The sequence below is a fragment of the Oncorhynchus clarkii genome, chromosome 20 (genome assembly GCF_045791955.1).
Source record: "Oncorhynchus clarkii lewisi isolate Uvic-CL-2024 chromosome 20, UVic_Ocla_1.0, whole genome shotgun sequence".
NCBI classification, from domain to species: domain Eukaryota; kingdom Metazoa; phylum Chordata; class Actinopteri; order Salmoniformes; family Salmonidae; genus Oncorhynchus; species Oncorhynchus clarkii.
In genome coordinates this window covers 57,321,504-57,447,936 of record NC_092166.1, presented here as the reverse complement: position 1 = coordinate 57,447,936, position 126,433 = coordinate 57,321,504, and the positions used below count along the sequence as shown (strand labels likewise).

The 126,433-nt window shown below is 42.8% G+C and overlaps 2 protein-coding genes across 2 annotated transcripts; one reads left to right on the top strand and one right to left on the bottom strand.

The window, feature by feature from the left end:
• Positions 1-45,841: 45,841 nt before the first annotated feature.
• Positions 45,842-105,203, bottom strand: LOC139376574 (renalase-like). The gene is given in 8 exon segments (XM_071119316.1): positions 45,842-46,375; positions 48,728-48,903; positions 52,957-53,056; positions 53,058-53,081; positions 53,083-53,132; positions 92,000-92,152; positions 94,811-94,954; positions 105,161-105,203. Coding segments are annotated over 7 exon segments (612 nt in total). The 5' UTR covers positions 94,884-94,954; positions 105,161-105,203; the 3' UTR covers positions 45,842-46,339.
• A 209-nt stretch (positions 105,204-105,412) lies between these two features.
• Positions 105,413-118,743, top strand: LOC139376573 (lysosomal acid lipase/cholesteryl ester hydrolase-like). The gene is made up of 10 exons (XM_071119315.1): positions 105,413-105,552; positions 107,277-107,394; positions 108,773-108,884; positions 112,747-112,945; positions 113,541-113,650; positions 114,030-114,166; positions 114,366-114,512; positions 114,668-114,739; positions 115,368-115,436; positions 116,073-118,743. Exons 1-10 carry the CDS (start codon positions 105,413-105,415, stop codon positions 116,310-116,312), a joined length of 1,344 nt encoding a protein of 447 aa, XP_070975416.1. The 3' UTR covers positions 116,313-118,743.
• Positions 118,744-126,433: the final 7,690 nt, after the last annotated feature.

Below are 126,433 nucleotides of genomic sequence, written 5' to 3'. Positions count from 1 at the left end.
CATTGGAGGAAAAAAATACTCAACACCTAAAAGTTGTCTCAGACTGTTTAAAAAAATGCTTGCCATTTCCTCATAGAGAATGCCATCCTGCCTTATTGGCTGAGCTGTCCAATCAGCTGTCTACTTGCATTTGATATTTTTAATGACCGGTATATGCCCACACCGTTCTGTTGGGGTACGCCCACACCATTCCAACACAGAGAAGCTACTTTTTAACATGCTTAATTACCCATTTTTGTAAGGAAAAGTACTTCACTCATTGTAATATAATTATAGGACATCATTCGTAGAAATCTGGAAACACTGGACAGTTACTTCAAGTTAAGGCCATAAGCCATCCCCTAGACATCTGTAGCCCCACTTGAAAAACATTTTGCCACAGTACCTTAACATAAAGTACAAATATAGTAAAGGGGAAACCTACGGGAACCATTTTTATATGGCACGGGCTAAAACCTGTGTGGAGTTCACAGGCAGCATCAAAAATTAAGTTTCAGCTCTAAAAAATAATTAAAATCATCTTAAAGGTGCCAGTGTGTAAGATTCATGTCACTCGTTTTTAGCTGATTTGTGCAATATGTTATGATGCCTGTCTGTGGTTGCCACAAAGTGCCTCTTGTTTACTATTTGAGAAAAATAAATAAAAAAAAGTTAAAAAAAAAAAAGTGCTTGTTAAATACTGTTGTAGGACATGTCATGCATGCAGATGGAAGGGGTGCAATAAATCAAAATAGGCTTTACCTGCAAAAGTGGGCAGGGCTAGCTGCCTGGCTCCTGCCTCTCGCCATTTTTTTTTTTTCTCCCTGGGTTTAATTTTGTGCAAAGGTATGTTAACTCACTCTATTTTCAGTCTTTAAAAAAAAAAAAAACACACACAAAAAAAAAACAGCCTTATTCCATTTCAGCCTGTTCGGATACTATTGTGCTGTGCAACAGTTGCTCTGTGTGTAATGCTATGCACTGAGAATACACAACCAACAATGTACGGAAAGACTTGTACAGGTTATAATTATGCTCATACAAATCAGATGTCTGTTTGTTATTGTATGTGTAAACTGCCCATTATCTTAGTGTTATAAACATCACGTAAGTCCAATAAAGTCTCATTCTTGTCTGTTTGTGTGAGATACCTGATTTGTGATCCACCGTTATCTTATGCTGACCAGTAAGATGAGAATTATTCATCTCCATTATTAAAAGGTGCTGCATGGTCAATCCGACATCTGCATTGACAGCGTTTACGGTGATACGGCCTCAGCAGATAGCAGGGCATTCATGCTTCGTGGCGTTGAGCAGAGCTGTTGTCAAGGAAGGGAGTTTGTGTTTATACAGGACTTCCCACCCCCTACCTACAATCAACCAATCATGTCAATGCGGAGCTATACGTAGCCTTTCCGCATTGTTGGAAAATTTGGGAGGTGCACGGCGACGCGGCACAGAGCTCAATTTGGCCTCTGCATGGCAACGGAGGAGGTCCGTGCAATTGCATCACACCCTCCATACGGAGACTCCAGACAGATTTTCGTATCAAGCATAACTTTGCTTTTAGATGAAAGGTGTTAATTAGAGAAGTATCCTATTATGGTCCTTGACACATCAAATGATCATTAAGTATGTTGATGCATTCTGATTCAAGTTGAACTGGATAATGAACAGTACTACTAGCTATGGAGAAGAGGGTTGTAGGATGACCATGAGTGTGAGCTTGTGTGCAAAGCCTCTAGGTCCCAGGGCTGGGACAGACATGGTCATTGTGGCGTCACATTCTCTCAAGGCTGGGAAATGTTTACTGCTGTGTGTAAATAGCTTGCTTTTAAGATGCCAGAAGTTTGTGAGAAGTCATGTCGATGGTCTCGCTTAGTCAATCTATGAGTGGGATAGTGAAGTGGTTGTATACTCTGACTGCAAGCCCTGTAAATCTGAATGACCTCTGTTTTGGAAACATTAAGCCTCTTTATCCAAAAAATAATGGTGCCATCACCGTACTTTAAGTATGATCTGATAATAGAATACAGATGACATTTCACGATACCTTCAAGGACAGTGCTGTGATATTGAGCACATTCATTGCTTGGTAATGCATGCATCAAATGTCCTTCAATGATTCTTTAACACAGGAAACTGTGTTCTCATTGCTTGCTAATATCCTCGATGGTTCCTATTGTCAGTGTGAAGGATTCACCATGTTGTATTTGTTCTATGATGTGGCAGAAATTGTACTATGTTTTTCCCACAAATGACAGTGAATTGTGTGGCCTGATCTTTTGAAAAGACAGACATCTCTTATGGAATTGTCATTTCTGACAGTTCCGTACAAACATGATTTGTGAATACCAAGTATGTGGTGAAGTGCATGCTGCCTGCTAGTGTATATGTGAACAGAACCCCCCCCCCCCCCCCCCCCCCCCCCGCCCCCCCCCCAATGATGTTAGTGACATTGATACAGACAGTCAGTAGATGAACGTTCCCCTCCTGTATAACTGACTGCTCTGCGTCCGTTTGTCGTTAGCAAACACCACCACAGCCCCGGTGGAAGCTGATATTTTCAGCAGTATGAAAAAGAAGAAGTGAGATTTGAGCATTGTGGTGTGCCTCTCATTAACGAACGAGACTATCTCTCTCTCTAGCCTGTTGATAATCAAATTCCCCATGCAGCTCCCCTCAACTCAACTGCACTAGTTCAGCTCAAGTCAGTTCCCCTTTCCTTGTTGCCTCTCTTCCCAATGCAGTTTTTTCAACTGATCCATGTTGGCAGCAACCAAGGATTGCTCATCATGTGAGTTATGCGTGTGCGTCTGTGGTTATCTTCTAGCATCAGATACAGTTGAAGTCAGAAGTTTAAATACACCTTAGCCAAATACATTTAAACTCAGTTTTTCACAATTCCTGACATTAAATCCTAGTAAAAATTCCCTGTCTTAGGTCAGTTAGGATCACCACTTTATTTTAAGAATGTGAAATGTCAAAATAATAGTAGAGAATGATTTATTTCAGGTTTTATTTCTTTCATCACATTCCCAGTGGGTCAGCAGTTTTATACACTCAATTAGTATTTGGTAGCAATGCCTTTTAAATTGTTCAACTTGGGTCAAACGTTTCGGGTATCCTTCCACAAGCTTCCCATAATAAATTGGGTGAATTTTGGCCCATTCCTCCTGACAGAGTTGGTGTAACTGAGTTAGGTTTGTAGGCCTCCTTGCTCACACACGCTTTTTAAGTTCTGCCCACAAATTTTCTATGGGATTGAGGTCAGGGCTCTGTGATAGCCACTCCAATACCTTGACTTTGTTGTCCTTAAGCCATTTTGCCACAACTTTGGAAGTATGCTTGGGGTAATTGTCCATTTGGAAGACCCATTTGCAACCATGCTTTAACTTCCTGACTGATGTCTTGAGATGTTGCTTCAATATATCCACATACTTTTACTTCCTCATGATGCCATCTATTTTGTGAAGTGCACCAGTCCCCCCTGCAGCAAAGCACCCCCAAAACATGATGCTGCCACCCCCATGCTTCACGGTTGGGATGGTGTTCTTCGGCTTGCGAGCGTCCCCCTTTTCCTCCAAACATAACGATGGTCATTATGGCCAAACAGTTCTATTTTTGTTTCATCAGACCAGAGGACATTTCTCCAAAAAGTACGATCTTTGTCCCCATGTGCAGTTGCAAACCATAGTCTGGATTTTTATGGCGGTTTTGGAGCAGTGGCTTCTTCCTTGCTGAAGATGTCGATATAGGACTCGTTTTACTGTGGACATAGATACATTTGTACCTGTTTCCTCCAGCATCTTCACAAGGTTCTTTGCTTTTGTTCTGGGATTGATTTCCACTTTTTGCACTAAAGTACGTTCATCTCTAGGAGACAGAACGCGTCTCCTTCCTTAGCGGTATGACGGCTGCGTGGTCCCATGGTGTTTATACTTGATTACTATTGTTTGTACAGATGAACGTGGTACCTTCAGGCATTTGGAAATTGCTCCCAAGGATGAACCAGACTTGTGGAAGTCTACAATTTTTTTTCTGACGTCTTGGCTGATTTCTTTTGATTTTCCCATGATGTCAAGCAAAGAGGCACTGAGTTTGAAGGTAAGCCTTGAAATACATCCACGGGTCTACCTCCAATTGACTCAAATTATGTCAATTAGCCTATCAGAAGCTTTTAAAGTCATGACATAATTGTCTGGAATTTTCCAAGCTGTTTAAAGGCTCAGTCAACTTAGTGTATGTTAACTTCTGATCCACTGGAATTGTGATACAGTGAATTATAAGTAAAATAATCTGTCTGTAAACAATTGTTAGAAAAATTTATTGTCATGCACAAAGTAGATGTCCTAACCGACTGGCCAAAACTAAAATTTGTTAACAAGAAATTGGTGGTAGTTGAAAAACAAGTTTTAATGACTCCAACCTAAGTGTATGTAAACTTCAGAGTTCAACTGTGCAGTCGTGGCCAAAAGTTTTGAGAATGACACAAATATTAATTTCCACAAAGTTTGCTGCTTCAGTGTCTTTAGATATTATTGTCAGATGTTACTATGGAATACTGAAGTATGATTACAAGCATTTCATAAGTGTCGAAGGCTTTTATTGACAATTACATGAAGTTGATGCAAAGAATCAATATTTGCAGTGTTGACCCTTCTTTTTCAAGACCTCTGCAATCTGCCCTGGCATGCTGTCAATTAACTTCTAGGCAACATCCTGACTGACGGCATAATCAATGCTTGGAGTTTGTCCGAATTTGTGGGTTTTTGTTTGTCCACCCGCCTCTTGAGGAATGACCACAGGGGCGGCAGGTTAGCCTAGTGTTGAGAGTGTTAGACTAGTAGCCGGAAGGTTGCAAGTTCAAACCCCCGAGCTGACAAGGTACAAATCTGTTGTTCTGCCCCTGAACAGGCAGTTAACCCACTGTTCCTAGGCCGTCATTGAGGTTAAAAATAATAATTTTAAATTCTCAATGGGATTAAGATTTGCAGAGTTTCCTCGCCATGGACCCAAAATATCAATGTTTTGTTCCCCGAGCCACTTAGTTATCACTTTTGCCTTGTGGCAAGGTGCTCCATCATGCTGGAAAAGGCATTGTTAGTCACCAAACTGTTCCTGGATGGTTGGGAGAAGTTCTCTCGGAGGATGTGTTGGTACCATTCTTTATTCATGGCTGTGTTCTTAGGCAAAATTATGAGTGAGCGCACTCCCTTGGCTGAGAAGCAACCCCACACATGAATGGTCTCAGGATGCTTTACTGTTAGCATGACACAGGACTGATGGTAGCGCTCACCTTGTCTTCTCAGGACAAGCTTTTTTCCGGATGCCCCAAACAATCGGAAAAGGGATGCATCAGAGAAAATTACTTTACCCCAGGCCTCAGCAGTCCAATCCTTGTACCTTTTGCAGAATATCAGTCTGTCCCTGATGTTTTTCCTGGAGAGAAGTGGCTTCTTTGCTGCCCTTCTTGACACCAGGCCATCCTCCAAAAGTCTTCGCCTCACTGTGCGTGGAGATGCACTCACACCTGCCTGCTGCCATTCCTGAGCAAGCTTTGTATTGGTGGTGCCCTGATCCCGCAACTGAATCAACTTTAGGAGACGGTCCTGGCGCTTGCTGGACTTTCTTGGGCGCCCTGAAGGCTTCTTCACAACAATTGAACCGCTCTCCTTGAAGTTCTTGATGATCCGATAAATGGTTGATTTAGGTGCAATCTTACTGGCAGCAAAATCCTTGCATGTGAAGCCCTTTTTGTGCAAAGCAATGATGACGGCACATGTTTCCATGCAGGTAACCATGGTTGACAGATGAAGAACAATGATTCCAAGCACCACCCTCCTTTTGAAGCTTCCAGTCTGTTATTTGAACTCAATCAGCATGACAGAGTGATCTCCAGCCTTGTCCTCGTCAACACTCACACCTGTGTTAACGAGAGAATCCCTGACATGATGTCAGCTGGTCCTTTTGTGGCAGGGCTGAAATGTGGTGGAAATGTTTTTGGGGGATTCAGTTCATTTGCATGGCATAGAGGGACTTTGCAATTATTTGCAATTCATCTGATCACTCTTCATAACATTCTGTAGTATATGAAAATTGCCATCATACAAACTGAGGCCATCATTAAAACTTTTGGCCACGACTGTGTCTTTACAATCCATATGGACAGAATGTAAATTAAATATTGTCCGAAGACTGTTTTATTGATGTCTGTTGGAGTGCGTAAAAAGTTTCCTGGGTGACGTTTTGTAGCTGCAACGCTTCCAAAGTCTCAGCAGAAGTCACAGACAGTGCCTGTCTGAGTTTCAGGCGAATGCCCAAATCACCCTCATGTTGCCATCCAACCTTACCTGCCACCCTAGACCCACTTCAATTTGCTTACAGCCCCAATAGATCCACAGACGATGCAATCTTTATCACTTTACACACTGCCCTATCCCATCTGGAGAAGAGGAATATCTATGTAAGAATGCTGTTTATTGACTATAGCTCAGCATTCAAAACCATAGTACCCTCCAAGCTCATCATTAAGCTCGAGGCCCTCGGTCTGAATCCCGTCCTGTGCAACTGGGTCCTGGACTTCCTGATGGGCCGCCCCCACGTGGTGAAGGTAGGAAACATCACCTCCACTCCGCTGATCCTCAAAACTGGGGCAACACAAGGGTGTGTGCTCAGCCCCCTCCTGTACTCCCTGTTCACACATGACTGCATTGCCAAGCACGCCTCCAACTCAATCATCCAGTTTGCAGACGACACAACAGTAGTGGGCTTGATTACCAATGATGATGAGACAGCCTACAGCAAAGAGGTGAGGGCTCTGGGAGTGTGGAGCCTGGAAAAACAACCTCTCACTTAACAAAACAAAGTAGATGATCGTGGACTTCAGGAAACAGCAGAGGATGCACCCCCCATCTACATTGACGGGACCACAGTGGAGAAGGTGGAAAGCTTCAAGTTCCTTGGCGTACACATCACTGACAAACTGAAATGGACCACCCACACAGACAGTGTGGTGAAGAAGGCGCAACAGAGCCTCTTCAACCTCAGGAGGCAAAAGAGATTTAGCTTGTCACCTAAAACCCTCACAAACTTTTACAGATGCACAATTAAAAGCATCCTGTTGGGCTGTATCACCGCCTGGTACGGCAACTGCACTGCCCACAACCACAAGGCTCTCCAGAGGGTGGTGCGGTCTGCCCAAAGCATTACTGGGGGCAAACTACCCGTCCTCCAGGACACCTACACAACCCGATGTCACAGGAAGGCCAAAAAGACCATCAAGGACAACAACCACCAGAACCACTGCCTGTTCACCCCGCTATCATCCAGAAGGCGAGGTCAGTACAGGTGCATCAAAGCTGGGGCCGAGAGACTGAAAAACAGCTTCTATCTCAAGGCCTTCAGACTGTTAAACACCCATCACTAACACAGAGGCTGCTGCCTATAGGCATAGACTAGAAATCCCTGTCCACTTTAAGGAATGGAATACTATTCACTTTAATAATGTTTACATATCTAGCATTACTCATCTCATATGTATATACTGTATGCTATACTATTCTACAGTATTTTAGTGACTTAATGTTTACATCTAGTTTTAATCATCTCATATGTATATACTGTATGCTATACTATTCTACAGTATCTTAGTCACTTAATAATGTTTACATATCTAGCATTACTCATCTCAAATGTATATACTGTATGCTATAGTATTCTACAGTATCTTAGTCACTTAATAATGTTTACATATCTGGCATTACTCATTTCATATGTATATACAGTATATACTGTTTTCTATACTATTCTATTGTATCTTAGTCTGTTCTGCTCTGACCGCTCGTTCATATGTATATAGTCTAAATTCATTCCTACTTAGATTTGTGTGTACTGGGTATATGTTGTGTAATTTGTTAGATATTACTTGTTAGATATTACTGCACTGTCGGAGCTAGAAGCACAAGTATTTCGCTACACCCGTAATAACATCTGCTAATCACGTGTATGTGACCAATAACATTTGATTTGACTGAGGAGGATGAAAGGGAATGACAATGGAAGCCACTGGTACACAGGGACACAACAGAAGTCCCCATGTCACAGCACATTAGCTTTCAATTAACCTAACCCTCCATGAAATCTGGCTGGTAATGTTGTCTCCCCCCTCTATTTCTATGGTTTCCTACCAAGTTCAAAACAGAGCAGGGTGTCTTCAGTATATGCTGCTTTGCAGCCTCAGAATAAAATGTGGCCTGGTTGCCTGCCGATGCAGTCAGGCATGTTTGGTTTGAGAGGTGACTGAGTTTGGTTAGGTAACTCAGCCTAGCCTAACACAGCAGCCAGGCCCGGTTCTAGCCTTTTGGGGGCCCTAGGTGAGATTTGGTTGGGGGGGCAGCTCACATGCAAAACATTTTAGTGGCTAACCTCTTGACGGCAGAGAGAAAATGTTTACGTTTTAAATTGAATTTCCTGCAATTCTACACATTATGCCATGGGGCGTAGAGAAAATGTTGAAGTTCTACAGCTAATTTCCCCCAAATTCGACACATTTTGCCATGACATATGCCATGTTAATATGATATCTGATTGAGAGTGACCAACAAAATCGATAGTGGCCTGCTGGAGGTCAGGGCCCCTGGGCACATGTCCTTCGTTCCCGGTTGGTAATCTGGCCATGATTACTACAAGTTTAGATAGCTGACTAGACTAACTACCAATCAAAAATGTGTTAGCTGACTATGTTGCTTATCCCCAGGGCCGGCCCTGAAAGCAGCAGCAGCATAACTAAGTAAACTCCCAGAGAGGCCTGTGGCATAACTGACTCCCACACGCCTAGCTCGATCCAGCATCCACAGGCTCAGAGAGAGAGTGGGAGAGATACAGAGCTAGATGTATGCAGAGAGAAAAAGAGGGGAGAGATAAATAGAGAGAGTGGGGGAGGGGAAGGGAGAACATGCAGAAGAAGCCTAGATCCAGAGAGCCTGCTAAAGCCATCTGCTGCGTGTGGACCTGATTCTCCAAGCATCTGCTGAGGTCCATTCCAGCAACTGTCAATGAAACGTGTAGCCTACTGTATGTACAGTATGGGCTCCCTTTAAGAATGAAGATTCATTTATGGGCAATGTTGTCTTTCTTTTTCTTAATGAAGCTCCTCCCGTGGTGTTAGGGGTTAAACCTCTCTCTCTCTCTCTCTGTGTGTGTGTGTGTCCATGCACATATGTGACTGGGTGTGTTTTTAGACAGTGTGTCATTGCTCACCCATGTATTTAAAGTAAACCATTTTACCTGCACCTTGGTGTTTTTGTCAACACCCCTGCATCCCCTAGCATGGTTGGCCAGGATTAATGGTGTGTGTTATGGCACAGTAGAAGAACTTGGCAGAGGGGCGGGTCAGGTGCCCGCCAGACCACACACAGGTAGGTCACAGTCCCTCTCTGTTCCCCTATCCTGCTGTCGAAAGAACATTGCCGAGTCATCAGAGTTCCCGGCTGCCAGCATGGCGGAAGTCTGGGAGGGAGCCCGGCGTCTGTGCCGCTCTATACACACTGCTAACTGCTCACAGGGGCCTTGGCAACACACACATAGAAACAGACACACACACACAGCTGTTCTACACATACTGCTCACAGGGGCTCTGGCAACGCACACATAGAAACAGACACACAGGTTGGTGAACAGTCTAGCACTGGGCCTCTGGTACTATACTTCATTAGACAGGAGACAGTCACTATGTACTGGCTCTCCAATGTCTGTTTTCTTCAGTCATCTCACTCTGTAGCATTTACAAAACAACATTTCTATCTCATACTGAGATGAAACACTTTAGATGTGCTGTATGCTGAGCCTGACGATTGAGTATGAGTTCACAAATCAGGTTAAGATCACTTTGTACGCCCGCCTGCGCGTCCTAGTGAGATCAATTCTTGCTGGCAGCTTTGTTGAGAAGCCTGCCATGCTCGGGTATGGATTGTGGAAGGCGTGTGCCCCTGGGCGCTATTGACTGTCCTGACTGGCCCAATCGTTGCACCTCATGAGCAGAGGGGAGCTCGATGCACGAAATTGACAGACGAGCAACGTCAAAGTCAATCCTGATCATTACCCTGCCTCAATGAATCTCATTTACTGCACAATAAGAGCGCAGGCAGGGCAACGCTGTTGTGACTGACTGCTGAAATTCACCACGTCTGTTTATCGACAATTCTTCATCAGGCACAATGGCCATTTGATTATTGCACATTGATTGCGCAATAATCTCTCCTGATCTGCTTTCTCCGGGTGTTTGTGCAGCAACTTTTTGTAATTACATGTAAAGGAATCCGATAACTAGTTTTGATGTTCTTTCTGTTCTCTGTGACGCCTTGAGACTCCCTGTTAGATGGTGCTATGGTTACAGAAAGCAGCCTACAACACTGACTTGTTAGGATAATGCCACATGTTCTATGCATTCCCCCAACAAACGGCTGGAGCCATATGGTTGCATTCTGTGTTTCTGCCTGTTGTTTATGATCCTCTACAGGTTCTCACCACAGCTACTTACTTGGCAAATACTTGTTAGATTTTTTTATTTATTTTTTAAATGTTATCTTTATTTAACCAGGAGACCAAGAGACTTGTGATTGATCATAAGGACCATGAAGACCATGCAGACCTCTAGTGGCCCAGGAGCTGTGAGCTCAGGAATCTCTGTCCAGAACAGGAACATCTGCTGTAGGCCCAGTGGGCTGGATTCCTCTGTAGGCCATATATCAGTGTGATGGGACCCCAAGGTCTGGGGAGGCCCCTTAGTGCTGCCCCTGAGAGATAGTCCTGTCTGGCCAAAACTCTACCAGGTCCTGCCCCAGCCCTAGCAGCCCCAGTAACCCGAGGAAGAGGCTGAAGAGGGTAATGGGTACGGCTGCAGCCAATGGAGGGCAGGAGGATCCTAGACTTTCCACAGAAGCTTCCCTCTGGGGAGTCCTACAGCAGTCCTTTTAACTTCTCGGCAAGAGACCATTTATCTTGGTTTGTTTCTATGAAGGCATGCTATGAATAGAAAACATGAATAGGGGGAAACTTGTGTGGCAGTGTTGTTCTCATTCCCCCCTCCCCCCACTCTATCGTTATTTTTCTACATGCGTATAACCTTGGCAGTGCAGTGGATCAAAAGCTCTGTGAGAGACGGAGCAGATAGGAACAGACAGGAGGCTCGTATTTCAAGCAGAAATGTGTTAGTCGCTGAATTTTTCAATGAGTCAATTGTTCTCCCTGCCTTTAAGACCTTATCATTTTTTTGAACGTTTTTTTTATGTCCCTGGTAATATATTTTCCCTCTACTGGTTTCTGTGTCATTGGCTGAGAATTCCCTGCGAGAACGTTGACCGTTGACTTTAACAGGGAAACAGTCACAGCATGGAGAAGGTTTTGTATTATTCTCAACCAATTGAATTGGTTTGTGTCAAGATCATCTATCCACTCAAACGAATAAAACATTGTCTCAAAATATAGATAAGTCTATGTGAAATGAGACAATATCAGTTCACCCCTACATTGCGAAACGGCAGATAACATCTAAAATATAAATACTGTATTGCTTTTAGATCACAAAATGATTTAACATCAGTGTCCCCTAAATCTTTAAGACCACTGTAGCCCAGATGGACCCCTCAGACGCCAGTGAAAAAGCCTTGTGGGCTATTCAGCCAGCCTACATATGGTGACTGAGCAGTACAAAACCCTTGGGCCCTTAGCTATAACCTGGTGAGTGTTTGCGGCAGGGCCTGTATCAGTAGCATGGCGTGCACGGTTCTCTAGCACTCGCACTGTGAGTGCTGCTCTTCTCACTACGACTCCCTGGTTCCCACAATCTGTTAAAGCAGTTGAAGCGTGCTCCTCGGCCCAGCGTCCCCCATGACGGACCTCCTCGCCCCCTCTTCCCTCCTCTCTCCCTTCCCCTACCCTCCCGCCTCACTGCACAGCTGTCTTGCGTTTGGATTAAGCCAAGAATAAAGCAGGAAGTGGAAATTAAACAAGGGGCTGAAAAAACGGGTCCTGTAAGTTATCAAATATGTAGGAACCTGTCTTCTGACAGCTCGTGGAAAATACTATTTTCACGGGGCCAAAACACTGTCAAAAAAAGAAATACAGAGAAGAGAGAGAGAGCAATCAAGCAGTCGTACCGTAGCCTCAGCCAGTGTACATTAATTTCCATTATTTATTTATCTGGGGGAGTGTACCAGGATGATTGTGTAGCCTGGAAAAGCAGCCATGTCATTTGTTTAAAGCCCGGGGAGAGCTATGCATCATAACCAGGCAGATTAAAGAACAATTACAGGCTCGGAACAGCTGTCAGATATTTCTGGCCCCTGTTCCTCTAGGCATTACCAGCATCTCAGCACTCTGAAAATTGGTTAACAGCACAGGTACAGTGCATTCGGAAAGTATTCAGACACCTTGACTTTTTCCACATTTTGTTACGTTACAGCCTTATTCTAAAATGGATTAAATAGTTTTTTTCCTCATCAATCTACACACAATACCCCATAATGAGAAAACAAAAACAGGTTTGTAAATTCTTTTGCAAATGTATGTAAAAACAAATATCACATTTACCTAGGTATTCAGACACTTTACTCAGTACATTGTTGAAGCATCTTTGGCAGCGATTACAGCCTCGAGTCTTCTTGGGTATGATGTTACAAGCTTGGCACACCTGTATTTGGGGAGTTTCTCCCATTCTTCTCTGCAGATCCTCTCAAGCTCTGTCAGGTTGGATGGGGAGTATCGCTGCACAGCTATTTTCAGATCTCTCCAGAGATGTTCGATCGGGTTCTAGTTGGGCCACTCAAGGACATTCAGAGACTTGTCCCGAAGCCACTCCTGCGTTGTCTTGGTTGTGTGCTTAGGGTTGTTGTCCTGTTGGAAGGTGAACCTTCGCCCCAGTCGAAGTCCTGAGCACTCTGGAGCAGATATCATCAAGGATCTCTCTGTTCTTTGCTCCGACCATCTTTCCCTCGATCCTGACTAATCTCCCAGTCCCTGCTACTGAAAAACATCCCCACAGTATGACGCTGCCATGATGGTGACAGGTTTCCTCCAGACATGACGCTTGGCATTCAGGCCAAAGAGTTTAATCTTGGTTTCATCAGACATGAGAATCTTGTTTTTCATGGTCAGAGTCCTTTAGGTACATCTGGGCAAACTCCAATCGGGCTCTCATATGCATATTATTGAGGAGTGGCTTCCGTCTGGCCACTCTACCATAAAGGGCTGATTGGTGCAGAGATGGTTGTCCTTCTGGAAGGTTCTCCCATCTCCACAGAGGAACTCTGCTTTGTCAGAGTGACCATCAGGTTCTTGGTCACCTTCCTGACCAAGGCCCTTCTACCCGATTGCTCAGTCTGGCTGGGCGGCCAGCTCTAGGAAGAGTCTTGGTGGTTCCAAACCTCTTCCATTTAAGAATGATGGTGGCCACTGTTTTTTTGGGGACCTTCAATGCTGCAGACAATTTTTGGTACCCTTCCCCATATCTGTTCCTTGACACAATCCTGTCTCGGAGCTCTAAGGACAATTCCTTCAACCTTATGGCTTAGTTTTTGCTCTGACATGCACTGTCGACTGTGGGACCTTATATAGACAGATGTGTGCCTTTCCAAATAATTTCCAATCAGTTGAATTTACCACAGGTGGACTCCAGTCAAGTTGTAGAAACATCTCAAGGATGATCAATAGAATAGGATGCACCTGAGCTCAATTTCGAGTCTCATAGCAAAGGGTCTGAATACTTATGTAAATAAGGTATTTCAGATTTTATAAATTTGCAAACATTCTACAAACCTGTTTCCGCTGTCATTATGGGGTATTGTGTGTAGATTGATGAGGAAAAACTATAATTTAATCAATTTTAGAATAAGGCTGCAACGTAACAAAATGTATAAAAAGTCAAGGGGTCTGAATACTTTCCGAATACACTGTATTTGGGCCAAGTTCGGCTCATTGTTCAACCCTGTGTCCCAGGTTGACACAAAATGGACACGTCTGCTTCATGTACTGTTTTGTGTATCATCAGGCCTCACTGCTGTGAGATGGTTTTGTTATATCACTGGCACATTGGAAACTGACTAGGCATCTGCCCCAAAATGGCTTCCCACTCTCTACTGGAGCTCCTGATCCAAACCAGAAGGATTGTGAGAAAGGAGATGAGAGGAGGGGGGTTGCACTCCATGTGTTGACACTGCACTACTACAACCTCTGCAAATGTGCATATTACAGCACCCTGTGTGATGCTAAATGTTAATACCCCTTAAGCTACTTCCCGCTCCTGCATTTCCCTGCTTTGTGTCCTGTTTATGTAGTTACTACACTACATGGTTAAGCACTTTGACATTAATCCTATAGGGTCAGAGGAAGATTGAAATGATGCCGAGCTGCCAAATGAGTTATTCTGGATTAGAGGCTAGCGCTCTGTGCCGCTGACATATGTGGGAGTGAGGAGGACATGATGTTCCAATGGAAGATGGGATGGCAGCCATAAAACAAACTCTCTCCCAATATCTCATTGGAAATAATGTGCCTTTTATCAGTACAAGTGGGGATTACACATCTAAGAGCCAGTGTGTTGTCATCCTCAATTTAAAAGAGAGACCAGTGATAACTCTCTCCTCATAAGAGAAATATCAAACATTCGATGTACAGTAAAGGAGGTAGGTTTTTCCTGACATTAAATTATGCCAGTGAGAATTACGAGACACATGACAGTGATTTCTACTGTAGATCCTTCCCTGTAGACATGTATGTTGTAGCTACCGTGAACACATAGGCCAAACGTGATTAATCAGACAAACAGATTAGCCAATAGAGGTCTTCACTTATTAGATAATGAGATGATATCATCAAGAGGCATGGAATAAGATGGCCTCTGTCTCCATGTGGCTTCCTATCCTCTGCTCTATCATACAGAGCTCTGTCTATTGTTCTTATCCTATTCACTTCAGTCAGTCAATTCGGCACAGTATCAGTTCGAGTTGGAAGGAATTGCTCCCTGTTTGTTTCCTTAGTTGCTGTAAGAAAAGCAAGTATTTTCTTCTGTTGCAGGTCGGCGTGGGCCAGCAACATTGCTCCTCTAGCTCGTTGTGTATGTCTGTTTTACTCAGTGTCCAGAGGAGACACACATGGAGTCCATTTGGCAATTCACTGTTGCCACTGACCCTCTTTGCGGGGGATGATGCAAGTATAAATATGGGCAGAAGGGGCGAGTGGGTGTTGCTGTGTTTTGAACATGACGGCTAATAAAAAGCATGCAGTTTCAATAGCATGTGGACATACGCAAAATAAACCTGGATGGTTGTGCTCTGGTTTTTCAGATAGGGGCTGAGGTCACTCGAGCCTGGATGTTTCACTCTTCTTCACCAAGATGTCAGTCCAGACCAGACAACCCCTCTCTTAGCGGGTAATATACCTTGTATCTACTGAAATACTACCTGTGACTTTTGAGCTTTGTGGGTCACCATTGGTGTTTGGGTATGAAAGGCTGGGTGTTAGAGAGAGCTCGATAAATCATAAGCCTGGGGCTGAGTGTCTCAGACAATCAGCTAGTTCTTTGGCGTGCAAGATGGCACCGACAGAGGTGGTCGCCATGCTTCGAGTCCTTAGGAAACTATGCAGTATTTAGTTTTTGAATGTATTTTTTCTTACATTGTTGCCCCAGGAAATCTTAATTCTTATTTACAAACAGCCGGGAAGAACTATTGGATATAAGAGCGACGTCAACTTACCAACATTACGACCATGAATACGACTTTCCCAAAGCGGATCCTCTGTTTGGACCTCCACACAGGACAATGGATCTAATCCCAGAAGCTGACTCAAAACAACGGCGCCGCAGAAGGGGCAGTTGGAGCGGCCTCTTGGTCAGGCTCCATAGATGTGCACATAGCCCACCGCTCCCGAGTATACTACTCGCCAATGTCCAGTCTCTTGACAACAAGGTTGATGAAATTCGAGCAAGTGTTGCCTTCGAGGGAGACATCAAAGATTGTAACATTCTCTGTTTCATGGAAACATGGCTCTCTCGGGATATGTTGTCAGAATCGGTTCAGCCACCGGGCTTCTCCATGCATCGCGCCGACAGAGATAAACACCTCTCTGGGAAGAGGGGGGTGTATGCTTCATGATTAACGACTCATGGTGTAATCATAACAACATACAGGAACTCAAATCCTTCTGCTCACCCGACATTGAATTCCTTACAATCAAATGCCGGCCATATTACCTCCCAAGAGAATTCTCGTCAGTTTTTGTCACAGCTGTGTACATTCCACCTCAAGCAGACACTAAGACGGCCCTCAAGGAACTTCACTGGATTCTATGTAAACTGGAAACCATATATCCTGAGGCTGCATTTATTGTAGCTGGGGATTTTAAGCAGATTTGAGAACAAGGCTACCTAAATTCTACCAGCATATTGATTGCACTACGCGCGGGGGTAATACACTCGATCACTGCTACTCTAACTTCCGCAATATATACAAACCCTCCCCCGCCCTCCCTTCGGCAAATCCAACCACAACGCCATCTTGCTCCTACAGTCTTAGCAGAAACTCAAACAGGATGTGACTAGAACCATTCACAACTGGTCTGACCAATTGGAATCCATGCTTGAAGATTGTTTTGATCACGCAGACTGGGATATGTTCCTGTCAACCTCAGAAAACAACATTGATCTATACACTGACTTGGTGAGTGAGTTTATAAAGAAATTCATTGGAGATGTTGAACCCACTGTGACTATTAAAACCTACCCTAACCAGAAACTGTGGATGGATGGTGGCATTCACGCAAAACTGAAAGCGCGAACAACCGCTTGTAACCATGGAAAGAGGTCTGGGAATATGGCTGAATATAAACAGTGTAGTTATTCCGTCTGCTAGTCAATCAAACAAGCGAAATGCCGGTACAGGGACAAAGCGGAGTCACAATTCAACGGGTCAGACACGAGAAGTATGTGGCAGGGTCTACAGGAAATCAAGGACTACAAAAAGAAAACCAGCCACGTCACGGATACTGACGTCATGCTTCCAGACAAACTAAACACCTTCTTTGCATTCTTTGAGGATAATACAGTAGCACCATCGCGGCCCGCTAACAAGGACTGTCCCCCCCCCCTCCTTCTCTGTGGCCGACGTGAAGAAAAACATTTAAACGTGTTAACCCTTGCAAGGCTGCTGGCCCAGACGGTATCCCTAGCCGCGTCCTCAGAGCATGCGCAGACCAGCTGGTTGGTGTGTTTATGGACATATTCAATCGCTCCCTATCACAGTTTGCTGCCCCCACATGCTTCAAGATCACCACCATTGTTTCTGTACCCAAGAAGGCAAAGATAACTGAACTAAATGACTAGTACTCACTTCTGTCATCATGAAGTGCTTTGAGAGACTAGTCAAGGATCATATCACCTCCACTTTACCGGCCACCCTAGACCCACTTCAGTATGCATACCGCCCTATCCCATCTGGACAAGAGGAATAACTATGTAAGAGTGCTGTACATTGACTACAGCTCAGCATTCAACACCATATTACCCTCCAATCTCATCATCAAGCTGGAGGCCCTGGGTCTCAACCCAGCCCCGTGCAATTGGATCATGGACTTTGACGGGTTGCCCCCAGGTGGTGAAGGTAGGAAACAACATCTCCACTTCGGTGACCCTCAACACTGGGGCTCCACAGGGGTGCATGCTCAGACCCCTCCTGTATTCCCTGTTCACCCAAGACTGCATGGCAATGCAGGCATCCAACTCAATCATCAAGTTTGCAGACAACAGTAGTGGGTTGATTACCAACAGCAACAAGACAGCCTACAGGGAGGAGGTGAGGGCACTGGGAGTGTGGTGTCAGGAAAAAAAACCTCTCACTCAGCATCACCAAAACAAAGAAGATGATCGTGGACTTCAAGAAACAGCAGCGGGAGCACCCCCCTATCCACATCAAAGGGACAGCAGTGGAGAGGGTGGAACGTTTTAAGTTCCTCTGTGTACACATCACAGACAAACTGAAAAGGTCCACCCATACAGATAGTGTGGTGAAGAAGGTGCAACAGTGCCTGTCAGGGTTTTGGCTTGTCACCCAAAACCCTGACAAACTTTTACAGATGCACAATCGAGAGCATCCTGTCGGGCAGTATCACAGCATGGTATGGCAACTGCACCGCCCGCATCCGCAAGGCTCTCCATAGGGTGGTGCGGTTTGCCCATCGCATTACCGGGGGCAAACTAACCGCCCTCCATGACACCTACAGCACCCGATGTCACAGGAAGGCCAAAAAGATCATCAAGGACAACAGTCATCCGAGCCACAGCCTGTTCACATTGCTACCATCCAGAAGGCGAGGTCAGTACAGGTGCATCAAAGCTGGGACCGAGAGACTGAAAAACAGCTTCTATCTCAAGGCCATCAGACTGATAAACAGCAATCACTAACTCAAAGAGTCTTCTGCCTACATTGAGACCCAATCACTGGCCACTTTAATAAATTGATCACTAGTCACTTTAAACAATGCCACTTTAAATAATGCCACTTCAATAATGTTTACATATCTTACATTACTCATATCATATGTATATACTGTATTTTATACCATCTATTGCACCTTGCCTATGCCACTCGGCCATCGCTCATGCATATGTACATATTCTCATTCACCCCTTTAGATTTGTGTGTATTAGGTAGTTGGGAAATTGTTAAGATTACTTGTTAGATATTACTGCACTGTCGGAAAACAAGAAGCACAAGCATTTCGCTACACTCACATTAACATCTGCTAACCATGTGTATGTGACCAATAACATTTGATTTGATTTGATCTTGGTTTGATGAGCAAAACTCAGTAACACAAGATGCCCTTTCGACCGTGGCTGAACTGAGTGAACTCCAAACCCAGTGAACTTCCAACCCAGCACCCCTCTGGGAATACCACCCATCTCCCTCCTCCAGATGTGGGGCTCAAAGTTCAGAAACCACACCACAGTTTAGAAAAACTGTTTGTGTGTGTGTTGCAATTTTGCGACTAAGTGTGCAACAGAGACCATTCACAAAACAAGACCAACAGGATTCTTACAGAAACCTCTTGAGGTTTTCCTCAAAACAACCTCATTGTCTAAAGTTCTTATGAGGGAGAGCCAAAAATGTCCCTCGGAAGATCTAAGATCTGCAGCTGTCCATTTTACAGCTTCTTTACACATCTTCGAGTGAACCACCCTAAGTGATGAAGTAAAAAAAGGCCCATCGCATCAAGGGCAAGACTGTCGAGAGGTCATGCGTTTGACATCTCTACCTAATAATAATTAACGTTCCAAGAATGTCAAGGACTCAAGGTTCACATACTCCTAATGAAAATGGACATTTATGGACCTCTATTTGACTCTGGGTCATCATCTGATCACTCAGCACACCCAAATAAAAGCCTTCTATATATGACTGCCCAATGGTGCACTCAGGCAGGCCCCTGGCCCTGAACAGACATACATAGATGAGAGCCATCCACCCAGAAGAGTGCACACAACACCTTCACCAATAAACCTGTGAACCCACACAGAAGCCCGATACATATGAGATAGCCTGCCCTATGTCAGCACTCATCACGGATTTAAAAGATGTTCATTTATTTTAAGTTGGTAAAAAACAAAGTAATAATCATATCCGTGAATGTCTTTGGTGGCCCACTTCATTATAATAGATTATAAGGTAATAAACAAAGGCCACTTTCCTTTGAGGTTAACATTCTATTTAGTTACAGCTAAAGGACTGAGACTAGAGAATCAAGACAAATTGCCTCAGAAGACGACGGGCTGGCCATTTTAACAATGAATATGTGTCTGGGTGTGAGGCCAGGCCAGAATAATCTGCCTCGTGGTCAAGAGTCAAGGTCCCTTACCCGGTCTTCTCCCCTCTTTCCCTTAAGTCCCCAGTCCATCAGTACTGCCTCCCCTCATTATTCAGGAGCCATTATCTCGTCACAAGGTCACAGCAGTGCCACAGGGCCTGCTATATATTGGCCCCTATTCTCTTTTGACAAACACATGTGTGTTACAGCGGGGCCAGCATTTTCATTCTGCCATAGAATTCCCTTTCACTATGTCCTGATTACTCGGGCTTTCTGACATAACACAACACAACTAAGTGCATGGTATTACATATCTGGATTGATCACTCAGGACTCTATAGCCAAATCTCACTGGGAACAGATGTAATTTCAATGTAAGGTTTTGATTTCAATTTGGTTGAGTTGTCAACTGACGTGAATTCAACGTGAAATCAACAAAAATGTCACCATGTCAAGTTGGGCGGAAAAAAATACAATGTCCTTACGTTGATGACAAATCCAATCAGTTGTCCACGTTGATCCAACGTCATCATGTGGAATGTTTTGGGTTGAAATGACGTGTAAACCATGATAATTAAACCATATTTTATACAGTGGGATATGTACATGTAGGTTTATATAGGGATGGGTTTCTGGAGCAGAATGAAATGCATGAGGACTAAGCACAGGAGATACAACTATGTACAGTGCCTTCAGAAAGTATTCCCACCCCCTTGACTTATTCCAAATGTTGTTGTGTTCCAGCCTGAATTCAAAATATATTTTTTCTCACCCATCTACACAAAATACCCCATAATGACAGTGAAAACACGTTTTTTATAAATAGTGACAAATGTATTGAAAAATAAATACAGAAAGATCAAATGTATATACAGACAGTGAACAAAAATATAAACGCAACATGTAAAGTGCTGGTCCCATGTTTCATGAGCTGAAATAAAAGATCACAAACATTTTCCATACTCACAAAAAGCTTATTTCTCTCAGATGTTGTGCACAAATTTGTTTACATCCCAGTTAGTGAGCATTTTATGCTTGTCAATATAATCCATCCACCTGACAGGTGTGGCATTTCAAGAAGCTGATTAAACAGCATGCACCTTGTACTGGGGACAATAAAAGACCACTCTAAAATGTGCAGTTTTGTCACACAACACAATGCCACAGATGTCTCAAGTTTTGAGGGAGTGTACATTTGGCATGCTGACTGTAGGAATGTCCACCAGAGCTGTTTTCAGAGAATTGAATGTTCATTTCTCTAACATTAGCCGTTTCCATTGTCGTTTTAGAGAACTTGGCAGTACGTCCAACCGGCCTCACAACTGTAACCACGCAAGCCCAGGACCTCCACAGGACACAGGACCGGCTTCTTCACCTGCAGGAAATCGATTGATTTCCTTATAGAACAGTAACTCAGCAAAATATTTGAAATTGTTGCATGTTGCATTTATATTTTTGTTCAGTATATCTATTCACACCCCTGAGTCAATACTTTGCACCTTTGGCAGCATTTACAGGTGTGAGTCTTTGTGGGTAAGTCTCTAAGAGCTTTCCACGCCTGGATTGTGCAATATTTGCCCATTATTATTTTCAAAATTCTTCAAGCTCTGTCAAGTTGGTTGTTGATCATTGCCAGACAACAATTTTCAGGTCTTGCCATAGATTTTCAAGTAGATTTAAGTCAGAACTGTAACTCGGACACTCAGGAACATTCATTGTCTCTTGGTAAGCAACTCCAGTGTATATTTGGCCTTGTGATTTAGATAATTGTCCTACTGAAAGGTGAATTAATCTCTCAGTGTCTGGTGGAAAGCAGACTGAACCAGGTTGTATTGGATTTGCCCCAAACATAACACTTTGTATTCAGGACAAAAGTGAATTGCTTTGCCACATTTTGATCAGTATTACTTTAGTGCCTTGTTGCTATAAGTACGCATGTTCTGGAATATTTTTATTCTGTACAGGCTTCCTATGTCAATTATGTTAGTATTATGGAATAACTACAATGTTGTTGATCCATCCTCAGTTTTTTTCCTATCACATGCATTAAACTCTGTAACTGTTTTAAAGTCACCATTGGCCTCATGGTGAAATCCCTGAGTGGTTTTCTTCCTCTCCAGCAACTAAGTTAGGAAGAAAGCCTGTATCTCTGTAGTGACTGGGTGTATTTATACATCATCCAAACTGTAATTAATAACTTCATCATGCTCAGAGGAATATTGAATATCTGCTTTTTTCCCCCTTTTTCCCATCTACCATTTAGGTGCCCTTCTTTATGAGGCATTGGAAAACCTCCCTGGTCTTTGTGGTTGAATTTGTGTTTGAAATTCACTGCTTGACTTTGGGTACATACAGATAATCATAAAAAAAGAATGTTAAACACTGTTATTGCTACTTATTATGTGACTTATTAAAGCTAATTTGTACTCTTGAAATGATTTAAAACACTTCAGCTTTTCATTTTTAATTCATTTGTAAAAAAATAAATAAATAAAACATCCATTTTGAGATTATGGGGTATTGTGCGTAGGCCAGTTACACAAAAATCTACATTTAATATATTTTAAATTCAGGCTGTAACACAACAAAATTTGGAAATATTCAAGGGGTGTGAATACTTTCTGAAGGCACTGTATATCCTGAGTTAGGGTTAACCCTAACCACACATTGGTTTTACTATCCTTGTGGAGACCAAACCACTGATTCCAATTCAAACTCCTAGTTTCCCTAACCCTAAACTTAACCCAAACCCTTAGCCTAGCCCTAAACCCTAACTCCTAACCTTAACTCATAAGCCTAAAATGGTATTTTTCCCTGTGGTGAAAAATACACACACGCACGCGCACACATGCACACACACTAATAAAAAGCAATCACATGGATGTTGCAGTCCCATATCTTAAATCACATTGACAAGTCTGGTTGGTTAATAATGAAAGAGCTGGTTTGGACTCAGTGAGAACGAAAATAGTTAAAAGGTTTTCATCAGAGATGCCAAACCCCAGCTTAAACTGTCTTTAGCACAATAAACCGGATTGAGATCAGATAACCCACAGCGGTGGAGATAAAGCATTTTAGCCCAACAACAGAGTAATAAGTATCTTTACAACCAGCCTATTAAATTCCATCTGGTCTTCTGGCGTGAGTTGACCACGGTCGCCTGCCCTGGTTGAAGGCACCATGTCATTTCAGACTGGTGTATGTAGAGGTCTTGTGTTCCAGTTCCACACTGTGGCCAACTGTTACATAAAACAACGACAGAGTGCTCTGGGCATGTTTAGAGGTTTCTCCAAACTTGACATTTCTTGGCGTTCCTGGAGTTCCCTCTCTGTTATGTTAAAGCATACCACTGATAATCAAGTCACTTAGGAAAAAGGATGTCTTTATATGGTCACAAAGAGAAGTCCCAGTCAGACTAGAAGTCACTCCACTCCATTACTGCAGGTCTGTGAACAGATGGCCAGCTCAGGCCTGGGGACGAGAGGGGAACAATGTATGCATTTAGCCCTCTGCCCTCTTATGTGAACCACTCTACTCTTGGCTGTTGAGTTAGCACTGAGAGGTTAGAGGAGGATAAACAATCTTAGTAGTGACATTGTGGGGAGGCCACTAACCCCAATCCCCTCGACAAGAGAATGGGTAAGGGAAATGAGGGTGCATGGGGGCTTGGGGTGTGTAGAGTGGGACCGGTGGTCCCAATCCAGGAGTCCCGAGGGAAGGACTCCTCCCTACTGTTGAGTTACAGAGAGAATCTCAAAGAAGAGTCCCAATCCGCCTCTACCCAATGTCTCCTCGTACAAACCCCAAATAAGTGTAGCATTGTTCTGAAACAAAAATATGGAGATCAGTCTAAATTACGAAAATACTCACTGTATCAAGCTTTCAGAGTAAGCTAAACATGTTGATGTGTGTGGACGACCTCTCCCCATGCTGCCTGGCAGGCTGCAGCTGATGAGATCTCTTAAGGGTTAACCCACTCTTCCGGACACCCCATTGCGGCTGCCCCCCCCCCCCCCCCCCCCGCCTCTGCAGTTTAACTTCCCTAATCCATGTCTGCATCACTCCCACTGCAGCCGTCTCCCCTCCTCCACCCGTCCCCCAGAAATCAACTCTTGTCTTCAGGTTACTCTCACTCCTCCATCAGGTGTTGTGGATATTGGAGAGGACACTTGGATGAACTGCTGGGGGTGGAGGGGAGGGATAGCATTTGGTTGCAGTGGAGATGAGGATGGGGAACATCTGTGGAACAGATAAAGGAGATGCTTTGCTCATTTTCTCACGAGCCCTGGGTAGAACAAGGCCAAGCACAGTTCATCTCTCCATCTCAGCTCTCTCTCCTCAATGGCTGGTGTTTGCCTAAAGCCTTCAGGGGCTTCGGACCAGCCCCCAGCAGCCCCCACCAGCCCCCGACACACAGGACAAGAGCACAAGGAGGAAGTCAGCCCAGAGGTCTCGTGTGTGATCAAAGTTAGCCCTTATAAGCCTCATATTTGTACCAAACCCCAGTTATTTTCAAATGGCTTTAATTTCAGCTAGGTAAACAATATCCAGGCGTTCTCCTTTTTCAACCTCCCTCTCCAACCCTCCTGCAGTATTTCCAACCCCCTCACACTTTCCCCTATTACATGGATGGAGGGAAAGTTGAGAATCTAGATTCCTCCACAGGATAATTAATTTTCTGGGTATTAATGCTGATTTCAAAGGAGTGTGTTAGGAGAGTGTCCCCTCGGGGGACCTCACATCAAAACCTTGAATACTTTACGATGACAAGAAAGTCAGCCATATGGAGTGAGGGAGCTCTGCTCTTTGATTCTCTCTCCTTCCATGTTACAGTCCATCAACCACATTGTTATTCCGGACTTGTCTCATTGCTAATGAGATTTCCAGTCTGCTAAAAAGCCATGTTTTTCTTTTCCTGTCTTATGAAACCCAACACCTTTTCCCTTTTCGCTAAGAAGACCGTGAGATCAAGTGACCAAGAGTCCTTCTTTATCCCATCATTACGACGCCGACACCATCAGAGGGAAACAGTAGAGTCTTTTCTCATTCGAAATATATATGATATATTTTTGTTACAACCACAAAGAATGTATTAACACCCCTTGACTTTTTCCACATTTTGTTGTGTTTAGAATAGATGCAATTGAGATATTTTGTCACTGGCCCCATTATCTTGAAGTGTAATTGTGTTTTTCAAAAATGCTACAAATTAATACAATATTAAAGCTGAAATGTCTTGAGTCAATAAGTATTCAACCCCTTTGTTATGGCAAGCCTAAATAAGTTCAGGAATAAAAATGTGCTTAACAAGCCACATAATAAGTTGCATGGACTCACTCTGTGTGCAATTATAGTGTTTAACATGATTTTTGAATGACTACCTCATCTTTGTACCCCACACATGTAATTATCTGTAAGGTCCCTCAGTCAAGCAGTGAATTTCAAACGAATTTCAAACACAGATTCAACCCCAAAGACCATGCCTTGCAAAGAAGGGCACCTATTGGTAGATGGGTATAAATACAAAAGCAGACAGTGAATATCCCTTTGAGCATGGTGAAGTTATTAATTACACTTTGGATGGTGTATCAATACACCCAGTCACTACAACGATACGTGTCCTCAGGGACTTCGCCATGATGCCAATGGTGACTTTAAAACATTTACAGAGTTTAATGGCTGTGATAGGAGAAAACTGAGGATGGATCAACAAAATTGTAGTTCCTCCACAATACTAACCTAATTGACAGATTGAAAAGAAGGAAGTGCTAAGCTTGGTGCAAATCCACTCTCCATATTTTCAAGCACAGTGGTGGCTGCATCATGATATGGGTTTGCTTTTAATTGTTAAGGAAAACCCCAGAATGGAGCTAAGCACATGTAAAATTCTAGAGGAAAACCTTGTTCAGTGTCCTTTCCACCAGACACTGGGAGATTAATTCACCTTTCAGTAGGACGATAACTTAAAACACAAGGCCAAATCTACACCAGAGTTGATTACCAAGAAGACAGTGAATGTTCAGTGAATGAAAGTGGCAAAGTTACACTTTTGACTTACGTCTAATGAAAATCTATGGGAAGAGCTGAAAATGGTTGTCTAGGAAAGATCAACAACTAATTTGACAGAGCTTGAAGAATTTTGAAAAGAATAATGTGCAAATGTTACACAATCCAGGTGTGGAAAGCTGTTTGAGGCTTACCTATAGACATACCCAGAAAGACTGTCAAAGGTGATTCTAACATGTACTAACTCAGGGGCTTGAATACGTATTAAATCAAGATATATTAGTGTTTTACAGTGCCTTCGGAAAGTATTCAGACCCTTTGACTTTTTACACATTTTGTTACGTTACAGCCTTATTCTAAAATGTAGTAAAAAAAATGTTTGCACATTTATTACAAATAAAAAACAGAAATACGTTATTTACATAAGTATTCAGACCCTTTGAGACTCAATATTGAGCTCAGGTGCATCCTGTTTCCATTGATCATCCTGTTTCTACAACTTGATTGGAGTCCACCTGTGGTAAATTCAATTGATTGGAAATTATTTGGAAAGGCACACGTCTCACAGTTGACAGTGCATGTCAGAGCAAAAACCAAGCCATGAGGTCGAAGGAATTGTCCGTAGATCTCCGAGACAGGATTGTGTCAAGGCACAGATCTGGGGAAGGGTACCAAAACATGTCTGCAGCATTGAAGGTCCCCAAGAACACAGTGGCCTCCATCATTCTTAAAAGGAAGAAGTTTGGAACCAACAAAACTCTTCCTAGAGCTGGCCGGCCGCCCGGCCAAACTGAGCAATCGGAGGAGAGTCCCTCTGTTGAGATGGGAGAACCTTTCAGAAGAACAACCATCTCTGTAGCTCTCCACCAATCAGGCCTTTATGGTAGTGGGCAGACAGAAGGTACTCCTCAGTAAATGGCACATGACAGCACACTTAGAGTTTGCTAAAAGGCACCTAAAGTCTCTTAGACCATGAGAAACAAGATTCTCTTGTATGATGAAACCAAGATTGAACTCTTTGGCCTAAATGCCAAGTATCACATCTGGGGGAAACCTGGCACCATCCCTACGATGAAGCATGGTGGTGGCACCATCATGCTGTGGGAATGTTTTTCAGTGGCAGTGACTGGGAGACAAGTCAGGATCGAGGCAAAGATGAACAGAGCAAAGTACAGAGAGATCCTTGATGAAAACCTGCTGCAGAGCACTCAGTACCTCAGACTGGGTTCACCTTCCAACAGGACAACAACCCTAAGCACACAGCCAAAACAAAGCAGGAGTGGCTTCGGGACAAGTCTCTGAATGTCCTTGAGTGGCCCAGCCAGATCCCAGACTTGAACCCGATCGAACATCTCTGGAGAGCCCTGAAAATAGCTGTGTAGCAACACACGCCATCCAACCTGACAGAGCTTGAGAGGATCTGTAGAGAGGAATGAGAGAAACTCCCCAAATACAGGTGTGCCAAGCTTGTAGCGTCATACCCAAGAAGCCTCGAGGCTGTAATCGCTACGCAAGGTGCTTCAACAAAGTACTGAGTAAAGGGTCTGAATACATATGTAAATGTCATTTTTCCGTTTTTATTTTTTTTATTAATTAGCAAGCATTTCTAAAAATCTGTTTTTGCTTTGTCATTATGGGGTATTGTGTGTAGATTGATAAGGGAAAAAACGATTTAATCAATTTTAGAATAAGGTTGTAACGTAACAAAATGTGTAAAAAGTCAAGAGGTCTGAATACTTTCCGAATGCACCGTATTTTTCAAAATGTTTTATTATTATTTTATTTTTTTACAAATGTTAGAATTATTTTATTTCCACTTTGACATTAAACTATTTTGTGTAGATCATTGACAAAAAAATAAAATTCAATCAATTTTGATCACACTTTGTAACACAACAAATTGTGGGAAATGTCAAGGGGTATGAAAACTTTCTGAAGGCACTGTATGTGTCCATTATCCTATATGGAGGCAGTGATAGAGCAATCATGGGATCTGGCTCTTCATATAATCCTACACACCACCATCTCTCCTCCAGCTCTGACAGAGATGTTTGGGAGATAATCTGGGTAAGAATGGAGATTGCATGTTCTCCCTGGACCACAGAGGAGCCACACACTGGCGCCGGAGGTGATGGCTACTCCCAACCAACTGTGCTATTTTGTTTGTTTTTTCACATTGTTTGTAACTCATTTTGTACATAATGTTGCTGCAACCGTCTCTTATGACAGAACATAGCTTCTAGACATCAGAACAGCAATTACTCACCTCGAACTGGACAAATATTTTTTATTTAATGAGTCCGACGCGAATTATATACTGCTTTGTCAAGACAAGACCCAAATCTCCGTCATCAGCGTGAAGAAAAGACAGCATTATTGGCCAACGTGCAATCAAAACAGGAAACCAAACTGGACGATCTATGATTAAGACTATACTACCAATGGGACATTGGCTGAACGACAACACGGATAATATAAAGCTGCCTAGCTTCTCCGTGCATCGGCAGGACAGAGCAGCTACGTCTAGTAAGACGAGGGGCGGGGGTGTGTGTCTATTTGTCAATAACTGCTGGTGCGCGATGTCTAATACTAAAGAAGTCTAGAGGTATTGCTCGCCTGAGGTAGAATACCTCATGATAGGCTGTAGGCCACACTATTTTCCAAGATAATTCTCATCTATATTATTCAAAGCCATCTATTTATCACCACAAAACGATGCAGGCACTAAGACTGCACTCAACGAGCTGTATAAGGAAATAAACAAACAAGAAAATGCTCATCCAGAAGCGGTGCTCCTGGTGGCCGTGGACTTTAATGCAGGCAAACTTAAATCCATTTGACCTAATTTCTACCAAAATGTCACATGTCAAATGTCACAAAAAACTCAAGACCACCTTTACTCAACATACAGAGACGCATACAAAGCTTTCCCTCGCCTTCCATTTGGCAAATCAGACCATAATTCTACCCTTCTGATTGCTGCTTACAAGCATAACCTAAAGCAGGAAGTACCAGTTACTCGTTCAATACTGAAGTGGTCAGATGATGCGGATGCTACGCTACAGGACTGTTTTGATAGCACAGACTGAAATATGTTCCGGGATTCATCCAATGGCATTGAGGAGTATACCACCTAAGTCACCGGCTTCATCAATAAGTGCATCGACGACGTCGTAATCACAGTGACCGTACGTACATATCCCAACCAGAAGTCATGGATTACAGTCAACAACCGCACCGAGCTAAAGGCTAGAGCTGCCGCTTTCAAGGAGCGAGACACTAATCCGGACACTTATAAGAAATCCCTCTATGCCCTCAGATGAACCATCAAACAGGCAAAGCATCAATACAGGACTAAGGTTGAATCCTACTATGTCGGCTCCTACAACATTTTATGCTCGCTTCAAGGCAAGCAACACTGAAGCATGCATGAGAGCAACAGCTGTTCCAGACTGTGTGATTACGCTCTACGTAGCCGATGTGAGCAAGACCTTTAAACAGGTCAACATTCGCAAAGCCGAAGGGGCCAGACGGATTACCAAGATGTGTACTCAAAGCATGCACGGACCAACTGGCAAGTGTCTTCACTGACCAAGTCTGTAATACCTACATGTTTCAAACAGACCACCATAGTCCCTGTGCCCAAGAAAGCGAAGTTAACCTGCCTATATGATTACCGCCCCGTAGCACTCACATAGGTAACCATGAAATGCTTTGAAAGGCTGGTCATGGCTCACATCAACACCATCATGCCAGAAAATCTAGACCCACTCCAATTTGCATACCACCCCAACAGATCCAAAGATTATGAGATTTCAATCACACTCCACACTGCCCTTTCCCACTTGGAGAAAAGGAACACCTACGTGAGAATGCTGTTCATTGACTACAGCTCAGCATTAGACAATAGAGCCCACAAAGCTCATCACTAAGCTAAGCACCCTGGGACTAAACACCTCCCTCTGCAACTGGATCCTGAACTTCCTGACAGGCCACCCCCAGGTGGTAAGGGTAGGCAACAACACATCTGCCACGCTGATCCTCAACACTGGGGCCCCTCAGGGGTGCGTGCTTAGTCCCCTCCTGTACTCCCTGTTCACCCACAACTGCATGGCCAAGCACAACTCCAACACCATCATTAAGTTTGCTGACGACACAAGTGGTAGGCCTGATCACAGGCAACGATGAGACAGCCTACAGGGAGGAGGTCAGAGAGACCTGGATCGTGAACTATAGGAAAAAGAGGGCTGAACAGGCCCCCATTAACATCAAAAGGGCTGAAGTGGAGCGGATCGAGAGTTTCAAGTTCCTTGGTGTCCACATCACCAACAAACTATCATGGTCCAAACTAAAGGTCGACCGATTATGATTTTTCAACGCCGATACCGATACCGATTATTGGAGGACCATAAAAGCCGATAGCGATTAATCGGCCGATTTTTTTATATTTTTTATTTGTAATAATGACAATTACAACAATACTGAATGAACACTTATTTTAACTTATAATATTGATGTAATATAATACATCAATAAAATCAATTTAGCCTTAAGTAAATAATGAAACATGTTCAATTTGGTTTAAATAATGCAAAAACAAAGTGTTGGAGAAGAAAGTAAAAGTGCAATATGTGCTATGTAAGAAAGCTAACGTTTCAGTTCCTTGCTCAGAACATGAGAACATATGAAAGCTGGTGGTTTCTTTAACATGAGTCTTCAATATTCCCAGGTAAGAAGTTTTAGGTTGCAGTTATTATAGGAATTATAGGACTATTTCCCTCTATACCATTTGTATTTCATTAACCTTTGACTATTGGATGTTCTTATAGGCACTTTAGTATTGCCAGTGTAGCAGTATAGCTTCCGTCCCTCTCCTCGCTCCTCCCTGGGCTCGAACCAGGAACACATCGACAATTAGCGTGCGCTAACTAGCTAGCCATTTCACTTCGGTTACACGAGCCTCATTGCGGGAATTGATAGGCTTGAAGTCATAAACAGCGCAATGCTTGACGCACAACGAAGAGCTGCTGGCAAAATGCACGAAAGTGCTGTTTGAATGAATGTTTACGCACCTGCTTCTGCTTACCACCGCTCAGTCAGATTATATGCAACGCAGGACACGCTAGATAATATCTAGTAATATCATCAACCATGTGTAGTTATCTAGTGATTATGATTGATTGTTTTTTATAAGATACATTTAATGCTAGCTAGCAACTTACCTTGGCCCACTGCATTTGCGTAACTCCTTGTGGAGTGCAACGAGAGAGACGCAGGTCGTTATTGCGTTGGACTAGTTAAGGTTGCAAGATTGAATCCCCCGAGCTGACAAGGTGAAAATCTGTCGTTCTGCCCCTGAACAAGGCAGTTAACCCACTGTTCCTAGGCCGTCATTGAAAATAAGAATGTGTTCTTAACTGACTTGCCTAGTTAAATAAAGATTAAATAAAGGTGTAAAAAAAAAATATAATTCAGATCCCAAGTTCTACAGCTGCACCATCGAGAGCATCCTGACGGGTTGCATCCCCACATGGTATGGCAACTGCTCGGCATCTGACCGCAAGGCGCAACAGAGGGTAGTGAGTACGGCCAAGTACATCACTGGGGCCAAGCTTCCTCACATTCAGGTCCTACAGTTGAAGTCGGAAGTTTACATACACTTAGGTTGGAGTCAATAAAACTTGTTTTTTTCAACCACTCCACAAATGTCTTGTTAACAAACTATAGTTTTGGCAAGTCGGATAAGACATCTACTTTGTGCATGACACAAGTCATTTTTCCAACAATTGTTTACAGACAGATTATTTCACTTATAACTCACTGTATCACAAAACCAGTGGGTCAGAAGTTTACATACACTAAGTTAACTGTGCCTTTAAACAGCTTGGAAAATTCCAGAAAAGGATGTCATGGCTTTAGAAGCTTTTGATAGGGTAATTGACATCATTTGAGTCAATTGGAGGTGTACCCCGTGGATGTATTTCAAGACCTACCTTCAAACTCAGTGGCTTTTTGCTTGATATCATGGGTAAATCAAAAGAAATCAGCCAAGACGTCAGAAAAAAATGTGTAGACCTCCACAAGTCTGGTTCATCCATGGGAGCAATTTCCAAATGCCTGAAGGTACCACGTTCAAGCCACTGCTCCAAAACCGCCATAAAAAATCCAGGCTATGGTTTGCAACTGCACATGGGGACAAAGATCATACCTTTTGGAGAAATGTTCTCTGGTCTGATGAAACAAAAATAGAACTGTTTGGCCATAATGACCATCGTTATGTTTGGAGGAAAAAGGGGGAGGCTTGCAAGTCGAAGAACACCATCCCAACCGTGAAGCACGGGGGTGGCAGCATCATGTTATGTGGGTGCTTTGCTGCAGGAGGGACTGGTGCACTTCACAAAATAGATGGCATCACGAGGGATGAAAATTATGTGGATATATTGAAGTCTCAAGACATCAGTCAGGAAGTTAAAGCTTGGTCGCAAATGGGTCTTCCAAATGGACAATGACCGCAAGCATACTTCCAAAGTTCTGGCAAAATGTCTTAAAGACAACAAAAAGTCAAGGTATTGGAGTGGCAATCACAAAACCTTGACCTCAATCCTATAGAAAATGTGTGGGCAGAACTAAAAAAAACGTGTGCAAGCAAGGAGGCCTACAAACCTGACTCAGTTACACCAGCTCTGTCAGGAGGAATGAGACAAAATTCACCCAACTTATTGTGGGAAGCTTGTGGAAGGCTACCCGAAACATTTTACCTAAGTTAAACAATTTAAAGGCAATGCTACCAAATACTAATTGAGTGTATGTAAACTTCTGACCCACTGAGAATGTGATGAAAGAAATAAAAGCTGAAATATATCACTCTCTACTATTATTCTGACATTTCACATTCTTAAAATAAAGTGGTGATCCTAACTGACCTAAAACAGGGAATTTTTACTAGGATTAAATGTCAGGAATTGTGAAAAACTGAGTTTAAATGTATTTGGCTAAGGTGTATATAAACTTCCGATTTCAACTGTATATACTAGGTGGTGTTAGAGGGCCAAAAAAATCATCCAGTCACCCAAGTCATAGACTGTTCTCTCTGTTACCACATGGCAAGCAGTACCGGAGCGTCAAGTCTAGGACCATAAGGCTCCTTAACAGCTTTTACCCCCAATCCATAAGACTGCTGCTACACACTGTTTATTATCTATGCATAGTCACTTTACAAATTACTTTGACTAACCTGTACCCCCGCATATTGACTAGGTATCAGTACACCCTGTATATAGCCTCGTTACCGTTATGTAATTTTCTTGTGTTGCTCTTTATTTAGTTTATTTCTTACTTTAGTTTATTTAGTAAATATTTTCTTAACTCTACTTCTTGAACTTCATTGTTGGTTAAGAGCTTGTAAGTAGGCATTTCACTGTAAGGTCTACACCTGTTGTATTCGACGCGTGTGACAAATAACATTTGATTTGATTTGAACATAACAGTCAACATGGCTTGGCTGAAAAGAATTATATGCTGAAATCTGTTTTAGAAAAACTGGTCGGTCTGACGACATTTGTGTGACCTCCTGGCCTTTCCCACAGATATAAAACCCCTAGAGTCTGAAGGCTGGAGAGGGCCACTGTGGTGGGCAGACACACTGCTCTACCTCCTCTCTCCATCACTATATTATACTCTGTCTCTCTCTTGTAGGCTCCAATGGTAAAGTACAGTACCAAAGTGCCTGATTGGTAGTGAGTGGCAAGATGTGTCTCTCACCTGGTGTTGGGAACACCAGGGTGGATAATTCATCCAGTTTACTGTTTCAGACATCACATTGAGCTAGGCCAGCTTACCACAAAACACTTGTTATCAGCAAGGCATAAGTCAGATGATACAGGGCGCAAAAAATAAGACATTTGTAGAGAATTTATTTTTGAAAGATGAGAGGCAGAAGGGAGGCAGGAAGGAAGGGAGAGAATAAGAGAGACAGTTAATTGTATTAACATCACTGTATTAAACTGGTTGCAACAGCAAAGCTCTTAAAACATTCTTTATATAGTTTGCGACTTGCTAGCTTGTCTACGCAAACATTATACCTTTAAAGTATTTATAGACACTATGTTAATTTATACTTTTTGTCCCATGGATATGGACCGAACACATATAAATTAACCAAAGAAGAAGGCTTTTGCAAGATCATGAAGTTTAGAATGATTATTTTTTAGAGATGAGAGTTCCGCAGTGAGCTTTACTGTAACCTGAGCTGTTTCACATACAGTCTTTAAGGGTTAATCTCTTCACAGGTTCGCCTCTTATCTTCTCACCTCAGAACAGAGATTGTGGTCGAACAAGAACACATGCCAGATGATAGAAAGAGTTTCCTGTCTTTAAGAGAAGGTGGCAAGTGAGTGTGTGTACGTGCATGTGTGTGTGTGTGCATGCCTACGTGCATTTCTTAACGTGGGTGTGTGCAAGTGAGAAAGAGAGGGGAATACTGTATAGTCAGTGGACTAAATCATTCTTCATAGCCGTGAAAGATGCTCATTCTCATGGACTCAGACTTGAGGGAGTTGATAAATAACCCGTTTGAAACCGTCCGGAACTGTTTCAAACCACATTTGAGCGATCACATATCCCACTTTTTTTCCATTGGTGTCACAATTTAATAAGAGGAAGGTTGAAAATGTACTTTCAATCGATGTTATAATTACTTAGACCTATTTAGTTTTATATAGAAAGTATAGCTTGCATGCTTTGTTGAGATGAGCAAAATGGTGAGCAAAATGTCTCATTACACATTCAGTTTGTGTATCAACAACCCTGCTTAATTGCAAAGATTAAATTTAAATGATTAAATTACCATCTTTGTCACTTTTCAACCACAATGGCCAGATTGTAAATTGATGTGACGATGCCAACTCGAGCAACTAGCACTGCCAAAAGTGCACAACAACAAACTCATGATCACGAACTGAATTTACAAGCAAACAAGTCTGTAAAAAAATGTATGATCTTACTAGTACAACCAACATATGGAATCTTGAATCCCTTAATGAGTTGAGATGAAATGAAACGTGAAATAAGGATAAAATTGTTAATGTATTAAATAAATGAATCATGAAGAAGGAATATTAATGCAGCAATAAAAAAGTCACAATCATTTAAAAAACTGTCCCAGTCAGAAGTATGAGTGATTAGACTGGACTGTGTAGCTATCGGCTCTATCCCCTCCCCTCCCCCACTCCTTATCTCCCTCTCTAATCGAATATCAATGCAGGGCAGCTTTCACAGATTTTGTCCCCTTTTTTTTCTCTCTCCCAAAGTCTAAAGTCTAAAGCTGTTACAGATGTACAACCCAGGGAAGGCTGTTGTGGGTGTATTATACGGCGTGCGAGTTTAATCTGTGCTGAAAGGCTTAATATCACAGCAGACTACTCTGGCCTGCGAGCGGCTGGGCTTGACCAGTGTGTGTGTGTGTGTGTGTAGGGAGCTGTCCAGTCAGAGGCTGCATTTATCAAGTCCCTTGATTAATTATCTGACCCACTCTATTGGCACAGCTGAGGGAGATCCAATAACAATGTAGGGTTAAGAGCATTTTCTTCACAAGCAGTCAGACAGCGAGGGAATACTGCTACAATACACTATAATACTACAGTACACTATAATACTACAATGCACTATAATAATACACTATAATACTACACTATAGTGCACTATAATACTACAGCACACTATACTACTACAGTACACTATAATACTACATTATAATACTACAGTACACTACGATACTACACTATAATACTACACAAGAGTACACTATAATACTACACAATAGTACACTATAATACTACAGTACAGTATAAGACTACAGTACACTGCAAGACTACAGTACACTATAGCACTACAGCCCACTACAATTCTACAGAACACTATAACACTGCAATACACTATAACTCTACAGTAAACTATAACACTATGTTGATCTGAGACTGGGCAGAAAGAACATTGGCAGTCCCAAAGATATGCCACAAAAATATTTAAAAATCTAAATAAAACAGTGAAATACAGTACTACAACAGCCGAGACTGTAACAAATACAGTATAACTTTGTAATAATTGAAGACTATTGTTAACAGTGTGTGTGTTGTGTCTGTATTGTGTTCATGGAGGTCTATGAGTACAATATGGCTATTTTGGGAGTAGGTAGAGGTGATACCTAACCCCTGGCATAGGTTCACCCCTCTAGTCAACTTCTAGTTTGAAAGTGTTCTTACATTCAACATTGCCTTCTGGTTTGGGAACCTCTCAGTCAAGAGCAGAGATGTTTTTGAATTGTGATATTCTACTCTCTTGTGTTTGGTGTCAGTCATATGGATTTGTATTTAGCTACAGTATTCAAATTCAATTTTGAATTAACGATAATTCGCTACTTACTAAAAAGCCTATAGGGAACACAAGGATAATGCGATAGATATAATGTATTTTTATAACACATTCAAATGCCACAAAAGCTAATGCAAAAAAAAACTAATGCAGCAGCATGCACCAGCATGCAATGAAAGGTTAGTTGAGATCAGTTCAGTCGATGATCAGACCCTCTGTCTCTTCTGATTGGTTCCTTCAGACTCTGAACTTCCTGGTCAAACGGCTGATTCCAGTGTCCTCTTCCGGGTGACCCTGGTCACACTTGAGGCGATCCCACTGTCACTGACCTTATCTGACCTAATAATACAAATATAAATAAAATGTTTAATTTTAAGCACTTTCCAAGTCACCCAAGTACACTTGTACATATGGGGGAGATAACACAAAAGCAAGACATTTCAAGATAAAAAATAAAACAAAACACCTTTTTGGCACTGGCTCATTCTCTTACAGGGAACCCATGGTGGCGTCATAGGGACGAGAAAACTGTCATAGTCCTCCAATCTTCTCTTCTTCTTGGAGAGCTGGCCCTCTGGCTGAAAGTCTCCTGGGTCGGGTTGCGGCTGTGGCTGACTCCACATATGTTGGCACCACCACAGGGACAACAAGGACGTAGTCAGGCCCTGGTGATCTCAAGGCTGGAGCTCTGGGGGTTCTCATGTTGCTCTCCCACTACGACCTCCAGGATCTCCAGGCCCAAAGGGGCCATAGCTTCAGCCACTGCCTGTTCCAGCTCACCCCGGCTCAGGGCATCATACCTGGCCACTGAGGCTTCATGATCCTGGTCTTGGCCAGAGGGACCAAGCAGATGATGGCTGGGAGGGTGTGGGTTGGTATAGGGATGTTGGTCCATACGGACATGATGGCATCACGCAGTTGCTGCAGATTGGACAGCGGTACATTCATGCTGCGAACAGCCCATTCCATCGCATCCCAAAAATGCTCTATTGTGTTGAGGTCTGGGTCCTGCGCAGGCCACTCAAGTAAACTGTACTCGCTGTCATGTTCCACGTTCCACGCAATGTCATGTTCCACTCCTCAATTGTCCAGTGTTCGTAATCATGTGCCCACTGGAGCTGCTTCTTCTTGATTTATCTGATAGGAGTGGAACCCAGTGTGGCCGTCTGCTGCAATAGCCCATCTGTGACAAGGATCGAGTTGTGCGTTCCGAGATGCAGTTCTGCACACCACTGTTGCACTGTACCGTTATTTGTCTGTTTGTGGCCTGCCTGCTAGCTTGCATGATTATTGTCGTTCTCCTTCGACCTCTCTCATCAACAAGCTGTTTTCATCTACAGGACTGCCGCTGACCGGATGTTTTTTGTTTGTCGCACCATTCTTGGCAAACTCTAGACACTGTCGTGTGTGAAAGCCCGGGAGGGGCGGCTGTTTCTTAGATACTTGATCCGGGACGCCTGGCACTGACGATCTGTCTTTAGAATGTTGACGTAGCATGCTATTAATGGTTTCCATGGCAAACCAAGCTGATTTCCTTGTGATGCACTAGATTCGTGCAGGTGTTGTCACAATGGTGGTTACTGTATGTGGCCAGGGAAAGACGGAGATTTAAACATTTTTTAATAATAATTGTCCAATTCAGATAACTATTTTTCAGGAACTTCTTGTGGTGGTTCATACAACAAAACCGTACAGACAATAGAGGACATGATATAAATTGCCAAACAATACTTCAAAAAGGCAGTCAGTGTGTGTATACAGGGTATTCTGGTCTCCTTCCCCAGAGAGCTTGACTGTGCACACTTCCTTTACTCTGCAAAGTGGGTGTGATGCTGCTATATGCTCTCTCCCTCTTTTTTCATTTGCCATTTAAAAAAATAATAACCTATATAATAACGCCCCCCCTGTCCCTGTATTTAACAGTAATGATTGTAGGAGCCCCCTTCTGTCCTTTCCTCCTGTCTGAGGCTGAACCACTCTCTGATCACTTCCTGAGGGCCCCGGGGCTTCTCATCATAATACTCCCATCTCTGACCACCACAGCTCAACGACTACCCCTCTCCTCTACCATTATTTACGACTTAACACACAGCTCAATAACTACCCGTCTCCTTACACACAGCTAAATGACAACTCTTCTCTCCTCTCTCTCCGCCCCTCACATCACAGCTGAGTTTGGGTGTCTACACACATGTAACCAGTTCAACTGAATAATGAGAACTCATCTATGATGTTGCAATCAAAAGCTGCATGTTATGCAAAAAAAAATACATTCTTCAGTATTATTCATGTGCAGCAAGACACATTTTTGGAGGATTGTTTTCTTTGGGCCAATTGGGGTAGATAGAGAGTAGAAACAGAGGATAATGCCTTAAAAATGTTGTGTGACTTGGTGTCAGGCCGAGACATGGATTGTCCTGACAGAGAGCAGTGAGCACTTTGTGGGATGGAATCAGTTCACCATCCCCGCTGCGGGGAGCTTGGCACAGAGCCTACTAATGTCACATGTGGTAGGAGACAGACAGGGCTGTCATTCACTGACAAAACAGTCCCTGCAAAGGGGAAGGCCAGCACTGGTCAGACGAGTTAGGCTCGACTCACCTTGGCGGCTCTGCAGATTCCAGGTATTTAGTAGCTTGCTTGGCTGACTGGGGCGCAGCACAGTAATGAGTAGCTCTGCGGAACTAGCCGAGGAATCATAATCAACACAACATTAGGGGCATGTCATTTTTTTGGGCTGCTATAGACACCACCTCCTGGGCTTTAGTGTTAATACCTCAGTGTGTCCTATATGTGCAGTGACACTATGTATTATATTATAGAGGTGTCTATTAAGGTGATGCTATAGGTACCCCTGGTGTTGTGGTAGCATGCAATATTCACCCTCTTGCGACCTGGATTTGATTCCCAAGCGGCACCCCCCTAGAAACCAGTCATGGTGAATGGTTGTGCATGGGGATAGCAACCTCATCCTATAAACAGCAACAAATATACACTACCGTTCAAAAGTTTGGGGTCACTTAGAAATGTCCTTGTTTTTGAAAGAAAATCACATGTTTTGTCCATTAAAATAACATTAAATTGATCAGAAATACAGTGTAGACATTGTTAAGGTTGAAATGACTATTGTAGTTGGAAACTGCAGATTCTTTATGGAACATCTACAGTGGCTTGTGAAAGGATTCACCCCCTTGGCATTTTTCCTATTTTGTTGTCTTACAACCTGGAATTAAAATAAATGGGGGGGGGGGGGGTTGTATCATTTGATTTACACAACATGCCTACCACTTTGAAGATGCAAAATATTTTTTTATTGTGAAGCAAAAAAGAAACAAGACAAAAAAACTGAAAACTTTAGCGTGCACAACTATTCACCCCCCAAAGTCAATACTTTGTAGAGCCACCTTTTGCAGCATTTTCAGCTGCAAGTCTCTATAAGCTTGGCACATCTAGCCATTTTTCAAGGCATAACTGTTCCAGCTCCTTCAAGTTGGATGGGTTCCGCTGGTGTACAGCAATTTTTAAGTCATACCACAGATTCTCAATTGGATTGAGGTCTGGGCTTTGACTAGGCCATTCCAAGACATTTAAATGTTTCCCCTTAAACCACTCGAGTGTTGCTTTAGCAGTATGCTTAGGGTCATTGTCCTGCTGGAAGGTGAACCTCCGTCCCAGTCTCAAATCTCAGGTTTCCTTCAAGAATTTTCCTGTATTTAGTGCCATCCATCATTCCTTAAATTCTGACCAGTTTCCCAGTACCTGCCGATGAAAAACTTCCCCACAGCATGATACTGCCACCATGGTGTTGGGTTGCGCCAGACATAGCATTTTCCTTGATTGCCAAAAAGCTACATTTTAGTCTCATCTGACCAGAGTACCTTCTTCCATACGTTTGGGGATTCTCCCACATGCCTTTTGGCGAACACCAAATGTGTTTGCTTATTTTTTTCTTTAAGCAATGGCTTTCTTTCTGGCCACTCTTCAGAAAAGATGGAATCTAAAACATAAATACAGAAAATCACAATGTATGATTTTTCAGTAATTAATTTGCATTTTATTGCATGACATAAGTATTTGATACATCAGAAAAGCACAACTTAATATTTGGTACAGAAACCTTTGTTTGCAATTACAGAGATCATACGTTTCCTATAGTTCTTGACCAGGTTTACACACACTGCAACAGGGATTTTGGCCCACTCCTCCATACAGACCTTACTTATGTCATGCAATAAAATGCAAATTAATTACTTAAAAATCATACAATGTGATTTTCTGGATTTTTGTTTTAGATTCCGTCTCTCACAGTTGAAGTGTACCTATGATAAAAATTACAGACCTCTACATGCTTTGTAAGTAGGAAAACCTGCAAAATTGGCAGTGTATCAAATACTTGTTCTCCCCACTGTATGTACACACCACTTATTTTTTCAAATTTTTTGAAATAAGTTATTTTTTTCATTTCACTTCACCAATTTGGACTATTTTGTGCATGTTCGTTACATGAAATCCAAATAAATATCCATTTAAATTACAGGTTGTAATGCAACAAAATAGGAAAAACACCAAGGGGGATGAATACTTTTGCAAGGCACAGTACATAGGCGTACAGAGGCCCATTATTAGCAACCATCACTCCTGTGTTCCAATGGCATGTTGTGTTATCTAATCTAAGTTTATAATTTTAAAAGGCTAATTGATCATTAGAAAACACTTTTGCAAGTATGTTAGCACAGCTGAAAACTGTTTTTCTGATTAAAGGAGCAATAAAACTGGCCTTCTTTACACTTCTTTACAGCTTCATTAAATAGTACCCGCAAAACATCAGTCTCAACATCAACAGTGAAGATGCGACTCCGGGATGCTGGCCTTAAGTAGAACAAGGCTGTCTGTATGGGCCTGACTGACTGACTGTCCCTCCCTCCAGGATCAATAGTGAGCTCTTAGGCGATCGACTGACTGTGCTCAGAGGGCTGTCGGCTGTGCCTGCCTACCTGCCACAGAAAGAGAGAGAGAGAGCCGACTGCTGTTGGTGACGTCACCTCCCATGGGGCTGTGCACCGCCTCTCTCGTTATCCCAGCTTGGGCTCTCTGTGGAGGCAGAGGAGAAGTCTAAACATCCCAATCTCCTGTCTGACACACACACACACGCACACACATACGCACACACACACACTCATGAATGTACGCACACACAAACACACATGCTTGTAGCGTGCACTCACTCACTTACACACCGTTGTGCACACAAGAGGCCACAGAGTGGACTCGCTTATCCTGAAAACCCAAGCCTCATTTCTCCTCATTTCCTCCCTGAAAACATCTTTCCCCCTGAGCAAATAGCCCTCCACCAACAGAGTAATCTTATGAGAAATGCTCTTGGATCTAAACACAAATACCCCCCCCCGACACTTATCCATCCCCAGTGGGAGCAGAGTAGAGTGAGTGCTCAGAGACTTTTAATCCCACTCCGGGGGTGTCTCCCAAAAGTGGAGTCACATGACAAGCCATGACCTGAATCCTGCCCTTGTGGCCCTAACAGGAGGACGGGGATGGAGGTAGAGGGGGGTACCTGCTATCTCCTCAACCTCTGGTGCCATCTGCCAGTGACTTTGCAAAAATGCAAATCATCTACCCATAGTGCACAGCAGCCTTGCTCCATTGGAATAGCCTACGAAAATAGGTCAGACGCACCATGAGCCTAGTGTCTCCGGCAGCATGCTTAACTGCTTTGTGAGATGGGGGATAAAGATGAGTGGGGGACTCTTCACAGAGAGAGACACACAGTCTGGATCTGGAGAGGCCCTTTTGTGCATGCATGTACAATGCTGTAAAAAATCACAGAGAGAGACAGAGATACAGAGAGAGCGAGAGAGAGAGAGAGAGAGAGAGAGAGAGAGAGAGAGAGAGACAGAGACAGAGGGCGAGAGAGGAGGGTGGATAAAAGAGAAAAGGAGTCGGGGGAACATTTTAAATGAGTTCTGGCAGTGAAACAAAGGCTTCACTTGACTTTGTCATTTACCAAGCCAGCGAGTGCTCTGCCAGCCAGCCAGCCAGCCAGCCAGCCAGCCAGCCAGCCAGCCAGCCAGCGAGAACGACACAGTGCGCGCCGCTCTTCTCACTGCTCCAAACGTGACACTGCTCTGTTCTGTCCCCCTCTCGCTCTTCCCACAGAACAATCACCCGGCAGTCCCCTATCCAACCAACAACACACAAGCCCGCTGGCAGTACCGGGTTTATTCTACCAGCACCCCACATCCTACACACCCTCCTCAACAACCCAAATACAAATCCCCAGTATTCTTCTCCCCTCCGCCGCCTAGCTCTCTTCAACCTTAACCAATTAATTATTGTCGGACGCTAAAAAAAGATCAAAGACCCCCAGCTGAGGATGGGCGTGTTAATGAGAGTCAGACAGGCAGGCAGAGCGGAGAGGCAGGCAGGCAGAGCGCAGAGGCAGGCAGGCAGAGCAGAGAGGCAGGCAGGCAGAGCAGAGAAGCAGGCAGCTGATGCAACGCCGTGGCAAGGCTAGTGCAATCCAGGCAGCTGACTTCTATTTCTCGCAGGATGACTGCGATGAATTATGCATCCCCTTGGAGCAAAAAGCTAGTCTCTCCCCACCCCCTCTCTACCCGTCGCTCTCCTGCTGCATTTGGGTTCTGTTCCAACCAGTCTCTGTGCCCTGGACGAGCATTAACATGTAATCCGAGGAGGCTCCATCTCTCTCCTCCTGCCCCTAACACATGTGACGCTCAGTGTGGCACAAGGGGCAGTCCACTGACTGATGTAATCTACTGTCCGTGTGCTTTTGTGAATGTCATTGCGATCTGAGTGCATATGTTACAGGATATCAAACACGTGCATAGTGTTGTATTGTACACAAGCATGCACTCACACCCCTTGGGCCTTTACAATGATGCACTCGTGCGAGTTGTGGAAGGTCGGTTTCATATCACACTCCCATTGGAAAGCAGACAGTCCTGCACTGCAGTAAAACTGGAGAAACTGGAAATGAAACACTTCCATTTTATTCTAACATTGTGTTTATATTCTGTTTTCATATACTCACATATAAGATGACCCTGAGCGAAATGAGCTTGTGTCTGACCTTGAATTCACATATTCAGTTAAGTGGAGGAGAGAACACTCGTCATTTAATGCACTGTTCAGTGACTGCCGGGGGAAAGAAGTGTTAGATCGATAATAAAAATACATCCAAAAACAGGGCAAACCCTTTAATAAAGGACAATAGCGAACCTGTCAAGCATGAAGAACAATACCCAAACCCCAAGAACAGAGATCAGGGTGATACAATCAGCTACGATAGTGTCCTAAAACCACTCTCGCTCTCGTTTGTTTCTCTTGATGGTTTTGGCCTCTTCGAGCCAGTGTGTGAAGTCTGTGCAGTGGGCTGTTCATAATTCAGCATTCTGGGCTTTCTGTGGCTCACTGTGTTGATAGTGCTAGCACGCGAGAGGGCATAGCCTAATCACACACAGGCATTTTCCCACTGCCAGTGTGGAGGCAGAGCCTGGTGCCATTGCGGGTGGTACTGCATGGGGCCTAAGGGCGATCAGGGTCCTGCAGCTGCAGGCTGGGTGTGTGTGTTTGGGTGCTGCTTGTTACTGCAGACTGTAAGTAGAGTGGAGTGAGCCTACTACTACCCCAGCTGCAACAGCCTGGATCTCCGGCCCAAAACGCTGTAATTATGCCGGATTAGTGGGGGCTCTTTCTCCAGACCGGCTGCCAAACATTTTGTCCCAGATTACTGTCCCGCCACTAAGCTGCTGAACTCGGTCAGTGTCGGGAGGCTGCCCCGGGTGGAATTACACCGCCACAGGCGCTGTATGGGGGTGGGGTGGCAGGGTTGGCAGGGCCACAGGGCTCTCACTGGGACACTTGACCTTCATGAGCACAGGGAAGACCTGGTGTAAGCCATACCAGGCAGTCATACCTAGAGTCCTCTGGCTACATCAATGGTGGGTGAGGTATGGTGTTAGCCATACCAGGCAGTCATACCCAGAGTCCTCTGGCTACATCAATGGTGGGTGAGGTATGGTGTTAGCCATACCAGGCAGTCATACCCAGAGTCCTCTGGCTACATCAATGGTGGGTGAGGTATGGTGTTAGCCATACCAGGCAGTCATACCCAGAGTCCTCTGGCTACATCAATGGTGGGTGAGGTATGATGTTAGCCATACCAGGCAGTCATACCCAGAGTCCTCTGGTTACATCAATGGTGGGTGAAGTATGATGTTAGCCATACCAGGCAGTCATACCCAGAGTCCTCTGGCTACATCAATGGTGGGTGAGGTATGATGTTAGCCATACCAGGCAGTCATACCCAGAGTCCTCTGGCTACATCAATGGTGGGTGAGGTATGATGTTAGCCATACCAGGCAGTCATACCCAGAGTCCTCTGGCTACATTAATGGTGGGTGAGGTATGGTGTTAGCCATACCAGGCAGTCATACCCAGAGTCCTCTGGCTACATCAATGGTGGGTGAGGTATGATGTTAGCCATACCAGGCAGTCATACCCAGAGTCCTCTGGCTACATCAATGGTGGTTGAGGTATGGTGTTAGCCATACCAGGCAGTCATACCCAGAGTCCTCTGGCTACATCAATGGTGGGTGAGGTATGGTGTTAGCCATACCAGGCAGTCATACCCAGAGTCCTCTGGCTACATCAATGGTGGGTGAGGTATGATGTTAGCCATACCAGGCAGTCATACCCAGAGTCCTCTGGTTACATCAATGGTGGGTGAGGTATGATGTTAGCCATACCAGGCAGTCATACCCAGAGTCCTCTGGCTACATCAATGGTGGGTGAGGTATGATGTTAGCCATACCAGGCAGTCATACCCAGAGTCCTCTGGCTACATCAATGGTGGGTGAGGTATGGTGTTAGCCATACCAGGCAGTCATACCCAGAGTCCTCTGGCTACATCAATGGTGGGTGAGGTATGGTGTTAGCCATACCAGGCAGTCATACCCAGAGTCCTCTGGCTACATCAATGGTGGGTGAGGTATGATGTTAGCCATACCAGGCAGTCATACCCAGAGTCCTCTGGTTACATCAATGGTGGGTGAAGTATGATGTTAGCCATACCAGGCAGTCATACCCAGAGTCCTCTGGCTACATCAATGGTGGGTGAGGTATGATGTTAGCCATACCAGGCAGTCATACCCAGAGTCCTCTGGCTACATCAATGGTGGGTGAGGTATGATGTTAGCCATACCAGGCAGTCATACCCAGAGTCCTCTGGCTACATTAATGGTGGGTGAGGTATGGTGTTAGCCATACCAGGCAGTCATACCCAGAGTCCTCTGGCTACATCAATGGTGGGTGAGGTATGGTGTTAGCCATACCAGGCAGTCATACCCAGAGTCCTCTGGCTACATCAATGGTGGCTGAGGTATGGTGTTAGTCAAACAGAACATAGTGTGCCTACTTTGCCTAATGTATTTAGAAGTCATTAAGGGATCTTGATTACTTTCTAATTGCTTTTTGACTACCCACATCCATTTTGTACGACTTTGCTCTGAGCTCTGTGCTGATTGGTTCCCATACCACCTGCCATCTTTCTGAGTAAAAAGAAAGTGGAGTAACAGACACAAAGGGGGAGATATAGTTTTCAACTTTTTTATTCAATCTGAACCAAAATCAGATGTTTAGAGAGAAATCCTGAGTAGCAACACCATATTTACTGTCAGTAAAGTACTTCATTGGAACGGAATCATGGTCCACCTTGTTGTATTAGTGGGTCATATACACACCGGTTCCACATCTAACCACAAGTGAACACAGCATAGCATCAACATGTTAAAAAAAACATATACTTCAGTGGACAGTTCAACTCTTCTATTTGACAGATTTCATCCATGATGTTGGGGGGGGGGGGGGGGGTAGGGTAATGGATCAATGGCAGTACCCCCCTCTCTGGGCTAGCATACTGTACACATAGAGGCCCCCACACTATACTCCCATCCCCCCTACCACCCCTGAAGGCATCAGAGAGAGGACTTCAGAACGTCAAACACCTTCAGGGCAGACTCGATACAGCCATCGAAATTGGAATGTGTGAAGCCGTCGCCCCCACACACCAACAGAGGCTGGGACAGCGGCGTCATCTGCCCTGGGCAGTCGGCACCGAGCTCGTCACCTAATTAGTTGAGAAAGAGAGGGGGGGTGGTGGGGTAGAGAAAGAGAGGGGGGTAGAGAGAGAGAGAGAGAGAGAGAGAAGGGCCATAGATCAGCAGGTGGAGTGGCCCTAACGGTCACTAGACCCAATAGAGAGGGCTGATTAGACCTTCATGCTGCTGCTGAGCTATTGAGTGGAATCGGCAGCTCACTGTCCTTCACTGATAAATGACGCATTGATTGTGTACTACACTACTGAAGCCAAATTGTTGTCATGGCCACAGATGTATCTATTTCCACAGCTACAGTAGAATGTGTATTGAGACAATGATTTGTTTGTGCTACAGTTATCCTGCAATCCAAAAAACTGTCTGTGCTCAAGTTACCTCTGGACGAACGTGGTGGGATACCACAGATCAAGCCATAAAATGCACCGCCTTTGGCCAGACAGGCAGATATCAAATCAGCCTTGCGGCCAACTGTCTTCCTCATGTTTAAATCCTGAATGCTGAGAGTTAAGTGTGTTAATGACTTGGGAGTGTAAACACACAAGCCGGTGTACGTGTCGTAGCTTCTGTCAGAGGCCTGTACTAAGAGGAGAGGCAGCAGATGGATAAACATCGAGGTACGCTGCCCTGCACCGCTAAGGGTAAGGAAATAGTATCCATTTCCTGCTGGGGCTTTTAATAGGCATCGTTATAGGCTACTATGTGCTGCTATCATAACCCCCACCCTCCATCCCCACTCCACCCCAAAAACATAATTGTTTGTTTGCTCATGCATCCTTGAAAAGGTCATCACCATGTAAATCAATTGATGATAAGCATTTTTGTTGAAATGTGGCCATGGACAAATTGTTTGGTTCACTCTAGTGGTACGTTGATAAAGTGGCCCTGGGCCCTGCCGTCTCCATATACAGTGTGAGGCTGACTTCCCATGGCAAAGAGCACGGAGCGCCAAGGAGGAGGGTTTGGGACCTTAAGATAAACGCCCCAATATAAACACGTTTTATCGCAAGGAAAGCAAGAGAATTCGGCAGCTGAGAATACGTCTACTTCAAAAGAGAAGTAATCTAAAGAGCACGCAACCTATATCCTATATTTTAGCAACAGTTAAACTGATATAACTGTTCAATCATGCATTTGTGTCTCTCTGTCACAATGGTCTTTGTTAGAATGACTGCTAGTGCATTTGACAGGGAGCTGATGTGTGTACAGTATGAGTGAGTGTGCATATGTGTGTGTGTCTGCGCATTCCATTATGAATGTGTGTGTGTCTATATTATAATACAAATGTGCTTGTGTGTGTGTGTGTGTTACAGTACAAATGTGCGTGTGTGTGTGTTCTATCATGGCCCATCCAGTTCCAGTGGGCCTTGGCCCATGCTCTGGCACTCCCAGTGATGTGGCCTCCCACACAGATGTTCTGTGGCCTCTGACCCCCAGCCCAGCCCAGCCTCGCTTAGCAGAGCGTGTGTGGGTGTGTGTTGGAGCGAAAGAGAAAGAGAGAGAGAGAGAGAGACAGAGAGACAGAGAGAGAGAGACAGAGAGACAGAGAGAGAGAGAGAGAGAGAGAGAGAGAGAGAGCACATTTAAGAGATTGAGTGATGCAATCGCCGAGTGTGTACTTCAATCACTACAGAAGAGTGATGAACAGCTACGAGAGCCCTTGGAGGACATATTCTTGCTGGACATAAATAATGTAAATAAAGTCACAGTATCTGGTCCAAGAGGAACATGGAGATCCAGGGAAACATCACAGTAAACAGGACATTGGAGCTACTTGAAAAAGGAACACCATGTCCAAGCAGTCTCCGTACACTACACTCGTGTGGTATACAGAAGCAGAAAAACGTAATACGTTCAAGTTTAGTACGGCGTGATCATGATCGACACAGCATGTCACTCATCAACGTTCTTTACACAGACGATGAGTTTTACTGAACCGAGTCTAACCCTCTGACCTTCTTTCCATGTATCTTGACAGGACTGTGAAGTAGCGACAGTTATTATCTCTTAAAGTTTCTATGAAGAAGAAAACAAACTCTTCCTCTTCTCTCAATGAGTGAATGAAATAAAACTCCTGGTATTTTCTCTCCTCACTCGATGAAGTAATACAGTAAAAATCCTGGTCTTATCTCTCCTCACTCGATGAAGTAATACAGTAAAAATCCTGGTCTTATCTCTCCTCACTCGATGAAGTAATACCGTAAAACTCCTGGTATTATCTCTCCTCACTCGATGAAGTAATACAGTAAAAATCCTGGTCTTATCTCTCCTCACTCGATGAAGTAATACAGTAAAACTCCTGGTATTATCTCTCCTCACTCGATGAAGTAATACAGTAAAACTCCTGTCTGAGTAACCCCTCTCACCTGTGAGTATCTCCACTTCTGGCACTTGATGCTGTCGGGCTGTGGCAAGCCAGGCAGCAGCTTGTTCAGCTTCACCAGGATGATAGGCTCCACCTGCTCCTTGGCCTCCTCCAGGTGTTTGACACCAAATGGAACACTGATGTGGACCACCATGGAGGGACCACACTCTGGGAATTCTGCACAGGCAAGCACATACAGCACAGTTCAGAACCATACCACCATAGACGGACTGCACTCTGCAGACTTTGCACAGCACAGGGACACACAGGAATACGGCACAGCTAAGAACACAGTTCAGTTCACAATTCACAATGCAGGAAAGTTGTGGTAAAATTCTGGTTTTTGAATTGAATTTTTGATTGAATTTGTTTTTTAAGACATTTATGTTTTGGCCATACTGACTTTCATCAGAATCGACATCTAAGTCAGTGAATGCGCAATCGTTCAGTTGAACAGTAAACACTATGAAATATACACTATCGTTCAAAGGTTTGGGGTCACTTAGAAATGTCCTTGTTTTTGAAAGAAAAGTATATATTTTTGTCCATTAAAATCAAGATCAAATTGATCAGAACAACATTGTAAATGTTGTAAATTACTAGTGTAGCTGGAAACGGCAGATTTGTTATGGAATATCTACATAGGAGTACAGAGGCCCATTATCAGCAACCATCACTCCTAAGGCTAATTGTTCATTAGAAAACCCGTTTGCAATTATGTTAGCACAGCTGAAAACTTTTGTTCTGATTAAAGAAGCAATACAACTGTCCTTTTTTAGACTAGTTGAGTATCTGGAGCATCAGCATTTGTGGGTTCGATTACAGGCTCAAAATAGCCAGAAACAATTACTTTCTTCTGAAACTTGTCAGTCTATTCTTGTTCTGGGAAATGAAGGATATTCCATGCAAGAAATTGCCAAGAAATTGAAGATCTGGTACAACGCTGTGTACTACTCCCTTCACAAAACAGCTCAAACTGGGTCTAACCAGAATAGAAAGAGGAGTGGGAGGCCCCGGTGCACAACTGAGCAATAGGACAAGTACCTTAGAGTGCCTAGTTTGAGAAACAGATGCCTCACGTTCTCTGGAGTTTGAGAAACAGACGCCCCAAGTCCTCTGGAGCTCTGTCAGAGTGACCATTGGGTTCTTGGTCAATTCCCTGACCAAGGCCCTTCTACCCCGGTTTTTTAGTTTGGCCGGGCAGCCGGCCAGCTCTAGAAAGAGTCTTGGTGGTTCCAAACCTCTTCCATTTATGAATGATGGATGCCACTGTGCTCTTGGGGACCTTTAATGCTGCAGAATTTTTTTGGAACCCTTCCCCAGATCTGTGCCTTGACACAATCCTGTCTCAGAGCACTGCTGACAATTCCTTTGACCTCATGGCTTGTTTATTTACCTGACATGCACTGCCAACTGTGGGATCTTAGACAGGTGTGTGCCCTTCCAAATCATGTCCAATCTATTGAGTTTACCACAGGTGGACTCCAATCAAATTGTAGAAACATCTCATGGATGATCAATGGAAACAGGATGCACATGACCTCAATTTCGAGTCTCATAGCAAAGGGTCGGAATACTTATTTCTGTTTTGAATTTTTTTATACATATGCAAAAATATCTAAAAAACATTTTTTCACTTTGTCATTATGGGGTATTGTGTGTAGATTGATGAGGATTTTATTTAATCAATTTTAGAATAAGGCTGTAACATAACAAAATGTGGAAAAAGTCAAGGGGCCTGAATACTTTCCGAATGCACTGTATGTTGAGTGTTTGGTAACTGTACACACAACAGCAAGGCTTGGAGCCCTGTCTGCTGAGGATCCGGTTGTGTGGCGGTGACATCATGCGGGGAGTGGACACGGTGAGATCCTGTTTCTAATGACAGACAGACAGACAGACAGACAGACAGACAGACAGACAGACAGACAGACAGACAGACAGACAGACAGACAGACAGACAGCTCTCAACCATACAGGATGTTTTGCATTGATTTATCGAGGCTGTACGTCATGAAGTTATCTCTCTAATGACATCGTCTTAAAACCATATTTAAACTGATTGTGGAGAATAATGGTTTACTGCCGCCAATAAACATGTCCCGCAATTGACCTGCTGGAGCGGGAAACAGAGTTACTACGAGGTCAATCATTTCCTCCAGCTTGGCTCGTTTTTTAAAAGCGGCAGACGGGACAACGTTGCGTGAGGGAGTGCACACACATCAAACACAGACGGTTGTTTTGTTCGGAGCCAAGCTGGAGATGCTGAATTCCCTTGTAGGGAACTAGGGATGGTCACTGTGTGGACAGTGTAGGGACAGGGAGACTTCAGTTTGGTGACAGTGACTATAGCACACAGACAGGCTACAGCACCCATTCCCTGGGGTCTGTCCAACTTCTGTCCAAAAGGCCATTCTGGTTTGGCTCATTGCTTAGATAGCCACCCTAACCAGTTTTTTAACATAGTCCCCTCCCATAGGGCCTGCCAGAGAGACAAGAGAGAGGGAGAGAAAGAAAGAGGAGGAAGGCAAACAAAGATGAGAGAAGTAGGAGGAAAGTTGAATATAAAGAGATAAGACAGAAAGAGGTGGGGAAACAGTCCGTATGATGGTAGCAAGGTAGGCAGGTAGGCTAGAGACTGGCACAAACTCGGCTTCTGAAGGAGAAGTAAGAAAAAAAAACACACAGGTTACTAAGTTCACTAGGTAGACAGGCACCACTTAGAGCAAGTTGGCACCAAATGATGCGTTGTGCAATTTGAACGAGTTGCTAACTCACATATTTCATTCCAATCGGAGTACAGATGAAACTCGGAACATGAAGCTGTTTACTCCTAAATCTTCCTCAGGGGGCCGTCCAATCTTGGTGACGCAGGAGGGCCATTGTCCTGTCCTGTGTGCTCTGTGACCTGACACCTGTTCCCCTGGTCACAGCAAGCTCCCTGTTTTAGACCACTCGAGAGAGTTGGAGAGACGCTCCACAGCTATTCTTACAGTGCCTTTTCTGCTCTCTGTATTCCTAGGCCTTTCAAAGGGCCAGTCAGAAATCATCTGTGCTTGCACCCTACTACCCCCTGCTTACTTGAGGTACAAGCTAAACACATTACACAAAGGAACAATAAGATTAAAGCGTAGCGGGGGAGGGCGAGAGGAGGAGGGCGAGAGGAGGAGGGCGAGAGGAGGAGCGCAGTAGCAGCACCGGGGCAGAGGAGACTTGTAGAATGAAACATTTACCAGCTCCTCTAATTAGGATGTTGCCTTCTGAACACTGGAGTGGATGAGAGGTGACAGGTGCGTGAACACTTTCAAAAGAGTATCTATCGCTCTCAGTTTCTCTCGCACTCTTTCTCACACATACACAAGTGACGTGCAAACACACACACACACACACACACACACACACACACACACACACACACACACACACACACACACACACACACACACACACACACACACACACACACACACACACACACACACACACACACACACAGAGAAAGGCACTTATTGTTTTTCACTGAAGCACACACGCACATATTTGTCTCTCTGTGAAACACACACACACCCCTCCAGGTCTGATATAAGATGTTGTTCCTTCTCATAGAAGCCGAGAGGCAGTGGTTTTCTAGCAGAGCTGATAATGAAGGCTGGTGTGTGTAGAAGCCTGATCTTAGGGTGTTGTGCTGTGTGTGCTCTCCTGCTCAGTATCTGCTTCATCTCCCTTCTGCGTTCACATCAGCAATGAAGTCGGACTGCCAATGGCCAAGGCTAGCCCAGCACTCACAGAGCCAATCAAACACTAAGGTCTACGGAGGCTCTCAACAGCACGGTGTGGAAAATAAAGAGACAGACAGAAAAAGAGTGGAAAATAAAGAGACAGACAGAAAAAGAGAGTGGAAATAAAGAGCCAGACAGAAAAAGAGTGGAAAATAAAGAGACAGACAGAAAAAGAGAGTGGAAATAAAGAGACAGAAAAAGAGAGTGGAAATAAAGAGAGACAGACAGAAAAAGAGAGTGGAAATAAAGAGACAGACAGAAAAAGAGAGTGGAAAATAAAGAGACAGACAGAAAAATAGAGTGGCAATAAAGAGACAGACAGAAAAAGAGAGTGGCAATAAAGAGACAGACAGAAAAAGAGAGTGGAAATAAAGAGACAGACAGAAAAAGAGTGGAAAATAAAGAGACAGACAGACAAACGCACACAGAGAAAGAGAATGGCGGCACTGACCTAAATTGCGCTTTTGATCGTTGATGGCGATGAAGCGAATGCAGGGATTATTGGAGACGTACTTGGCGGCCCAGGGGACGTCAAAGTGAGCCTGGGCCTTTGTAGAAGAGGCCCAGCGCATAGCGCCGACGAGTAGCTTACCGCCCCAAGCTGCTGCCGCGGAATCTCCTCTAGCACTGTCGCATAGGGAAACAGAGGGACAATGTCAGGGAGTTTAAGCCTGTTACCAGGCCGGCATCAGTTAGCCGAGCATGGATACCTACAGAACCTACAGTATGCTTACAATGGATACCACTGTGAGGTGATGGGACTGCACCCCGAAGTCTAGGAATCTGTCAAGCTTTCAGGTAACCAGTGTCAGGCTTCACTCACTCATTCCCACTGAGCCCTCAACAATGAGACATTAAATGACATGGATTACATTTTCTTAAAGGATTGGATCCAAGCAGGCTTACGGCAGTAACATTAATGCATTATTGAAAAAAGGGACATATCATTCATATCAAAACTGGAGTATCATATCTAATGATGTTTTTGTGCTCACAGTATAATTAACGAGCAAGCATTCAGTCTACTGAGGCAAGATAGCTACCGCCTACCAGACCACATGCATTCACCCTGTAAGCTTGGGCGCAACTAAATAACTAAACTAACATCCATATTGCATATGGTAGAAGAGATGTTCTCTCCTTAGTTTATTTATAAGGGTTTGAGTTGTTTTTTCAAAGCAAATCTCTCCTTGTTTCCAGTCTGAAACATCTGTTGTTTATTGGCCTCTGAAGCGCTAGCTTGGCCGCGCTTTAGTTATTTAGGGCCCCAGAGTATGGAGCATACACAGGTCAGAGGTCAACGCTGTGGATTCGAATACATATTTCCACTAGAACAAGTTGAACAGAAAAATAACTATTTTAATCTAGGCCAACAGTGAGTCCTAAGAGAAGCAGCAAGTCAGCTAACCTGGCGGTCGTCTCTGGACGGTCCTAAAAAATACATGACTGAGGCGATTCTTGGAGCGCAGAGCTGAAATGTGGGTAGATAAACTTTAGTTAAACTTAACCTATGTATGTAGGACAAATGGACTGGTTGTTCGACAGCCGTTTCTGAATCTGAACAACGACTTACAGCAGGGTCAGTAGAATATATTTGGAAATAATTGCAAACAAAATAACCATAAAGTAAAACAGGGGCAGAGAGGCAAAGAGATAAAAATGTGTGAGGCTAACGAACACAGAAATAGTCCTTGAGCACAAGCCATCTTAACATGTTGCACAATACAAACAACTACAAGCACCACAGCTGTATGCCTAACGTCCCAGTGACCAAAGCTATTAAAACAACAGAATTAAAAATGACCCCACCTATATTCCCCGTGCTGTAGTTATACTAACAAGCAAATGTTCATCTAATTAGCTGCACAACAGGCTGACGATGGGGGAATATGACAGCGCCAGTCACAAGGTCACATGACTTTCCCAGGGTATGGGGCCTTTTATCATTTTCTGTGTCATCCTGGAACATCTGGCCCAGATTAGGCCCATGTAAATGTGGACCTCGGTATGGCCGGACAATCTGCTGCGGCATCGCACAAATACACGGGCGCACACACACACGCTCGCACGCAGACGGACAAACACAGACACACACACACACACACACACACAGACACACACACACACACACACAGACACACACACACACACACACACACACACACACACACACACACACACACACACACACACACACACACACACACACACACACACACACACACACACACACACACACACACACACAAACAGGGCCTGTCTGCACAGGGGAGAATGCAATACCACTATCTGACGCATCCATAAAGAGGCTTTCTGGTTTCTCATGAAAATGGAGCAAGCCCATTGTTGATGCCATTTAAAGATCTCAGACATGGGCAGGGCGGAAGCTAATCTCGTCTCAGAGTACCATTTTAAAACAGAGTACAGTCCCGCACCAACTGTGGATTTAGTACTCTTACTAAATGCATTCAACTTAAACACAGTCGGTCAGAACCTCGGCGAACATCTGGTAATGGAAAAGATTCTAATGATCTGAATAAAGACAAATCTTTTAGAAGACTTTGTTCAATTTAACAGTCAGCATTGGGGTCCACCCACCATACTTTACCTAGACCTCATTCATGGAGCTGTTCAAGTCATAGCCCTAGTAGATGTGAGGGGAATGTTTACTCAGGATCAAAATTACCCTGAGTAATGTGGCTTGTCCCAATGCTTGTTAATGGAATCCTCACAGTCCTCCCGCTTCAAATGAAGGCATGCTCCATTCCATCTCCTCTGCATGTCTCTACTAATTGTGTCCTGATGAAGGCTTATTGAAGGCTCATTCATCAGTTCAGTGCCTTCTCTGCTCATTCTCTGCTCTCTTCAGTGGTTTGCACTCCAGTGTTTTGTTGTGGGTGGGTGAGAGAGATGCCGTGCGTTTTTCCAGATGACTGTCCAATGTGGCAATCTGGGGGAGTTATTGGGTCCGGTGCCCAATTCTAGCACAGATGTTAAACAGGTGGTGGGTAGTGTTGCATTAAATGTTTTGGTATGAATAAATATGGAACAGGTGTGTGTGTGTGTGTGTGTGTGTGTGTGTGTGTGTGTGTGTGTGTGTGTGTGTGTGTAACACAGTACCTTGTGTTCAGGTCTCTAAATATACATTGCATTACTGTACATTACATTGCATAAAGATCTATTAGTTAAAGTTCATCAATACATTAGGAACCATTCCATATTAGGGCTGACCCCATTTAGTCAACTGGTCAATAAATAAAAAAATCATGGTGTACAAGACTGTCTGATTCGCGCCTGTCTGAGTGGACTGATCCATCGCGGAGAGAATGGGGACCATCAGTCTAAGACATTTGCTACTGAAACTGTATATGGTTATATTATGTAAGAACAATGGTGCAACACAAATACAAATAATATTGTTTTATAACAAATGCGTTGTTTTCCCCACGTTAGCGTTTGCTGTCCACAATTCTGAAATATGTCTGTGCGCTGTTAAATTGGCAACTTTTCCTAGGCCATGTTTCTATGTGTATAATATAAAAGTTAATCGCATTTTGGTGTTGAGAAGAATGTGGCGGAGGCAGAAGCGGAAAGAAAACAGCCCTTGCCTTAATTGTCTAAGAAAAGTGAGGAGAGAGGAAAGCCCAACTTAATTAGGTCTATAATCAATAGGAGGGGTGCCACTTTGCTTGTAGAAGTGGTGGGGACATAACCTGATGTGGGGTCTGGGGGTCCTCTCCTTGAATTTTTGGATCATCTAAAGCTCATTTCCTGCAATTTTATACAATCCAATATGCAGTCTCTATTTAGAACAACAGTAAGCAAAAATACCCACAGTCATCAAGCTATGTAAGAGATCATTATTAAACCTGTTTAAGTGATTAATAAGACTGAACTAGATGAAAGGTAATTCAATAATAAAATATTGTGTTGCTCCTTTAACCAAGACTAACAAATGAGCAACTCTTGAAAAAATACAAATAAATAAAAAATTGCAGCCTGACCGACCAGCAGCCTGAGACGCCTGCACGCCCGAGCCCCACCAGTCTAGTCAATAACTCAACTCTCGCCCAACATAATTTCCTTCACCGTTCACACCTTTCACTTTTTTAATATAATGGGAAAGGTTTGAAATAAATAAAACACATACATTTCAAATATACATTAACGCACAGAAACAGCAAATCCTCCACATAATTCATCTCATACTACTAATAGTACTGTAGAGCTCTTTTTACTTGCACACAATATATTTTGGTCGCCCCGTCCTGCCCCTAACGGTCCACCACCCTGCAGCCCCCCAACCCAACACACCCCACTTAGCTTTAGGATTTTAGTGAAACATTCATTATTGGTATCAGGTGTGTTAGGCCAAGGCCAGAGTGACAATCCACAGGACGGCAGACCCCCAGGACCAGGACTGAGCAGCCCAGCAGCTAGATATGTATCTCCCCTGACGTGGGCATGTTTTCAATACAGACTACTTTAGTCCTACTGTATTCCATATACGTCATCCAGACCTTGTGAACATTGTCCAGTATACCTTTCATTGTGTAATAAATCAAATCTAGTGATACATAACTTGACATTGTGGGAGAAAAACCAACCTTTCAATTAATGGCAATGCCTTTAGCCACTATAAATGATTGGTTACACCGTTTCTTCAGAAAACAGTCTCCAGTTTCAACATTTCTAAGCAAACAAAAACAGGGAGAAGGGAGAATCTGTAGACATGCTGAGAAAAAAAGAAGATACTCTTGGCCAGAAATCAGCTAGCCTACACAAGACCATAACATATGCAAATATGTCCCCTTTCGTATTTTACACCTCCAGCTGAGGAAGTGCATTTCTGAGTGCATGATATTCAGTTTCACTGGCATACAGTACATTCTATGGATGGTCTTAAACTGTAGTAATTTATGTCTAAGATGATATGAACATGACTGGAAATTCAAACTTATCTGTATCCATTCATCACCATCAATAGCTTCTACCAGGTCTTCCTCACATTTTTGCTTTACATGTTTTGTGTCATTGGGGAAAGCCTCTATCAACCCTTGACACAGTTTGGAAGTCAACTTTGGAGGTTTGTCAGACTGCCTTAAAATAGCATCTGGCTTGTCCAGTGTTTGGTGCAGAGAGAATAAAGAATTGTATCTGCAAAAATTCACCTCACCTCTGCCACAGATTGGTCTTCCCTGGTTGCCTGACCCTGCTGAGACCCCTGTCACCATCTGATCCTCCTAAAATGAGGCATGACAAAGAATTACCTTGGTGTACGTTTATACATTATATTATCCAAGAATATAATAAATGGTTTAACCTCTTGGTGTTAGGGGGCAGTATTTTCATTTTTGAAAAAAAAAACGTTCCCGTTTTAAACGGGATATTTTGTCAGGAAAATATGCTAGAATATGCACTTTGGATAGAAAACACTCTAACGTTTCCAAAACTGTAAAGATATTGTCTGTGAGTATAACAGAACTGATGTTGCAGGCGAAAGCCTGAGAAAAATCCAATCCGGAAGTGCCCCAGGTTTTGAAAGCGCTGCGTTCCAATGACTCCCTACTCAGCTGTGAATGTACCATCAACGAGCTTACGCTTTCTACGTATTCCCCAAGGTGTCTACAGCATTGTGACGTAGTTTTACGCATTTCTGTTGAAGAATAGCCGTAGGCGGCCACATTGCGTAAGTGGTCACATGGTGGCTCCGAGAGAGATTCTCGCGTAAAATACAGAGTTAGCCATTACTCCAATCGGTCCTAGTGAAAAACGAATTGTCCCGACGGATATATTATCGAATAGATAATAGAAAAACACCTTGAGGATGGATTCTAAACAACGTTTGCATGTTTCTGTCGATATTATGGAGCAAATTTGGAATATTTTTCGGCGTTGTGGTGACCGCAATTTCCGGGCGATTTCTCAGCCAAACGTGAAGAACAAACGGAGCTATTTCGCCTACAAAAATAATATTTTGGGAAAAAATGAACTTTGGCTGTCTACCTGGGAGTCTTGTGAGTGAAAACATCCGAAGTTCATCAAAGGTAAACTATTTAATTTGATTGCTTTTCTGATTTCCGTGACAAGGTTGCCTGCTGCTAGCAAGGCATAATGCTATGCTAGGCTATGATAAACTTACACAAATGCTTGTCTAGCGTTGGCTGTAAAGCATATTTTGAAAATCTGAGATGACAGGGTGATTAACAAAAGGCTAAGCAGTGTTCCAATATATTTCACTTGTGATTTTCTAGGAAGATTTATGTCCGTTGCGTTATGCTAATTAGTGTCAGATGATGACAACGGCCCCGTTCATGGGATGGGGTGTCACTACAGGTTAATAATTGAAATGACCATTATTCTCAGATCCCAGACCGTAGCTTTAAGCTTCAGGTTTAAGCTTCAGCTGCATCCCGCGGGATGCCTCTGCGGGACCTGCAGGTCTCGACAGAGATCATTGTGGCGCGGTCAGGAGTAAAAGCTAGCCAAGTTCATTAACTTCTGAAACGGGACAAAATAAAGGCTACAAAACATTTCCATACAAATAACATCTGTTAGATAGCGATATGAGCTGGCTATTATTACGATCTGACAGATAACTAGAAGCTAGAGCTGACATGGCTGTGGTAGTTACTAGCTAGTGTAGCTTATATATTCACCTGGTGAGAGGGGATGAAACATTAGCTAACATTACTGTACATGTCAGTTACAATACTAGCTCAGCACTGTGAATAAACACACACTGGCTTTATAAAATCAGCCATATATATCTGCAGAAATAAGCCAGATCCTGCGTCTGTTGCCTGTTTGAGTGTTTGCATAATAGCCTACTAATTCCGTGCCTCAGGAAACCACAACATGTTGGATAAACAATTTCACAAATTCAGCAGTTTTAAATCTTTGCTATGCTATAAAGGCTTTCCCCTTTATTTTCGTTAGACCAGCTTCTCTGGTTTTATTTATAATAATAACAACCCTCCTTTTTCCTTGACCTCCTTCTTATTGTTATTATTATTATGACGATCATTATAACAATAAGTAATGTCATTATCATTAGTAGGCTTAGCATAGCAGCTTTGTATAACCACCATCGAGTTGTAGGCCTAAGAGCGCATCCTGTTAAGTCTTAATACCGTACTCAAGCCTATATTCCAATACTTACATAGGCTACTGTATCAATAAATCATTTATTTGTTCATGTCAACACACAGGAGTCATTCGTGATTTGAAATGCAATCAAACATTTTAGTTTTAAAATAAAATAACAAAGTGACCATTGAATAATTGGCGTAAACAATAAATAGGCCTAAACCGTTCCATTTTGGAAATTGCATTCACAAATGAATGTGACTGTTTTTAGTCTTTGCTGTAATAAAGGATTCAAAACAACATTACAACAGATTCTCTAGTACGCTTATAATGTATTTAGTGTTGTTTACATTGTTCCAAACAATCCGAAAATATATAGTCAAAAAAGTATACTGTAATCTAACAACACCTGTTCGGCACATATAATATGCATGCATATTACCTTCTTTTTCTTGATTTCCAGTATTTTCCACAACTAGTCAAATGTATTACACACACCTGACTTCCCCTTTACCTCCTGAGCAACCAGTAAACATTCCCCCATTTCGAGTTTATTTGTCACGTCCTCTGCATCCATTTTTCGGTCACGTGTTATGGTGTTCACAGTTTAATATAATACATTTATTGATGTGATTATGATATGCTATAGGTCAGGCCCTATTGGTCACATGCATGCAATGCATACATGTCTCATGTGTCGAGAGCAAGGGTTGAGGGAATAGGGATAGCCTCAGACAACAACATTGATGTATACGCTGAATCGGTGAGCGAGTTTATTAGCAAGTGCATCGGTGATGTTGTACCCACAGTGACTATTAAAACCTTTTCCAACCAGAAACCGTGGATTGATGGCAGCATTCGCGCAAAAATGAAAGCGCGAACCACTGCTTTCAATCATGGCAAGGCGACCGGAAACATGACCGAATACAAACAGTGTAGCTATTCCCTCCGCAAGGCAATCAAACAAGCAGAGCGTCAGTATAGAGACAAAGTAGAGTCGCAATTCAATGGCTCAGACATTATACGTATGTGGCAGGGTCTACAGTCAATCACGGATTATAAAAAGAAAACCAGCCCCGTCGCGGACACCAACGTCTTGCTCCCAGACACAGCCCGCTACCAAAACTTTCGGGCTCTCCTTCACCGCGGCCAATGTGAGTAAAACATTTAAGCGTGTTAACCCTCACAAGACTGCAGGCCCAGACAGCATCCTTAGCCGCGTCCTCAGAGCATGCGCAGACCAGCTGGCTGGGGGGTGTTTACGGACATATTCAATCAATCCCTATCCCAGTCTGCTGTTCCAACATGCTTCAAGAGGGCCACCATTGTTCCTGTACCCAAGAAAGCTAAGGTAACTGAGCTAAACGGCTATCGCCCCGTAGCACTCACTTCCGTCATCATGAAGTGCTTTGAGAGACTAGTCAAGGATCATTTCACCTCCACCCTACCTGACACGCTAGACTCATTCCAATTTGCTTACCGCCCCAATAGGTCCACAGACGACGCAATCGCAATCACACTGCACACTGCCCTAACCCATCTGGGACAAGAGGAATACCTATGTAAGAATGCTGTTCACCGATTACAGCTCAACATTTAACACCATAGTACCCTCCAAACTCGTCATTAAGCTTGAGGCACTAGGTCTTGACCCCGCCCTGTGCAACTGGGTCCTGGACTTTCTAACGAGCCGCCCCCAGGTGAGGGTAGGAAACAACATCTCCACCCCGCTGATCCTCAACACTGGGCCCAACAAGGGTGCGTTCTCAGCCCTCTCCTGTACTCCCTGTTCACCCATGAATGCGTGGCCATGCACGCCTCCAACTCAATCATCAAGTTTTCAGACGACACAACAGTGGTGGGCTTGATTACCAACAACGACAAGACGGCCTACAGGGAGGAGGTGAGGGCCCTCGGAGTGTGGTGTCAGGCAAATAACCTCACACTCAACGTCAACAAAACAAAGGAGATGATCGTGGACTTCAGGAAACAGCAGAGAGAGTACCCCCCTATCCACATCGACGGGACAGTAGTGGAGAATGTGGAAAGTTTTAAGTTCCTCGGAGTACACATCACGAACAAACTGAACGGTTCCCCCACAGATAGTGTGGTTAGGTAGGCGCAACAGCGCCTCTTCAACCTCAGGAGGCTGAAGAAATTTGGCTTGTTACCGAAAACACTCAAACTTTTACAGATAGCACAATCGAGAGCATCCTGTCGGGCTGTATCACCGCCTGGTACGGCAACTGCTCCGCCCACAACCGTAAGGCTCTCCAGAGGGTAGTGAGTTCTGCACAATGCATCACCGGGGACAAATTACCTGCCCCCCAGGAAACCTACACCACCTAATGTCACAGGAAGGCCAAAAAGATCATCAAGGACAACAACCACCCGAGCCACTGCCTGTTCACCCCGCTATCATCCAGAAGGTGAGGTCAGTACAGGTGCATCAAAGCTGGGACCGAGAGACTGAAAAACAGCTTCTATCTCAAGGCCATCAGACTGTTAAACAGCCATCACTAACATTGAGTGGCTGCTGCCAACATACTGACTCAATCTCTAGCCACTTTAATATTAAAAAATTGGATGTAAATAAATATATCACTAGTCACTTTATACACTGAACACTAAAATAACACATCCTAGATCTGAATGAATGAAATATTCTTATTAAATACTTTTTTCTTTACATAGTTGAATGTGCTGACAACAAAATCACACAAAAATGATCAATGGAAATCAAATTTATCAACCCATGGAGGTCTGGATTTGGAGTCACACTCAAATTAAAGTGGAAAACAACACTACAGGCTGATCCGACTTTGATGTAATGTCCTTAAAACAAGTCAAAATGAGGCTCAGTAGTGTGTGTGGCCTCCACGTGCCTGTATGACCTCCCTACAATGCCTGGGCATGCTCCTGATGAGGTGGCGGATGGTCTCCTGAGGGATCTCCTCCCAGACCTGGACTAAAGCATCCGCCAACTCCTGGACAGTCTGTGGTGCAACGTGGCGTTGGTGGATGGAGCGAGACATGATGTCCCAGATGTGCTCAATTGGATTCAGGTCTGGGGAACGGGCGGGTCAGTCCATAGCATCAATGCCTTCCTCTTGCAGGAACTGCTGACACACTCCAGCCACATGAGGTCTAGCATTGTCTTGCATTAGGAGGAACCAAGGGCCAACCGCACCAGCATATGGTCTCACAAGGGGTCTGAGGATCTAATCTCGGTACCTAATGGCAGTCAGGCTACCTCTGCCGAGCACATGGAGGGCTGTGCGGCCCCCCAAAGAAATGCCACCTCACACCATGACTGACCCACCGCCAAACCGGTCATGCTGGAGGATGTTGCAGGCAGCAGAACGTTCTTCACGGCGTCTCCAGACTCTGTCACGTCTGTCACATGTGCTCAGTGTGAACCTGCTTTCATCTGTGAAGAGCACAGGGCGCCAGTGGCGAATTTGCCAATCTTGGTGTTCTCTGGCAAATGCCAAATGTCCTGCACGGTGTTGGGCTGTAAGCACAACCCCCACCTGTGGACGTCGGGCCCTCATACCACCCTCATGGAGTCTGTTTCTGACCGTTTGAGCAGACACATGCACATCTGTGGCCTGCTGGAGGTCATTTTGCAGGGCTCTGGCAGTGCTCCTCCTTGCACAAAGGTGGAGGTAGCGGTCCTGCTGCTGGGTTGTTGCCCTCCTACGGCCTCCTTCACGTCTCCTGATGTACTGGCCCGTCTCCTGGTAGAGCCTCCATGCTCTGGACACTACGCTGACAGACACAGCAAACCTTTTTGCCACAGCTCGCATTGATGTGCCATCCTGGATGAGCTGCACTACCTGAGCCACTTGTGTGGGTTGTAGACTCCGTCTCATGCTACCACTAGAGTGAAAGCACTGCCAGCATTCAAAAGTGACCAAAACATCAGCCAGGAAGCATAGGAACTGAGAAGTGGTCTGTGGTCACCACCTGCAGAACCACTCCTTTATTGGGGGTGTCTTGCTAATTGCCTATAATTTTCACCTGTTGTCTATTCCATTTGCACAACAGCATGTGAAATGTATTGTCAATCAGTGTTGCTTCCTAAGTGGACAGTTTGATTTCACAGAAGTGTGATTGACTTGGAGTTACATTGTGTTGTTTAAGTGTTCCCTTTATTTTTTTGAGCAGTGTATAATGTTTACATACCCTACATTACTCATGTACTCTATACCATCTACTGCATCTTGCCTATGCCGCACGGCCATCACTCATCCATATATTTATATGTACATATTCTCATTCATTCCTTTACACTTGTAGGTAGTTGTTGTGAAATTGTTAGATATTACTGCACAGTCGGAACTAGAAGCACAAGCATTTCGCTACACTTGCATTAACATCTGCTAACCATGTGTATGTGACCAATCAAATTTGATTTGAATGTTTTTCCTAAACAAATTAGGGATCTTGGTAACGTAACTTTTCATTCAGAAATGGCTGTAATGACGTTGCAGCTTCAGCAACACGGACAGTGTGATACACACTGTTGATGTTCTGTGTTGGTCGCTGCAGCAGGGAAGGAAGCGAGATAAATGGGTGCTAGTTACAGAGTCACTCGCAGTTTTTTTTTAAACACACGCAGCAAGTCTGAGCCAGGTCCAGCACAATCAAATCAATTGCGGTTGGACTCCCTCTAGTCATTTGTGTATCTTAATTATTTCATCAAACAGTTTGCTTAAAGCTCAGTGCATATACTTGATTCAAATGTGTCTATATATGGAAAAATACACATTTAAAAATGTAGACCAATCGATTGGTCGACAGAACAGATGACTCCTGGTCAGCCGACCAAGATTTTTTGGGTCAGGGACAGCCCTACTTTTTATGTCTGTTGGTTTACTGACTATGACGCTCAATATTCATTCAGCACAAAAAGGAGAAGACAGATATATCTGAAAAAGTCGCTTCTGCAAAAGTGGGGCCTCTTTGGACCTCTCCAACCACCTTCATTCACCAAGAGACAGTACTGCAAAACACACACCAACACGCACACACGCTATCCTCTCACACTTGTCACCACAGAGGCCTCCGGAGTGGGGGTGCCTGCCCTCTGTCTGTCCATACATTATACATTTCCTCGGCATTCTCTCTGCAGAGACTTGGCCAGCTGTGCTTTACGTGCTGAGAGGAGTGGTTCCCTCCAACCCTGGTGGCTTTGAACAAATGATTTACGGCTCCTATAAAACACATTCAGAGCGTACAGTTCATCACTAAAAAAGTCCATATGAGCAGGGGCCTTTACTATACAATCACCTGGATGTGTTGCAGGGATCTACGAAGATCGTCCGTATGTGTGTGTGCGAACACATGTATGTGTGTGTGAGCATGGGTGTGCCTGCGTGTGTGTGTGAGAAATGAACATAAAGAGAGAACAAATGTGTGTATGTGCACGCACCCACACGTGTGTGTGTGTGTGTGTGTGTGTGTGTGTGTGTGTACTTGGAGTTCAGAGCAGATGTGAAGGTTAACATTTTCCAGCGGGGTGGTGGTGCAGCGGGGCTGCCGCTGTGTGTGTGTGTGTGTACCGGTGGCCTCCCTGGTCTTTGATGTGGGAGTGGGCACGTTTGAAACGCACATAAGCACACAGCCAAGACAACGCAGGAGTGGCTTCGGGAGAAGTCTCTGAATGTCCTTGAGTGAACCAGCCAGACCCCGGACTTGAACCCGATCGATCGAACATCTCTGGAGATACCTGAAAATAGATGTTCAGCGACACTCCCCATCCAACCTGACAGAGCTTGAGAGGATCTGCAGAGAATGGGAGAAACTCCCCAAATACAGGTGTGCCAAGCTTGTAGCATCATACCCAAGAAGACTTGAGGCTGTAATCGCTGACAAAGGGTCTTCAACAAAGTATTGAGTAAAGGGTCTGAATACTTCTGTAAATGTGATATTTCCGTTTTTTGTTTTTAATACATTTGCAAACATTAAAAAATATATATATATAAATATTTTTTGTCATTATGGGGTATTGTGTGTAGTTTGATGAGGGAAGAAAACAATGGAATCCATTTTAGAATAAGGCTGTAACATAACAAAATGTTTAAAAAGTCAAGGGGTCTGAATAGTTTCCGAATGCACTGTAAATGCCTATAAAAACGGTGGGACGGTGGGCATAAAAATGCCTCTAACTGATGGGATACACAAGCTACATTACTTGCACAATGACAACAGTTTTATCAAAATGGACTGGTTGATTGAAGTACGGAAATACGTGTTCCAACAACGAGCTGCAGTTTTGGAATAATTGCATCCCGTCTATTTTCCGCTTAGGCTACTTTGCGAACTGATAGTGCCATTTAGAATTGGTTAGACTAGGCTATAACCCCCTAAACATAGACAGGTTCCACAATGAAAATATGCAAAAACATTTGTTTGATAAAGACAACGATTATATTTTCATCAGAATCACCAAGCCTAGGCGTACTCACCAGACAGATGTTGCGGCTATAATATATCCCCATGCAGTGTTCAATTTGGAATTGATTAATCCATTAAGAAAATACAAAAAAACCTGACAAAATAAACAAAATCGAACCTCTTTAGGCTTACATCGAAAATAACACATATTTTGGTTTGTAACCCCGAAAATGGTTTATTTCACTGCACCAAACTGAGCCCCTTTTCAAATGATCTCTCTTTGGCAATAACTGTTCCAGACGCGTGAGATGTGCACTTTGCACTGCCAACTTTTTTTCGTTTAGAAAAAAATATTGTTAGATTTTTATTATTTTATATTACATCATGTTTTTGCTATAAAAGTGATGTGTCTTGACTGTATAACAAAACAAGGCTCTGCCTTCACACAGCCATAGGCTTTTACAAGCAAGTGCCACTGCTGAGGTTACTGCCTTTTTGAAGATTGTGTTCCACGATATAATATAACCAGTTGATATTATAGATTCAATAAATGAATCTTCAAGGCAATAGTTTTTTATTGATTGAATATACATGAGGCAATTTAGCAATTAGGTTTGGTTATCTGTATTGGGTATGATAAATTAGGCATAGTTGTGCACTTTCACATATTTGTTTTCCATTGCTGGCCTTGCCCTTCTAAAAACATGTATTTTTTCCATTACAAGTACTTGAAAAAAATCATGGGAGTAGTCGAACAGTCATAAAACGTCAAATGCCCATCCCTAGTATAGAAGTTCATACCCTGTCAATATCCGTATTAAAATTAATGCACAGCACATATAGTACAGTAGCAAAGGTCAAATGAACAATTCCTTTTAAAATGCCCCTCGGGTATGCTTTACAATGTCTATACATCCGAATTGGGACTGTCTATGGTCTACACCCCATACTTTAAGAAAGATTTATTCCAACAGTCAATTACAATGGCCCTTTATATGTGGACCCGCAGGCTTACTGTCTGATGTGCTAGAATTAAACTGCCTATCAATGCCTTAATTAAATGCCATAATTCAAATCTTTATGACTATACTACAGCAAGAAGAAAAGAGAAGAGCTTTGTATAGTGAAGTATAAGGTGGATGTGGAAGTCACAGTATCTATAGTCAGTAAGGGAGGAAGGAGTACTGTAAAGCATAAATGAAAAAAAAAGTTTACACTCTAAAATGTGCTCAATGTTAAGGTCACGGTCAATGGCAAACAAATAGCTATCTACCTGTTCTGGGGGTGGTGGGGAAGCCTTCAACACCATTCAAATAGACAGTATTTTACCTAATTTCAAGATTCACAATGAGGTGCTCTGAAAACACACAACAGTTGCACTGAGGAGGAAATACATTGCCCTTTAAGCCATGAATGTATGGTGAAGTGGGACATGTATAGTGCAATGAATGCACATCACACCATTTCCCCTGTTGAATGACGTAATGTGAAGGAAACAATGCGTCCTTGGGAGAATCTCAATTGCATTTCCTTGATCCCTTGCATCTTCTCTCTTCTGCCTCCTTCTCAAAACCCATTGGATGAGAAGGTCAGAGGAGAGAGGACGTGAGGAATCAAGGAAATGCAATTGAGATTTTCCTCGTGTTCAAATAAAATGGCTGCTCCTCTCCTAGCCCCTCTACTCTCCTGTGTCTACATGTCCTCTAGTCTGATAGGATACATGCTCCCCTGCACGTCGCCATCCCCGGAGGCAAGCGCTTCGCCCCTTCACACCGCAATGTCTTTTCACTTAATTGCATTTTTGTCAAACCTTGTAAAGGATCTGTGCGGGCGGCGGAGTGGCAGCCATGTGGAGTCGCGCATCACTTGGAAGGCCCGGTTACACATCATAAACGACAATGCCTCTTCCCCATCTGGCAGGGGCAAGGCTGTAAAAGAGAATGTTATTGTGAAACTCGCTCGACGGCTCACAGCCGATCAATGGGGTGTAAAAGGGAGGGGGAGAGCGAGAGAGGGAGAGAGTGAAGGGAGAAACATGCAGGCCAGGCAAGGGCGTTTTCACATAAAATCCCAAAGTTCAGAGTTGGGTATTAAACATTTGGCCCATCACTCCCCTGCTTGTGTGGCATGTCCTTAAGGCAACACCAGGAAGACCGACTGTGATGCCCAATACCCTTGCAGACTGTCCACAGTGTGAGTTCGAAGCACAGAACCAAGTGAATCGATCCAGCCTCTCCTTATACTTCCAGCATCTCACTGCTCTGCTATAGTCCTGTCCCACAATTCACTAATATGCAGACTGTTAGTAGAACTTCGGCAGGGTGTCTAGTGGTTAGAGAATTGAGCCAGTAACCGATAGGTTGCTGGATCAAATCCCCAAGCTGACAAGGTAAAAATTGGGCGTTCTGCTCCTGAACAAGGCAGTTAACCCACTGTTCCCTGGTAGGCTGTCATTGTAAATAAGAATTTGATCTTAACTGACTTGCCTAGTTAAATAAATTTTAAAACATTTTTTATAATAAAATATACTCTGTGCCAGAAGGGAGGAGGGCCCAGGATATATATGGCATGTTTACTCACCATGTCAGGGTGCTAGACTGCCATGCTACATAAAGACTGTGCTGGGTTGGATGAGATTTATAGGCCCTGCAGCCTGGGCCAAGGACCTGGGGAGAACCACAGGCCTGCAGTGCTGCTGCTGGACTCCAAATGAGTGGGGAGTGTGAGCAGGGAGTGTGTACTGGCAGGCACTGTTAATCACTGCAGCTCTAGTGGGGGAGTCAGGAGTCTAGTTCGCTAAATGTAGGACTACTGTGACACTCAAGGTGCATGTTTCCTTCCTAAAACTACAGGTTTAAGATCAGATTACTTTCCTAAATAATCCTATCTTTAACAATTAGGGGAATTAAATCATATCTGACCCTGGACTGGGGCAATATGGAGCTGCAGTGAGCTACCTTAATGGTGCTCTATGAAGATGCCCATTAGTAAGGAGGAGAACATCACATCCATTGCATGGGGCGGCAGGTAGCCTAGTGGTTAGCGCGTTGGGTCAGTAACCGAAAGGTTGCTAGATCGAATCCCTGAGCTGACAAGGTAAACATCTGTTCTGTCCCTGAACAAGGCAGTTAACCCACTGTTCCTAGGCTGTCATTGTAAATAAGAAATTTGTTCTTAACTGCCAAGTTAAATAAAAATTTAAAAAATCATAGACACCTGCTAAGTGTCACTACACAGGAAGAGCTAAGTGTCACACTGACTCTCACGCCTCTGTTTTCATCCTCCTAGATCTATCCGCTGCCTTCGACACTGTGAACCATCGGATCCTCCTCTTCACCGTCACAGAGCTGGGCATCTCAGGCTTTGCACAATGTTGGATTGCCTCCTACCGGACAGGCCGCTAGTACCAGGTGACGTGGAGAGGATCTGTGTCTGCACCACGTGCTCTCACCACTGCCTTGGCAGGTCCCTAATAACATTCAAATACAAATCCTCTGGTGTCCCCCAGGGCTTGATTCTAGGCCCTCTTAGTCACTCGGCTCCGTTAAATCCTCACATGGTCTCTCCTATTATTGCTATGCGGATGACACTCAACTACTTTCCTCCTTCCCCCCTTCTAACACCCAGGTAGCGACACAAGTCTCGACAAGACAGAGCTCCTCTTCCTCCCGGGGAAGGCCTGCCTCCACTAAGACCTTTCTCTCCATCACGGTTGACAACTCCACAGTGTCCACTTCCCAGAATGCAAAGAGCTTTGGCGTGACCCTGGACAACAAACACTCTGTGGTTCTCTGCAAAAATCAAAGCAGTGACTCGCTCCTGCAGGGTCATGCACCACAACATCCATAGAGCACAACCCTACCTCACACAGGAAGCTGCACAGGTCCTAATCCAGGCACGTCATCTCCCGCCTGGACTAGAAGTTCTCCCATGTCACACGCTACTCTGCACACTCCACTGGCATCCAGTCGAAACTTTGAAAGTTCTTGAAATTTTCCGAATTGACTGACCATGTCTAAGAGTAATGATGGACTGTCATTTCTCTCTGCTTATTTGAGCTGTTCTTGCCATAATATGGACTTGATCTTTTACCAAATAGGGCTATCTTCTGTATACCACCCCTACCTTGTCACAACACAACTGATTGGCTCAAATGCATTAAGAAGGAAAGAAATTCCACAAATTAACTTTCAACAAGGTACACCTATTAATTGAAATGCATTCCAGGTGACTACCTCATGAAGCTGGTTGAGAGAATGCCAAGAGTTTGCAAAGCTGTCATCAAGGCAAAGCCCCATATACTACCCACCATTGCGACCTGTACGCTCTCGTTGGCTGGCCCTCGCTTCATACTCGTCGCCAAACCCACTGGCTCCATGTCATCGACAAGACCCTGCTAGGTAAAGTCCCCCCTTATCTCAGCTCGCTGGTCACCATAGCATCTCCCACCTGTAGCACACGCTCTAGCAGGTATATCTCTCTAGTCACCCCCAAAACCAATTCTTTCTTTGGCCGCCTCTCCTTCCAGTTCTCTGTTGCCAATGACTGGAACAAACTACAAAAATCTCTGAAACTGGAAACACTTATCTCCCTCACTAGCTTTAAGCACCAACTGTCAGAGCAGCTCACAGATTACTGTACCTGTACATAGCCCACCTATAATTTAGCCCAAACAACTACCTCTTTCCCTACTGTATTTAATTTATTTATTTATTTAGCTCCTTTGCACCCCATTATTTTTATTTCTACTTTGCACATTCTTCCATTGCAAATCTACCATTCCAGTGTTTTACTTGCTATATTGTATTTACTTTGCCACCATGGCCTTTTTTGCCTTTACCTCCCTTATCTCACCTCATTTGCTCAGATCGTATATAGACTTGTTTATACTGTACTATTGACTGTATGTCTGTTTTACTCCATGTGTAACTCTGTGTCGTTGTATGTGTCGAACTGCTTTGCTTTATCTTGGCCAGGTCACAATTGTAAATGAGAACTTGTTCTCAACTTGCCTACCTGGTTAAATAAAGGTGAAATAAAAAAAAAATTAAAAAAGGGTGACTACTTTGAAGAATCTCAAATCTAAAATATACTTTTTTGGTTACTACATGATTCCATGTGTTATTTCATAGTTTTGATGTATTCACTATTATTCTACAATGTAGAAAATAGTAAAAAATAACAACAAAAAAAAAACTTGAATGAGTAGGTGTCCCCAAACTTTTGACTGGTACTGTACTTAAGTATAAAAAGTAAACGTAATTGTAAAAATATACTTAATTACAAAAAGTAAAAGTATAAATCATTTCACATTTCATATATTAAGCAAACCAGATGGCACTGTTTTCTTGTTATTTAAATGTATGGATAGCCAGGGGCACACCCCAACACTCAGACATAATTTACAAACAAAGCATTTGTGTTTAGTGAGTCAGATCAGAGGCAGTAGGGATGTTATCTTGATTAGTGCATGACCATTTTCCTGCCATGCTAACCATTCGAAATGTATCAAGTACTTTTGGGTGTCAGGGAAACGTATGAAGTAAAAAGTACATTCTTGTCTTTAGGAATGTCCTGAAGTAAAAGTACAAGTTGTCAAAAATATAAATAGTAAAGTAAAAGTACAGATACCCCAAAAAACTACTTAAGTAGTGCTTGAAAGTATTTTTTTACTGAAGTACTTTACACTACTGCCATTCTGCCACCTCTGGTTTCTCCCCCTACGGGAGGTCAGCTCAGCTCAGCTCAGCCCAGTCAAATCTATTTTTCTATCCTTGCATCTCAAATGGTGGAACCAGTTTCCCCCGAAGCTAGGACAGCAGAGTGTCTGCCCCCTTCCGAAAACATCTAAAAACCCTACCTCTTCAAAGAGAATCTTAAATCATCTTAAATAATCCCACAACCCATGAAAAATTACTAAAATAACACCCTTGCTTTTCCTGACCTAACACTTGCACTTGATAATCTGAGAAGATCCTTGTATGTCCCTCTCACTGTAATAAGGATGGTTTGTCCACCAACACCAACTCTATAATAAAGGATAGTCAACCGGCAAGACAAAATGAGGAAGGCTAACATACAACAGCACGATGAGATGAGAACACTGCAAATACACTGACCACAACCACAGGCCTGTTAACACAGAAGCCTAGGTGTCAAGTGATGTACACGCTTTCCTTGACAGGAATGATAAAGTGTGACAACAGTTAAGAAATAAGATGGTAAAATAGGAAGTACAAAGTGCCACATCTCAGCTGCTCTGCGCACACTGTTACTGTAAACATTCTTGAGTGCCATGCTTCCAAGCGTAATTTACAAAGCATAGCTGAATGTGATATGCAAAGAATGAACTGTGCCTCACAAACCAAGGACTCAATGAAAAAAGCGAAGTCCTGGCACTCTTACTGGCAAGTGTTTATTCACAAAATCATCAGCATCTGTTTATTTTTAAAACGGGGGTGATAGGAGATTTATTTCACGTTAGTATTGTTTTAAATGGACATTGTTGCAAGTGAACACAAAGGTTTGAATGGGTCAGAACACTACTCCCAGCCATTCTCCATTGTTCCCAGCCAGGACCTTGCCTTTGGCTGCTTCCCTAGGGGGGCTCGGCCCCAGCACCACAGCAGCGCATTGAAAAGTTATTCATAGAGCCAGCACTCGCGCGAGGCGAGCTCTAACTGCACCGTTCCCCCAATTTATGATCTCTTAGCCCTTTAAAGGTTGATTTAATATTTGCCTGAGAGGTTTTGGACGGCATCCCATTAGTTAGAAGGGGAAAAAATAAAAAGGAGGTTGTTTTGCTAACCTTTAATGCACTTGTACATGAACTGTGTCCAACAATAAGTAAAATATTTATTGTGCAGGGTGAGTCATTGGCGTGCTTACTGAGAGGGGAAGAGAGGAGAGGTCAGCGGCTCAGCGCCCAGCACTCTGTGTCTGTCAGCGGTCAGAAAGCCCCCACACAGGAGTGACCGGCCCCGTCATTAGCCCTGTTTCCTAATGGATCCCATCTGAGAACTAATTTGTTGGAATGACGAATGGCGTAGACAATATATTTTAGGAAGGGGGCTAAATGACTTTTCCAACTGCAGCACGCATCTAGATTAAGGTCAGATTAGAGACACTCTACAAAGAGAATGAGGTAGTGTGTTGGCCAGACAGAGGAGTCTGGCTGAAGTAGCCTACTTGGGGTTTTACCATTAGAACGGGTCAGAATATCTCATTCATGCATTATTTCACTGTTTGGTGTCCTTCTGTTGGTGTATTTTGCATTATTAAAAGATAAAATCTCAGACAAAGCTCTCAGATAGCCATGCCAGTAACTGACTCTGCTGTTCCTCACCACAACAAAGATTCACTTTCAGCTACCACTTCTCCCCAAGCCACAGAGTCAGACTAGAGATATGAGTGGCAAACATATAGACCGGTCTGGACATTCATACATCCCCTCACACATCTCTCTCGCTGTAGCATGCGTCTTGCTTCTGTAGAAGAAAACTTCTGGCCTCTTTATCCCCGGGGTGATGCATGGAAGACGGCAAGGAAAAGCGGATCTGATTCTGACCAACTCCTCCACAGCTGCAGACACAGTGTACTTTTAACCCTTTACACTCGTGGGAATTGGCTTATATGAATAGGGCTACATTGAAATGTTTCTTACAGAAGGAATATGAAAAGCATATGCATACACATCCGAGCAATTGTAAGGGAACAGATTGGAGATGATGGGAAAATTATTAGAGCAAAGTTGAGGACACAACATTTCACCTGACACAAGACTGAACCAAACATTACACTGTTGATTCTATGTGCATTTTACATTTACTGTACTTTTCACAGAATTAATTGATAACAATATCTGAATACATTCTGGATACATTCAGTAACATGTTCAGAATATTACTGGAAAATGTGGGGTAGGTGCAACATAAGACAACAAAAAAATACAAGGATATGAGTGAGAGGACTAACTGGTGTCTCCAAGTGGCCACACACACACACACACACACCTTTCCAAAGTGTGCACAGTTCCTAAGTAATTTCAACGCACTTTCATGACTCAAAGAAGAGTCTTCAACTATGAGGTGCTTATTTTTTTTTTAGCTCTCCAAGCTGTGCTGTTGAGGAACTAGAGCAGGCACACTTCAAGTTGTTTTGTTTGGAACACAACCCTGCATCCCCACCGTCAACCCAATTACTGTTGTTGTTAACAAACTTTTAAAAAATTACAAAAAACGTATAAATCACAATCTGGGTCAGGTGGGCATCATTTGAATGCTTGTTCTATTGCCAACATGACTAGCTAAGTTATAAAATGCAATCTTAGTGTTAGGCTTTCACAAAGTCAATTCAGAGAAACAGATCGTCATTTTGGTGCGCATAGAAAGGAGTCATGAGTGCATTCAGTTGCGTGTCCCATAGCGAATTTTCTTCACAATACAGTGGGTTTTGACCAGAGGTAGCGCATCCTCTTGACAACGCTTCGCTCCAACGCTTCGCTCTCCAACGCTTAGCTTGAAATTAGCATGAAACAGAGCGCAACTTTTTCAACCGCTCCGCTAGCAGGGTTTCGCCACTCACCTTCTCACAATCCCCCGCACATTTCTCTGTGTGCCCTCGTTGAAAATGAACAGGGAAGTAAATTCTTCTGCTGAAAACCCTACGACAGACAAACATAGGCTCATTCTGTTCAGAACAACCCAAGGTATGACGCCATATCATCTTGTAACTGTGCATCAAACACCGTAGAGCTGGTCGATATGGCCAAAATATCATGTTATGGTATTTAAAAAAAGCTTGGACGGTATTTTATGTTTTTGAACAATAAAAGTTCTACATTTGCTTTATGAGTAGTGCGTGACCCTAGAGTGACAACACATACATTCTAAGTGATTTCAATGGTGCTTTTTCCATTCTGATTGTTTTAAACTGTTCAATTCAACCCAAAATAATTGATCAATTTCTGCATTTCCTGCACTCATTTGATATCATTTCCAAACTGCCAAGCAGGGCTGCACGATATGGGTAAAACATCTAGGCCTTATTTTTAAATAAATGTTGCAATTGACATTTTACACTTGGGTGAACTGTTGGAATCATGGAAATTTAATGAATATTATAATTCTATGGTTGGAATATAATAGTGGGCACTTTGAATACAGTGTTGTTTGACATGACAACAAATTAAAATGCCAGGGAGGAGTTGTGACAGGGTAGGAACCAAAGTGTTGATAAGTTTTTCCTAGTGAACCCTATAATCTACCTAATTTTAGCTAACATTCTTGCTTTGTGTATCATCTTTGATTTAGAAGATACTGTTTCACAAACAACATGCTGATTTAGGTCTGCACTATCACTGGTATTTTCAGGCTCTATAGCTAATTATGTTTGCGCTGACTCATTAACTAGCTAGTGATTAGCATTAGCAGCTAACAAGATTTAGGCCCAAGTTGCAGAGAACAAACTAGCTGTTTGCAGATGTAAGAAACACAAACAAATATTGTAATTATAGAACGCTAGTGGTTTTTATATTGAGAAGCAAAGATAAAACAGCATCGTTGTCATCGACATTGGTGCATGTGCTGCATTGACCATGCAGACTGAACTCAAGTGTCTCGTAGTCGAGAAACAAATGTGCTCCTTGAGTGACAGGGAGCGGGGCTAGGTCTGTGTGGAAAGTTGCGTCGAGAGAGAGAGATTACTTAAATAGCGAAGTAAACTATAAAAATGGACGTTGCACACAGCATATCACATTTGACAAGCCAAACGTTCAAATGACGTTATAGAAGGTAAAGTAAAAACCCAAACCGGTCCGTGCATCAATACCAGTATATCATAAAATACGGTATACCGCCCAGCCCTAAAACATAGTGATTATACATGTTGACCCTGTTTATGACATGAGTTTTATGATATGGAAGTGTGAAGTGCACATTTGGACTCACAGATGTTTACTTGTATGACATCAAAGTGGTATTTATTATAATCCTCAACGTCTCATCTTTCAAAAATACATAGAGTCCTCTTAATATACAGCATTTCCCTCACTGAGACAAACAAAACATTTAGGGGAGGGGTGGGAGCAACTACTTGTCGCGTGCGGTGCTCAAGTTCAGAATGGCTGTCAGTCAAAACCCACACAGCGCTGTGAAGCGCAGAGCTCTGACGTAATGTATAGCATGTTACTGTACAGCCACTGTGTTCCAATTTAGACACTTATCAGTGACTAAATATGCCATTTTCAACCCGTATACGGGGTACGAGTATAAAGGGCTACAGCACACATTCTCGGGGGATGTTTCTTAATGTATTTGCTGGAGTTTTTTTTTCCCTTTCTGCAAACAAGCTTAACGGACCCCTTTGTGTAGCCAAGCTAATTAAGCTAGGTTGCTCCGATGTCAGTTAAACAATTTTCTGGGTAAACAGAGCACCGCAGGGCTTAAATGGTTAGGTTTATTTCAGAGATAGGTTGTGTTTAATTCTGTCCCAAACAGAGACATTTAGAGCGACAATCTGCAGGCTCCAGGACTGACGTCAAGCCAGAGTGGTTATTTTTAGCAGGGAGGGAGTAAAAATGTGCAAGTTCCACTGTCTTTTTATAGGGGGAGCTAAACACTAGTTCTGACCAGCTTAACCTATTCATACTAACCCAGCTATTCATATTGCTTCGTATCATGCAAACTAAACTAGAAAGGTATTTTTATTTCTGACTTTGAACTGGGTTGATGGATAGCTACCAAATGCATTCATAAAAGTTGCAGTAGTACACCGTTTACCTACGAAATATTAGTTCTCTCTAAATCTATGGAACATCCCCTCTTCTCTCCTCTGTAGAAGTGTCACTGCTGCAGTCAGAGTGCTGCAGGACAGAACAGAATCGAACAGAATAGGAAATCAATAATCCCCATTTCAAACTACACAACAGTTCCTCTACGAATGAAAGCCGTTGGTACAACTGGAGGAGGGGAAAAAAATATCTACTTACTCAAATTCAGCCAGTGAGTAGAGAATTGAAAAATTGCATACCACCCATTTAGTGCAGAGCTTTGGCTGACATCTATGCAACCCCTAAAATGGATGTGTTTGGTGCTTTCAATCGATGACATCATCTGTGCACACTGGCAGGCCTGTGAATGTGAAGCCACCTAGCTGCTATATAAACCCTTCACAGTGCTCTGTGCAGCAGAGACAGAACCTGGCGAGACATCTGTGGCCATAGTTTCTATTTTGAATAAAAGTGCTGGTAGGCAGGAGTCTTTGGAAGTATTTTGGGTACTTACGGGTGAGCTATGTAAATAAGGGGTTCACGCGTTAAGTGGGTGTGAAATACTTGAACCCCAGAGGATAGGGGATGTGCGTCACCACTTGTTTCCGTCTCCTTTATAAAATGTCTCATCAACCACAGTGAGGAACCAATAAACCTTCTACTTGTTTCCTTACCCTTAACAAGCAACAGAAAGTCCATTATATATTTTCACATGCACTTGCAATGCAAAGCAGCAAGAAACAAGAGGACAGAAAAAGCAGCGAAAACAAGGTTGCTAGTGGAAACAGGAAACAATGTAGGTGTGACGTGAAATGAGGAACATACATACAGAACATATACTGTAGCCTACACTCTAGCATCATCATCAAGTCCTCAACATATATTTTGGACACATATATTGCACATTTCTGTCCCCTCTATGGTTCGTCTTTGTAAGACGACACAGAACAGGCAGCAAAAAATAAAAACGATGCATCTCTGACAGTAATCAGAGAGAAGGATTACATCATTTTAGGCACACCAGACTGAAGCACTGCTGTAGCTACCCCAGGCAGACAGACATACACACTGTCTGAATAGAGAAGCTGTGCATAACAATACAGTCCAACTATAAACCTGAACCTGTTCAAAGGATACAACTGCATAAATAACTAAAAGGTATGAATGTTTCAACAATGAATAAACCGAAATGTGCAATATGGCTGTTTACTAATGAATTTGAAAAGCATACTGTAAGTAAAGGGAGTTCTGGGGAGAAATCCTCAGTGTGCATACTATTCATCTCAAACTATCAAAGCCACAAATCAAACTTGGCTGCCAAAAACACAAATTGCCACACAAGCGAGGCGTGCCTGCCAAGAACAGTTAGGCATTTCATAAGAACGGAACAAGAATTAGGTTTCTCAATATCAGACTGGCGTGGGAGCCGACACAGAGAATGAGGGGTCAAATATAGGAGGTGAGTGACTGCCTGACTGCTCTGGTTCTGGTGCTTCCATCATACTCCCCTCCGCCCCATGCGGCAATACTTATTCTTATTTCTATCCTGCTGTAATTATCTGTGGCTATCTGCAGCTCAGGGAAATCAAAGCAGTGGCCTAAAGGCTCTCAGCACTGTGCTGTGACCGGACAGGACGGATGATGTCATCGGAGAAAGGCAGGCGGTAGGGCAGGCGGGCAGCAGAGGAGGCACTGCTATGTGCTGGCCTCCATGGGAAGAGGGTGTGGTCCGGCCAGAGGGACAGATAACGGAGAGATGAACGAAGGGAGGGATATCAGTTCGAGGCCAGGGTCGCAAGTGGTGGTGACAGTCTATGGGCAATAAAAGTTGAGGAAACCTGAAGGGGTACTTTGGGGAGAGGTGAAATGCTGTGAACCCGCGAGGATGTCATAAACTACAGTCGAGTGGATCAGGGCTTTATGATTCATAGCTTGGTGGAGGCAGGTTATAATTTCTCAGTAAAAATAGTTGGGCCTTGGCTGAGGGAGAGCTGGGGAGGACCAAGTGCACTTTGATCATGCAGATCTGTGGCTAATTTGTTTGACAGATGATAAAACCAGTGCAAAGGGGATTGAGAGTGGCTACACACTGATAACCTTTGATAGATCTGCTCATTGCTTTTCATTTGACTTCCACCTCTATAAAAAGAGTAACACTTAAGCTTCGACTATGAAAGCGATCACACTCAGATAACACGGGAGATATCTACATTCATTTAGGCAGTAACACTGCTTTTACTAAGAAGCCAGTACTTGCAGTATATTATTGTAAATCAATATATCTCAACATATTTAGAGGACAGTGAAAACCATTGATCACTATTATACTGTACTTGCATGCATATACAGTATATCACAAAAGTGAGTACACCCCTCACATTTTTGTAAATATTTGAGTATAAAACCATTGATCACTATTATACTGTACTTGCATGCATATACAGTATATCACAAAAGTGAGTACACCCCTCACATTTTTGTAAATATTTGAGTATATATTTTCATGTGACAACACTGAAGAAATGACACTTTGCTATAATGTAAAGTAGTGAGTGTACAGCTTGTATAACAGTGTACATTTGCTGTCCCCTCAAAATAACTCAACAAACAGCCATTAATGTCTAAACCGCTGGCAACAAAAGTGAGTACATGTTCAATGTTCAAATTGGGCCCAATTAGCCATTTTCCCTCCCCGGTGTCATGTGACTCGTTAGTGTTACAAGGTCTCACACGTGAATGGGGAGTAGGTGTGTTAAATTTAGTGTCATCGCTCTCACACTCCCTCATACTGACTGGAAGTTCAACATGGCACCTCATGGCAAAGAACTCTCTGAGGATCTGAAAAAAAGATGTGTTGCTCTACATAAAGATGGCCTGGGCTATAAGAAGATTGCCAAGACCCTGAAACTGAGCTGCAGCACGGTGGCCAAGACCATACAGCGGTTTAACTGGACAGGTTCCACTCAGAACAGGCCTCGCCATGGTCGACCAAAGAAGTTGAGTGCACGTGCTCAGCTTCATATCCAGAGGTTGTCTTTGGGAAATAGACGTATGAGTGCTGCCAGCATTGCTGCAGAGGTTGAAGGGGTGGGGGGTCAGCCTGTCAGTGCTCACACTGTACACTTCATCAAATTGGTCTGCATGGCTGTCGTCTCAGAAGGAAGCCTCTTCTAAAGATGATGCACAAGAAAGCCTGCAAACAGTTTGCTGAAGACAAGCAGACAAAGGACATGGATTACTGGAACCATGTCCTGTGGTCTGATGAGACCAAGATAAACTTATTTGGTTCAGATGGTGTCAAGCGTGTGTGGCGGCAACCTGGTGAGGAGTACAAAGACAAGTTTGTCTTGCCTACAGTCAAGCATGGTGGTGGGAGTGTCATGGTCTGGGGCTGCATGAGTGCTGCCGGCACTGGGGAGCTACAGTTCATTGAGGGAACCATGAATGCCAACATGTACTGTGACATACTGAAGCAAAGCATGATCCCTTCCCTTCGGAGACTGGGCCGCAGGGCAGTATTCCAACATGATAACGACCCCAAACACACCTCCAAGACGACCACTGCCTTGCTAAAGAAGCTGAGGGTAAAGGTGATGGACTGGCCAAGCATGTCTCCAGACCTAAACCCTATTGAGCATCTGTGGGGCATCCTCAAACGGAAGGTGGAGGAGTGCAAGGTCTCTAACATCCACCAGCTCCGTGATGTGGAAGAGGACTCCAGTGGCAACCTGTGAACTCCATGCCCAAGAGGGTTAAGGCAGTGCTGGAAAATGATGGTGGCCACACAAAATATTGACACTTTGAGCCCAATATGGACATTTTCACCTAGGGGTGTACTCACTTATGTTGCCAGCGGTTTAGACATTAATGGCTGTGTGTTGAGTTATTTTGAGGGGACAGCAAATGTACACTGTTATACAAGCTGTACACTCGCTACTTTACATTGTAGCAAAGTGTCAGTTCTTCAGTGTCACATGAAAAGATATACTCAAATATTTACAAAAATGTGAGGGGTGTACTCACTTTTGTGATATACTGTAGGCCTTCATAGAAACACTACTCTTTTCTATGGGTTAGCCTGTAACATTTTAATAACAGAGGGTCAACTAACTTCCTCTTTTGTCCTATTCTTTCTTTACCCACAAGAACAGAAACGGTTCCTCTTATGCTTTAAAACGGTGTGTGCCAAAGCGGAAGTGAGTTTATATCGCATTCTAATTTTAAAAATGACCTTACTCAGCTCTTCTGCATTGTTCCAGGACCGGGTTAACCACCTGTTTGTAATACCGATAGTGCTCCACTTCTGGCCTGGATCCAGTCGAATTCGAGGAAAGTGTGGGGAAGAGGAGGATTGTGTCATGTTTTTTTTGTGGGTTGACATGTTTCATGGACGGTTTCCAATGTGGGTACAGCATGCTGTGTGTGTGTGGGCTGCGGCTGGCTGTAGGGAGCACCCTCCGTACCAACAGGGGCCCCTGTGAACACTGAAACAGACACACTGGCCATCAGAAACCGTTCAAATGTCTTATGTCATTTAGTGACTTTGCGAACTCTGCCAGCTCTTGCAAAACCAACATTCCTGCTTCTGTTGTTCATTTTTGGCAGCTGGCTTGGGTTGTCAATGAAATCAGACATTTCGCTAGAGTAAAGGGTAAAAAGAGGAGATTCTGCAAAAGCTCCAAACATTAAGACAGGGAATTCACTTCCAAGAATAAAATAAAAAAAGTCATGCAATTGGCTAGGGTAGAATGCATTAAGCCTCTGGCAAAGACGTTGGCAAGCCACCCTGGATGAAAGGACACCTCTCCTCCCTAAAACTAGTGCTCCAGGAACCGTGTCAAACCGCTGACCCCAAATCCTCTGCAATATATTATGGGGAACAAATAAGCCAGGAGACCACAGTGATTTATATCAGGCGTGCCATGTCCCGCCAGTGCTCCCAGAGTTCATTCATCTTTTGCAAACGATACATGGCCGTATTTCCCACTCATTTCCCCTGCAAGGAAAGGAAAAGTGCTGTGAAGGCCAAGACACACCACAAGACGCGCACAAGCTATGCCTGAGTATTCAGCCGGATACCAATCATAAAACCAAACGCTTCAGACGAGACAACATTGAACAGTATGTTCAGAACTTGCCCACTGTACATTTGACAGCTTGGATATGTGGTTGATTGAAACCAAGGGCTTTGATTTCTTTCATATTGTTTGCAGTTCTAAAGGGATAGTGGCCAGATCGTCGATCGTAAGGCAATAAATCAGAAATCAACAGAATAACATGCACACATCCAGTCCAATCATCTAATAAAACAATGTTTTAAATGTTTTTATTTAACCTTAATTTATACAGGTTTTTCTCATTGAGATAACATCTCTTTATCAAGACTAAACAACTTAAGTCTTTTTCAAGACAGTTTCAGACTAAACAACTTGCATACACTAACGCAACATTGGACCAAACTATAGGCACACACACAGTACAACAATTACATATTACGTAACAAAGGACTCCAGTACCTTTGACAGTACAGACAATGTTGATATGGGTCGATAGGTGTCAAGTAGCGAAGGATCTCCACCTTTCAGGAGAGGCAGTACAAAAACAGATTTCCATAACTTCGGGATTTCCTTAATGTCAAGCGTGAGGTTAAAAGTACATGTTAAGGGGGAGCAATGATGTCAGCAGCTAGGTGTAGGAGGCGGGGGTCTAGATCATCAGGGCCAGGGGATTTTTTTATATCAATTTCTTTCAGGGCTTTATGCACTTCTGAAAAGGAGAAGGATGAGAAGGAGAACCTGGCGAAGGAGTGCACAGGGGTGTCGGGTAAATTCACGGGGGGCTCATTTATACCTTCAACCTTTTCAAATAAACTGCCTGCATCTAGAATATGCTGATTTAAGGCTTTCAGAACAGAGGTTCTCTCAGTTACAATCTGTGTCGCTACCAACAATTGTTTGGGAAGCTGTGTATCTTCTTTTGCACTCCAAACCTATCACTACTTTGCCAAAATTTGGAGGGATTATTTAAATTATCCGAAGTAGATTTAAGGTAGTGGTATGCTTTCAGTTTTCGGGTCATTGCCACACCCATATTTCAAAGACATTTAAAAGACATCCAATCATCCTCTTGCTGTAGCCCACATAGCATTTCGTTCCCTTATGATTTTAGTAAATTCATCAGTAAACCAAGGGTTCTTTCTGCACTTAATCCTAATTTTTTTTTTAAAAAGGGGCATGCCTATTGCATACATCCTGGAATGCGTTGTGGAAGTAAGATAAGGCTAGTTCAACATCAGGGACTAATTCAATTCAATTCCATTCCATGCTAGATACGTCATGTAAAAAAACTTGAATATCAAACTGATTCTAGTTTATTTTCATAATGACACGTGGAGATCGCTTAGGAGTTAGTTTTACCATCTCACACACAGGAAATAGCACAGTGATCACTAATGTCATTTGCAAAAATACCAGAAGCATTAAAACGATGAGGAGTATTGGTTAAGATCAAATCAATCAAAGAGGATACTTTATAATCAACCTAGTTACACTGTTGACAATCTGGGTGAGATTATAGGTATTCCATAGAATTTTGAGTTGATCAGAGCTAGATGTTAACCAATCCTGATTCAGATCACCCAGCAGGACAAACTCAGAGTTGACATTCTGTGATAACAATTCAAAAAAAATACAATCCAGAGAGCCAGCAGTAGCAGATGGAGGTCTATAAACAACAAGATACAACAATATCTAAAGATGAGACGAGGTTTAGGATCTAAGACAGATATTCAAATTGCTTAAGTTTGGTAACAGAAGTCAGAACGACCGTCAAGCTTCAGCAAAATACTTCTTACATTCATATGCAGAAACTTTAGGCCACTCTGACTACTTACTTCGGCAGGGGTATAAATGTCAGGACCTGGGTTAGATTGCACATTTCCAGACAGTAGAAGCAGCAAGATAATGGCAAGTCTAGATCAGGGTTTTTTACAGACGGGACTTGAACGACAATCCATAGTCACCAGTCTTTAAGGCCACATATTTCAGGAGATGTGTGAAGTCCAGAGACATGGTTAAGCACCAAGAGAACAGTCCTGACATGTAAGCGCAAGAGTCAGATTTCTCCCATGTTGTTTAGGAGAAATATGCACAGTTCTCACGTGCATTTACGGAGCAAGAGGGTGGTTTCTCCCGAAACACGAAGGAGAAACAGTCATGTATTTCCTCATTCACAGAGCAACGAGCTCTAAAAGTATTGCCAACATGGTAAAAGCCAAGGTCAGACAACAGCAAAATGAGCTACAGCAGCATGTTAGTTTATTGCCCTATCAATTACCATGGGAGAAAACACATTAAAAAGTTAACAGAACAACCTAAGATGTGTAGCCAACGCAACGCTAAACCCTCATTAAATGGGCTATGAATGGGCTACTTCAAATGAAAAACGTTCCTAAATAATAATACAAAACACAGCAAGAATCACTAATCAAATAGTCCAACAGCAGACCCGTAAACAAGTCTGCAAAGCTCCGGGGGGAGAGAGGGAGGGAGAGAGAGTGGCGAGAGCACCTGTAGCAGACTGGGAGAGACAGACCAGGGCAGACGGGGAGCAGTGCAGCAGATAACAGGAAGTGGCCAAAGAGAGGCCCTCAACTAGGCAGACATCCAGGGCGACAATAAATTATAAAATAACCGTTGGGCAGAAAACAAAACCATGAAGGTGATATAATTGCTAACCAGTACGGTAATAAAAATGGCTAAAATCCAGACCAGAATGGACGGTCATGTAAAAGCAGGGAGCAAAATGTTTGGTGATCAGATCCAGTGTGATGCTGTGTTCACACTGTCCACAAAATGAGGTGGAAAAAAAGACATGCACTCTTGCATTCACACTAAATCTATATAGCCTATGACTAAAAACAGATAGAGGAACAGGTGCAGATAGGTAAGTCTTCACATACTGTACTCCTAACCTAAGTTTGCCCAGAGCAACACAAAAGGAATTCTATGGAGGAAATCGTACCACTTTTTTGCAAACAGAGCCATGCTATATTGAAACCTTAAGAACAACAGGCCTATACCTAGACCATCTCTATTATGTTAACCAAACGTAGAACACATGAAACCATTATCTAAAGACTACCTGCACAACAAAGAGCTGGACCATTCAGATGCTTCAAAAAAACACTAGATCCCCGCGGTTTCAGATGCTTCAAAAAAACACTAGATCCCCGCGGTTTCAGATGCTTCAAGAAACACTAGATCCCCGCGGTTTCAGATGCTTCAAGAAACACTAGATCCCTGCGGTTTCAGATGCTTCAAAAAAACACTAGATCCCCGCGGTTTCAGATGCTTCAAGAAACACTAGATCCCTGCGGTTTCAGATGCTTCAAGAAACACTAGATGCCTGCAGTTTCAGATGCTTCAAGAAACACTAGATCCCTGCGGTTTCAGATGCTTCAAGAAACACTAGATCCCTGCGGTTTCAGATGCTTCAAGAAACACTAGATGCCTGCAGTTTCAGATACTTAAAAAAAATAACTAGATCCCTTTGGAGACTCAGTCAAGGTGGTTCTGAGGGGTTTTACCAATAAACTTGTTCATTTCAAAAAGGGTCGGCAGAGAACAGATAAATCCACATTGACTCTGTTCAGCGAGATCAAAAGTAAAATTCATACAGTAGCTGCCAAAAAGTACTATTTTGTGTATGATTTGGCTTTCTAGACATGTTTTATTAGAATTACTGTTTGGGTAGATTTCTGCACATTATCCGCAGACTATTCTTATTCCCCATTGCTCTGTTCAACATAATGACAACACATTTATCAGTGTCTCATATTTTCAGAATTTTGAGCAACCAGGACAGAGGAGGAAGTGTGAAGCAAGGGTTATTTTGGAGCTTGATTCTGTTTAAATGACTTCCAGACTGCATCCTCATGGGGGCAGGGACTGGCTCCAGCTCACACCTGTTACTGCCCTCCTCTGTCCAGTCCCTCGCACTGCACCACTATCACTGACATCTTCACATTTTTCGGAGGACCTTTTTTGCTAAATAAAATGCATAATGAATGAATCTGACAAAGTTATTACTACCACCCACACTTAGAAATATATCTTATCTACTGTATATAATTTGCATCTAATCTATAAAGGCAAACCAATGTATGGTGGTCTTAAACATGTATAAATAAACACTGAGTATACAAAACATTAAGAACACCTGCTCTTTCTTGACATAAGACTGACCAGGTGAATCCAGGTGAAAGCTATGATCCCATATTGATGTCACTTGTTAAATCCACTTCCATCAGTGTAGATGAAAGGGAGGAGACAGGTTAAAGAATGATTTTTAAGCCTTAAGACATGGATTGTGTATGTGTGCCATTCAGAGGGTGAATGGGCAAGACAAAATATTTAAGTGCCTTTGAACAGGGTATGGTAGTAAGTGCCAGGGGCACTGGTTTGTGTCAAGAAGTGCAACACTGCTGGGTTTTTCACGCTCAACAGTTTCTTGTGTGTATCAAGAATGGTCCACCACCCAAAAGACATCCAGCCAAATTGACACAACAGTGGAATGCTTTCGACACCTTGTAGACTTCATGCCCCAATGAATTGAGGCTGTTCTGAGGGCAAAAGGGGGGTAGCAACTCAATATTAGGAAGGCGTTCCTAATGTTTGGTATACTCAGTGTATAAGTAGCCTTGTTGCACAAGCCATGGCTTGGAAGAGCCAGAATGGCTCATTAGGGGAAGGATATTATTTATTGTTGCTGTAGTGTAAGGCAGCTTCATGTGTACCACTTGGACAGGACGCTAGTCTATTGCCGGGCCTATTCAGAGTGTGGCAAAAAGTATATACACTATATATACAAAGTATGTGGACACCCCTTCAAATTAGTTGATTCAGCTATCTCAGCCACACCCATTGCTAACAGGTGTATAAAATCGAGCACACAGCAATGCCATCTCGATAGATACATTTGCAGTAAAATGGCCTCACTGAAGTGCTCAGTGACTTTCAATGTGGCACCCGTTATAGGATGCCACCTTTCCAACAAGTCAGTTCATCAAATTTCTTCCCTACTAGCGCTGCCCTGGTCAACTCTAAGTGCTGTTATTGTGAAGTGGAAATGTCTAGGAGCAACAACGGCTAAGCCGCAAAGTGGTAGGCCACACAAGCTCACAGAACGGGACCGCCGAGTACTGAAGCGCACCAAAAGAATTGTCTCTCCTCAGTTGCAACACTCACTACCGAGTTCCAAACTGCCTCTGGAAGCAACGTCAGGACAATAACTGTCCGTCGTGAGCATCATGAAATTCGTTTCCATAGCCGAGCAGCCGCACACAAGCCTAAGTTCACAATGCCAAGTGTCGGCTGGAGTGGTGTAAAGCTTGCCGCCTTTGGACTCAGGAGCAGTGGAAACACGTTCTCTGGAGTGATTAAATCGCACTTCACCATCTGGCAGTCTGACGGACGATTATGGGTTTTGCGGACGACAGGAGAACGCCACCTTCCCCAATGCCTAGCACCAACTGTAAAGTTTGGTGGAGGAGGAATAATGGTTTGGGCTAGGCCCCTTAGTTCCAGTAAAAGGAAATATTAACGCTACAGCATACAGTGACATTCTAGACGATTCTGTGCTTCCAACTTTTTCCTGTTTGTGCCCCTGTGCACAAAGCGAGGTCCATACATAGTTTGTCGAGATCGGTGTGGAAGAACTTGGCAGGGCTACACAGAGCCCTGATCTCAACCCCATCGAACACCTTTGGGATGAATTGGAACGCCGACTGTGAGCCAGGCCTAATCGCCCAAAATCAGTGCCGACCTCACTAATGCTCGTGGCTGAATGGAAGCAAATCCCTGCTGCAATGTTCCAACATCTAGTGAAAAGCCTTTCCAGAAGAGTGGAAGCTGTTATAGCAGCAAAGGGGGGACTAACTCCATATTAATGTTCATGATTTTGAAATGAGATGTTCGATGAACAGTGTATATTCATACAGTAACAATTGTTTTCCCAATGATGTTGAGTGTTCTAGAATGAACCAGTTGTCCTTCACATTGTAGGGGCATTTGCTGTTACTTACAACACACCCGATGAATACACACAATCAATCCATGATGAGATCAACACACTACATGCAGACAGATGGTTCGGTTGGGTCAGATTTAATTTGACCGAAAACTATAGCGAGAAGAAAATATGCATGCAAGTGTCAAAAGATCTGTGTATAAATTACAAACAACAAAGGAGCCGGGGCTCTGAAGAATGCTCCCAAATGACTCCAGCCTGTCTCTGTAAAGCAGAACCATTTGTATGGATAGAGTTTCTCACAGTAAACCTAAGCCCAAAAGGCACAGCGCACATTTCTCGAATGAATCCATAAATCTATTTCTAAGTCATGGGGGCTTTGAAGTCATTTCTATGGCTTTGAATGAAAGCAGTCAAACTGGGCCGACTAACTAGCTTTGGAATTTGTCTATTAAGTGAACTCACTAGCAGCACATTATGTACTTTTACCCCTACCCACATGTACATACTGTATTATCTCAATTACCTCAACTACTTCGTACCACTGAGCGTTGACTCAGTACTGGTATTCCTTGTATGTAGCCTCGTTATTGTTGAAATTGTGCTACTATTTCCTTTTTTATTTAGCAAATATTTGTTTTACTTTTTAACTCTGTGTTGTTGGGAATGTCTACAGTAAGCATTTTACTGTAAAGTTGTTGCATGTGACCAGCATGTGACCAATACAATTTGATTTGATCCCCAGTAGAGATTTTTTTTTTTTTTACATTTTCTCGAGACAACACTGTGAATATTGTAGAGACAGGTTATTCGATATGTAATACTTACAGAGGCTCTGTCTTAATTGAAATAACCTATTCCCCTCTGCTCCTTAAGATTCAGCGAATCTTGAATTGGACTGACATTTACTGTTTGTAAAGTACATGTCACAGTCATTCAGTATATGGTAACATAGCTGACACCATCACTTCAGCCAGACTATAGTTCCTTTCAGGTGTACCTCCCAGATTTAACTGTCACTCGCAGTGCAGCACAGTTCAGGAAGATATCTCCGCTTCACCAACTCATCCTCTACAGTCGTGACCAAAACTTTTGAGAATGACACAAATATTAATTTTAACAAAGTCTGCTGTCTCAGTGTCTTTTGATATTTTTGTCAGACGTTACTATGAAATACTGAAGTATAATAACAAGTGTTTCATAAGTGTCAAAGAATTTTATTGACAATTCCATTAAGTTTATGCAGAGTCAATATTTGCAGTGTTGACCCTTGTTTTTCAAGACCTCTGCAATCTGCCCTGGCATGCTGTCAATTAACTTCTGGGCCACATCCTGACTGATGGCAGCCCATTCTTGCATAATCAATGCTTGGAGTTTGTCAGAATCTGTGGGTTTTTGTTTGTCTACCCGCCTCTTGAGGATTGACCACAAGTTCTCAATGGGATTAAGGTCTGGGGAGTTTCCTGGCCATGGACCCAAAATATCAATGTTTTGTTCCCCGAGCTACTTAGTTATCACTTTTGCCTTATGGCAAGGTGCTCCATCAGGCTGGAAAAGGCATTGTTTGTCACCAAACTGTTCCTGGATGGTTGGGAGAAGTTGCTCTCGGAGGATGTGTTGCTACCATTCTTTATTCATGGCTGTGTTCTTAGGCAAAATTGTGAGTGAGCCCACTCCCTTGACTGAGAAGCAACCCCACACATGAATGGTCTCTGGATGCTTTACTGATGGCATGACACAGGAGTGATGGTAGCGCTCACCTTGTCTTCTCAGGACAAGCATTTTTCCGGATGCCCCAAACAATCGGAAAGGGGATTCATCAGAGAAAATGACTTTAGCCCAGTCCTCAGCAGTCCAAACCCTGTACCTTTAGCAGAATATTAGTCTGTCTCTGATGGTTTTCCTGGAGAGAAGTGGCTTCTTTGCTGCCCTTCTTGACAACAGGCCATCCTCCAAAAGTCTTCGCATCACTGTGCGTGCAGACGCACTCACACCTGCCTGCTGCCATTCCTGAGCAAGCTCTGTACTGGTGGTGCCCCAATCCCGCAACTAAAGCAACTTTAGGAGACGGTCCTGGCGCTTGCTGGACTTTCTTGGGCGTCCTGAAGTCTTCTTCACAACAATTGAACCGCTCTCCTTGAAGTTCTTGATGATCCGATAAATTGTTGATTTAGGTGCAATCTTACTGGCAGCAAAATCCTTGCCTGTGAAGCCCTTTTTGTGCAAAGCAAATGATGACGGCACGTGTTTCCTTGCAGGTAACCATGGTTGACAGAGGAAGAACACTGATTCCAAGCATCACCCTCCTTTTGAAGCTTCCAGTCTGTTATTTGAACTCAATCAGCATGACAGAGTGATCTTCAGCCTTGTCCTCATCAACACTCACACCTGTGTTAACTAACGAGAGAATCACTGAGATGATGTTAGCTGGTCCTTTTGTGGCAGGGCTGAATTGCAGTGGAAATAATTTTAGGGGATTCAGTTCATTTGCATGGCAAAGAGGGACTTTGCACTTAATTGCAATTTATCTGATCACTCTTCATAACATTCTGGAGTATATGCAAATTGCCATCATGCAAACTGAGGCAGCATACTTTGTGAAAATGTATATTTGTGTCATTCTCAAAACTTTTGGCCACGACTGTACTGCCCTACTTTGACCATCCTCAACATTCTGTGCGTGATACCAAACTAGTCATTCGGAATTCAGCATCTTAGACCATCTCTTCACCCTAATAGCAATAGGCACTTTTCCACCGTTTTCACTTGTCTTATTCCCCTTTTCAGTCCAGTGGCTCATTTGGAATGCAGCGACTTCTGCTCACACTCTGCATTATTCACCGTTTCCAAGAAACTCTACACACCCTGGAGGACTATGCCTTCCTCTCCCATTTCCATATTCGTCCTTTAGGAATCTACACTACACTGCGTTAGGGTTTCGAAATCTCACTTGGAGAATACAAATTTGGCTGTGGATGCGAGCCCCTCGCAGCCAGAGAGACAGCTGGAGACTGATTTAACATGCGACTGGAGGGACCCGGACAGCGGTGTGGCAGCCAAGGACAGGCTTTGTGTTTGTTGGTCTACTGGTGGGGCCTAATCACCCACCGTCCAGCCAGTCAGCTGTCTTTCTGTCTGTCTGGAGAGGCCAGAGTGATGCATTCATACATATGTGTTGGAGAGAGGAGCAAATATCAAGAAAGATTTCTCATAACATCCAATTTCTTAAGTCAGAGGAATTATGGGGAGCTTCATCATGAACATAAAATTAAGTAGCAGCTTGTTGTCAGAGCCAAGGTCCAACAATGTCCAGCATACCTGGCACAATTGGGAGGAGCACAATGGCAGATTTTTCTACCTTGTCGGCTCCGGGACTTGAACCAGTTACCTTTCAGTTACTGGCACAACGCTCTAACCCTGAGGTTACCGTAAGACCTGGCTGTCTCCAGCTATGCCAAAACACACATTTAACTAGAGGCAGAGGTGAACTAGACAATATCTGAATATCTCACATATTGTTCAATGCACATATTTTACTGATTAGAAACAAAACCATAGGCTGTATATACACTGAGTATACCAAACATTTGGAACACCTTCCTAATATTGAGTTGTACCCCCGTTTTGCCCTCAGAACAGCCTCAATTCGTCGGGACATGGAGTCAACAAGGTGTCGAAAGCGTTTCACAGGGATGCTGGCCCATGTCGACTCCAATGCTTCCCACAGTTGTGTCAAGTTGGCTCCTACTACCACACCCCATTCAAAGGCACTTAAATCTTGTCCTGTCCATTCACCCTCTGAACGGCACATACACAATCCATGTCTCAATTGTTTCAAAGCTTAAAAATATTTCTTTAACCCCGTCTCCTCCCCTTTATCTACACTGAATGAAGTGGATTTAACAGGTGACATCAATAAGGGATCATAGCTTTCACCTGGATTCACCTAGTCAGTCTGTCATGGAAAGAGTAGGTGTTCCTAATGTTTGTACACTCAGTGTACAGTATATCAGGGGTACATAACTCAGGCCCTCAAGATTCTCAGTCAAGCTGTTTTTAACCTCCTTGGATCCTAATTGATAAAAGGCCAGGATTAAAAAGTAGCAGCATACAGCACATCGGCCCTCAAAGACTGGAGCTGTGTAGTATTATGACTAACCATGCATATGTCTGTGCATCAGCGGATGGTTGGTAGATCAATACTCACAGGAGCCCACATCTCCTTGCAGCTGTAGGATCTGCGGTATGGCCACGGTGAGGACCACAGCGTCAAACTGCTCCGTGGCCGTGCCCTTCCGACACACCTCCCAGCTCGCGCCATTCTGGTAGATGTGGGGGACTTGGTGGTTAAATAACACCTCTGCACCTCACCGTTCCAGTGAAAGAGAGGGACGGACGGAGGAAGAGAAGGAGAGAAAGAGAGGCGGTGAGGAAAAATCCAGAGAGGATGTCAAATACAGAGAACCTGTTTGATTGTGCATCACTGGGGAAATGATTCAAACTTTGTGGTTAATGATACACACAGCCTGGAGATGGTTACACACACACACACGCTCTGCCGCACATGGCGGTGGCAAGCGACGAGTAGAACAGTATGTTACCTCACCACAAACAGTAATCAAATGATGCACAATGAGGAGGAAACACAGGATGAGATAGTAAATTAGAGCAAGGATGCACAGCTCTTCTCTCCGAGGACCCGGAGTTGTACATTCCAGAATTAGACTACAGAATCTCTTTAGAGATGAAGAACCAGGTTAGGCGCACCATAGAGATCCAGAAAAAATATAGATGGAGCCCTCAACCTCTTTTTAGTGGGGACTGGAAATAAAATAGCTGTTGTTGCATGAGGGTTGTGATTTGATCTGCTAACACTGTACTATTGGGTTTTGTAGGCTTCAATTCCTGTGAATGTTTTCTAAAAGGCCTGTATATCCCCCTCCTTTATCTGTTGATAGTAGAGGTCAACTGATTACGGTTTTTCAACACCGATACCGATAATTGGAGGACCAAAAAAAGCCGGTACCGATTAATCGGCCGAATTTATTTTATTTTATTTGTAATAATGACAATTACAACAATACTGAATGAACACTTTTATTTTAACTTAATATAATACATCAATCAAATCAATTTAGCCACAAATAAATCATGAAACATGTTCAATTTGGTTTAAAAATGCAAAAACAAAGTGTTGGAGAAGAAAGTAAAGTGCAATATGTGCCATGTAAAAATACTAACGTTTAGGTTCCTTGCTTAGAACATGAGAACACATGAAAGCTGGTGGTTCCTTTTAACATGAGTCTTCAATATTCCCAGGTAAGAAGTTTTAGGTTGAGGTTATTATAGGAATTATAGGACTATTTCTCTCTATACCATTTGTATTTCATATACCTTTGACTATTGGATGTTCTTATAGGCACTTTAGTATTGCCAGTGTAACAGTATAGCTTCCATCCCTGTCCTCGCCCCTACCTGGGCTCGAACCAGGAACACATCGACAACAGCTCTCCTCAAAGCATCGTTACCCATCGCTCCACTAAAGCCACGGCCCTTGCAGAGCAAGGGGAACAACTACTCCAAGTCTCAGAGCGAGTGACGTTTGAAACGCCATTAACGTGCACACCGCTAACTAGCTAGCCATTTCACATCGGTTACACCAGCCTAATCTTGGGAGTTGATAGGCTTGAGTCATAAACAGCTCAATGCTTGAAGCACAGCGAAGAGCTGCTGACAAACGCACGAATGTGCTGTTTGAATGAATGCTGCTGTCTACCATCATTCAGTCAGACTGCTCTATCAAATATCAAATCATAGACTTAATTATAACATAATAACGCACAGAAATATGAGCCTTTGGTCATTAACATGGTCAAATCCGGAAACTATCATTTTGAAAACAAAACGTTTATTCTTTCAGTGAAATAAGGAACCATTCCGTATTTTATCTAACGGGTGGCATCCCCAAGTCTAAATATTGCTGTTTCATGTACAACCTTCAATGTTATGTCATAATTATGTACAATTCTGGCAAATTAATTACGGTCTTTGTTAGGAATAAATGGACTTCACACAGTTCGCAACGAGCCAGGCGGCCCAAACTGCTGCATATACCCTGACTGCTTGCACGGAACGCAAGAGAAGTGACACAATTTCCCTAGTTATAAGAAATTCATGTTATCAGGCAGTATTAACGAAATATGTAGGTTTAAAAATATATACTTGTGTATTGATTTTAAAGAAAGGCATTGATGTTTATGGTTAGGTACACATTGGTGACAGTGCAGTTTTTGCGAATGCGCTTGTTAAATCACCCATTTGGCGAAGTAGGCTGTGATTCGATGAGAAATTAACAGGTACCGCATCGATTATATGCAACACAGGACACGCTAGATAAACTAGTAATATCATCAACCATGTGTAGTTAACTAGTGATTATGTTAAGATTGATTGTTTTTTATAAGATAAGTTTAATGCTAGCTAGCAACTTACCTTGGCGTCCTGCTGCCCTCGCGTAACAGGTAGTCAGCCTGCCACGCAGGATCCTCGTGGAGTGCAATGTAAGGCAGGTGGTTAGAGCATTGGACTAGTAACCGGAAGGTTGCAAAAACGGATCCCCGAGCTGACAAGGTAAAAATCTGTTGTTCTGCCCCTGAACAAGGCAGTTAACCCACCGTTCCTAGGCCGCCATTGAAAATAAGAATGTGTTCTTAACTGACTTAAATAAAGGTGTAAAAAAAAAAAAAAACGGTCACAATCGGTGTCCAAAAATACTGATTATTATGAAAACTTGAAATCGGCCCTAATTAATCAGCCATTCCGATTAATCGGTTGACGACTTGCAACCTTTGACCTCGTATGACATTCCATGACTTTAACCTAGTATGACACTCTGCTATCTTATACTCAATAGAAAACGACACAAGCAAATCACATCTCCAACAAGGTCCTTGTCAAAGATATTTGAGACATGTGTGCTCTTCAAATAAAATGTAAAAAGGGTAGGAGACAGTGCTACCTGACTGCTTGAGGAAATGGTTGACGATGGACGACACTCCTGTTGGGAGTGACATAGTTTTTATGGCCTCCATCCATCACATCGCCTTCCACTGAGGACAACAGTGGCTTCAGAACACCATGGGCCAGCAGCTCTTCATAGAAACTGAAACACAATGTGATGATGAAGATGAGAGCAATATTGGAATCCAAAGAATAACTTGCTCAAAGTTGACAGAACAAACAGACACCAATGGATTGACATTTGTTGAGTCCCCTTACAAATATTATTGGTAAAATGTTGTAAAATATGTCCATATTTGATTATGCTAGTAACATATTGCCATAATTAGTCTGGTGGCCAACCTTCAAAAAGGTATTTCGTTTGAGATACCCCTACCTGAGGCACAAGAAAACACAACCATGTTTTTTCACATCTCTTAATGTCTCCCATATACAGTACCAGTCAAAGGTTGGGACACACCTACTCATTTCAGAGTTTTTCTTTATTTCTACAATTGTCTACATTGAAGAATAATAGTGAAGGCATCGATACTATGAAATAAAACATGGAATCCTGTACAGTTGAAGTTGGAAGTTTATGTACACCTTAGCCAAATACAGTTGAAGTTGGAGTCATTAGGTTGGAGTCATTAAAACTTGTTTTTCAACCACTATTTCCTGTTAACAAACTGTAGTTTTTGCAAGACGGTTAGGAAATCTACTTCGTGCATGACACAAGTAATTTTTCAAACAATTGTTTACAGACAGATTAATTCACTGTATCACAATTCCAATGGGTCAGAAGTTTACATACACTAAGTTGACTGTGCCTTTAACCAGCTTGGAAAATTACAGAAAACGATGTCATAGCTTTAGAAGCTTCTGATAGGCTAATTTATATAATTTGAGTCAAATGGAGGTGTACCCGTCCTACCTTCAAGTTCCACAAGTCCTACCTTCAAACTCAGTGCCTCTTTGCCTGACATCATGGGAAAATCCAAAGAAATAAGCCAAGACCTCAGAAAGAAAATTGTGGACCTCCACAAGTCTGGTTCATCCTTGGGAGCAATTTCCAAACGCCTGAAGGCACCACGTTCATCTGTACGAACAATAGTACGCAGGTATAAAACCCATGGGACCACGCAGCCGTCATATCGCTCAGGAAAGAGATGCGTTCTGTCTCCTAGAGATGAACGTACTTTGGTGCGAAAAGTGCAAATCAATCCCAGAACAACAGCAAAGGACCTTGTGAAGATGCTGGAGGAAACAGGTACAAAAGTATCTATATCCACAGTAAAACAAGTCCTATATTGACATAACCTGAAAGGCTGCTCAGCAAGGAAAAAGCCACTGCTCCAAAACCGGCATATAAAAGCCAGACTACGGTTTGCAACTGCACATGGGGACAAAGATCGTACTTTTTGGAAAAATGTCCTCTGGTCTGATGAAACAAAAATAGAACTGTTTGGCCATAATGATCATTGTTATGATCGGAGGAAAACGGAGGCGCTTGCAAGCTGAAGATTACCATCCCAACCGTGAAGCATCATGTTGTGGGGGTGCTTTGCTGCAGGAGGGACTGGTGCACTTCACAAAATAGATGGCATCATGAGGGATGAAAATTGTGGATATATTGAAGCAACATCTCAAGACATCAGTCAGGAAGTTAAAGCTTGGTCCCAAATGGGTCTTCCAAATGGACAATAACCCCAAGCATACTTCTAAAGTTGTGGATAAATGGCTTAAGGACAACAAAGTCAAGGTATTGGAGTGGCCATCACAAAGCCCTGACCTCTATCATATAGAACATTTGTGGGCAGAACTGAAAAAGCGTGTGCGAGCAAGGAGGCCGACAAACCTGACTCAGTTACACCAGCTCTGTCAGGAGGAATGGGCCAAAATTCACCCAACTTATTGTGGGAAGCTTATGGAAGGCTCCCTGAAACGTTTGACCCAAGTTAAACAATTTAATTTAATTCTTAAAATAAAATGGTGATCATAACTGACCTAAGACAGGCAATTTTGACTATGATTAAATGTCAGGAATTATAAAAAACTGAGTTTAAATGTATTTGGCTAAGGTGTATGTAAACTTCAACTGTATTTTTTGTGTCTTGCCCATTCACCCTCTGAATGGCACACATACACAATCCTTGTCTCAATTGTCTCAAGGCTTAAAAGTTATTCTATATTCTATATATCCTGTCTCCTCCCTCTTACACTGATTGAAGTGGATTTAACAAGTAACATCAATAAGGGATCATACCTTTCACCTGGTCAGTCTGTCACGGAAATAGCAGGTGTTCATAATGTTTTGAACAATCAGTGTATGCATAAACAACATTGAAATGATAACTCAAACTAGATGGTAACTGTACATGAAGTAAAGTTGTGGGGCTTGCTTTAGCTCTTCAAAAGTATTTTTGTGGTAGTGGAAGAAGTGTACAAAGTTTAACCTTACTATTTAAAGCAAATTAGTTATATTGAACAAAAATATAAACACAACATGTAAAGTGTTGGTCCCATGTTTCATGAGCTGAAATAAAAGATCCAAGAACTGTTCCATACGCACAAAAAGCTTATTTCTCTCAAATTGTGCACAAATTGGTACATCCCTGTTAGTGAGATTTTCTCCTTTGCCAAGATAATCCATCCACTGGACAGGTGTGGCATGTCAAGAAGCTGATTAAACAGTGTGGCAGTTTTGTCAAACACACAATGCCACATATGTCTCAAGTTTTGAGGAAGCGGCCAATTGGCATGCTGACTGCAGGAATGTCCACCAGAGAATGTTGCCAGAGAATTGAACGTCTCTACCATAAGCTGCCTTCAACATTGTTTTAGAGAATTTGGCAGTACGTCCAACTGGCCTCACAACAACAGAACACGTGTAACCATTTCGCTACACCACAAGCATTTCTCTACACTCGCATAAACATCTGCTAACCATGTGTATTTGACCAATAGAATTTGATTTGATTTGAACCATGCTAGCCCAGGACCTGCGGGATCGTCTGAGATCAGCCACCCGGACAGCTGATGAAACTGTGGGTTTGCACAAAAGACACATTTCTGCACAATCTGTCAGAAACCTCATCTGTGTGCAAGCTCATCTGCATTGCACGTCATCCTCACCGGTGTCTTGATCTGACTGAAATTCAGCGTCATAATGACTTTAGTGAGCAAATGCTCACTATAGATGGCCACTGGCCAGTGTGCTTTTCACGGATGAATCCTGGTTTCAACTGTAGCAGGCATATGGCAGACAGTGTGTGCATGGCGTCGTGTGGGCGAGTTGTTTGCTGATGTCAAAGTTGTGAACAAAGTGCCCCATAGTCGCGGTGGGGTTATGGTATGGGCAGGCATAAGTTACGGACACAACGGACACAATTGCATTTTAACGATGGCAAGTTAAATGCACAGAGATGCCGTGACGAGATCCTGATGCCCATTGTCGTGCCATTCATCCGCCGCCATCACCTCATGTTTCAGCACGATAATGCACGCCCCATGTCGCAAGGACACAATTCCTGGAAGCTAAAAATGTTCCAGATCTTCCATGGCCTGTATACTCACTAGATATGTGACCCATTTAGCATGCTTGGGATGCTCTGGATTGACATGTGCGACAACGTGTTCCAGTTCCCGTCAATATCCATGCACTTCACACAGCAATTGAAGAGGAGTGGGACAACATTCCACAGGCTACAATCAACAGCCTGATCAACTCTATGTTTAGGATCCATGCCTCTACCTTTCTTTTTTAAGGTATCGATCACCAACAGATGCATATCTGTATTCCCAGTCATGTGAAATCCATAGATTAGGGCCTAATGAAATACATTCAATTGTCTGATTTCCTTATAAACTCAGCAAAAAAAAGAAACTTCCTCTCACAGTCAACTGCGTTTATTTTCAGCAAACTTAACATGTGTAAATATTTGTATGAACTTAACTTTCAACAACTGAGTCATAAACTGAACAAGTTCCACAGACATGTGACTAACAGAAATGAAATAATGTGTCCCTGAACAAAGGGGGTCAAAATCAAAAGTAACAGTCAGTATCTGGTGTGGCCACCAGCTGCATTAAATACTGCAGTGCATCTCCTCCTCATGGACTGCACCAGATTTGCCAGTTCTTGCTGTGAGATGTTACCCCACTCTTCCACCAAGGCACCTGCAAGTTTCCGGACATTTCTAGGGGGAATGGCCCTAGCCCTCACCCTCCGATCCAACAGGTCCCAGATGTGCTCAATGGAATTGCGATCCGGGCTCTTCGTTGGCCATGGCAGAACACTGACATTCCTGTCTTGCAGGAAATCACGCACAGAACGAGCAGTATGGCTGGTGGCATTGCCATGCTGGAGGGTCATGTCAGGATGAGCCTACAGGAAGGGTACCACATGAGGGAGGAGGATGTCTTCCCTGTAACGCACAGCGTTGAGATTGCCTGCAATGACAACAAGTTCAGTCCGATGATGCTGTTACACACCGCCCCACACCATAACGGAACATCCACATCCCTATCGATCCCGCTCCAGAGTACAGGCCTCGGTGTAACGCTCAGTGTGTATTAGCATCATCGGACTGAACTTGTCAGTGAAGATCCCTTTGGGCCAGTCCTGTCTGGCCCAGCAAGGGTGGGTTTGTGCCCATAGGCGACGTTGCTACCGGTGATGTCTGGTGAGGAGCTGCCTTACAACAGGCCTACAAGCCCTTAGTCCAGCCTCTCTCAGCCTATTGCGGACAGTCTGAGCACTGATGGAGGGATTGTGCTTTCCTGGTATAACTCGGGCAGTTGTTGTTGCCTTCCTGTACCTGTCCTGCAGGTGTGATGTTCACAACCACTGATTCTGTGCTGGTGTTGTTACATGTGGTCTGCCACTGCGTGGACAATCAGCTGTCCCTCCTGTCTCCCTGTAGCGCTGTCTTAGGCGTCTCACAGTCCTTTGATGATAAACGCAAATCCGACCATCACCCCTGGTGAGACATAACCGCAAATCGTCAGTGAAGATCCCTTTTTGCCAGTCCTGTCTGGTCCAGCGACGGTGGGTTTGTGCCCATAGGCGACGTTGCTACCGGTGATGTCTGGTGAGGAGCTGCCTTACAACAGGCCTACAAGCCCTTAGTCCAGCCTCTCTCAGCCTATTGCGGACAGTCTGAGCACTGATGGAGGGATTGTGCTTTCCTGGTGTAACTCGGGCAGTTGTTGTTGCCTTCCTGTACCTGTCCTGCAGGTGTGATGTTCGCAACCACTGATCCTGCGCTGGTGTTGTTACATGTGGTCTGCCACTGCGTGGACAATCAGCTGTCCCTCCTGTCTCCCTGTAGCGCTGTCTTAGGCGTCTCACAGTACGAACATTGCAATTTATTGCTCTGGCCACATCTACAGTCCTCATGCCTCCTTGCAGCATGCCTAAGGCACGTTCACACAGATGAGCAGGGACCCTGGGCATCTTTCTTTTTGTGTTTTTCAGAGTCAGTAGGAAGTCCTCTTTAGTGTCCTAAGGTTTCATAACTGTGACCTTAATTGCCTACCGTCTGTAAGATGTTAGTGTCTTAACGACCGTTCCACAGGTGCATGTTCATTAATTGTTTATGGTTCATTGAACAAGCATGGGAAACAGAGTTTAAACCCTTTATAATGAAGATTTGTGAAGTTATTTGGATTTTTACGAGTTATCTTTGAAAGACAAGGTCCTGAAAAAGGGACGTTTCTTTTTTTGCTGAGTTTACACTCGGACAACTACACTTGAATACAGTGTCCTACTAGAATACCACAGTATATGACAACTATAATAATAGAGCACAGAAGACAATGAGACATTGTTGAAGTTTTAAATAAATAAACACTTTTTTTCACAACGTATTTGGACCAGTGGGATGTTCATTAAGTCCTCTCTGGGCTGGAGGATGATCAGTGGGAAGAGGTACCCACTGGCCAGAAAGGGGGGAAATTGAACATTTAATTTGTTCCCTGATTCCATTTAGGTTTCCATATTTTTTTCCTCTCTAAAAATATTACTTTTTAAAATAAAGAAAACTACACAATTGGACATTCTAAGTCCACAACAATGCTTAAACCACATCAGGAGATCACTTTTGAGTTTTATGTTTGGGAATAGTTACACTTTAATGCAGGTGAACACCAGCAAGAGACCATTGTTGTTTGGTTAGCAATGTTTCTGTCGCGCTCATGTGATTACAGAGCTTGCAAAACAAATGGCAAGTAATCCTTGTATTTTTTTTATGCGGTTACTAAAACAGCTGTATCATTAGGTTAGTAGCAGATATCTTTGTTTCAATTTGCCTGATTTGAATAGTAGATAAGTAGAAGAAGATGTCATATGCTCCAACATTTCCTAACTTGTTGGGAAAGTGGTCAAAGTAGCTGATTTGTGTCATAAATTGCATTGTTGCATTTAAGTGAATGGAATGTTGGAAGTGATGATGACAATGGGACATTCAGAATGTAGAAGAAATCCCATAAAAGTGGATGAAGGACAAAAAGAAAGAAAACATTTTTATAGTTTAAAAAGTATTAAAAAAAGTTGTATACAAGCAACTTAATCAAGACTGGTCTGCACGTTTTAAAGTTTGAACGAAGTATCTCCCTCGGGGGAAAGAAGTATCTCCCTCAGGGGGAAAAAAAGCATCTACCCCTGATTTTTCCATGCTAGTACTTGGTTTGCAGTGGGGCTTGTATAAACCGACCTGTCTCCCTCTACGACAGGGATGGTCAACCCTGATCCTGGAGTGCCACAGGCACTTTAAGTTTTTTATTTACCAACTGAACCTGGAAGACCAGGTGTGTTGCATTTAGGAAATCACTGAACTGATCAATTAACTCAGTTGGTCAGGTGTGGTGCCTAGTTGGAACAAAATCATGCAGTACCTGCAGCACTCTAGGAACAGGGTCTACGACCTGTGCAACAATGTATCATTTTACAAATGCAATCTCTCCTCTGCCAGTAGGCTAGCTAGCCCAAGAATGAACGTTAAACTAATAATTACCCATGCAAACCATAAACACTCAAAATTCCATTAACCAGCACAAGTATGTGGATATCCCTTCAAACTAGTGGATTCGACCATTTCAACCACACCCGTTGCTGACGGGTGCCCACGCCGTGCAATCTCCTTAGGTAAACATTGGCAGTAGATTGGCCTTACTGAAGAGCTCAGTGACTTTCAACGTGGCACCATCATAGTATGCCACCTTTCCAACAAGTCAGTTCGTCAAATTTCTGCCCTATTAGAGCTGTCCCTGCCAACTATAAGTGCTGTTATTGTGAAGTGGAAATGTCTAGGAGCAACAACGGCTCAGCTACGAAGTGGTAGGCCATTCAAGCTCACAGAGCGGGACTGCCGAGTGCTAAAGCATGAATTCCAAACTGCCCCTGGAAGCAGCGTCAGCACAATAACTGTTCTTCGGGAGCTTCATGAAATAGGTTTCCATAGCCCAGCAGCCGCACACAAGTCTAAGATCACCATGCCAAACGAGTTCTCTGGAGTGATAAATCACTCTTCACCATTTGTCAGTCCGACAAGCGAATCTGGGTTTGGCGGAGGCCAGGAGAACACTACCTGCCCCAATGCATCGTGCCAACTGTAACGTTTGGTGGAGGACAAATAATGGTCTGGGGCTGTTTTTCATGGTTCGGGGTACGCATCTTAGTTCCAGTGAAGGGAAATCTTAACGCTACAGCATACAATGACATTCTAGACAATTCTGTGCTTCCAACTTTGTGGCAAAGTATGGGGAAGGCCCTTTCCTGTTTCTGCATGGCAATGCCCCCGTGCACAAAGCAAGATCCATACAGAAATGGTTTGTCGAGACCAGTGTAGAAAAACTTGACTGGCCTGCACAGAGCCCTGACCTCAACCCCATCGAACACCTTTGGGATGAATTGGAACACCGACTGCGAGCCAGGCATAATCGCCCAACATCAGTACTCGACCTCACGAATGCTCTTTTGGCTGAATGGAAGCAAGTCCCCGCAGCCTTCCCAGAAGAGTGGAGGCTGTTATAGCAGCAATGGGGGAACCAACTGCCCATGATATTGGAATGAGATGTTTGACGAGCAGGTGTCCATATACTTTTGGTCATGTAGTGTATGCAGGCCTATTGGATATTTATTAAATCATTATTTATTTAAGTTATTTTCTCTTGAATGACAGCTAGCTACATGCCAATGATTTGTTAAGCATAGCAACGTCGAATGAATAGAACAAATTTACGACAGAAAATAACTAATGACCAGCCTGCTTGGGTAGCAACTTCAGAATGGAAAGGTTATTCGATGCGGGCTTGGAGGCAAGGGAAATAATGGCTGAGAGAACTCAAGAGTTATTGGTAGCCTAAAATGGAGAACAGAAAGCACTGGAGTGCCATTTTAGCTGGCAACGATGTGTGTGACCTCCCATTCTCTGCCAAAGAAGAGGCAAGCACTGGCTGTCACCAACTAGCGGCAGGAACATGGACAGTTCTTCCACTCGTGCCATCAACAAAAATGTCACTATTTACATCACCAACTAGCTTCATTGGCTATAACTCAATAACCATAATAGTTGTTGCCTATTTTTATCCATTTTATCTTTATTTAACTAGGCAAGTCAGTTAAGAACAAATTCTTATTTTCAATGACGGCCTAGGAACAGTGGGTTAACTGCCTTGTTCAGGGGCAGAACAAAAGATTTTTACCTTGTCAGCTCAGGGATTCGATCTTCCAACCTTTTGGTTACTAGTCCAACGCTCTAACCACTAGGCTACCTGCCGCCCAAATGTAGGCCTATTGGATATTTATTAAATCATTATTTATTAAAGTTCTTGTCTTTCATTTTCATTAAATCTCTACTAGCTAGCTACAAGCCAATTATTTGTTTATCAAGTCTGTCTGTGAATGATTAGAATTAACGACTGGGTCAAAACATGAGAAAATGGGCCTCCCAAATGGCGCAGTGCTAGAGGCATCATTACAGATCCAGGTTCGATCCTGGGCTGTGTCACAGCCGGCCGCGACTGGGAGACCCATGAGGCGGCACACAATTGGCCCAGCTTTGACGGGGTTATTATGCCGGCCGGGATGTCCTTGTCCCATTGCACTCTATCATTTCCAATTATCCTCATATTTTTTTTCTAACTGTCCGTTATCTGGTTTTAATGTTCATTCTAAAATGACCCTTTTAGCCAATCAGAAACAAGTATTCAATAACGCTAATTATAAATTGGCTGACAGCCGTGGTATATCAGAGCGTATTCCACGGGTATGACAAAACATACATTTTTACTGCTCTAATTACGTTGGTAACCAGTTTATAACAGCAGTAAGGCACCATGGGGGTTTGTGGTATATGGCCAATATACCACGCCTGAGGGCTGTATCCAGGCACTCCGTGATGCGTTGTGCCTAAGAAAAGCCCTTGCCGTGGTATTTTGGCCATATAACACACAACCTCGGGCCTTATTGCTTAATTATAAACTGGGTAGTGCTCACCATGGATATGACGAAACATTTATTTTTACTGCTCTAATTACGTTGGTAATTAGTTTTTAATAGCAATAAGGCAACTCGAGGGTTTGTGGTATACCGCATATATATACCACGGCTAAGGGCCGTATCCAGGCACTCCGTGATGCGTTGTGCATAAAAACAGCCCTTAGGCGTGGTATATTGGCCATTTACCACACCCCTTGGGCCTTATTGTTTAAATAATAAGTCAGAAGTATGTAGAAGATTTAAAGCTTCGCAAGCCCCATTAATGACATATCAACAGACAGACTTGATAATAGTTTACTGATGAGATTTCAATAGTGTTCCATGTCAATTCAAACAAAACATCTGCATGTGGGTTTATGGAAGTCACAGGGAGGTCAACAGCAGCAGAGATAGCCTATGAATTAGAATCAAATGTCATCATCAATATTTTGTGATTTATCCTTCTAAAGAAGTACTGAGATGCCACTGATAGGAGCAGGAAGGGTTGAAATGTATGGTAAAAAAAAATCTCACGTCACAATTTGACCCTCACTTTTTTACTGTTATCTGTGGAATAATAAGCACGCAGCCGACATTGTAACGATATAAATTAATTTGGCCAATTATAATTATGTGAAAGTCTCGTCTCAAGTAGCACGCTTCGTATACATTTGATTTAAATACAATGTAACAACTTCCGCGGCAACTGACAAATTTACCTGCTCCTCGCGATTTGTCCCAGACAACAATAACTTTGTTTGGCATTTCTCTTCGCAGAAGACAAGCGCATAAACTGCATGTCAACCCTGCACCAACTATAAGAACTCGTGACATTGAGTTCAACTTAAACTATAAACAACTGTTGCTGGAAATACACAAATAATTTACTTTTTAAGTTTCGTTGCGCGTGTTTGGTAAAGCCAGATTTCACATAGTAGCCTAAAGATTAATGGCTGTTGGCCGACCAAAATGTTCCCTTGAATGCATGGAAAAAACAGTTTATTCAAGTAAAATAAACATAAGACTTAGTTTCTATTACAAAATCGCACTGTCAGCAGTATTGTCATTGCCACATCTACAGGACTGATTAATTAGGCTAGAGCAGGGTGGAAAGATTACATCAGCATTTAATCTTTCCCAATGTGTGTTACAAGCCCAATCGGCAACAAAAGCAGTAGGGAGCCTCTGACGTTTTATCACGCTGCAGCTCCTGTGACTTCCTCTTCATTTGGCCAACCAAGAATACAGTATTATTATTCTACACAGCAGAAGTTGTCCGGGTAAGTGTTTGCACATGGACACATTGTAGCTATCGTAAAATACATTTATGGGGATATATTCGCCACTGATACAAATATACAGCCTACATTTTCCATATATCACATATATGCCTGCCCTGTGATGTAATAGTTTAGACATGTACAGGTTTAGTGTCAGTGAGTAGAGACCACCTTGTGGAATGTAAATGTCTACAACAGCCTACTGAAGCATAACCTACTCATATTTTAACGCATGCTGGTCTAATTAGATAGTCCACATATGCCATAGTTTTGTATTGAATCTCCACAACTAAGAGTTTCAAGGCAAGCTTAGTTTATGAATAATGTGCAGGAAAACAAAAGATCAGGGGTAAATTAAATGATGAATTAATAATGTAGTAATTGGGTCAGAGTTTTTGTAAAGGCTAGAGATTGTTGTTACTTTCACATCCTCATGGACATCTTGGTGTTATATCTAGTTTACTCCCACAGTTATCTGAAACTCTTCACAACAACTAATACAAATTCATGTTTTGCTCTTTTGACTGCGAAGGCTTCATACTCAGTTTGTTTTTCTCTAACTAATTGGTTATGAGACTCCATCAATAGTCCAATGTCTATTCTAAGTCTGGAGCCACTCAAGCAATATTTGTAGAATTGATCATCTAGTGCTTTATTCTTGAGACAATGCAAACATCTTTTGATATATTACACAAACAAATGACTAACTTTGAACTGTTGTGAACACAGTATCAGGCCAGATCTCGTGGTAAAGAGAAGAGATAGCAGCCGACTAGTTTTTTTAAAATTCGAACATTAGTAGTGGAGACAGCAACATTTGGATTGCAATCCTTTTAATTTGCAAATAAATTCATTAAAAATCCTACAATGTGATTTTCTGGATTTTTTTTTTCTCGTTTTGTCTGTCATAGTTGAAGTGTACCTATGATGAAAATTACAGGCCTCTCTCATCTTTTTAAGTGGGGGAACTTGCACAATTGGTGGCTGACTAAATACTTTTTTGCCCCACTGTATATCTTGTGTAATTAGTCTGTCAATGAGAGATTAAGATTGCAATGAAACATAAAATTGAATGTATAAAGTCTCTGATATATGCTCATATTTAAGTAGGTGTGTGCTGCCAGGGTTGTCTTGTACCCCCAAAATCTGAAAGGGCATAAAGAAAGTGAGGATGGCTGGAGGTGGTCCGGAGGGGGGCTAGGCCCCCTACCCGGAAGTTGGAGAATTTAGCATTTTTCAAACACCTGCAATCTAAAGCCATAAACATTATGCTTAATTCTATGTTAAAATAGGTCTATTTTTCTGCATATCTAAGCATGCATCTTGAGCTGTCAGTATCCTCCTGACTGGTGTTTCTTTTTTGCATCTCTGCTAAAATCTGGGTAAAAGGAATGTCTTATTCAGTACATTTAGTTATTGCTTGCTTTCCTAAAGTCTAACAACTTTACCCGCAGGCACACCAGGTAAGATAGATAGACAAGCTAGCTGCTCTAATTTAATTGATAGCCTGAAATGGCTTCCTGGTAGCTAGTTATGTTGGGAGATTGGGAACCTATCTGGGCTAGCTAAAGCCAACTTCATAAAATTGCTAGTAGTAATTGTAAATTAAACTTTCTTTTTTTTTTAAATGGGCATGATGCCTCTGTGCGATGCTGAATAAATTCTGACATAATGTGGTCGGAGAGACTTCTGAAGGTTTATAACACATGTATTATGTTTTTCAGACTGAAGATGGTGTGGATACTACTTTTAATGGCCTTCCTGACCACTGGGGCGGTCCAGTGTCAGAGATCCTTGCTGAAAGACAAAAAAGGACTGGACCCAGAGGTCAACATGAATATTGTGAGTTGGCTAAAAATCAATAACAGACCAACTGTATTCTCAGAAACAAAGTGGACAAATACTGAGAAATTGTATTTATCCACACAGTTTTTCCAGACAGACTTCAAACTGTTTTAATACCGACCATAGATAACTGAACACACTACTGGACTTCATAGGTCACAGAGCTCATTAACTATTCATAGAACTAGGCAATCTTCTGGGCCAACATGAGCAAATAATAGTCATGGTGGTTACCTCACATGGGGGGAGTTCTGCTTTGCCCACATTCTGCACTTTGTCCCCCATATATCCCATGAGTCATCTCAAGGAAAGTCAAAACATGTGATACTGAGGCTTGGGCAAGGTCACTCGAAAGGAAATCTCTCTGTCATGTATTAAACTTCAGCATATATTTATCACTAGATAGGACAATATCACACCCATATTATATGACTAAAACATTAAAACATTAAGTCTGAGATCTGACCTAACTAAACATAAAAAGCAGTATAAAAATGAGTCCCTGTAAGTTGGGAAAAGTGTTAAATGAAACGGTTATTTTGTGGCATGGCAGTCAATCAAATTCTTTCACCACACTTTTTCAGAAAATATATAATGTATGTTTATTCTGAGGTATGCCAATGATACAATCAACATTTGTGGATTTGGGCCTGGTACATGTCAGTGGTTAACCTCGTATCTTTTATAGGCACCGCATAGTAACAAAATGACATTAATCCTAATTCTAGTGCGTCTATAGTTAGTATACAGTATTTGTCATTGGAAACTACACACTATCAATGATATAAGCCTAATACAATTACCAGTACGAATAGTTCTCACATGAGAAAACATATTTCCCATTGTTGGCCTGCAAGCACAGACCCTTTCAATATCTCTCGCCATACTGAGGTCACGTGACATTACATTTTTTTTCATACTCAGCCGTTTCCCTGTGTAAAACCAGAAACAAAAATGAGTCAGAGCAGAACACAAATCCTCCCCTCCACCCCTGAGATGACCTCGGTGTGTCGAACCAGCAGGTTTATCCTTAAGTGGCCCAGAGTCAGTAGAATGTGCAGACTGGCAGCCTAGAGGGAGGGGGGGAATGGTGGTGTGTTTTAATTATGCATGGCTAGATCGCATGGCAGGCCCGGCTGGAACCAACAGGCTCAAAACACTTTCTTTGAAGTTCCAGATTAGCGTATATATAGATAATATCTGGGAGGGGGCGGTGAGAGGGAATGCAACAGGGGAAGAATTGTCTGCTTTAATTTTACTGTAATGTGAATACCAGTGATAATGGGGCTGTAAAATAAAGTGTTACCAGAGATCCCCATTATGTCAGAATTCAAAATATATTTGACAGTTTGTTTGTCTTCTTTCTCTTCCACAGAGTGAGATCATCAGGCATTGGGGCTACCCAGCAGAGGAGCATGACGTCGTCACAGAAGACCTCTACATCCTCAGTGTCAACAGGATCCCACATGGCCTGAAGGACAGTAAAGGTGTGCACCAAAGGGTTTTAATGCAGTGCTTCCCAAACTTTTCACTCATGCCCCCCTGTCATCATGGGGGGACATCTCGTGACCAACTTGAATTGTGACCAAAAATCCAGCTTAATTTTCTCCTAAAGATAATTGAATAATGTATTTAAAATATACTGTATATACATACAGTAGAACGTTTAGACACACCTACTCATTCAAGCGTTTTTCTTTATTTTTACTATTTTATACATTGTAGAATAATAGTGAAGACATCAAAACTGTGAAATAACACATATGGAATCATGTAGAATCCAAAAAAGTGTTAAACAAATCAAAATAGATTTTAGATTTTAGATTCTTCAAAGTATCCACCCTTTGCCTTGATGACAGCTTTGCACACTCTTGGTATTCTCTCAACCAGCTTCACCTGGATTTATTTTCCAACAGTTTTGAAGGAGTTTCCACATATGCTGAGCACTTGTTGGCTGCGTTTTCTTCACTATGCGGTCCAACTCATCCCAAACCATCTCAATTGGGTTGAGGTCGGGTGATTGTGGAGGCCAGGCCATCTGATGCAGCACTCCATCACTCTCCTTCTTGGTCAAATAGCATTTACACAGCCTGGAGGTGTGTTGGGTCATAGTCCTGTTGAAAAACAAATGATAGTCCCACTAAGTGCAAACCAGATGGGATGGTGTATCGCTGCAGAATGATGTGGTAGCCATGCTGGTTAAGTGTGCCTTGAATTCTAAATAAATCACTGACTCTGTCACCAGCAAAGGACCCCCACACTATCACACCTCCTCCTCCATGCTTCACTGTGGGAACCACACATGGGGAGATCATCCTTTCACCTACTCTGCGTCTCACAAAGACTCAAATTTGGAATCATCAGACCAAAGGACAGTTTTTCTGTTGTTGTTTGTTGTTTGTCTTTGCTTATTTGAGCTGTTCTTGCCATAATATGGACTTGGTCTTTTACCACATCTTCTGTATACCAGCCCTACCTTGTCACAACACAACTGATTGGATCAAACGCACTAAGAAGGAAGGCAATTCCACAAATTAACTTTTAACAAGGCACACCTGTCTGTTAATTGAAATGGAAGCTGGTTGAGAGAATGCCAAGAATGAAGAATTTCAAATATAAATAGATTCTGATTGGTTTAATACTTTTTTTGATTCCATGTGTGTTATTTCGTAGTTTTGATGTCTTCAATTCTGCTTTACAATGTAAAAAAATAGTACAAATAATGAAAAACCCTGGGATGAGTAGGTGTGTCCAAACTTTTGACTGGTGCTGTATAAATTTCATTTCTTTTAGTTGTGTTTGTTTATCCCTTACTTCTCTGCCCTGTAATCAGATCCACATATCTAAGACCAACACAGACAGACCTTATCTAACATCTGAAGTGCTGATATTTCTCACATTGTCAAACATTAGTACTGAATCAGGATCCAAAGAGAAGTGGTTTTCAGCATTAGTCACCTTGAGGAGAGCGGAGGAGGAGGAATCCATTTCTATATTTTGAGATTGCACCGCCCAGCCTACTCCTGGCTTTTCGTGTTATCACGAGCTATAATATCACATGCATCCAGTGAGGTTGTCCATCTGCTAATAGGTCACCTCTATGCTAATCATTTTGAACCCAGTCTATGATTGAATTTAATTTCTGTAGAGTTTTTATTTGTTTGGCATTTCTCGTAATCCGTCCCTAGTTTGAGCTGTTTCAAATGTAGCTTGGCTAACGTTCATCCAGCGTCTCATTTATTAAGCTCTTGTTACAATGTACTGTAATTACAGCTTATTTTCAATATGTGATGGGAACAGTAATAGTGACAGTAATAAGGAGCAAACTGTTTGCTACGTGATTTGAGTATGTTTAGGAATGCGCCATGGTATTAAAAGTTTTAGATTTCTTGTAAAGAGGAAGTTGTTCTCTTACAAGTTTAGTCTAAATACTGTGATGCACCGCTTCTGTCAGACACTGCCACTGTCCCTCTCCAGTTCCTACAAATCAGTATTCAGTTTCTCTTTCCTTTGTGGCACCTATATTTCATTAATGAGCAAAGTGAGTGCTAAACCTCACACTAATCTCATCGTGGGAACCCACTTGTGTAAAAACAAATTCAGAGGCAATAGACAATGCTTTTTCCTGAACACAGGGTCTCATATTATTCTGAACAATAACTAATGTTATCGATACAGATCTCTCTGTAGGTGAATGTAAGTGCCTTCGAGTGTTAAACACTGGCTTTGGCCCCGCTCTTGTTTTTTCGCCATTGCTTTCTCCATTGCATTACTTTCCAAAACATGAATCAGTAAATGAATGCTGTGTACTTAATTTGACCCTCTCCAACAATTGAAAATGTACATTCAGTTTAGTATTAATATTGACAGTGATTTGTCATTAGAAATGCTTCATCAACTAGGTAGGGGTTCCACTTTAAAGATACGCCCAATACGATGTGATATGCCAGGGCTGAGGTCGTCTGGGGAGTTAAAAATCTCAATAATACATTCTGATATCCTCTAAATAAGTAAAGAGCCATCATGTTGTTTGTATCTCTTGATGCCTCATACTCCCTGCTCAGTAGTATGTGGCAGCAGCCGCACATCCAGTAAGATAGGCAGCGGAGCTCTCTGATAGGCTGGAGAACATCTCATTTCCTGTTGTCCCACTTCCCCTGGTCACACGGGAGAGCGTCTGGATCTCAAAGGAACACAGCAGAGCTGGAATTATTTCAGCCCCCAAATGGAATTTTGATATGAAATCGTGCTAGCTAGAATAGCTATTGCTGGAAATCTTTGATGTTCAATCTAGGAGAGATAGTGTAGATTTCTTGCAAACAACAGCTGCATTATGGTTGAAATGCCTAGTACAAGTACAAGTACAAGGCAGTCTAGGCAGCAGGGTAGACTAGGGGTCCATCTCAAATGCCACCCTATTCTCTATGTAGTGTACTACTTTTGACCTGGACCAGAACCCAAAGTAGTGCACTATATATAGGTTGCCATTTGAGACAACCTAGGGGTAGGGAGGGAGGAATGGCTGGTATGAAGTCAAACAATCCTATCATCTAAAGGTCTGTTTGTGCTACCGAAAGGACCCGCTCACATCCTGTTTCTGACAGATCGTAGCGATAAAGCTCCCAAAAAAGAAAAAGTGCAGGGCCACAAGAACGGCTGCGCCGCAGCTGGGATATAGCTTAGACAGACACCCCCTCCTGGTGGTTACAGTCAACACAACACTTGAATTATGAATAGAACATACTTTTTTGTAACTAACCATTTTTGTAACTATACACTTTCCGTTTATGTTGTTTCGGGCATGTTGGAATGTGAATGGATACTTCAACCATGTTTGAGAAGATTGGAGAAATACTATACATTACCACATGGGCTTTGCCTATGATCCTTGCTTGGAATAAGATTCTCCTGTCACGTTCACTGTCTTCAAACTCCCTGTCATAAATGAGCCAAGGCGCAGCGTGCATGTGATCCCAACTCTTTAATCAAGTGAAAGCTTCACAAAGAAAAAAACAGGTCAACTGAACGTGACGCAACCGTGGCGTTCACAAACACACAGAAAATAAATTACCCCCAGCATTAGGTGGGGAAAAGGCTGCCTAAGTATGATTCCCAATCAGAGATGATAGACAGCTGCCTCTGATTGGGAACCACACTCGGCAAAAACAAAGAAATAGAAAACATAGAATGCCCACCCCACATCACACCCTGACCTAACCAAATAGAGAAATAAAACGTCTCTCTAAGGTCAGGGCGTGACAGCTCCTCACTTAGTATTTCTTCCATATCTTGTTACAGTATTCATCCTATAGCATTATGCGTAATGTAGTCTTTTTCTCATGTTCCTAGATCCCAAGCCTGCAGTGTTCCTCCAGCACGGTCTCCTAGCTGCGGGGAGTAACTGGGTGACCAACCTGCCCAACACCAGCCTGGCTTACCTGCTAGCCGACGCTGGCTACGACGTCTGGATCGGCAACAGCAGGGGAAGCACCTGGTCCAGGAGACACCTCACACTCAGCCCTGACCACGACGAGTTCTGGCAGTTCAGGTAGCTAGAGAGATTTATTCCACTTCTACTGATCCTTGCTCGCTCTGCTATTCACCCCATGGCTATGCGCCTAACCTGGATCTACACTGAGTGTACAAATCACTAGGAACACCTTCCAAATATTGAGTTGCACGCCCTTTTCCCCTCAGAACAGCCTCAATTTGTTGGGGCGTGAACTATATAAGGTGTCGAAAGCATTCCACATGGATGCTGGCACATGTTGACTCCAATGCTTCCCACAGTTGTGTCAAGTTGGCTGGATGTCCTTTAGATGGTGGACGATTCTTGGGGAAACTGTTGCATGTGAAAAACCCAGCATCATTGCAGTTCTTGACACACTCTTACCGGTGCGCCTGGCACCTACTACCCAACCAAACATTCAAAGGCACTTACATATTTTGTCTTGCTCATTCACCCTCTGAATGGCACAAATACTCCATCCATTCCTAATGTTTTGTACACTCAGTATATATTCCCTCTGCTTACCAATAAAATCACAAGAGGTTGTAATAGAAATACAATATATTATTTGAAATGTTTATTTAAGTAGTCTTATTATGACATTCACTGAGTTTCTTCTGTTCTTATTCTTCAGTTATGATGAGATGGCAAAGAAGGACCTGCCAGCAGTGGTCAATCACATCCTGAAGACCACAGGCCAGGAGACGATCTACTATGTAGGCCACTCTCAGGGAACCACTATTGGTGAGACGGCTTGATTTAGTTAAATGTGTCATATTACAGTATGAAGCAGTATATTTCTTATCTGTAGTTTGACACCGTTAATTACACTATGGTTTACAGTTTTAAACAGGGGCGCAACTTTCACTGGGGACGGGAGGGACACATTCTGAAATTGCATTTTGTCCCCCCAGTTTTATCATTGGAATGTGATACAAAACGAGGCAACGGTGTCCTTTAGGACCATGCGCATGCCTCCGAGCAGTCGGGTAGGCTGTTTGGAGTGTTTATCCGACTGGATAGAAAATAATAATAATAATGCCTCCCCCCCACTTCTTAAACCAAAGTTGCGCCCCTGTTTTTAAACCATGACATATCTGACTGTATGTCTCTGTCCCTGTAGCTTTTGTTGCATTCTCTTCAATGCCTGAGCTGGCAAGCAAAATCAAGATGTTCTTCGGCCTGGCACCAGTGGCCACCGTGGCTTTTACTTCCAGCCCCATAACCAAGCTCTCCAGCTTCCCCGATTTCCTCATTTGGGTGAGTAGCAAAGGCTATTTTTCTAACTTAAACTGCATTATGCCACAATTCATTCATACAATAAGTCTAACCTGTAGTTTCCTTTTTCAACCCAACTTGGGCATCATTTTTTTTTTTATCTTGATCGATCTGTCAGAATTCTTTGAAAATATTTCAATACTGACTAATGCTAATCCATTGTTTGGTTTCCATATCCTAGGATCTATTTGGGAAGAGGGACTTCATGCCTCAGAGTTCTCTCATCAAGTGGTTTGCTACCAAATTCTGCAGTAAGGAGCCTCATAGTGAGCTGTGTGGAAACATCTTCTTTGTCCTCTGTGGCTTTGATGAGCTGAACCTCAACATGGTGCGTTCCACAGCGCTCGCATTTGATTGCTTTTTGAAAGTGATTTTACATTATTACTATTGTGGACTTCCTTAAACCTAAAGCCTTCAACCTCAAGCCAATTATATAGGCACTGTATGTGTTTGGTGAAGATGTTCATTTCTCTTTTTGTCCAGACTCGCACACCTGTGTACATCTCCCACTGCCCAGCAGGCACCTCAGTGCAGAACATGATCCACTGGTCTCAGGTAAGAACATACCTGAGAGGAGCTTCTCAAAACCTCCTCCAATATGATTCCACTTCTTCAAACCTACAGTACAGATCCCATCCCAACCCCTGTTTGTTAAAACTGTCATGTAGGCCTATAGTGTAGATATCAGGCCTATAATGTTACCTATATCCTGTGAGGCTGGGGTGTGGTCAACACAGTCTGAATCGAGAATGAGTTTGCACTTGTCAAACCACAGTTATCAAACCGATACTGACATTTTGGTTTCACAAGCAACAGAGCAAAAACAGTTACTCAGGACAGAAATAGTTGATCTCAAAGACGTTGATCAATTATTTTTCAGCTTATTCAGTGTCATAAATAATTATTTCACCCTGTTTATACCTCAGTCTCACACCCAAGTCAACTATCATCGACATTCCACTGTGTGAATAGGAGAGGCACAGACATTCCTGCTGCACACTGACTCAAACACACCTATTTGTTGCCTGATCCTTGAGTAAAGGTCAATTCCAGATTTACCAAAGACAACTTTAACTTTACTGAAGTTGACATATTGTTGGACATATTACCTATACATACAGTACCACCATCTGTTCAGCTATCTTGAGACAAGTGTTTTATTTTATGTGTATTCTTTTTACAGGCGGTGCATGTTGGAAAGCTGATGGCGTATGACTATGGGAGAGCAGGGAACATGGCTCACTATAACCAGGCAAGGCCAGCTCAGAGCTCATTAGTCTACCAATGTACACTGTGTATACAAAATATTAAGAACACCTGCTCTTTCCATGACAGACAAGTAAATCCAGGTGAAAGCGATGATCCCTTTATTGATGTCACCTGTTAAGTCCACTTCAACCAGTGTAGATGAAGGGGAGGAGACAGGGTAAACAAGGATTTAAGCCTTGAGACATGGATTGTGTATGTGTGACATTCAGTGGGTGAATGGGCAAGACAAAAGATTTAAGTGCCTTTCAACAGGGTACGGTAATAGGTGCCAGGCACATCGGTTTGTGTCAAGAACTGCAACGCTGCTGGAGTTTTCACACCCAACAATGTCCCGTGTGTATCAAGAATGGTCCACCACCCAAAGGACATCCAGCCAAGCATTAGTCAACATGGGCCAGCATCCCTGTAAAACACTTTTGACAGCTTGTAGAGTCCATGCCTAATGTTTGGTGTTCTCAGTGTACACACATATCACTTCACACAAGTTGTTTTCCAAAGCTCTCCGAAGCTACAACCTCTTTCTGAAAGTACCTTATCTTTACTTATCGATATCCACTGTGCCGTTATGACCAGTCAATGCCTTTAGCTGACATCTAGTCCATTCTTGTCCCTCCTCCAGTCGACCCCTCCGTTGTACAACATCCGGGACATGAAGGTGCCTACGGCCCTGTGGTCCGGAGGTCACGACACACTTGCTGACCCTAAGGACGTTGCCGTGCTGCTCACCCAGGTCTCCAACCTGGTGTACCACCGCCACATCGAGCACTGGGAACACCTGGACTTCATCTGGGGCCTGGACGCCCCCCAGGAGATGTACAGTGAGATAATCAAACTGATGAGCCAGCAGGACTTGGTGTAAACAGTGGATAGGCAGGGAGATTTGGATAATTTTAGCCTCAACTCTCATCACAATCGCTGAAGAGATTTTAATACTGTATCTGACATATTTTGGGAGTCATATATCAGAGTGCCTGGGTGCGAGTGTTTGCACTGTATGTGTGTTTGATACTATAAGGGTGTGTAAGAGAGTATTAGCACGCATGTGTGTGTTTGACTAAACCATGAGCAATAATCATTCACCTCTAAATTGGGGTAGTGCGGTACACAAGCTGAGTTTAGGGTTATGTGTGAGGAATCATCTTGTATTATTTTTTGTCTTACTTTATTACTGTCCTCTCTTCCACAACACTTGAATGGATTTTAATCTGTGTTTTGAGAATTTCCCGGGTTTGTAAAAACACAGAAGTACATTTAGATCCTGTTGAAATCCTGCTTGTAGGTTTGGATGAATATATCTCAGTCATTGGTGCAATATCATGGTTACTGTCCAGGGCCCAGTTCAACACCCAGTACCTCTCTCTTCAGGACTTGTTGGGTTGGTTTATTTTGCTGTGCCTTTTTAGTCATACAAATTCATTGTTTTGTTTGTTGACCACTAATTTAGCTCTTTCCTGTGCTGTTGACTGTCTTTTTATTAGCTACTTCCTCAATGTATTTCTATTGGATTTTAGGTGATCTTGAGAATGAATTAGGAAGGGTGCTGACCAAAGAATGACTGACTTGTTTGTTCATTCATGGTCTACTTATGTTGTGTTATAACACTTATTTATGCCGCCTTGTAACTAATTGAGAAGACTAGTCAATAAATCTCCATTACAAAATTAGGTTGTACGATTCAATTACTTGACAACATTTATTGAAAAGTGCTTGTCTACTGAGTATCTACTCATATATTTTATTTATTTAAACATTGTCAAAGGCTTTAATCTGTAACAATGTTTTAATTCACTTACTCTTATGTACTGTACAAAGGACAATATCAAAACCAGAAACAAAACAAACACTCAACTCACTCACAAATATTTAGAGAAGCATACTATTAAGAAAAATAGTAGACACTGAGTGAACAAAACATTATGAACACCTTCTCTTTCCATGACAGACTGACCAGGTGAATCCAGGTGAAAGCTATGATCCCTTATTGATGTCACTGGTTAATTCCATTTGTGCATGTGTGCCATTCAGAGGGTGAATGGGCAAGACAAAATATCTAAGTGCCTTTGAATGGGGTATGGTAGTAGCAGCCAGACGCACCGGTAAGAGAGTCAAGAACTACAATGCTTCTGGGTTTTTCAATCACAACAGTTTCCCTTGTGTATTAAGAATGGTCCACCACCCAAAGGACATCCAGCCAACTTGACACAACTGTGGGGAGCATTGGAGTCAATATGGGCCAGCATCCTTGTGGAACCCTTTCGATACCTTGTAGTCCAGGGATCATCTAGTCAGCTGCGGGACTATTTTTTTCTTGAGCGGATAAATAGAAGTTCGGGAACCCTGTTGTAGTCCATGTCCCAAATAATTCTGAGGGCAAAAGGAGGTGAAACTCAATATTAGTGTAATGTTTTGTACTCAGTGTAAATGTTATGAATAATTCAAATAGGATCAACCATGAGGCATTTGAAAACAATTACATGGCCACTTGTACTGATATTAACTTTAACGAATGGTTGATATACAGCTGAGGCTATGGTGTCCAGTACGAACTACAGACTGTATAAAAATGACTTTGTCAGACAAAAGACTACTGAAAAGAGGGTGATGTTGCCATGGTGAAAAGTTCCCCCTCGTCCTCAAAACCCCCTTAAAGCTTTCGGTCTGTCTTTTTCAGCATTGTTACAATATTCTTGAACTGCAGTCTCCTTGCTATATCCAGTGGGGTTTTATCATTCTAAAGGACAGAAGAATACATCATACTACCACCAAAACTTTGATAAATATATCCCTGTCAAACCAAGACGAAAAGCCGCCAACTTTACCATGACGCCAACTTTTGTCCGCCTTTTATATTTGAAAGGTATTGGCAGTAACAAAGCCTGTACTTTTGTTTAATAGTCCCGTCAAAGCCTCAATATAAAACGTCCTTTCATTTTAACGGATTGGGAACGTTTTAAATCATGAACATGCCATTGTTGTCTGACATCAAACTTGTCCGCGTTAATCACAAAGCTTTACGGAAATGCTTTTAATGCATATATGCTCTCCATCTAAATTGACTGTATGCACAGTGTTCGGAAAGTATTCAGACCCCTTGGCTTTTTCCACTTTTTGTTACGTTACAGCCTTATTCTAAAATGGATTCAATAAATGAAAATCCTCATCAATCTACACACAATCCCCCATAATGGCAAATATAAATCTTTTTTTTTTTTTTTTGTGCAAATTTATCAGCAAATCCAAACATCTGCTTTTCACTGGAATATGGTTTGTCTGGAATAAACTGTTTTCATGAACTGACTTCTGATTGTGTTCTTTCACACAAGACACCAACATCAAATATGCTAGTCCTTTAAATATTGTAAAGGCAGCGTTACCTCAGGTGCGGGAAGGTGTGTCCAAACCTGGCAATCCACCTGCTATGCTGTCGAGGAGCTAGCCTACTATTGTTGTTTAGGCTATGGTATAGGCCACTGTTGAACTTTTATGAAGTTGATACACACAGTTCCATCACAGCACATACCTTTTTTTGGGAAAGCGCACGTGTGGTTGCCGAACGTTGCAGATAGAAATGAACTGAATAGATCCGATGTGATTCGTTATTGTACATGTTAGTGAGGCATATTTGTTCTAAATATCCTTTTTCCATCTGAACGTTCCAAAACGCCCAGCAGGTATCGTAATGTAGCCTACGCCCTCTGGCGACGGAGTTTGATTATTACACTACACTTATTTCCAATGCACCCTATTTTAATCAGAATCATCTCTATGTCCAAATCATATGTTTTTCTATAAGATTAATTATTGGACGAATGGTAATCAAATGGCTTCTTTGTTGGTCATTCTGTAGATGTTTGTATTTCTTTTTTCAACCCCACGTTTGTATGATGGCAGTGTGTCAAGCGCCGCTGTGGTGTGTGCGCCATGAATAATCTTATGAATTACAGGATGCAAATGCTGTTGCCGGTGTCGAAACTGTAGGGTATTTTCTCTTTTGTCCAGTAGTGTGCTGTAGTGGATTTTCCTCTCCACCCCTTTTATGTGTGGTAGGACACATCCCTTCATAGCGACCACGGCTGCTGTCACCAACACCACAGCGCCGATGCTATCATAGGAGGACTGGATGACAATCTCTTTCGCCTATTAGGACATTGGATTTGAAAGACAGCTTTCAGCCATTTTATCATCGGTAAACTTTCGCTCTTTCTATCCCTTTTCATTTTGAACAATGACTTCATGAAGTAGGCTTACAAAAGCGAAATACGCCAGGTTTGGATAAGATAACAGTGGCTTTTATTGACGCCAGTTTCCTGCTTTCGCACTCAATTCTAGCGTGTGACGACAGGGATGCGGAGTTTGGGGAAGCAAATAAACTGGTTCGCATTTTGAACAATTTACACGATTTATCAGTCTACTGCACGCTAAACTGTTAAATCAAATAGTTTATTTAATTTTCCAGAACGTACACGCAGTAGCCAGTGATTGGGTTTTTATTAGGGAGTGAGTATCATTCACTTACATTTCTTGTTGTGGCAAAGCTGGTGAAATGACCAGAAATGGGTTTTAAATCACAAACAAGAGGTCGAATAGAAGGTCCTATATTGCTACATGGAATCTGGAAATACAAATGCAGTGTAGATAAAGTGATGATCGATGTCATTGTACAGATACAATGTTGCTGATGGGCCACATTCCTAATGTTGACATGTAGGCAGTGATTTTCTCATTTTGTTGACACACATGGCTATCAAAAGAAGTTGTACTACTTAGCTAGTGCCAGGTGCATCAGCTTACCAAAGCATACAGGAAGCACACAGACAAGTCTCAGTTTGAGAGAGGTAAGTTACAATGTTCATTCAATGTTTAATTTAGTTTCGTATGAATAGTTACCTACTTTCTATGTATATAAATTCACTGTGACTTTTGTTATTAAAATAATGCTATGCTACTGTTATAATGGGTATTAGTTAAGACAATAGTCCGTGATATCAGTAGTCTAACTAATACAGTGACTCAAATATAGTAGGCTGCCCTACAATGCAAGCACATGCCATAAACCATTTTTTTTGTTTCCTGAATCTGTAAGTCATATCTTAAAATAGGTTACCATTTTTGAATGGTGCATGTATTGTACAAATTCAATTGAAGGAAAGACTCAAATCATTTTGATGGAAAATACAGGTTCATTCAGAAAATGGGACATGTCAATCAAATGTGTTCTGTTGACTTGGCATCTTAGGTATGTTGTAAAACAGCTTTTAGCTTTCTATGCCTTTCCATTCTCAAGCAACATTTTAATTATGTTGGTTCGTTGTCCTTACTGTAGAACACTCCTGATTGGGTCTTTCTCACAACTCACATTTGACCAAAAAAAGCAGAATTTTTCAGGAAATATATTTTTTTATGAAATGTCCTCCTTAAATCAGTGAGATTAGGATCTGTACTTATCTATTCGATAATTATTATAAGGTTTTTTATCCAATATTATGCATTTTACCACAATCAATGCAAAAATTTGCATTATCGCAACAGTTTAAAAAAGTCCCAAAAAGTAATAAACACATTTTTTTTGTACCCTCTTTTTCTCCTCTATTTCGATCTTATCTTCTCGCTGCAACTCCCCAATGGGTTTGGGAGGCAAAGGTCGAGTCATGCGTCCTCCAAAACATGACTTGCCAAACTGCACTTCTTAACACCCGCCTGGAAGCCAGATGCACCAATGTGTCAGAGGAAACACCGTTCAACTGACGACCAAGGTCAGCCTGCAGGCACCCTGCCTGCCATAAGGAGAAGCTAGAGCGTGATGAGCCAAGTAAAAAGCCCCCCGGCCAGGCAAAAACAACCTTTTTTTACTCACAAAAATTACAAAAAAAAACACGAGATGGATGAACAAGCTTTTTAAAGTTTCTAAAACAATACATGTATTACTAGTAAGAAGCAATGTGGTATATTGTTTAAGTACATTTTTTTGTGAGCTCAGTCTTATAAACAAAATATCACAGATGAGACAAAAATGTTCGGTTACCGTGGTAACGCGACTCGAGTCATGTTTGTGCCTGTGAGATTGAGAGTCTGACTAGTAGCTGCATTGTCTTCTCTTCCCTAACATTCGAAACTCCAAACTTTGAAAAACAACCTAGTTTGTGAACAAAATAATGTAAATTGCCAAGAAACACAAGGACAAAGTCTCACTTAAGTAGACATTTGTTTCAAGTAAATTAGACCAACCTTTATACCTGTGCCAGCGCTACTAAAAAATAAAATATTCACTCAGTTCATCAGGTGCGCACAGCCCCCAGCCAGGCAGTGTTGCAGCACTGTGTGGGTTAAAGGTGCTGCATGATCAATCTGACATCTGTATGGGCCTTGCAGCATTTACGATGATATGGCCTCTGCACAAGTCAGGGAATTCATACTTCTTGCGCTCCACCGAGCAACGCAGAGCTGTTGTTTAGTAAGTGAGTTTGTGTTTATACAGGAGCTCTCGCACTCACGTTCCGTTAACCAATCATGTCAATGCGGAGCTCTACTGAGCCCTCCACGTAAAACATTTTTTAGAAGCGCACGGCGATGTGGTACAGAGCTCAATTTGGCCTCTGCGTGCCATACTGGCGCGCTCGACCACATTTTCGGATCAAGCATAAATTGTCTCTTACCTGCCAATGCCAAAATCTACCTGCATTTGACTGGTGGTGGGTGTTCATTTTAGGCCCTGTTAAAAACGAACTTGTCATTTAGAAAACAGCCTATGTGTGGTTAATATGAGTCAGTAACATTTATTCTACTGTCAAAATCTACTACAAAGCGTAAATAGGATAATTTTGTTCATAAAATCAGTCTTGTCCAAAACAGAGTTTTGAGAAACTTGTGGTCATCACTGCATCACAACGTAAATGAAGGTTGGGTTTGTTTCAACCCTACCCACATGCCCACAGCTGGCAGTAGCAAGTAATCATACATTTGGAGTGCAGCTTGCTCCTGACCAGATCAAAATGCCTGTGGTAAATTTGGGTTGACTTTGGATAGCCATATAAGGCTAGGTTGGGACCATCTGTAAATTACACAACTTACATGGGACAATATGTTAATAAAATTCCAACAGCTCCAAATTTCAATGACTTAAAAACCTCAAATTGTATAAATGTATTTACAAATTGAAAGTGTTTAATGAGAAGTTGTGCAACATTAAAATATTGTCTCATTTGCATTGTGTAGTTTATTGACGTCTCTAACTAGCCCCGGAGATAGGCTATCCAAAGTGAAACCAATTTTGCCATGCTCTCACATCAGCCGGAAAAAAATATTTGCCTAACTCTTTCCACCTGCGAACACAAGACACGAGGCACCAACATCGAACCACACCCCGAAACCAACTCACATTTGAAATCAGTAATGGCCACCAGCATTTCTTAATGAACCAAATCTAAAATGAGGCCAAATCAGGAATGCAGTCGCCCTTTAATGCAATTGACTAAAATACCCCTTACTTCAGTGTAAGTATAAGTACTGTAATTACATGCATGTTTTTTCAAAAGTCAAAAGTGGATTTAAACGTAACACAGTGACTGTAAAATATATATATATATTATACAGTACCAGTCAAGTTTGGACACACCTACTCATTCCAGGGTTTTTCTTTATTTTTACTATTCTTTACATTGTAGAATAATAGTGAAGACATCAAAACTATGAAATAACACATAGAATCATGTAGTAACCAAAACAGTGTTAAACAAATCAAAATATATTTTACATTTGAGATTCTTCAAAATAGCCACCCTTTGCCTTGATGACAGCTGTACAGGTCATATTATCTTTGTAATAGGATTTTGATATTTGTGGTTGTAAGGTATTTTAGATGTATTTCCCGAATTGAGTGGGAATGCAAACAGCACAACACATTATGCCTATAAAGTACCTCAATATGTGAGATACTGATCAAAAACGGTCTTGGGATATCAAACAACAGTATAGGTTAGTGTGAAAATGGGGGATATACTGGTGGGGTTGCTCTTTGCTGAAACAATAGCTGCCGATTGTGGCTTAAAGTAAGTTAAATGTGTTTTATACACCCCGTATTTCTTGACAAACCTTACTTAATCAAATAACTGTTGTTTTACAAAAAATCTGTACAATCGGTTTATTAAGGAGGGGTCCTAGTAAATAAATAAAGTTACCAACACGCCCCCCCCCCCCCCCCCCCCCCCCCGCCCCATTGACTATACATTAGAATTAACTTATTATCATTACCGAAATTACGGTTATCATTACCAAAATGGACCTGAAAATGATTTGGTAATGAGAAATGTGTGTATCGGTTATGAGAGGCACATAGCTCAATCGTCATATTATAGGAGACAGCAATTATGAGTCAGCAAACAATTGACCACATCACTAAAGCCCATTCATGCCTCCATTCAGGTAAGGTAATGGTTCTCTGACATTTGACCAATTTTAGCTTTTTAGCCGTTTCGGTAATGAGAAGGCCAATTGTGGTAAATGGAGTGTTTGAGAGAAATAACCTCATTCTGAAGGCAAACAACCAAATAAAGTAATGAACTTGTGCTCATCTAAGGACAACTCCTCTAGATCAGTGGTTCCTAAACTTTTTATAGTCCCGTACCCCTTCAAACATTCAACCTCCAGCTGCATACCCCCTCTAGCACCAGGGTCAGCGCACTCTCAAATGTTGTTTTTTTGCCATCATTGTACGCCTGCCACACACACACACTATACGATACAGTTTATTAAACATAAGAATGAGTGTGAGTTTTTGTCACAACCCAGTTCGTGGGAAGTGACAAAGAGCTCTTATAGGACTAGGGCACAAATAATAATAATCAATAATTTTGCTCTTTATTTAACCACCTTACATATAATGTTAATCGAAAATTGTGAATAACTCACCACAGGTTAATGAGAAGGGTGTGTTTGAAAGGATGCACATAACTCTGCAATGTTGGGTTGTATTGGAGACAGTCTCAGTCTTAAATCATTTCCCCACACACAGTCGATGCCTGTATTTAGTTTTCATGCTAGTGGTTGCAAAGGGCATCAGTGTCTTAACAGCGAGATTTGCCAAGGCAGGATACTCTGAGCGCAGCCCAATCCAGAAATCTGGCAGTGGCGTCTGATTAAATTCAATTTTCACTGAGCCGCATGTTGCAATTTCGATGAGGCTCTCTTGTTCAGATATCGGTAAGTGGACTGGAGGCAGGGCATGAACGAATCCAGTTGTTTGTGTCATCCGTTTCGGGAAAGTACCTGCGTAATTGCGCACCCAACTCACTCAGGTGCTTCGCTATATCACATTTGACATTTTCCTTAGGCTTTAGTTCGTTTGCACACACCTGTGTGTTGTCCTTGTTAATGCAGACAGAGAAGAGCTTCAACCTCTTAATCATAACCTCAATTCTGTCCCGCACATTGAATATAGTTGCGGAGAGTCCCCTGTAATCCTAGATAAAGATCATTCAGACGAGAAAAACATCACCCAGATAGGCCAGTCATGTGAGAAACTCGTCATCATGCAAGCGGTCAGACAAGTGAAAATTAAGGTCAGTAAAGAGAACTTTAAGTTCGTCTCTCAATTCAATACTTTGCCACTTGATAACCACCACAATTCTGTATGTTGTAAAAGCGTTACATGGTCGCTGCCCATATCATTGCATAGTGCAGAAAATACACAAGTTCAGGGGCCTTGCTTTAACAAAGGTAACCATTTTCACTGTAGTGTCCAAAACCAATTTCAAGCTGTCAGGCAGCAAGAGCCTCTCGGTGGATGCTGCAGTGTACCCAAGTGGCGTCGGGAGCAACTGCTTGCACGCGCGTTACCATTCCACTATCTCTCCCTGTCATGACTTTTGCACCATCAGTACAGATACCAACACATCTTGACCACCAAAGTCCATTTGATGTCACAAAGCTGTCCAGTACAAAAATATCCTCTCCTGTTGTCGAGGTTTCCAGTTGTTTGCAGAAAAGGATGTCTTCCTTAATTGACCCCCATAAACATAACGGAAATGTACCAGGAGCAGTGCTAGGCCCGCCACTGTTGACTCATCTAGCTGTAATGCATAGATTTCACTGGCTTGTATGCGAAGCAGTAATTGTTTCAAAACATCTCCTGCCATGTCACGGATGCGTCGTGAAACAGTGTTGTTTGATGGAGACATTGTCTGTATAGATTTTTCGGCTTTTTCCCCCAGCATTGCCCCAGCCATATCCGCTGCAGCAGGAAGAATTAAGTCCTCCACAATAGTTTGGGGCTTGCCTGTCCTAGCCACTCGGTAGCTCACCATATAAGACACTTCTAGCCCCTTCTTATTAATAGTATCTGCTGCTTTTATACATGTCTTACTACTCGAAAGTCGTCTTAATTCTCACTTCAAATCCCCCCTGGCCTCTTTTTCATATTGGCATGTTTTGTTTCTAAATGTCTGCGCAAGAGTGAAGGTTTCATCGAGTTGTGAGATAATACTTTTGCACATATAACATACTGTGGCTGAGGAAAGGCTCTACTCCCAATATAAGTAAACCACAAATCAATGTAGTTCTCATCAGATTTGTGCCTCTTTAAAGGTCCAATGTCCCTGTCTGTTTTTTCGGTGCTTTCCCGGGAAAGGGGGCAGTAGCTCTTCGGCTGCATCAGATTCACAACTGTCAGTGTCCATGCTAGCTAGGCTAACAACAAATGTATAATTACTGATGCTATCATTGGATGTACTCGAGGAAGCAGAACAACTTGTGTCGTCGACAGCAGTACTACCAGTGGAGCTGTTATGTGTTTCTTAATGGACTGTTTGAAAATGTGAAGGATTTAAAAACAATTTTTTTATGTGAATCACATTTTTATTTGGTGTACCCCCGACGGCATTGCGCGTACCTCAGTTTGGGAATTCCTGCTCTAAATTATGCATCATGCATGGGTGAATACAACTTTATTTTAAAACTATTTGGAGTTTTTACAGTGTTATGTAATTA

What these genes read in the sequence shown, in the direction of transcription:
- LOC139376573 (XM_071119315.1), top strand. Translation starts at nt 105,413, where the DNA reads ATGTGTGTTACAAGCCCAATCGGCAACAAAAGCAGTAGGGAGCCTCTG. An exon ending in ACACAGCAGAAGTTGTCCGG is followed by an intron (nt 105,553 to 107,276) that starts GTAAGTGTTTGC and finishes TATGTTTTTCAG; the next exon opens with ACTGAAGATGGTGTGGATAC. An exon ending in ATGAGCTGAACCTCAACATG is followed by an intron (nt 114,513 to 114,667) that starts GTGCGTTCCACA and finishes CTTTTTGTCCAG; the next exon opens with ACTCGCACACCTGTGTACAT.